The sequence below is a fragment of the Castanea sativa genome, chromosome 10 (assembly GCF_040712315.1).
Source record: "Castanea sativa cultivar Marrone di Chiusa Pesio chromosome 10, ASM4071231v1".
Classification (NCBI taxonomy): Eukaryota; Viridiplantae; Streptophyta; class Magnoliopsida; order Fagales; family Fagaceae; genus Castanea; species Castanea sativa.
In genome coordinates this window covers 28,360,656-28,503,393 of record NC_134022.1, presented here as the reverse complement: position 1 = coordinate 28,503,393, position 142,738 = coordinate 28,360,656, and the positions used below count along the sequence as shown (strand labels likewise).

Below are 142,738 nucleotides of genomic sequence, written 5' to 3'. Positions count from 1 at the left end.
TTTTGTTTCCTTTGATTGTAGTCGTCTAATCACCTTCCTCTCTTTTTTGTAGGTGCTAGACGACCTCATTTGAGCAGGTTTTACCTTGAACGCGTGCAAAAGGCTCGTCTTCACCCTGAGAGGGATTTCCACTCCTTGGTCAGTCTTCAACGCCTCACTACTTGGGGACTTGGTCCTGAGCCTTCTCTTGAAGTCACAGCCCACGAGCGTACAGTCTGTAGACATAAGTTTTTACTTCGAGTGATCCCTTTTGTCATTTCTAGAAGTGATTCTAACAAATTTCTCTGCAATAATGGCTACCATGAAGGAGAATAAAGGGAAGGAGATAATGGACGATATTTTGGGGCCAGAGGTTCAGTCTCAACCTCGTCCTGCCCTCGGGGAGTCTCAACCTCGTCCTGTCCTTGAGGAATCTCAGCCTCGTCCTTCCACTGGGGATAAAAGGAAGAGCTTATCCCTTGGAGTTGATTTAGGGAATCTTCCAAGTAGATGTAAGGAAAAGAGGGTTAAGCATAGGTCGTCCAAGGCTAAGGACGCTCAAACCCAGGATGATCAACCCAATCCTTTCCTCGTCCCCTAGGGTCATTCCATCCAAATTTCGGATGTTGATTCTGAACCTAAAAATCCCTCGTCCGTGCAAATATCATCCAAAGTTACCCCTCCTTCCTCATCTCAGCCTTCTCAACAAGTACCTCAAAACCTTTTTTCTAATGAGGACTTGGCTTGGGAAAGGTTTAAGAAGGTCGTGACGGACGAGGACGTAACGACATGCTATGACATGTCTTTGAAGGACTTTGAGCACTCTGGTGTGCACGACCTTTTTAAGGTATGTACTCTTTATGTATACGTATACCTTGTCTCATTATAAATACATGTATATATGTTGTGATAAAAATTTGAATTTATGCAGGTAATGTCTAAGTTCACAGCCGCGTCCAGGCAAGCAACTAAGCTAGACAAGACGAGGATTCTGGAGGACGATCACAAAAGGGAGGAACGAGTCTAAGAGGTGGGCTGAGGTAGCTGGCAAGGCCAAGGACAAGGCAAAGAAGCTACAAACCCACATCGAGGAGTTGAAGACTGAAGTCAAAGAAAAAGATACTCGTTTTGACCAACTCCAGAAGAAGAATGACGAGTTGAGCGCCCTTCTTGAAAAGGCTAAGGGAGACGTAGTTGTAGAATTCAAGTCGTCCAAAGAATTTACCAATCTACTGGACGCCAACTATGCAGTTGGGTTTGAAGATTTCAGGATGGAAGCTGTAGAGAAATTCCTTAAAATTGACTTCAACCTCATTAAGCTTAACCTTGGTGGGGCTGCTTCAAGGTCCCTCCTCCAGACGAGCTCAAAGGATGTTAATATCGAGGACGACGCCACTATGAAGCCACCTTAGGACGACCCCCATGCCGACGCCCCTCTTGTTTGAAAACGAGATTTTAAACTAAGTGTTATTGTTGTTGTTGTTGTTTTTTTTTTTAGTTTGGTCCATTGTTTTTTGGATCTTTATTAAAATGTATTTTAGTACAATTCTCTCATCCAGAGTGTTCTGGATGAGTTTATTAACAATTGCTTTTTAAGGCTTACTTTGTAAGGGTTTTTGGACGATGGTCGTCTACCTTTGTCTTAAACTTTGATGAATGTCTACTGTTATCCATCATTTACTGTATGGATGAGTTTATTCTCTTATTATTAATGTTGTTGGCTTTTAAACAGTGCCCATTCTAAGGGTTAGATGGTCGTCCATGCGTCTTTCTTATGGGCGACCCACTTATGCAGGGACGTCTTTGTTAGCCATTTAAATTTTTCTAAGTGTAACTTGTCTCAGAAATGGCAATGATGATCATGCCAGTCTTTTTCCTCGTCCATGGGCTAGGCAGTTGGCATTCGTCTTTTGTCTAGACGTTTCTAGTGTTTGCCTCATCCTAGAACACCTGGGCGTCTTGGCCAGATGCTTGTCCATAGACTAGCTTCACTGTATGCCCTTTTCTCGTCCGTTTATTTTCAGACGAGCATGCCTTAACTTATTTTTCTTTGCTTTACCCTCATTTTGAGGAAGGCTTATGAATGTTACATCCCTGCGTCCAGAGATTTTCATTCGTCTTAGGCTTTTGCCCCCCTTATGGGTACTATTATGGAAATTAGATTTATGTATTAAATACATTAGAAATCCAAACCACACTATTATATAAAAATTGTCCACAAATATGGCACATGCTTAGAAGCTAGTGCCTTAGGAAAATACTTACATACATAACCTCGTCTTTCACAAACTTGTCTGTAGACGGTGCAAAAGTTTAAGAACTAGTGCACTTTTATTCTCAAAACACACCATAGTAGTAATAAGAACACAACAGTAAATAGAAGTAAACATGTAGACCATAGCTGTAACTTCGTCCATAGCTGTAACCTCGTCTTTGCTTCCCCTCGTCCCAGCTCATTACTAATAGTACCTCCTCAGGTGCTCCACATTCCAGGGATGCTTTAACTTCCGTCCATCCAAAGCTTCCAAGTAGTACAACCCCTGCCTTTTACAGTTAATTACCCTATAGGGTCCTTCCCAATTAGGTCCTAATTTTCCATGAGCTGGGTTCCTAGTTGCCAATGACACCCTTTTAAGAACGAGATCTCTGACGTTGAAACGCTTGGGTTTTACCATGGCATCATGCTGCCTAGCTATCAGATTCTTGTATCTTGCTATCCTTTGCTCGGTATCCATCCTTACTTCATCAATGAGATCGAGGTCAAGACGAAGTTGTTCTTCATTTTCCTTCTCTTGATACTTCATCACTCGATGGTTAGCCATATGAACTTCTGCCGGTACGACTACTTCACTTCCATTGGCTATCTTGAAGGGGGTTTCTCCTGTCAGGGTTCTCACAATCATCCTGTAGGCCTAAAGAACACCTGGTAACTCGCTTGGCCATATCCCCTTTGCCCCCTCGAGCCGAGTCTTGATGAATTTCAGCAGGGATCGGTTCACCACTTCTACTTGTCCATTCGCCTGTGGGTGGGAGGGCGAGAAATAGTAATTCTTGATTCCGAACTGTTCATAAAAGTCCCTAAAAGGTGCATTATCAAACTGTCGTCTGTTGTCAGATACTAGTACCCTAGGTACTCCGAACCTACATAGAATATTCTTCCAAACAAAATTCTTAACGTTTTGCTGTGTAATTTTTGCAAGAAGTTCGGCCTCCACCCACTTGGTAAAGTAGTCAATCCCTTCTATCAAAAATTTCATTTGTTTGGTTCCTAGGGGGAAAGGACCTAGAATATCCAGTCCCCATTGTGCAAAGGGCCACGGGGCCATCATTGGGGTTTGATACTCTGATAGCTGTCTAAGGACGTTACTATAGCGCTGACACTGGTCACACACCTTGACATAGGCCTTAGCATCTGCTTGAATTGTAGGCCAGTAGTAGCTTGCACAGACGACTTTATGAACTAGCAATCTTGCTCTTGAGTGATTCCCGCATGCTCCCTCATGAACCTCCCTCAACACATAGTTCGACTCGTCTGGAGCCAGGCACCTTAGGTAGGGCTGAGAAAAGTCTCGCTTGTATAACACTTCGTTTATGAGGACGTACTTGGCAGCCCTGACTCTCAGCTTCCTAGCCTCGTCCTTGTCTTCTGGAAGCCTTCCATCCTTAAGATAAATTACTATTGGACTCATCTAATTTTCTCCGCCTCCTATTTGCTATATGTCTGGGAGGTCTATGCTTGGCATGTGCTGGATTCTGTCATATTCGTCCATAACTCCTCCTGCTGAAGTTGTTCTTGCCAAGGCATCTGCTTCCATGTTTTCGAGAGTTGGACAAAACTCATGTCTTTAAATCTTTGGACAAGCCGCTTCACTTTGTTCAAGTATTTCTTCATCCGATCTTCCTTAGCATCACACATTCCATTCACTTGATTGATGACTAGCTGAGAATCTCCTTTGACTATTATTGATTCCACCTCTAAGGACTTAGCCAATTCCAGCCCTTTGAGTAGAGCTTCGTACTCAGTTTCATTGGTGGTTTGGTACTGTAAACGGGCTGCATACTCCAACCTGTCACCCTCTAGGGACTTGATTATGACTCCAATCCCCCCTGCGTACAATGTGGACGATCCGTCTACATTGATAACCCACCTTGTAACTTCTTCGTCTTTGTCCAGCTCGTCTTGGCTGGGGGTGAACTTCGCAATGAAATCTGCCAACGCCTGTGCCTTTATCACGCTCCTTGGCTGGTATCTGACATCAAACTCACTAAGTTCAACCACCCATTGGATTAGTCGTCCTGTAGCTTCCAACTTGTTCATCGCCTTCCTTAGGGGGTGATCCGTTAGGACGTTGATAATATGAGCTTGAAAATAATGTCTCAGCTTCCTAGAAGCCGTGATCAAAGCAAAGGCTAGCTTCTCTATCATCGAGTATCATCCTTCCGCTCCTCTCAGTGCCCGGCTCGTATAGTAAGCTGGTTTATGAATTCGTCCCTTTTCTCTAACCAACGTCGAGCTCACAGCATGCAGGGACACCGCCAAATACAAATACAGCTCTTCACCAGGCACAGATGGACTTAGTAACCGTGTCGTCGTGAGATAAGTCTTCAGGTCTTGGAAGGCTTTTTGACACTCGTCCGTCCACTCAAATGCCTTCTTGAGGACTTTAAAGAATGGAAAACACTTGTCAGTAGCTTTTGAAACAAAGCTGTTAAGGGCGGCAACTCGTCCGGTAATTGGACTTCTTTGATGTTCTTCGGTGGTTCCATATTTAGTATCGCTTGAATTTTGTCCAGATTTGCCTCAATTTCTCTGTGTGAAACCATGAACCCTAAAAACTTCCCCGACGAAACTCCAAAAGCACACTTGCTTGGATTTAATTTCATGTTGTACTGCCGAAGTGTATCAAAGGTCTCTTGAAGGTCGTCTAGATACTTCCCCTCGTCCAAGCTTTTTACCAGTATATCATCTACATAAACCTCCACATTTCGCCTGATTTGAGGACGAAAAATGTGGTTTACTAATCTTTGATAAGTCGCCCCCCCCCCCGCGTTCTTCAAACCAAAAGGCATTACCTTGTAATAAAACAACCCTTGGCTAGTAATGAATAAAGTCTTCTCTTGATCTGTCTCGTCCATCTTTATTTGGTTGTAGCCTAAGAAGGAGTCCATGAAGCTCAACAGTCTGTAACTTGCCATCGAGTCCACTAGCTGGTCAATGCGTGGCAATGGATAACTGTCATTGGGGCAAGCTTTGTTTAAGTCAATAAAGTCCACGCACATCCGCCACTTGCCGTTGGCCTTCTTTACCATGACTACATTCGCTAACCAGTTCGGATAATAAACTTCTCAAATGAACTTCGCGGTAATCAACTTCTGGACTTCTTCTTTGACGACATTGTCTCGCTTAGGAGCGAAGCCCCTCTTCTTCTAACGCATTGGTTTGGAGTAGGGACACACATTCAGGCGATGAGTAATGACACTTGGATCAATACATGGCATTTCCTCATGACTCCACGCGAAGACATCAAGGCTTTTCTTCAAAAACTGGACTAAAGCATGCTTCGCCTCTTTTTCCATGCTTCCCCCAATTCTAGTGAAATTCCCAGGGTTGATCTCGTCTAGAGGGACGTCTTCTAATGCCTCGGTAGGTTTCGCTACGACCCTCCTCTCGTCTATGCTCATCGTCTGCACATGCTTATCCATTGCCAGCATGGCTAAGTAGCATTCTCTGGCGGCTAGCTGGTCCCCTTGTACTTGACCCACTCCATGCTCGGTCGGGAATTTGACGGACAAGTGGTAGGTAGAGGTTACCGCCTTCCAACTATTCAAAGTTGGCCTTCCAATAATAGCATTATATAAAGATGGACAATTAATAACAAGGAAGTTTACCTCTTTGGTTATTTGCTGCGGAGATGTTCCAACCATCACCGGTAATGTGATGGTATCCATAGGTTGCACCTTTATTCCTCCAAATCCCACCAACGGCAAATTCACTAGTCGAAGTTGATCTCGTCCTAGCCTCATTTGTTGAAAGGCGGGGTAATAAAGAATGTCCGTCGAACTGCCATTGTCCACCAACACCCTCATGGTCATATAATCAGCAATAAGTAGGGTAATGACTATCGCGTCATCATGTGGGTGGTGAACTCATCCAGCATCCTCGTTCGTGAATGTGATGGCTTGCTCGTCTGCTTCCCTCGTCCTTGGAGGTGGTCCAGACAGCTGGACGTTTTGTACCACCTTCAGGTATGTCTTCCTTGACTTGGACGACTGAGATGTCGAGGTTCCTCCAATAATAACTCTTATTTCTCCAAGTGGGGGTCGTGATGACTCTTCCACCTTGGCCTTCGGTTTCTCATCTCTCTAGTCTCGTCCAAGGAAATTCCTCAACTTCCTTTGCTTGATAAGATTCTCTATCTGCTGCTTCAAATCGAAACACTCGTCCGTGTCATGCCCATGATCTCTGTGAAAGCGACAATACTTGTTCCTATTGCGCTTGTTAAGATCTCCTTTCATTTTCTCTGGCCACTTCAAAAACGGATCATCTTTTATTTGCATAAGCACTTGCTCTAGTGGCGTATTCAGGGGAGTGTATTGTTGGTTTCTTGTTAAGGAACTCGCCTTCTTACCATCTTTTTCTTTTTTCTCTTCTGCCCGAGCCTTCTTTGTATGAGGACCCTGATCTGGATAACGCTGGTGACCTGCTTCCAAGCGTTCTAATCTTTTTCTCTTCTTGGCTATAATAACGTCCTCGACATTCATGAAATTTTGGGCCGAATGGACGAGTTTGGCCATAGTCTGTGGTTCTTGCTCATAGAGCTTATGAATGAACAAGTCAAAGTTGACCCCATTATGAAAGGCGGCCAATAACAACTTGTCGTCCATTTCATCCATCGTCAAGGCTTCTCTATTGAATTAAGTAATGAAAGACCGCAAACTCTCATTTTCTCCCTGCTCTATAGTTAGTAAACTAGAAGAGGAACGCTTGTGGCGCTGCCCATCAATAAAATTATTGATGAACAACTTACTCAACTCCTCAAATGAACCTACAGAGTTTGAGGTTATTTTGCTAAACCACACCCGCGCTGGTCCCTTAAGTGTGGTAGGGAAAGCTCTGCACATAATCTCGTCTGGAACCCCTTGAAGGTGCATGGTCGTCATGAAGGCAGCGATGTGATCGCACGGGTCACGATTTCCATCACACGAATCCAAGGAAGGCATTTTGAATTTCGGAGGCAGGGGGTGATTGTTGATGGAAGCCGTGAAAGAGGAGTCCATTCGGTGAACTAAATCATCCACGGGGTTCGCCCGCCTCATATTCTCCTTCATTTCATCCATGGCTTTTCTCATCTAGTCCATCTCCCTCTCCAAGTGTGGCACTCTTCTTGAAGCAATATCCCTTGATTGATTCTTGGACTCAACATTCTCTCTTCCACCTTCTTGACTCTGGACTCGTCCTTCCGCATGCTTATCATGGCGCTGCCTCCTTAGATTGATTTCCCTATTCAACTCTTGATTCTGACGGGTCAATTCCGCCATAGCAGCAGCCATGGACTGTATATGTTGAACGAAAGGCGGTTGCATGACAAGCGTTGACTGGCGATCGCGAAGGGGATTACTAGAAGCATCCCTACTCTCCTGGTGGCTTGGGCTTGTAGCTCTTGATCTTGTTTGAACCATTCAGCCTTTTGTCTGGGATAGGCTAATCGTTGACAACAAATAATCGAACAAAAAGAACGTGATTTATTCCCACAGACGGCGCCAACTAATGATGCGAAAAAAATCAGTAGGCTAGATGCTTCGGACTTGAAAGGACTACTGGTTGTCTTGATGGCAAGGAAGAAAAGCAATCAAAGGTGACTGGGGTTGTCGGCCAAGAACCCTCCGATGACAAAGTTAGTTTTTCTCTCTCAAATTTTGGAATTCCAACTTTTTAGGATATGTAAAAGCGTACTTTTGTTTGGTCTGAATGATCGTTTATATAGTGTCCTAAAGACAGTTATCAAACTCGTAACCTCCCCTGGATTTGAGGAGGTGTGAGGGTTCAGGGGTAACTTCCACAACTGCTTAGGAGTTACGTTTTTCTCACATAACGGTCACTGAAAGTTATGCATGTAATAAGGAGTCGTTGTGCACACTTAGGAATTTTCCTAAGTGCCAAAGGCCCATCCAGGGGTCTTCTTGTCAAGCATATTTAGCTTCCCAGGAAGGTTGTTCCCCTATGGACGACCTTGTAAGGACGAGGTTGATGGCTCCCTTGGACGAGATGGTGAAGTTTTGTAAAATCTGACCATGAGAAACTCGTCCAAGCATTCTCCTGCAAGGACGATCTCCCAGGACAAGGTTCTTTCAACATTTGCTTTCCTGGTCTTGTCCTGGACGACCTCCATGGATGATGCTGAAGTTGCATTTTATCATACCCCATCAGCATGTTTAGCACAAAACTAGAGTCCGCGATAGTCCTTGGCCACTTGGGCCAAGTGGCCATGCCTAAGGGCCCTAAATGTGGTGGCCAATAAGTGGTTAAAAAAAATATATTGTGAGTTGTTCCTGAAAAGAAAAAAAGAATGACGCAAGTATGCTACTAAACTACATAAGTTTTATGTATAGTTGTGTCACAAATCATAATAAATAATTTAAATATTCATTTATTATCTTGTTAAAGTGTCACCAATCACTTTTTTTTTTTTTTTGTCATTTGCAAGCTTTTTATAGTAAAATTTATATTAAATTTAGCATTTTCCATTTACTCTATTTGGTTGCTAGATGCATATATTCACTGTAAGTGCACAATTGCACCTGGTCCCAAGAACAGTCACGGGCTCAGGCTCAACGAGCCTTAAACAATATGAATTTATAGAGTGTGGGCTTGAAACCCAGGTTAGAAGTATGTGAGGATTAAATGACAAGCCAAAGATTACAAACACTCGAAAAATGATGGAGAATATTGTAAATCAATCTCCTCGGACGTAAGCCAAGAGTTGTTATTATATTATCTTTTTCCTCTTTTCCTTTTTGATTACAAAAAAAGTCCCCCCTCTTTCCTGTTCTAAGTTGCCCCTTAAATACTCCTCTTTTTGATACTTTGTACACGTGTTGTCCAATCTCTCCCTTAGCCTAGATATTTCTTTTCTCAGTGCCTTTGAATAGTAACCAGAAGTTTCCCTTCCACTGTTCAGGTGTCACTTCCCCATTAATGCGGCCAAGGTGGTAGGTGCAGGGTCTTTAATGTGGAGGTAGCAGCCTTTATCTTTGACATTTCTCCAACATCGGTGCTTCTAGGGCATTCAAGGGTTCACCCTTTTTAACCATTGGCCTTAACCGTGTCATTCCCTAATCTTTACCATGAAATCCCGAGTTCTCCGGTGTCCATCCGAGGGTAAGTTCACCCTCGGCTGGATCCTCGGATCCTCGGCGTATGGGCCGACCCATAGTACTAACAAATTCTAAACCCAAGAGCAGGTCGGCCTTCCTTAGCACGGCCCAAAAGGCCCACATTCCCATCAGGATCTTTTTACCCCCCACAATAGCCCCTCAAAACTCTAATTTTCAACGTCCGAGGAGAAAAATAGGGTTTTGATCCGACGAGAACCTACTCCACACATTTTGTGAGTGATGGCACGTGTGGAAATCGTTTCGCGTCCCAAAAGACGCCACTTGGCGGTTTTATTTTCAACAACGCGCGCATTTATTATTGCCAGTTACACTTTGTCCCCCACGTTCAACGGCGAGATGGGCATCCAACGGCCCTCATTGCTCCACGAAAATTTGGGCGGGATAAATATAATTTCGAGGCCGCTTTTCTGCACGTCGTGACGCTTCGGAAACCTGCGCCTTCATTTAATTCCCCAGGGGTTAATCCCATCAAAACATCAGTCATCGTACTTTACCTGCAGAAAACCGTGGAAATTTGCACATCTTCAACTTTGTAAGTTTTTGTTCTTTCTATCCTTAACCTTTTCTCCTCGGACCCTGTCCTCGGCTGTCACTATAAGCATTCTCCCTCTTAGAGTTTAATCTTTTGTTTCTTTCCAATGGGTAGGTTTAAGTGTCTAGTTGATACCGCCGCCGGAATGGAAGGCTTCAGAGCCAAGTATCACGTTCCCGGCAATGTGGGTTTAAAGTATTGCCCGGCAGAAGCCGTGGCCGGTTCTAGGAAAGAGGGAGAGGTTATCATCCCAATGATAGCCTTCATAGAGGGTGGGATGACTCTCCCAATGCAACCTGTAACCAGGGAATACCTTCGCAACCACCGGTTGTGTCCCGATCAATGCCTCCCAAACGTTTTTAGAGTTTTGGGTAGTGTCGATGCTCTAAACGAGCAAATGGGTCTGACCCTCACCTGGCACGACGTCGTTTTTCTATACGAATCCCACAAACTTTCCAATGTAGGTTACTACATTAAATCTCGCTCCAGTGTCGTTAGGCTAATCTCCTGTCTGCCCAAATCCAACAAAGGCATGAAGGACGACTACCTGATCGTCTCTGGGAACTGGCATGACGGCTTCCACTGTCCAGTGGCGTGGGGGGTTCCAGGTGCGATGCCATAGGATTAATCTCCCCACAACACAACTTCCTCTAACACACACAAGAATGCGTATTCGTATTTACTTAAGCTTATTACATATCTGTGTGAATCTAACCAGGCTTATTTGTTTTGACATCTCCTTTGCAGATAAACAACACGTGCGCCTTTGTTTGAGTCATTGTAACGTCGCAGACCTAAACTGAGTACTGCGCTCCGAGGTGTTCATTAGTGAAGACCTACAACTTAGGGCCGCCCATCTGATCTTAGGGTACGAGCCTATCTCCTCGTACTTCCAGGAGATAGAAAACGCCATAATCGCAGGTGACTGAAGACGGAGGAGAATAAACGTAGCCCGGCCCAACTTTTTGGACGACCGCGATCTCCCCGACGCCCCTCACACCGTGTTGCACAACCAGCCGATAGCGGCAGTTCCTCTCGCCATACATTCTCAAGGCATTGCCATCCCGGAGGAGCGAGTGTCTTTTTCCAACACTTTGGACGAGGAGATAGAACAATTCCAGTTCGAGGGCTCTCCACATCCCCGCGGAAACCCATTTGTTATCCTCTCCGACGAGGAGGAAGAAGAAGAAGCCGAGGCCTCAGGGATTGAAGGTCTAGTGATAGCGCGTCCAGACGATAGTTCAATCGAAGAAGAAATGGACACCCTTAAGGATCTCATGTCCGACAGAGGTGCCCGGGTGGCAAAGAAAAGCGCAAGGGGGTCCCAAGCTCATCTTGCCTTGCCACCACCTACCCCTCCTCCAGCCAACACTAAGCCTCCCACCGACGATCCTAAGAAGAAGAGAAAGGTGGACGCCGAGGTGGCTGGTAGGGAGAAAGCAAAGAAAATAAAGCAGCAACCACCGCCAGCCCAGCAGCAGAAGCCAGACAAAGGCAAAGGGCGCGCCCGCTCAATTGAAAGTGGGGAGATCAGAGATGTGGCTGAGGTGCGACGAGCGCCAACCATCTGGTCTCCTAACTTGAGACTGGACGGCGCGTCCATTCCCTGCCATTCCAGCATCAGAGCGATGCAACAAGGCCATGCCTACCACGTAGCCGAGGTGCTGGAGCGGTCTCTTCTGCTGCCCAAGGACATGGAGTCTTTGGAGAAGATGGGTCATCCGCAGCTATTCCTCTCGTTAAAAAGGGGTTTAGCTCTGGTAAGCTCCAATTATACACTTTTACTTTCTTCATTTATTTATAAGCATTTCATTGCATTTAACCTTCTTAACCCTTTTTCAGTCCATCTAAGAAGTTTTTGCGGCCAAGAAGTTTGTGGAGGACTCTCGAAAGCGTGCTGGGGTGGAGCAAGAGTTGAGGCAAGAAGTAGAGAAGTCTCTGGGCCAGGCCCTGGCAGAGAAAGGAAGGCTCACTTCACAGCTGGCCGATATGAAGAGAGAGAGAGACAGCGACAAGGCCAGCTTGAAGACAATGGAGAGTCAGGTGGAGGCGCAGCGTAAGCTCCTCCGTCAAAAGGAGGATGAGGTTGCCCAAATCCAACAGGCATGCTTCGATCTTGAAAAGGAGCTTGCGCTGGCTAAAGAGGAAGCTCACGCCCACAAGCGCGCCATGGATGCCGCAAAGAAGGCCAGTTACCAGGAAGGGGTCATCAAAACCCAAGAAGAGCTGACAGAAGCTTTCGCGGCTTTGTGCCGTGAATACTGTCAGCAAGTCTGGAGGGAAGACATGAATATGGCAGGGGTTCCTCAAGTTTCTGAATTGAGGAAGCCCGAAAATATTTGGCTTCCCCTAGACATTCAAGAGATTGAAGACCCTCCTGCCCCTGCCTCTCCCACTCTTCCTCCGGTGGTTCAAGAGCTTGTTCCTACTCCTACAGAACTTGAAGGTTCCCATAAAGAGGAAGACAAGTGTGATGATGCCAAGAAGGAGGAGACCCCAAGCCTGGAGCCCCTCATGCCTTCAACAAACAAAGGGAAACCAGCCTCATCAACCTTTGAAATGGATTTGAAAAATACTGAGGATGGCAGCAGCTCCCATCAAGCTCCCCTTCCCTAGCTTAGGGCCCAGTCTATGAATTTTTATATCTCTCTTCTTTGTATATGCTTAATGAAAAAAAAAAAAAAACCTTTTATTCTGCCTTCATCATTACTGCCTTTGCTTTACTTTATTCTCTTTATGTTTGCTATGAAAGTTCGTAATAGCAAGTAGTTACAGGGAATATCACTCCACCATGCAAACCATCATGACTTCAAAAATTATTATATAACTTTAGATATTAAAGCGTGTTACCATGCAAATAACTCACATAAAGATCAAACTTTTATAACCTGAACAGATTCGACACTTCGAAAATAAAGAACCGAAGATCCAATTTTAACAAATGGAGAAATAATAATTTCCTTAACATGTGTGATAAGGGCAAGGACACCAACAAGATTTTGTGATCTGAGGACTGTACTTGGACAAATCCTTGTTTGGTTATTGATAGTCATAACTTCAAACGCTAAATTTCCCAAAGTAAGAGGTCCGAGGACCCGACATAACTGAGGTTCTGCATAACAAATGATAAAATATTAATTTCCACAGGGCTTGTGGTCCGAGGACTGCACTTAACCAAGTTTCTGTTTGATTCTTAAAGATAGTAACTTTAAATGTTAATTTTCCCAAAGTAGGAGGTCCGAGGACCCGGCATAACTAAGGTTCTGTTTAACAAATGATAAGATATCAATTTCCACAAGGTTTGTGGTCCGAGGACTGCACTTAACCAAGTTTCTGTTTGATTCTTAAAGATAGTAACTTCAAATGTTAATTTTCCCAAAGTAGGAGGTCCGAGGACCCGGCATAACTAAGGTTCTGTTTAACAAATGATAAGATATCAATTTCCACAAGGTTTGTGGTCCGAGGACTGCACTTAACCAAGTTTCTGTTTGATTCTTAAAGATAGTAACTTCAAATGTTAATTTTCCCAAAGTAGGAGGTCCGAGGACCCGGCATAACTAAGGTTCTGTTTAACAAATGATAAGGTATCAATTTCCACAAGGTTTGTGGTCCGAGGACTGCACTTAACCAAGTTTCTGTTTGATTCTTAAAGATAGTAACTTCGAACAACAGAGCTATTCATAACTTTGAAATATTAACTGACCAAAGCACATTTCATTAATAATAATACCTTCTAAGATTATTTACATTCCATGGACGTGGTACAATTCTTTCGTCTAGGTCAGCTAGCCTATACGACCCTATGCCTGCTACTGAAACAATGCGATAGGGGCCTTCCCAATTGGGTCCCAACTTACCCCAAGCTGGGTTCTTAGAAGTGCCTACAACTTTCCTTAGTACAAGATCGCCTGGCGCAAGTGATCTTAGTTTCACGTGGGCATCATACCCCCGTTTTAGCTTCTGTTGATAATAAGCCATTTGGACCATAGCTGCCTCACGCCGTTCCTCAAGTAAGTCAAGGTCTTTTTCTAGGAGTCCCTTATTATTCTCTGGGCTAATAGAACTCGTCTTTAGAGTAGGAAAACCAGATTCCAGTGGTATCACCGCCTCAGCTCCATAAGTCATTGAGAATGGCGTTTCTCCAGTGGACCTGCGCAGGGTGGTCCGATACGTCCACAGAACATGAGGGAGCTCTTCTACCCATCTACCTTTTGCATCGTCCAACCTCTTCTTGAGCCCGTTGACTATGACCTTGTTAACGGCCTCGGCTTGTCCATTTCCTTGAGGATAAACTGGGGTGGAATATCTATTTATGATACCCATGTCACCACAATACTTCCTAAAAGCTTTACTATCGAACTGGACACCATTTTTTGAGATGAGTGTGTGTGGTATTCCGAATCTAGTGACGATGTTCTTCCAGACGAACTTCTTGGAGTCAACATCTCTAATATTTGCCAAGGGCTCGGCCTCAACCCACTTGGTGAAATAATCTGTTCCCACGAGAAGCCATCTTTTGTTACCTGTTGCCCTTGGGAATGGCCCAACTATGTCTAGTCCCCATTGTGCGAAGGGCCAAGCACTGGAAAGGGGGTTAAGAACCCCTCCAGGTTGGTGAATATTAGGGGCGAACCTCTGACACTAATCGCATTTCCTGGCATAGTCTTGAGCCTCCCTTTGCATATTGGGCCACCAATAACCCTGAGTTAGAGCTCTGTGGGCTAAGGATCTTCCCCCGGTGTGGCTGCCACAAATCCCTTCATGCAATTCTTCCAAAAGCCCTTCCGTTGAGTCAGGGTGTACACACAACAAGTACAGTCCTAAAAAGGACCGTCTGTACAGTTTCTGGTCCTCGGACAACCAGAAACACGGTGCCTTTCGGCATATCTTATCTGCCTCAGATTTGTCCTCAGGAAGAACATCATTCCCAAGAAAAGATATGACCGGGTCAATCCAACTAGGTCCAAGCCTTATTAGATAGAGGCGGGGCGCGTCGGCAATGACAACAGAGGGTTTTAGTAAATCCTTAACGAGGATAACCCTAGGTAAACCCTGAGCCGAGGTAGTTGCCAGCGTGGCTAAGGAGTCTGCATGGGTGTTCCCGCTCCGAGAGATATGGGTTAAGGCGAAGGAACCAAACTTAGTTTACTGGCATTTAATCTAGGCCAAATATTCCCGCATTCTGGGGTCTCTTGCCTCCATGGTCACCATGACCTGGCCGACCACCAGTTGAGAGTCTGAGAAAACATGGACTTCCTTACCACCCATCTTACGTACCATCCACATGCCTACCAAGACTGCTTCATACTCGGCCTCATTGTTAGTAGCCGAGAAGGCCAATCTTAAAGATTTTTCAAAGACAATTCCTTTAGGGGACATTAGAACGAGTCCAATACCAGACCCTCTCTGATTAGCAGCCCCATCCACATACACTTCCCAAATCGGAGACACCGCAGCTGTGATTGCCCCAACTAATTTTTCACCCATGTGGGCCTCTTTCAGAGTTTCTTCCAGCAATGGCTCGGCAAATTCCGCCACCAGGTCAGCGAGGACCTGGCCCTTCACCGAGGTGCGAGGCTTGTATTTAACATCAAAAGCCCCCAGGATGGTCCCCCACTTTGCTACCCTTCCTGAGTAGTCGGCGCTACGCAGCACTGCCTTGAGGGGCAATTGAGTCAGAATAACCACCGTGTGAGACTGAAAATAATGGGGAAGCTTTCGCGTGGCATGAACCACGGCCAGGAGCGCTTTCTCCAAAGGTTGATAACGCACTTCAGCATCACCTAAAGACTTACTAACATAATATACCGGTCTTTGCACCCCGTCATCATCTCTTATCAGGACCAGGCTGACCGCGTGGACAGCCACTGCCAGATAAGCAAACAAAATCTCATGTGCCTCCGGACGAGACAGAATGGGTGGCCGAGAAAGATATTGCTTGAGCCGTTGAAAAGCTAACTCGCAGTCCTCGGTCCATTGAAACCCTTTCCACTTATTCAACAGTTGGAAGAAAGGGCGACACTAGTCAGCTGACCGAGATATGAATCTATTCAAGGCAGCAATCATTCCCGTTAACTTCTGGATTTCTTTTGGGTTCCGAGGAGACTGCAAGTCCTGAATAGCCTTGACCTGCACCAGATTTACCTCTATGCCTCTATGAGTAATCATATATCCCAAGAACTTTCCCGACCCCACGCCGAAAGAGCACTTTGAGGCATTGAGGCGCAACTTGTACTTTCTCAGTATCTGAAAAGTGTCGGCCAAATCTTTCACGTGTGAGGGTATTGCTTTGCTTTTCACCACCATATCGTCAACATATACCTCAATGGTTTTCCCCATTTGCTGCTCGAACATTCTGGTCATCATTCTTTGGTAGGTAGCCCCAGCATTCTTTAAGCCGAATGGCATGACCTTATAATGATAATTCCCCGTCGGTGTAATGAAGGCAGTTTTCTCCTGGTCCTCTAATGCTAAGGGAATCTGATGGTAACCCTGGAAGGCGTCCAAAAAACTCATCCGAGGATGTCCTACAGTGGCATCCACCAATTGATCAATACGTGGCATTGGGAACGAATCTTTAGGACAGGCCTTGTTCAGATCAGTGAAGTCCACGCATACCCTCCACGTTCCATTCTTCTTTTTGACGACAACCGTATGGGCCAACCACTCGGGGTAGAAAACCTCTTTGATAGCACCGGCCCTTTTAAGTTTGAGAACCTCTTCCTTCACAGCCTCGGAATGTTCCCTAGAAGATCGTCGAGGCGGCTGCCTTCTAGGAATGATAGCTGGATTGACATTTAAGTGATGACAAATGAAGCTCGAATCAACGCCTGGAGCTTCATAAGGATCCCACGCAAAAACATCAACATTGTCTTTCAAGAATCCTAACAATTCCATCTTCTCTTGGTATGGCAAAAGTACACCGACTTGGAAGAACCTCTCTGGGTCATCGGCTACTGGAAACTTCTCCAACTCCTCACAATATGTCTCCTCCCCTGTCGCCATCCCAGATGAACCGGGAGCAGTTAATTGCTATAAACCTTTAGTGATCAGGGCCGAAGATTCGGCCTCCGTCTGATGCAGGACAGCAGCCGATATGCACTGCCTGGCCACCGATTGGCTGCCGAGGACCTCTTCAACACATTCCCCTGAGAGAAATTTAACTTTAACATGCAAGGTAGAGGAGACAGCTCCAAGAGCGTGCAGCCATGGCCTGGCAAGGATGGCTGTATATGGAGAGTACGCATCAACCACAATAAAGTCCACCTCAACCGTTTCTGAGCCGGATTGAACGGGCAAACGAATCTGTCCCTTCGGTACAACGGCTCTCCCTTCAAAACTTATGAGCTGCGAATCATAAGGAGTAAGATCTTCTAACCTCAACCTTAACCCCTTGAATAGATCAGGGTACATGATATCTGCACCACTGCCCTGGTCTATCATCACCCTTCTCACATCATAGTTCCCTATCCTGAGGGTGACCACAAGAGCATCATCATGGGGCTGAATAGTCCCTACCTTATCCTCCTCGGAGAAACCTAGGACGGGCAAGGTGCCCTTCAACCTCTTCGGCCTGCTACCCACATCCTCGGCCTGAGGATGGGAAATCGCCATCACTCTAGTGGGACCTGAGCCGGTTCTACCAGGCGCAGCGAAGATAACATTAATTGTTCCTAATGCAGGCCGAGATGAATTGTTCCTCTGGTTGTTTAAAACAGGTTGACTGCCCTGCCCGCTAAGGTGGCACAGGTGCTGCTTCAGTTTTCCCTCACTAATAAGCTGCTCCAAGTGGTTCCAGAGGGTCCGACAATTCTCAGTAGTGTGGCCCACATCCTGATGGTACTGACAAAAGAGGTTTTGGTTTCTTTTCGCAGGGTCCCCTGCCATCTTGCCTGGCCATCTGAAGAAGGGCTCTTGACGAACTTTCTCCAGTAACTGATGCACTGGTTCTCGGAACACAGTATTTACTGCCTGAGGTGCTGCCGAGCCGGATTGCCCGAAGTAATCCCTCCTCGGCTTATTGTTGTGGTATCTGTCCGACCTGAAATCCCTTCTCTCCTGCGGGATAACCTTCTCCTTTCCCTTCCCCTGCTGCTGGTCTTCCTCTACCCTTTTGTACTCATCAATACGATCCATAAGGCGGCGTACGCTGCGGACGGGCTTTTTCGTCAAAGACTTTCTTAGGTCGTGGTCAGTAGGAAGACCTACCTTAAAGGTATTAAGCGCCACCTCATCAAAGTCACCATCTATCTCGTTAAACATCTCCCAGTATCGGTCGGAGTATGCTTTCAGTGTCTCCCCTTCCTTCATGGCCATGGATAGCAACGAGTCCAATGGCCGAGGGACTCTGCTACACGTAATGAACCACGAAGCGAATGCCCTAGTTAGCTCCCCAAACGAGCCTACAGACCCTGATTTGAGACCGTTAAACCATCTCATAGCCACAGGTCCCAAGCTGGAGGGGAAAACCTTACACATCAGAGTCTCGTTGTGAGAGTACACTGCCATCCTCTGGTTAAAGTGACTCACGTGCTCCACCGGATCAGTCCGGCCATTATAGATGGTAAAGGTGGGCTGGGTGAACCTTCTGGGAAGCCTCCCCCTCTCAATCCTCCGTGAAAACGGAGATTTAGAGAGTTGGTGCAACGCCCTACTCATGGTATCGTTGCCTAAGCCCCTAGAACGAAGCTTCTTACGTCTACGGGTTGGCTGGTCGTCCTCCTCACCGGAGGATGTTGCACTGGTGGGAGAGCGCGACCGTGAACCGTAGCCACTTCCCCTACCCTTCTCCAAGGAAGAATTAGACGAGGACGGTGAAAACTTACGTTTAGCACGGCGCAACTTTCTCTTCAAACGATTGATTTCCTTCTGCATGGATTTAGAACCCTCCTCGTGGGTGGTGCTACCCCCGCCATGAGTATGGCTAGTGCCAGGGTATTCCGTATGGACACTCCCTTCACGATCCCTTCGACGTTCAAGACGTTCGAAATGGTTTTCCGGTTGTGATCCCTGTGACTCTACATGGTGAGAGCCTAAGCCTGCCATAATATTCCTACCTCTTCTAGACTAGATTCCCCACAGACGGTGCCAATTGTAAGTGCACAATTGCACCTGGTCCCAAGAACAGTCACGGGCTCAGGCCCAACGAGCCTTAAAAAATATGAATTTATAGAGTGTGGGCTTGAAACCCAGGTTAGAAGTATGTGAGGATTAAATGACAAGCCAAAGATTGCAAACACTCGAAAGATGATGGAGAATATTGTAAATCAATCTCCTCGGACGTAAGCCAAGAGTTGTTATTATATTATCTTTTTCCTCTTTTCCTTTTTGATTACAAAAAAAGTCCCCCCTCTTTCCTGTTCTAAGTTGCCCTTTAAATACTCCTCTTTTTGATACTTTGTACACGTGTTGTCCAATCTCCCCCTTAGCCTAGATATTTCTTTTCTCAGTGCCTTTGAATAGTAACCAGAAGTTTCCCTTCCACTGTTCAGGTGTCACTTCCCCATTAATGCGGCCAGGGTGGTAGGTGCATGGTCTTTAATGTGGAGGTAGCAGCCTTTATCTTTGACATTTCTCCAACATCGGTGCTTCTAGGGCATTCAAGGGTTTACCCCTTTTAACCATTGGCCTTAACCGTGTCATTCCCTAATCTTTACCATGAAATCCCGAGTTCTCCGGTGTCCATCCGAGGGTAAGTTCACCCTCGGCTGGATCCTCGGATCCTCGGCGTATGGGCCGACCCATAGTACTAACAAATTCTAAACCCAGGAGCAGGTCGGCCTTCCTTAGCACGGCCCAAAAGGCCCACATTCCCATCATGATATTTTTACCCCCCACATTCACCATAAAGAAAATGAAAAATACTAAAAGTACTACAAAATTTACAACCTGACGTGGCAAGCGTAGATTGGTGCTACTAAAATAACATAATAAATGCATGTTCGAATCATTTTTTCTTGATTGGTGACACGTCAATTTGTAAAACTTAAATGACAAAATTTGTATCATCCCTATCAATACTCAAATAAAATAATAATATAAAAAATGTAAGAATAATTAATTTAAAATAAATAAAAAACGTAATACATAACATTAACTATATTGAATCACTGATGTTTAAAAACTAAAAGTTATTTAAATGATATTTAAACCCCTATTTTAAAAATTTGCCTAAGGTCTCAAATTCCTAATATAGTCAGCCTGCACAAACTATATTAGGAACCTTCCATCTTTGTTCTACATCTTGGCTTTATTGAGTACAATTAATTTTTTTTTGTAATCAAGTAAATAAGTGTAACATACAATTATATAAACAAGAACGAAAACAGATCCAATAAGTAAGAACAATAAATAGGTTTTGAAAATAAGAAAAAATATGTAAAATACATCTAGCATTCAGATTTAGGTGCTTCTTAAGGGGATTATGTAAAACACAAGCATTGATCGGAATTTACATAATTCATTTTTTATGTATTTGATATGTGACTCGTCTGATTATTTTACATATGTCTTCTTTTTAAATATGTGCATAACAGCTCATATCAGGGTTGGACCCATCGGAGGGGAGGCTCAGGCCCCTTAGCCCAAAGAAAAAAAAAGAATTTTTTTGTGATATATATATATATATATATATATATATATATATATATATATATATATATATAATTTCTAGAGTTGTATCTCACTTTTCCAAAAACTTAGACTCTCTCTCTTTTAATTAGTCTAGCTCAACTAGCAATTACCCAACTAAAAAACTTAACAAAAACAAAATTTTAAAATAAAAATTCTAGTTAGCCCAGTATTAGAGTACTAGTATTAGGTGTTCTAAATGGTAAATATTTAGTATATAGAGCATCAAATACCAACAACACTACTGTACGAGATATTTCAAATACTATATTAAATTAGCGAAAGTTATGGTTTGTGAATTTTTTTTTTAATATTTTTTGCAACAGTTGATGCTCTTATGAAACAATATTATTTTGTATTTTTTTTGTCTTTGTTGGTAAATGATTGCACCTTAATATATCAAGAAATAATGATTTTGTGTATAGATATTGGCTGACAGTTTGTTAGTATTATATATGGATACCTGTTTGGATTTTTCTTCTTCTTATACTTCGACCCCCTGGCTTAAAATCCTAGGTCTTCCCCTAACTCATATTAACTCTTAAACTATACTTGTAGGGCACTCGTTAACAATATTCACAACTCTAACAAAAAAAACAATATTATCTTTTCAAGAATAATTAAAATTCAAACTCATTGATCAATATAATCACAAATGGTGGAATCGTTAGGTCGAATTTAACAAAAGGAAGCTAAGGTATAAGTTCTAAAACAATTCACTCCTCTCTTTTTCTTTTTTTTTTTTTTACCGACACCAAAAAAAAAAAAAAAAAAATCTAAACAACTACATTGATTGTGCAAATTATCTTCCTTGTTCTTTATATATTTAATTATTTTTGTTTGGGTTTTGGTCCCCGCACTAGATTTCTAGCCAAAAGCCCAAAAGAAAGAAAAGAATGGGTATCACACATTAGTACATTTACACACACACACACATATATATATTCTCAGGCGACGCTGTCAAGCAACGGAGGGCCAAAAGCGACGTTATTTCTTATATTACTACTATTTCTCTCTCTCTTTCCGCCGCTCTTAAACCAACAAAAAAAAAATCCCAAATCCCGATAGAAAAAACAAAGTGACAAAAAACAAACACACACACGGCACACAGATACCGATTTATATAAAGTGCCAAATATCCAACCCCCCAAACCCAATCACTACGACACCGTTTCACCTTCATCGCCTACCTCCCTTGTTTTTCTCACGAGTCCAACCCCCCATCTGCTACTGTATGAGTTCTCTCTCTCTCTCTCTCTCTCTCTCTCGAGCTTCTTTCGTATCTGTATTTTCATGTCTAATGTTTGTTTGATAATTTACTGCTTCAAAATTGTATGATTGTTGCGGTCGGTGGGTGGGTGGGTGGGTGGGTTTCCATTTTTCTATTGCTAGATTTCATTGTTCTTGATTCTTGATGACTAGTCAACGTTCATATTCTAGGGTTTTATTTTGATTTTGATTTTTTTTTTAAAATAAAAATCTTGAATATGTTGCTTTCTTTATCTTAACATTATTGATTGAATGGAAAAAAAAAAAAGGAAAATTCCACTTAGAACAGATTTTTATTTATTTTTTTATTTTGAATTTTAATGTTTTGTAATCTTAACAGTTCTTAATATGACTATTTTGGGAGAAAAATGAACAAATTAGAAGTTAGAATTTATAATAAAATGGCGGAAAAGAATACATGTGTCGAGGTTTTAGGACTAAGGTTTGGTTTTTTTTGTTGGAGAAATTAGAAATTTAGAGTTATGTTTAGTTTTCTCTACAAAGAAATGGAGGGTTATGTTCATTTCTATTCTGTTGTTTGAGGAAGATTGTTTTTTAACTCATTATTATTATGTTTTATAGGTTGGATGAGCTTATAAAGTTTGTCAATAATGGCCAATGAATGTTTACAGCTTTGGTAAATCTCATCTTTTAAAAATGAACAAATTAGAAGTTAGAATTTATAATAAAATGGCGGAAAAGAATACATGTGTCGAGGTTTTAGGACTAAGGTTTGGTTGTTTTTGTTGGAGAAATTAGAAATTTAGAGTTATGTTTAGTTTTCTCTACAAAGAAATGGAGGGTTATGTTCATTTCTATTCTGTTGTTTGAGGAAGATTGTTTTTTAACTCATTATTATTATGTTTTATAGGTTGGATGAGCTTATAAAGTTTGTCAATAATGGCCAATGAATGTTTACAGCTTTGGTAAATCTCATCTTTTTGTGTGCTTGAATTTTGTAGTTTTAATAATTTGTGGTTTGAGGTTTCTTTTTTTGTCTCATTAACTTTATATGGTAAAGGTTTGGTGATCCTATAAAGTTTACCTGTGGTGGCCAGTGAAATGGTTGTTATAAATCAATGCATGTAAATTAATTATTTTTTTTTCCCTGATTAAATCTGCATCTTACCTCTTTTGGTTTTACTCTAATCAGAGAAAGGTGGTTTGTTTGTACTGTCTTGCATCTGGTTGGATGTTAATAAATCAGAGGGAAAGAACGAGACTCAAATTTCAACTCTCATTTTTGTTTTTTTTCCCAAATTTAAAAACTAATCTCGTCCAAGAGTTGTAACATGACTCCCACTTGTGTTGAGGTTTTGTTTTTGCATGTTAAAGCAATGAAAACCCCTATATTCCATTTCTTGTTTGTTCTTCAATGGTAAAAACAAGACTGATTCAGTTACTTTGCTTTTGAACAGAATGGAAACTGCTAATTTCCTCACATCTACTGGTGCTGAGTAATTTAAGTTGTTCATTACAAGTTGAGGAGTCTTTAGGAAAAGATAACATTTGCTTCAGCAAAGTTGGGACTGGGATGTAAACGCAGTATACTTGTTATACAAGTCTATGTTTTCCTTATTCCCTACTGGGTTGGTGGACTTAGATGGGTGTTCCCTCAACGGAACTACATTGTGAAGGAACCGATACTTGTCCATTACTAATGGAGCGACCAGAATACACGGATAGTAGTGAGCATATTATTGACATAACTGGGAGTGATAATGCTTCCCCATCTAGCTTGCCTCATGATAGACATTCTAATACCATAAATGCATCACAACTTGAAGACAGACCTTCAAGTATCGTGAGAGCTCCCACTTCTCAACCCACAATTTCTTCCACGAATGGATCAAATTCTAGGAATTCATCATTAATAAGGAGAGGGGAACCCCGTCGGCGTAGGAGTCCTTTGAATTCTGGGTTATGGATATCTATTGAACTAGTTCTCACTGTGAGCCAGATTGTTGCATCTGTTGTTGTTTTGTCTGTGTCAAGGAATGAGCATCCACATGCACCTTTGTTTGCATGGATTGTTGGATATGCATCTGGATGTGTTGCCACCCTCCCACTTCTTTATTGGCGCTATTGTCATCGTAACCAGGTTTCAGAGCAAGATTCGTCTCAAGCCCGTCAGGCTTCTTCTCAGATTAATGTTCCTGCAGGGCCATTTTCTTTATCTGTTACTAGGAATGCAGAAGGTGAAAATCTTCAGCCTGGTGTTGGGTCCCCTGGAAGCAATCAACATTCAGGCATATTGAGTGCAAGGTATGGGTTTGTAATTGTTGCTTTAAGCTAATTATGCTTGGATTTTTTTGCACATGTTTTCCTTGTTGGACAAATTTATTCTACCATTTGTGATGAAACATTAAATTGCATGAGTGATTTTTGCCATGTCAGACACATTAATTCAAAGAATTTCCCAAGTTTATGCATCACTTACTGCTATGCTTTGGCTGGTGTAGTAGATGCCAGGTTCTTTGAAGGATTGTGGCCACAGTTTTGGCTATAAATGCAATACTGATGTTTCAGAAGATATAATGATTATGTGGTGGATTTGGAAAATTTTATATCACACGTAACATGCATATGAAGTCTTTCAGTTCCAAACCCCCCCCCCCCCCTTTTTTTCTGAGTGAGTTCTGTGAATTTGAGAAGTGTACGCCTTTTTGGGCTATCAAAATCAAGTTAGTTGGTCATCTTGTGATGTCATGATAATTCAGTCACTAGTGGAGACACTAAGGAAATAGAATTTGACTAGAAAACCACAGTATCTTTTGCATGGCCATTTTCTAAAGAACATTGGGTGTATTTAATTAGTCCCTTATCTGCACTTTTAGCCTTGTTGATATCCAGTTAAAGAGACAGCACAGAAACAATTCAGTGCATTGGCCTTTGGCTAAGGGCTAATTAATAGATTTCTGAATGCTAGGAGCCCGTGCTCCCTAGAACTTAGAATCCCTCAGTTCTTGATGTTGTTGTTAAAAAATACAGGCAGTGGCCCAGGATCTTTGTGGAATTTTAGTTATTCAAGTGTTTGTATGTGGTCCCTCAGAGTTGTTCTTTGAAAAGTTTTGTTCCTACTCATGTACAACCAAATGGCACACTTTTATAAGACTTCCCTCTTTCTGTTTTAGCTATGTTCTTCTTCGTCCTTTTTTTTATTAAAATTTTTTTTCCTGAAAGCATAGTTTCATAGTTATTAAACCTAGACTCGTCAGACCTGTTAAATCGATGAACCATTACCTAGACCAATTCGAGTCATTAATCAGACCGTTAAACAGATGGGTTACTTGTAACTTGTTTAACCCAGATGGTTTCTTAAATGATTTTTTCATGTACTCCAAATCACTTATTTGTATGATTTTTAAAATGAATTTTTAATTTTTTGTATTTTTGTTTTGTGAAAAAAATTGCTATATTAAGGAAAGAAATTAACAAATACAAAATCTTCCATGATTTTTTTAAAAATATAATATTTCAAAATGGTTTCAATTATTTTCATTTCAATTTTTTTGACTTTTTCATAATATTTTTCTTCAAATGAATTATTTCTTATATTTGTGCTAACATTCTCAATAATATAATTTCTTATTTCATAATTGTATCTTTTGATCATATATTTCCTTAATAAGTTAAACTCAATATTCTTTTGTGTCTTATCTTTTAGGCATTTGTTTGAATATTGACTCTATATATTTAATATAATGTAATTTAAGGATTTGATCATTAAAAAAAGTTGTTGAGCTCTTTATGTTTACCTCTTACAAAAAGTGCTCAATAATTGATATTGTGTTAAGGGGTATATTAGATCAATAACATGAGAGAGAGAGAGTGCTTGTGGATCCAAGGAAAGTGGAAAAATTTTCTTTCTTTGGGTGAGCAACAACAAACGGTGGGGCTTTTAGGATTTATTTTTTTAACTGTAGGTTAAGGAATAATTATCACAGACCTTTTGTTAAGAAATAACATTTGAATTTTGAAAGAGTAACTATTGTTAAGGAATAGCTATAACCTGCAAGCAAAACATAACCAAACATCAAAATAGTTATTCCTTAGGAATAGCTACAAAGTTTATTCCTATGTACTAAGCGTGCCCAACTTTGGTTGGAGAGTCAATATTGGATTTTTTTTTTTTTTTTTCTTTTTAAATAAGCTCATTTTTGTTTAGCAGGATTAAGGTACTAGTGGAATACTTTAAAATGGCCTTGGATTGCTTCTTTGCGGTTTGGTTTGTGGTTGGCAATGTATGGATCTTTGGAGGTCACTCATCTGCTGACGAGGCTCCTAATTTGTACAGGTATCACTCTGACATCTATTACTTTTGAGCCTTTTTCTCTCTGCTTTTGTTAGAGCACATCCCATTTCTGTCTTTTGTAAGAGTTCTTCCCATTTCTGCATCTTTTTGTTTTACAGGTTATGTATAGTGTTTCTTACCTTCAGCTGTATTGGATATGCTATGCCCTTCATTTTATGTGCAACGATCTGCTGTTGTCTGCCTTGTATAATCTCCGTCCTTGGTTTTAGAGAGGATCTGGCACAGACTAGAGGTGCCACCCCTGAATCCATTGATGCTCTTCCAACATACAAGTTCAAGTTGAAGAAAAGTAGAAGTGGTAATGATAGAGAAAGCAACTCAGGTGTCAGTGAAGGTGGAGTTGTGGCTGCAGGAACTGAAAAGGAGCGCGTGATCTCTGGGGAAGATGCTGTAAGTCTTTCTAATTTTCTTCTTGGCCTCCATTGTGAGCCTCCCGTGTTTCTTTGTTTCAGTTACAATATCACAACACACCTCATCATTGTTAGAGGGCTTTTTCTTTTTCTCCTGAATGAAAGCGGAACTATAATTGCTATTCCTGTTAACATTTTGGTGAAGATCAACAATGCCTTCCACATAGTGATCCGTATCATGTGATTTAGATCTAATGAAGTGAAAGGCTCATGCCAATCAGTTCTAGCTTAAATGTCATCTCCTCTGCTTGTATGAGCAAGGTAGACTAGTGGGTGAAGTCATGGGTTCAAGCCCATCGGATGTAATTAATCAACAAAAATGAAATAAATAAAAGACTTATAGCTTAGAGTTTCATTGTATTTGCATAATGGTGCTTCTGTGCTCTGTGGTTCCCAAGGACCAGTCTTGCATAGCATCTTGTATGACTTAGGGATATGGAGTGTTTTCTGCTGCATAATTAATGTGTGAAAGGTTTAAATGGTTGAGGGACATTTGTTTTCACAATTAATAATGTAGCTGGAAATATGCTGATGTACTTGCTCGTGATTGATAATCAATATTTTAGATAGGATAGAATGACAAAAAAGAATACACCTATCTAGTGAACAAAGATCTCACTCTTGTGGGGTTTGGGAGAGGTGATTGATAGGCAGCCTTTATCCCCAAATTTTTTTTGGAGAGACTGATTCTTGAGCTAGAACGACAAACGCGGACATGTCATTTTTGGTGGAAGGCATTTGCGTCACACCAAGACCCGACCTCTACAAAAAGAATACATATGGGTAATCTCAATTTGTTTGTTGATGATCCATGCGCAGCCCCAAAAGTTTCGGACTAATATTTTGTTATTGTTGCTGATTGTGGCCTGAGTTGCATGTTATGGTTTTCTATTTAGTCAGGTCAAGTCCCTTGTCAAAAGTGGTTCAAATATACTGAGGATATGGAATTTTGAATCTATTGGACTCTTTGTATGGTATTAGATCGAGAGAGCCAATCTTGAATGTTGTGGAGGTTGACCAGTTGGTAAAAATTGACTATGACCAGCATCTGATTGTCAGATGCTTTTCTCCTCTGTTTTGTAAGTTGGAATGCAAACATTCAACCTTTTTAATGCGATTGAATAGATTACTCAAATATTGAAATCATTGCATCACAATTTGCTGTTGTTACCAGTTACTGTAATGAGCACATGATTGTCCATTACGCATCTGAGTGAGTTTGGCAAATATGGAGAACCAAAAAAAAAAAGAAACAGCAATTTAGGCATTTTTTGAACTTATTTTGACAGGTCCCATACCAAGAAAAGGGGCTTTTCTCCCTTCTTTCACGGTATTATTAGCCAGCAAAAATACCAGTAAAATGCATGCAAATGTGCAATAAAAATGGCTGATTGCTCCTTATTGTTCCTGTTATATGGTTGCATATGTAAATGGCTGGTGGAGGTGGTGTTTTCTTCTTCCTGTTATATTAATTATTTAGAAATTCTCTGCAGGTTTGTTGCATCTGCTTGGGAAAATATGCAAACAATGATGAGCTAAGAGAGTTGCCATGTTCCCATTTTTTCCACAAAGAGTGTGTCGACAAGTGGTTGAGGATCAATGCGTTATGTCCCCTTTGCAAGAGTGAGGTGGGTGGGAGCCTTTTGGGTTCACTCTCTGGGGCTAATGGCAACCTAAGTCGGGGTTGAAATCAAGGATAGGGAATGGCTTGGTGAGCGACGATCTGAAAGGCTATATAATTTGACCGTTGAGACTAATATCCATATGAACTGCTGCTTTATGAACTTCCAGATGGATCGATGGATGAATGGCCAAATTCACCCATTTTATTCTTTCAGCTTGGTTTTTTCCCCCCCATTTTGGGTGAGATGTAGCTTTTGCTAGATAATGGAAATTACCTCTGGCAGCCTCTGCTTTACAGCATCAAGCAGTAGCCATATGGAGCACTTTTATCTGGCAGTAAAGATGAAAATGATTTTATGTAATTATGATAGGGATGTGTAGAGCAGACTTGTCACAAGATGGTAATAGATTGTTTCTTGCTTATATATTTATTTTCCTATTAATTTCCCCATTTTCGTCCGTAGACAAATTTCGATCAATGCTTAACCTGGTTGAAAATTATTATAGTCATATTAAGATCTTTTTTATTTGAAATGGATATATTAAAAAATAAAATAGATATTTTGTCCCACTAGTGCATATCATCCTCGATGTACAAATTTGTAATGTGATAAGGTGTTTTGTTTTGTTTATTTTTTCTGTTATTTATTTATTTATTATTATTTTTTGTTTAAGCGTATGGCAAAACATCAAATAATTAGAGAATTCACATCTGGACTGCCAAATGCCAAATGTATGCTAGATTTAGCATTAAAGCCCAAAACCCCCCCCAACACCCGGACTTGTAAACGCTTAGAATTGCAAAAAAATTTCTAATATTGCTACAGTATTGTCTTACTTTTATGACGGTACTGTAGACTATTATATTGGTTTTTTTAATCCCTTTTATTATGTCTCTCTCCTCTAAGTCAAAATCACTTTCTTTCTCAACTCACTTTCCTCATCTTGGAATTTCGTCTCCCTCTCTCCCTGTGACTTGCTCCATTGTCTCTCACTCTCTCACTTTGTGCTAGTGGTTGGGCCTCCACGTCGGTAAGAAGCAGAGGTCGTGAGTTGCGATCCGAATTCTTGTGGTTTGTGGTTGGTGTTTGGCGGATTTTGTTGCAGTGCCGTGGTTGTTGTTTTTGGGTTCTATGGGTAAGGTGATGGATTTGGATAGGTGGATCGGTGTATCATGGGTTAAGTGGTGGCGTGGGTTTGGATCGGTTATGGCCGATGGGTTTGGATCGTGGAGATTGAATTTTGGCTTTGGGATTGGCATGGGTTTGGATTGGAGCTGGGTTTTGGATTTTGGATTTGGGATTGGTGTGGATTGGCAGAGATTGGAGATCATGGTGATTTTTTTTTTTTTTGGCTTGGTTTGATGGTGGCTCCAATTGTGGGGTTTTGGCTTGGTTTGAACTAATGGTTTTTAAAAAAAAAAATTTTAAAATTTTTTTATGTGGTTTTGGTATTGGTTTAATGGTCCGATGGGTGGTGCTGGGATATGTGGGGGTGACTACGTGTTGGTGGTGGCATGGTGGCTATGGGGGTGACTGTTTGCTGAACTATTTTGGTTTTATCTGTTGTGGCCGGTGCTAGAGGTTGAGGCAGAAAGAGAGGAAAAGGAAGAGAAAAGGTAAAAAAAAGAATAAAAAAGAATATTTAAATAAAATGGGAAAAAAATAGAGTTTTGAAATATTGAGTGTATTGTAAAATAATATGGTATAATTGATAAAGTAGCTTTTTGAGATGGTAAAATAGGATGTGATGCAATTTTCGAATGTGAATGCCCTTACAAAAACATGTTACTACAAACTTAAGCAAACCGGTGCTATGGTAAGTAGTGGGGGATTAGTAGTTGTTGGGATTTGGGAACACGATTTAATATGGAAGTGTAGGATGGAGATATTCAAGTTGGATTGGATTTGACTCAAGGGTAAGTTTCTACGTGGTGCGAAGAACTACACTTAGCTAAGCCAAATTTTTGGCGTCCTAAAACAAAAAAATAACCCCATTTAAAAAAAAAGACAAGATTGCCAACCAAACTTTTCAACCAAATTTATTGCCTTTATTGCTACCTTCTATTCTATCTCCATAGTAGACAAAGCAACCATCTATTATAACATCGTCATTTGATTGATAACAAAATCGCCATTTATTGATAACATAATTAGATAGTATGAAAGCATAATTCGTTAAAGACCCCGTTCTAATATAATTATAATCTACCAATCCAACAACATTGCTTCTATCGCTAGAAGTTTTATCATATAGCAAGACAACATCTATAGTATCTTTTGAATATCGAAGAATCTATTTATTAATTTGTTAGTGTTCTTTTCTAGGTTTAACCATGTATATATTCACCAAACTAACAATATGTGAAATATTTGGACAAATGTAAACCATAGCATCAGGGGCGGAGCTAGGACTTGGAGTTAGGGGGGGCGACTTTGCTGCTAGCTGTGTGCAGCGGCTCCAACCTTTGAGTCTATTGCTTTACTACTAAGGATTTTTGTTTAAAATTTTTTAAATGGCCAAGTAGTTTGTTCTGGATAAAATAGATTAATTGGACTTAATTTTTTTAGTTTTATTATTGGTAATTTTTGTTGTTGAGCTAATTTTTTTGAGTTTGTATATTTTGTTTTAGATTTAATCTATTAATTTTTTATATCCTTTAAAAGGTGAAAAATGCTAAAACTGCAAATATTTTACAAATTGCTAATGTGATGAGTGGTTATTGATACGTAAAAAGTGATGCAAGTGTACAAACCAATATGAATTTGCTATCTCAATAATTTGTATAAACATTGTAAAAAGGTTTTTGGCTATGAGATTACTCTCAAAAGAATTGATGGCATTATTAAGGGGGCAAAGTGTAATTTTATTGAACATAATTGCTAAAATTAGTACCTATTAATATAATAATATTTAAAAAAAAAATTATGGTCCAATAACATCTCCGTCCATGCATAGCATACACCATGCTACAAGCTGCATTAGCATAGCGAACACAAGAAATCTGCTCCTCTTTTTTAGGCTGCTAAAAGCTTGAAATCTGCTCAGAAACACCATATTTTCTATAATTGAGAGGTCTTGGCCAAATAAGACTCAAAAACTCAAAAGTGTTTCAAAAAAACTTGTGTATATACGCACCAGGAGATGTTGGCGAAACTGTTTATAAGATTTTTTATCTCAAAATTTTGATGCAAAGCTGATCTTACATCACTAAGAAAATGTTTTGTACTTAAATTTTCGATTATAAAAAGCTCCATTGACCCCTTTTTAAAACACAAGTAAGCATTAAGTGAAATACTCATGAAAATCACAATCAAAGTGTTTTGTGAAATATTCATTTGAGTTTTAGTCTTTTTTTTCTTGGCCAATGCCCATAGTAGGTTAGCTAGTCAAACTCCATGATTTTGGTTATTGTTTAGAGGGAGCTTTCTTTTTCTATTCCTTCCAATGTTTGCTTTGTTTTAAGTTTTCCTAGTTTAGTTTGATAGTTTGATAGTTTAGTTGCTTTTGTTTTTTTGGTAAATTAGTTTAGTTGCTTTCTAGACTTAGGTTTTATAGGTTGGAAGCACTTTTATGATAGAATTGGTAGATTTGTAAGGTTTTTGCCTCAAGGACGCATATATAGGCTTGATTACGTGTGTGCATCTTGAGGAGCCTACATATATAGCCTTAGTCATGCGTACATAGTCTCTGCGAGAAATCCACATTTTTTATCATTCTTGGATTCATGTGTTGTTTGCTTCTTTTATGCTTTTAACAACATGCTAGTAAACATGCTTTGGGTGTGAATAGTGGGTGAGGTTTGGGTTCAGTGCAATTGAATATTGTTGAGATTTTAATATGTGTCAACTTTTAAACATATGTCACCATCTTAATGGATCCAGTGCACTACATGCACTGGACCTAAGCCTAATCCGTGAATAATATGCTAAAAACACAACAACGTTTACATGAAGCGACTAGTGATATTATTTCAATTATACACTAATCACAAACTACTACGCCAACATTTGTGAAAAATATTATTAAATTTGTTGTGTTAAACTTATTGAAAAAATAAAGAAAATGGTTTAGTTCCAAACTAGTTTGGTTTTTATTTTTTTCAATAATATTATTGAAAATGAATCATTTTTCAAAATGTATTTTCTAGAAAATCATATCATTTTCCTAGGTTTGGTAACAATTTTAAAATGAGTTGAAAAATTATCTTTTAATTTTCTTTATTTAGTTTTACGTGAGAGAAAAATTTCAAAAAAATTTAGTCAAAAACAATTTTATTTCATGCTAAGCTAAATAAAGGAAATTAAGAGGTAATTTTTTTTCGATTAATTTTTTTTTCTTCTAATACTACTGAACACCAAAAAAAAAAAGTTATCTTCATATAAAATTTTTCACAATAAATAATTTTATTAACAGTCACATAATTAGTTGGAAAAAATATAATCATAAGAGCTAAGCTTTATTAAAAAGAAAAAAAGAAGAGGTCTTGAAAATTATGTAGTGGCTCAAAACAAACCAATAATAGCGGGGTCTACGTCCACATAGGACGACACGAGTACGTGACGCCACGTGTAATACGGCAGGCTCTAGAGCATTTGGAGCTATATATATAAAACGATGTTTATCCTATCACATTTCTAGGGTTTCTAATCCTCACAGCATCGGTCACAATAACCAAACTCTCTCTCTCTCTCTCTCTCTCTAAGCTCTCTGACTGCGTTCTCGGCTCTCTGATTCTCCAACAAACCCTATCACCAGGTACTTCTCGCCATTATCAAACCATAACTCAACCTTTGTATCAAACCACTAGGATTCGTTTTTTAATTCAGTATCTACTATATATATACATATATATATATATATATATATATATATATATATTCATATACAGCTTTTGTTTGATTCTGGATTTTACTTTCCACATAGGGTTCGTGTTTCCTATTTATTATTGAATGTGAATCGATAGCATTTACAATTGGGTTTTGCTCGTCCAGTGGTGACTTTTGTTTTTGTTTTTTGGGTTCGTCTGAAATTAGGGTTCTGTGTAAGTAAATTGATTGAAATTTGTGTTTGAAAAGACCTATATTTGTGAGTTTTTATGTTTTTATTATTATTATTTTTTATGTTTTCTGTTACTGCTGAGTTGGACTAAATGTGTTAGGAATTGGGTTTTACTCGAGTGTGATTTCTAAGATTAGGGTTTTTTTGGAAGTAAAATTGATGTTATTTGATAATAAAGAACCGATATTTATGTAAAAAAAATGTGTTTGAAAGCAAATAAATAGAGTTTGAATATGGGTCTGCTGGTTTCGTGCTGATACTGTTCTGTTTGTTATGAAATTAGGGTTTTGGGATGTAGAATGATTAGATTGCTCACATGTGCTTCTAAGTATGTGTAAACAAAGGAAAAGCAAATTGAAAGTCGCATATTTTTTGGTGGGGGTATGTAAATTTGTCTTGCCACGAGTCTCTAGGAAAAATTCTAAAACACCCCCTGGGAAAAAAAATCCTGATTTTTAATATTCAGTTTCATAGGCAGCCATCTCTTTTATTTCTCTGTTGCGTTTTCACTTTAATCTTCTATTTCATTAAAAAAAATGCCTCCTAGTCTTAATTGATTGTTATGGATTGAAATTAGTTATAGACATGGTGACAGTCTGTCACGATTACAACTTTTTTTGTTTTTCTTACAAAGAACTGTTTTAAGTAGTTTAGTAACATGGTCATGCTAAAAATATTTATGAAGTTCATATACTTTAGCATTTGACTGCATGAATGTGTTAAGCTTGAACACAATCACCAACACAAGTGTCCTTTTAATAAATTTCAGCTATTCCAGTTTTTAATGCTTTGGTTGGTCGTGTGATTGTCAATTTTTTATGAGTTTTTGAAGCTGTGAGTTTGCAGTTATCCATGTCTTATGCATGTTTAATTTTGCCAGTGCTCTTTTTTAGTTTGTTTTGTTTAAGGATCCTTGGCTTATTATCATTTATTTTGAACGCAGGTTTTGTCTTTCTTTTTCAAGGCTTACCTGGATGTACATCCTTAGGAACATGGTTTGAACTGTTTTAGACAAGGAAACTATTTGAAGATTTGTAGCGCTTATATTTTAAGTTATTCATTGCTAGTCTAGCATGTCCAACAGGTTTGTATCACAACAGTTGCCACTACCAAGCATGCAAATGGGTCAATTGGAACCGACCCTGAGCAAAGTGGACCCATCAGTACAAGACATGCAAATTGGACTGATGGGTTCTGTATCAAATGGTCCTGCATCTCATCAGCATTTTATATTAAACACACAGGTGGGGCTAGTGGATCCCTTGTCTAGTAATCCTGCGTTGCAGAGGTTATCAATGTCAAGCACACAGATGGTAGATATTGAAACAAAGTCCAATAGTCTGGGACCTGTTGAAACCATGCTGAACAATGCAGCATCCCAGCACTTGTCTGCACCAATTAAGCGAAAGGCACCAGTGGAGCATCTTTACAATAATAGTGCTGCACAGCAGTTATCAACCCCTAACAAGCGGTTAGCACAAATGGAACATAGGCCTTGGTTGCAGCAAGTATCTGGACCAATAAAAAGATCTGTACAGATGCAATCGATGCCCACCACACCCACCACACCCACCACTCCTGGATCACAGCATTTACCAACGCTGAATAAGAAAGTGGTATCTGGTAAATCTGGTTCACAGCGGTCTTCAGTGCCAAAAAATCAAACTGCAGCACTGCAACCATCTCCCAAGGCTCAAACTGAGTCTTTCGAGTCTGTTAGGTCCAAGATGAGGGAATCATTGGCTGCTGCACTGGAACTGGTTTCTGAGCAGAAAGACAAATCCTCGAGCCCGGGAAAGAACTCTCAGAGTGACTCCTCAAGTGCTCCCAGTCTGAGTCGGGAGAATTCTCATCCTGCTGAATCAGTTTTTGGTGCTACTGATGCACATGAACTTGTATCTGAAGAGCCTAAAGTGATGCCGCTCTCCCATGAAGATTGGTCTGCACACAAAAGCAATAATGGCAAAAGTGAATCTGAAATACAGACCATGAAAGCAGATGGGAAAGAGACCAAATCAAGTTATGTTTTTTCTGGTCAAGATGTTTCTTTTAGTGATGAATTCTTTGTCAAAGATGAGCTTTTGCAGGGGAATGGACTTTCCTGGGTATTGGATTCCGATATGGGAGTGGCAGAAAAGAGGGAGATTCAAACTGCTGAAGAGCAAAATTTGGAGAATGATGAACTGGGTAGGGATAAAAAAGAAGAAGCTTATCTAACTCCACAGATACTGGCATTTAAAATTGAAGAAGAACTCTTCAAATTATTTGGTGGTGTGAATAAGAAGTACAAAGAGAAGGGGAGGTCTCTTCTGTTCAACTTGAAAGATCGTAATAATCCTGAATTGAGCGAAAGAGTCTTGTCTGGAGAAATTACCCCTGAACGGCTTTGTTCGATGACTGCAGAGGAACTCGCTTCTAAGGAGCTTTCCCAATGGCGGATGGCAAAGGCAGAAGAGCTTGCGCAGATGGTAGTCTTACCTGACGCAGATGTTGATATTAGACGTTTGGTAAGGAAAACACACAAGGGTGAGTTTCAAGTAGAGGTTGAAGAAAATGATACTGTTCCAATGGAGGTTTCTGTTGAGCCTAGTTTACCCACTCTAACGGAATCAAAAACCAAGGAGATGGAAGCCCCTAACCTTTCTAAACCTGATGGAGCCAATGATGAAGTGGATAGTTCTGTGGGAAAGAGTAATATAGAAGACCAGGATACTGCATGTACACTTACTATTTCTTCGAATGAGGGTAATGATTTAATGCAGGGGCTCATGGTAGATGACGTATTGAAGGATGCAGATTTTCTTCCTCCTATTGTGTCTCTTGATGAGTTTATGGAATCTCTTGATTCAGAGCCACCATTTGAAATTCTACCAGTCAATGCTGGAAAAATGTCCCCAATTTCAGACAAGGATGACCCCGAGATTGGCTCTGAGTCGAAGTTATCTAAGCTAACTTCAAAAGATGTTGATATTACAAAAGCTGAACCCGAAAAAGGTGATGATGCTGTTGAGCAATCCAATGAATATGATGCTGGTGTCAAATACAGTGATGGTCATGCTGACATGAAACCTAGTGGTGGTCAGACCATTGGGAGACTTAATGATGGTCAGGCCGTAGTTAAACCCAGTGATAGTCACATTGATGAGAGTTCCAAAGCCAGCCACGCTGAAGTGAAATCTAGTGAAAGCTATTCTCATTTGAAATTGAGTGACAGCCATGCAAAATCAGAAATTGTACCTCCTGCTGTCGTATCCAAGCCTGACCATGTATGGGAAGGTGTACTTCAGCTGAACACATCAGTCATGCCCTCTGTAATTGGCGTCTTCAAAAGGTGTGTGTATAGTCTTGTAAGAGTGATATTTTCAGTTCTGTGCTGTAGATGGTTTTGTAGTTATTTATTTTTTAAACCAGAAGACACCTACTGCATTTTTTTTTTTTTCAGTTTCATGTTCATTGATTTAGTTCTCAATTATGTGCTGCATGCCTGCAACAAATGTTTCATCTACAGTCTTTATATTTGCTTGGTGCAATTACTATGATATATATTATATTATATTATATTATGCACATATGTCTGGGTTAGTTAAACATTGTACCTATTGTAAATCTTACCTGAAATTACATGACCTAATAAGTTTTTGTTGGATTAATATTTTGAGAATCCACTGTTAGATCACATGTTTTCCATGTTCTTAACATGCATGCCAAATTTCTTATCAATAAGATGTTATTTACTTTTTTATTTATGAACTCATTTTTTGTATATAAGTTTCGAAGTTTTTTTTTTATTTTATATTTATTTTAAAATTTTATAGTGGCATTGTTGTTAGTCATTGATTGTCTTGATGTTTGCATGCATGTAGAGTGTACAAAGACAATTTAATCCAACGGTGTATTTATAAAATAACACACCCAATATAAAGTTATTGAGTGGTGTAATATTGATAAAAGTTTCGTCAGGTGTCCCAACCCTATATATATACACTGTATGGTGTGTGCCTTGAGTTTTGAAATATGCACTGTGTATCTATGACAGGTTTATGTATTGTGTCAAAACTGCATGTAGGTGTGTGCTTTTGATGGTCATTAAATATCTCATTTAGCTGCTAGTCTGCTACCTTAATACCTAATATGTATCAGAGCCTGTCAATTCCAATTTGGACTTATTCACAGTATACAAGTTGTTGTTGGTATTACTTTATGCATTTGTTGTTGTGTTTTTTTTTTTTTTTGGTAGATAATTTCATATAGCTACTACATTTTATTCTACGCTTCTTGTTGCCTTGTTGGTTTGAAGTTGAATATATATATATATATATATATATATATATATATATATATATATATATTGGATTACTCTGGGGCATTCACAAAGAAATGTGAAGTTGTTTTATGTCAATTGAGAATGCACTTAAAAAAAAGTGTCATCTTATGTAGAGGTGGTGCATTCAGAAATGAACTTTGATTGCTTCTTTCTTCTTCTTTTTATTTTTTAATATCCTCTGCAGTGATCCTTATTGGATGAATATTTTGGTTGCGCTTCTGCTTCCTTCCCCTCTCACATGATCATAGGATGAGAGTTTTAATTTGCATGACAATGTATGTTTTGGCTTCAATTGGATTTTTGGAAATCTGGCTTTGAATGTTGCTGTTTATCATACGAGAGAAAATTGATCTGTCATACGATGTATAGAAAGGTAATATTTCAAAAGAACATGCACAACATTGGAATGGAATGTAACACGTGCCAGAATGCAATAACCTTGCATTAGGGTTGATACTAACATCTTTTTGAAGTAATTATGGATGAATCAATTGATGCCATAATGATCATTAGGGTAAAAGAATATGGTAACTGGTAAGAGGACCCATGGTCAGCTACAGCATTGTGTAGAGATGCTTTTGGATCAAAAGGCTCAAAAATGGGATGAAGAGTGGATAATAGGCAATAGATTTCCAAATCAGAAATTTTGAAGAATAATGTGATGTGAGCTGGCTGTCACATGGCAAAGATTTTGCCAACACTAATGTCTTGTGGCAATAGTGAGGTCTCATTGTGGCCATGTGGCACCTTTGATCCACTTTGGTTGCTCGCATGTAATTTTTAAGCCACCTAAATAATTTTAATTTTGTTGTTGCAAATATGTCCAATCAGATGTAACATCAGTCACCAAACTAGTGTACTGACCAAATTGGATCATTTTGCGTCTTTGAGGATCAAATTGCCACACTGCTACTTATGAAACTCTTTTAAATTGAAAAGGTAAAATTGATGCAAACTTTAAGGACCAAATGTGATGTTTGCCCTAGATATAAAGAGAAAAAGAGCCATAATTGTGCATACCACTTGGGGCATTATTGGATCTCGTAGGTTAAAGATGATTTGGTTATGTACAATGGAGACTAATCCACTAGTATCAGTTCTGATGTGGTGGTGTGGCATGGTTAAAGGTTGTAAAGATCCTAATTAGACGAATCTGCCAAATGGTTGTAGGTTGATAATTGGCCTTCTGCAGTAGAGACTAGAATGCAGTGTGTGTGGATGGATGACATGATTCAGGTTGAAGGATTAGGAGAAGCCCAAAAGGATGTGGGTTGATCTGATTTGAAAAGACATGTTATGCATGATTGTGTTTGCTTTTAGTTTTAGTCAGGACAGTATATTCTAGTCAGCATGGTTCGCCCTGAATATGGTATTACATAATTTAAATCACGTACGATTTATGAATGATAGGCTCCATAATGTGATATTTATTGAATTCTGTTTTCTGGAAAGTTTATGAAACTTTTGTTTTGGTTCTTGCTGATCTTATTTTCTTGTTACAGTGGTGAAAAAACATCTGCAAATGAGTGGCTCAGTTCACTTGAGATCAAGGGGAGAGTTAGACTTGATGCATTTGAAAAGTTTCTTCAAGAGCTTCCATTGTCCCGAAGTCGTGCTGTCATGGTACCTAATGTTTCTTTTAATTGTCTTACTGTATCCTACTATAAGTTCAGGAAAAGGAAAAAAACACGTATCACAATCTTGTTTTCATTAATCTTTCTTTTGGTGTTCACACAGCATAAGGTCTTCTCATATGCTAATGACATTTATTTTAGGCCAATGAGATCGTGTATCAGATTTGGTAAGAGAAGTTATAAATTAAAAGAAAAACTAATCTTTCTATGGATTAAGTGTGGTGCTATAGGTAACTATAAATCTTGCTACACAGCCTTTATAAACTGATGTTTCGGTTTTTAAAACATACAATAAAATAGCCTTTACAAATTGATATTTCAATTTTTAAAACATACAATAAATTAATATCAAGATATATTTTTATGTTATTGATGTGGCACCAATCATATTCATTGCTGTATTGGTTTGCAAGCCTTTTTTAGTATAAATTGGAAATACCTTCAGCATTTCCCATGGATTAATTATCTCAATTAGATGTTTTGAGTTTTTTACTTAAACCCATCATGTTTGCCCAAGTGGTTGCATCATTTGACTATTTGGTGAAAGTAATAAACATATTTTAGCATTTGAATAAAATTATACTGCCTGAGGCTTTTGAGAAGAAAGAGACATTCTGCAGGGCTAGCTAAAACAGCTGGCTGGGATTGCGTTTCTGCTTATGCTGGTTGAACAAATAAAAAGGAGTTCCCTCATTATTTTAAAGTATTGGCTTTAATCAATTGATGATGAAAATGCCAATCACATAAAAAAAGAAATTAAAAAAAAAAAGAAAATTGTCCAGTGGATGTGACTTTGTTGAACGGTTTCTTTTAAAGAGAGTCAGAAGAGCAACGTACCTGACATATGTAAGAAAGATGAAAGAGTAAATTAAATATAAACTGTAACTAGCAATTGAACCATGTAATTACCGAAGGCACTCTTGCTTTAAAAGCAAAAAGATGACTCCCAAGTGTTGGGAAAAAAAAGAAAGCGAAAGGTTATCCCATGTGTTATTAGGATTTATGGAGACAATATTTTAAAATACGAACAAAGTCCTGCTCACGCAAACTCTGAATTTCATTCTAGTTATATTCTGTATCACTATAGTTGAAGGAATTCTCTATTTTTTTAATATATATATTTTTTTAAATTTTATTTTGTAGGTTATGCATTTTTCTGTGAAGGAGGGGTCCCTTGAGAGCGAGCATGCAAGTATTCAGGAGGTAACAATTGTCATTATACTCTACTACATGTTTTGTCCACCTTCGGTTTGCAAACCACTCGCATTACCTGAAATATATATATACCTCTCCTGCAGGTGGCAGATTCTTATGTTGTGGATGAGAGAGTGGGTTTTGCTGAGCCTGCTAATGGAGTGGAACTTTATTTTTGTCCACCACATAATAGAACACGTGAAATGCTCAGCAAGATCCTCTCGTCTGAACACGTTGAGGCACTTAATAATATTGATAATGGCCTAATTGGTGTTATTGTATGGAGAAAGGCTCAGTTAACTTCCAAGATATCATCCAACTCATCATTACACCAGAAACATAAAAAGCAAAATATCACTTCTAGGAGACAGCAAGAAACAAATATGAATGAGAATTTCGCACCTAAACCAACTCAACCTACTAGTAGCTTAACCCCCACCAATTTTAAACCCCATGATGATGATGATGATGATGATGATGGTGATATTCCTCCTGGGTTTGGCCCTGGTGCCGCTCGGGATGAAGATGATCTTCCTGAGTTTAATTTTTCTGGTGGTGGCTCTGTTCCATTGTCGCAACAGAATTTTGGCCAAAATCCCTCTAGGGGATCAACAGGAACAGTCCCATTTCATTCACTTTCTCAGACCCCATCAAGACCTGTAGACCAAATGAGGGAACTTATACACAAATATGGACAACCTAAAACTGGTGTGCCTTCAGGAAACTGGCAGGACAACAACAATAGAGGGTTCGGGGTTGCGATGCAACCTTGGAATGATGATGATGATGACATACCAGAGTGGCAGCCACAAGCCCCTCAGCACCGACAACAACAATCAGCTCAAGGCCTACATCATCAACCAACACTGCGACCACACTTTGTAAACCAACCACAGGCGTTGCCTTTGGGATCAAATCCTCAACAGTCAATGATGTCATTGCAATCTTTACAACCTCAAATGAATGCGACACAAGGGACTTGGTGGGTTCCTCCAGTCCAAGGGAATGGTCAGCAACCGAATAATATAGGTTGTCAACCCAATGTAGTAGGGCAGTTCTATGGGGCACATGGACGAGGTGTTGGCCAACAAGGCCTGTCCTGGGGACAAAATGCACCCAAAAGTAGAGGCTTTTAGCATCTTTTCTTTTCTTTTTTATTGTAAAGTTAAAATGTTTTTTTTTTTTTCTCTCCCCCCCCCCCCCCCCAATTTTCAACATATGTGCAAATTCTGTAATCATAAAGGTTTTACATGGTTGATGTAGCTTCTTTTTGTTTCTGGAGCTAACCAAAAACCATTTTTACCGCGATGCATTGCAATAGAAATGCCTAGTCCTCGTTATGCGTAATCAAAATGGTAGTTTATTAAGTTGCGCAATGGGTACGCTGCTTATTAAGCGTGTCATGATGCCGGGTTGAGACATTCTGATACTTGTAACTTTCAAGTTATTGAAAAATTTCTATATTTAATTTGGAACATTGACATTAAGTAGGCCAGCCCCATTCTGTGTCCTTTATTTACATAGGAATATAGGATATTCTCATCCGATTATATACTCTATAGTCTTTAGTCAACATTGGGAAATAATTTCTCTCTAGTTCTCTTTCATTTTTAGTCAGATGTGTTATTGCGTGTCTTACATGATGTTCATACTCTGATGGCTTGTTGTATTGATTATATATATATATATTTTAAACTTAACTAGAGCAAAGTCTTTCTTGATCACTAGCACATCTCGCAAGGAATTATCGTCAATTTACGTGGGTTTATGGTTTATGATCAGATAGCTTCTCGGCTGGAGAAGGCTGTCCTTTGAGTGCCACCGATTGAAGAAGCAACCGCAACTTTAAATCGTCAAATAACATAATTTAAATATTATTTACACCAAAGCTTTTGATTCTTTTGCTAATTTCTTTGTACCATATCCTATGCTTCGCACAAGCTCTTGATGACTACGTGAGTAAACCAAACTGCTATGCGATTGCGAAATTCAAGTCCTTGAGTCGGTAAAGAACTTGAATAGGCATTGATCTTCTGCCTCTGCTTTTTACTGACTCTACTTTTGGCTGGACTAATATCTAAAGCTCTGCCACCGCTCTGCAACTCTCTGTATGTTCCATGATCACCGCATTTTTATTTAAAAATTAACTTTTAGCTGTCTATTAATTTGCTAGCTTCGTTTGTTAAGTGATCATGGAGTTCAAAAAATCCGTATTGCTTTCGGCTTTTCGCTTTTTAAGATTTCCCCTTGTTAATAACTAGTCGTAAGGCCATGCAATGCTTGAGTCGGTTACAATTTTTTGAGTTCATGTATATTTTTTAAATTTTTGTTCAGTAAATCTTTTTCTCCCATATAATAAAACTATTAACATAAAGAGCTTGCTTCGTACTGTTTTGTTTTGTCATATTAACTCAAAAATGAAAATATATATTATCATTTTGGTTAGAAAATGGAAAGGACAATAAATTTATTTATAAAAGAATTTATGTCGTGGTATGATGGAGTGTTGAACAACTTATACATTGCAAGATGAGAGATGAGCTTCACATGTCGGTAGAAAAAAACTTTCCTATTCTCTGGTGAATTATTTAAAAGCTTAAGAAAATCATAGTTATAGCAATATCCTAATTTCTATTTGACTTAAACTTGTTTACTCATTCCAAAAAGTCAATTTGTGAATCATTGGCTGAAATTATGAAAGCCGTTAAAATAAAATGATATATAGTTAAATAAAATTAGGAACTTCAAAATTTTGAGAAATTCATGCATTCAAATATGCTAATCATCTTATAAATTTATGTCTTATATCTATTATTTCATGGTCTTCATAATTATATGAAACTCGCATTTCTATAAAAAGAAAAGAATTTTAATTGTATCATATACAAATAAGTTGCATTATGAACTTAGTTGCATGATTTCAAAACCTATTATCATCGCTTATTGAAATAATATAGAAGATGTTACTAAATTTTTGCGCCTACTTACTATTTACTAATATTAAGCAACGTAAAATACTAAAGTTGTGTGATTAACTCATCCGTTAAAACTAACTTGCAATGAGAGGGTGCCAAAGAGCTTTATATATACATGATTAAGTTACACTTAATTCATGTGGGACATTAGGATCATAACAAAAAATGTTACATATATTAATTTGTTATGAAATAATATTAATGATTATTTATTAGTTATTTCATGTTTGTAGGGAATTACTATGTTTATAGGTATTAGTTAAGATAGAGGTTAGTGCGAGTAGGAACTTGTTGATATTTGAGTTGTATCTGGATTGTATAGTTAGTGTTAGTGGTGTCCTAGTTTTAGGAGCACGACTATTGTGCCATAAGTTCAGGAGAAGTGCTCCATTATTTTAGGTTTTTAACGTTATTTTTTTATATTTAAATGAAAAGTGCTACATTTACAATATTTTTACAACAAATTACAGGTAGGTAGTTGTTATTGGTTCAAATTTGAATTTAGCACTGAGATTACTTTTTTAACCCAACAATAACAACTAGTAACAATCTGTCACTTAAAATTTGTTGTAAAAATGTTATGGACATATCATTTCTCTATTTAAATAGATGGAGATATCAAGAGAATTTTAATAAAATTGGATCCAAATTTTTTCAGTCAAATCCAAAGAGGTTAGGAACTCATGATTTCCTCAATCAAATCCAATTTTATCCCTTATATATTTTATTGGTTTATTAGAAGTAACAAAAGTTCTATTTCTATCTCTAAATATTTCTATTTTCCCTCCCTAAAAATCTTGTACGTATCAGATAATACTACAAATCATTAAATTATATAATTAAAAATAATAAAATTTTTTTGTCATTGTGGACCGAACTGGACCGAATTGGACTGAATGAACTAAAGTGGACCAAAATGGACTGAAGTGGAGCAAAAGAACCAAATGGACCGAAGTGGACGAAGTGGGAACGAGAATTTGTGAAGATGTCTATCTGCGAGCTGATCATGATCTGTTCTGGTAGTGTTGTAGTTTAATTTGAATCACTTAACCTCATTGCAAACTTATAGCCTTTTACACTCCATTGATAGCTTTTATTCAGTGACCTCCTTGATAATCTACGTACCATGGTTCAACAGTCTTAATATGGATGGCTATGAAAGTCTCCTTAATTGAGTTAATACTTAACCACCCACTTTTGAAAAGAAGTCAGATTGTAAAAACAAGATCTTAAGAAAGATTATTGATGTCTGAAATAGGGCTTTGAAAAACTTGTAATCACATTGATATATGAAATTTTAAAAAAAAAATCTCAATCAATATTTCTATACAAAAATTTGTTTATACCTAGGGGGGAGGGGGAGGAGGAGGTAATACAATGTCAAAGAAAAACAGTAGGAACAATGAACATCTAGTTGGAAAAAAAAATATGGGAGGATTCATCATCCAACAAAGAATACAAAGGGGTGCGATTATACAAATACTAAGCACTGGATTCCAGCAAAATATACAAAGGGGAAGATAAAAATAAAAATAAATAAAAAATCAATCAAGCACATCAAAGCAAAATAATAGTGACAAAAAAGGGGGGGAAAAGGAAAGAAAAAATCGAAGAAGAGACATATAACTACAGTGGGACTGCCGGGTAAAATCAGAAAATTATAGAGAGGATAGCTATTGAGGCATTTCATTTCATGGCATCTCTCCTTTGACAGAATGCATTTTTTGAGTGGCATCATTGATTCCCAAGCTGGTGGCAAATGCATACAGAGAAAAGATCAATGAAGTCCTCCTCCTCAACTGCCCAAGGCATGTCTAAGTGCTGCTCTTTGCTCGTGTGTCAATCTTGTAGGAAAATTCACCTCGAATTTGATCTTTAAATCACCCCTATTACCAGGCTCTTTTACTATTGGCATTCCCTCTCTGGCAACAAGAAGCTCATAACCAGGGCTCACTATGTCAGTCACTGGAATTGAAAGATTACGCCCATCAAGTGTGGTGAAATTTATTGTGGTCCCTCCCAATGCTTCAGCTAAAGACACCTTATGGTTCATTATGAGGTCATTGCCATCTCTTTTGTAAACATCATGGGGTTTCTCATCAATCACAAATACAAGGTCTGCTGGGAGCTGGTTAGGTTGTTCATTCCCTTTGTCTGGGAAAGTAATCTTGGTTCCTTTTTTCCATCCAGGCTTCACATCAATGGTTAATATCTCTGTTTCTGGAACTTGTCGTCTGTAACAAAAAAAAAAAATAAAGGAGTCAGAGGAGGAGCAAGTTAGCCTGAAAAAAGCAGTTAGTTATGACACTACACAGTCACAATGATAATTTCTGCTACATATGTAGAAGGATTAAAATCAACATGTTTGCCAATGCTAGCAACCTGACATTTTATCTATGTTCAGATAATCAAGAAGTGAAGTATTGTGATCGCTAAATGGGAAAAAAAAATGTGAATAATCTTTGTTTAAATCTATGTCATTCAAAAATTTGGGTGGTAGCCTTGATTTCATAATGGATTACTAGTTTACCATACTGCAGTTAGGGCAGCAGGGTAAAATCTTCAGCACAAGAAGGAATTCTCTTGAAGAATTTATTACTTTCATCCATAACCCGGAAAACCATCTTATTAAATCAACAAAAATCCGTATGAGTTGGTGAAGATTACTATTGGGATAATTACTGTAACCAGATGTGCCTTCTGCAAGTTGGTCCTTAAGCAAGGCAATTATTAGAGAAGATGCATATTACAATTTACAAGGTTACCATTGAGTAAAACATTGAACATAAGCATATTAATCCAGGTTTTGATGTGGCTCTTAGCTTGGTAAGATCACTTGTTCAATGAAAAAAAGTTCAAATCCATATCTCAAATACTATGATTATAGTGAACCATGGCAGACTTCTTAATTGGAAAAAGTGCACACACACACACACACAACAATGCCAATGACCTTAAGGTCAATGACATTTTTTGGTGTTTCCAATGGAGACATCTAGAGTTTCAATCACCCGTCTCCCACTTAAAATGTATCAAACAACAACAACTATTACTAAGGATACCAAAAGTTTGAGAAAAATGCATACCCATTGGCATCAACTGTGGTTCTTGAAATCTTCATTTTCCTTGTTGATCCAGAGTAAAGCTCCCTAAGGCTGCATGGCAGTTTGCTCTCCACAGGTGGTGGCTTCTTTGGCATGCTGCCCTCACTATATGTTCGAAAAATATTTTCACTGCCACCAAATCCCCCAAAAATCCCTGAGCCATCTGACTGGAACCTCATAGATCTCCCAGGTCCTGATGAACCAAATCCAAAAGGGCTACTTCCAAAGAATTCCGCAAAAATGTCCTCTGCATTCCTAGGGTTAAATCCATTCCCCCCATTGCCATTTCCAGATGAGAAACCACCACTGCCAGGTGGTGGCATATCTTTTAAGCCTTCCTCACCATACTGATCATAAATAGTCTTCTTTTGAGGATCACTCAATACCTGAAATCACAAAACTTAAGATCAAAATTCCATCCAATCCAACGGCAATGTAATGTTAACTTGGTCAACCTCAAAGAGACATTCATAGATACTGTCATTCAGGAGGGACTTGATGCAAATTGACATCAAGTAAAATTTAATGCTTCTTATCTCTGTTTGATTGCTGAAAATTTGTAAAAAAAGAAGAAGAAACTTGACTAATATCTAAATCATTTTATTGGTTGATACATGAGATGACACAAAAATTGAAATCAATTGGGCGTAACACAAACTATTTGGTCTTGTTGAGCTCTCCATTTCTGCATTGAAATGAATTCAACAAAGCCATATATCCCAATGATTCTGAATACCAGAAACTCAGTCAATCAATTCTCTCTAGAGCCATGTTTTCTCTTCCCTTCTTTCATCTGAGACACAATCTTGTCTTTCTCACCACCTTGACGAAGATGATTTTGATATTCAACTCTAAACTCTCGCTAAATTGATATAACCTCTAGTCCAACAAATGTGTTCATTTTTTATTTTATATATATATATATATATTTTCTGCTATCACTAATCCATATTACCATTTTCATTTAGGGTATCAGGAACACTAAGATTACCACTATTTTGTTTCTTGACTCCACATATTCCATACCATTTTTTTTGGTGCGGGTGGTTAAGAAAACAACATAAATTTAATGGGACCAAAGGAAAGAAAAAAGAAAAAAAAGAAAAAGAGAAGCTCAAATTGATTTTCTTTCCTTCTCTTCAATCACCCATAAACAAAGCAGACTTTTAAATAAATAAAAAAAACTAAAGAAACAACCTTTAAAAAGAAACATCCAACTGAAAACAGAAGCAGAAACAGATAAAAAAAAAGGGAAATATAGAAAGAAAAAGAAGAAGATGGCATTGGATTATTACCTCATAGGCTTCGGATATCTGCTTGAATTTGGCTTCGGCTTCTTTCTTGTTTGTGGGATTCTTGTCAGGATGCCATTTCATTGCCAATTTTCTGTAAGCCTTCTTCAGATCATCATCGGTGGCATTTCTGTCCACCTTCAATATGTTGTAGTAATCCACACCCATTTTCTGATCCTCAGATATATAATATATCTATATCTATATGTTGTAGATCCAAATCTATCTAATAATTTTTTCAAATCACAAACACCCAGATCATAAAAAACACAAACAAAACTCCACCCTTTTTGGCTTTTGCTCTGCTCTCTCTTTTTGAGTCTCCCAATTATTAAATGTCAAAGCTTTTTGAGGTTCCTCCAGAAAAAAGAAGCTACCATGAAAATGGTAAGAGACCAATGTGATTGATAGAATCTTGTTGAACAAGTTTACATGAATGGAAATAGAGAGAATGTGAATGAGTCTTTGGTTTTTGGTGTCATGTGTATCTTTTCTCTTTGATACGTTACTCTTGTAAATAATAATAATAATAATAATAATGTTTCTTTGATGTGAGAGTTTTGGTTGAGATAATGACAATCATTCATGAACCGAGAGCGAGTTGCGGAATTTGTTTGTTTCTGGTGTTTCATGTTTTAACTTTTAAAATAACGTTATAATTTCTGTCCTTGATTTTGCTTTTTTCTTCGTTATTTCTGGCAACCTGTTTCTTTTCTCTGTGACAGCCACATTTACCTAGGACAATGGATATCAGGAAAATCTCTATTTCTCTTTCAACCGAGGCCCTACAATATTATTAATAATAACAATAATAAAATCTCTTGGGTCGTGTTTAGATCCTAAAATAAAGAAAAATAATTTATAATACTAAGATAGTGTCACCCCACTCTTTCAAACTTTTATGTAATAAGACCCACAATATTTTATAGGTTAAATATATATATAGTTCAAGCCATCTATTTTTGGAACCATTTTTTTAGAAATTGAAAAAGTATTGACAATTTTTTCAATTTCCGAGAAAATGTTTCCATAAATGGATTAGGGCACACATTAGCAAAATCTCTCTCTCTCTCTCTCTCTCTCTCTCTGTTTTAGTCTTTTAAAACTTGAAATAAGTTTTTCATATTTTTCTAGAAAAATATATTATATAAAAAGAAAAATGCATTTATGTTTTCATTTATAATTTTACTATAGATGATGAGAAACACAGGTATTTGGACAAAATTAAGATTACATTAAAGGCACTTTTGATATGTAGGAATAGAACGACTATTTCTTTGTATCATCGTTCAAGTGTTTGGTTTAAAAAAATTATAATAAAAATTTCCAAAAAAAAAAGTTTTTTTTGTTTTTTAATTTTTATAATAATATTCATGGATGTAGCAATTTTGAACAAAAAGGAAAATGACATATATTATATATTTAGTTAATTTATACATAATTTAAATGTTAAGCAAAACCCACAGAGAGTACAATAATTATATAGGGGTAGATTAAGAAATTTGATTGGAATATTACTCAATTCTATCATCAAGCAATATTGTACCAAATTTGGAAATGCAAATTCAACATTCTATTCTTAAAACAAATGCATATAAATAGTTAGTCCTTACGTTTTTTTTATTCCTTATAATATCCATTCTTATTCTCAAGTAATCAATGTACCAAATTTGCCTTAATTGTTTACATGATTAAACAACATAATGCAAGATGCACATTTCTTGTTTATTTATTCACTTGTTTGTTTGTTTTTTAAAGAACACATTTCTTATTAATGCACAATTACAAGAATTCATAACTTTACAGTCGCCTTAAATACCACATAAGAAAATCAGATTTTATCAGAAAGGTTGAAGGAGCATCCTACATTGACTTCGTGCAATGCACTGTTTCAATTATTTTGCACATTTGATGAGAGTAAAAGAATATTTTTTTAATTAAAAGTGGGAAAGCATTGGACGAAAATTGATTTTAGCCAATGTTTAACATAACAAAAGTCTATTTTCCATAACCAAACAACTTTAAAAATACAATACATTTTACATGCAACAAGACCATGTCTATGTACCTGCCTCCTGCAGAAACACTTTAGGCATTCTCTAAAATGATCACTGTGCTTCATATTAACAATCAACATACTGATTTTACTCAAGTCAGCATTAAAGTGCTACTACCGATTCAAGGGAAAATCTATGTTGTCCAAAGGTTTCCTTAGACATCAGTGTCAATTCAATAAGCATAATGTAGATTTAGCTCCATGAAAGAGGATAGAAGAAAAAAATTGAAGAGTGGACTCATCTTCATGAGGTTTTATTCCAACCATAAGGCTGAAAAAAATAAATTCTAGGCTGTCTAAGAAATGCACTTGTTAATTATTGATGGTGGTTCTCTGGGTGCATGTGTATATGGTGAATGAAAATATCTGCAGCAGAAGAGAAGTGATGATTAGCCATGACACAGCACATGATTGGAAACTCAATCCAATAGTCATATAGAGGACTGACCAGATTCTGCTCAAGTTGTTGTGGAATAATGGCTCTCACAGGCCACTGGCTTTTTCCAATCTCCTAGTATCCCATGTACTTCATTGGTTCACCGGCCATTCCTGCCATTCAAACATATTGCTGCTTAAAATCAATCCACTTAGTCAAATAATAGAACAACTTTAACATCCATGGCAAGTATCATGCCAGTTTCATGATGCAGTGGAAAACGCAATGCAGATGAGACTGCGTCAGCATATACGCTTCAGAGTAGATAAAAGAACAGAAATTGATAAAAAGGGAGAGGGACGGGGGGGAGGGGGTGCGAACTTTAAGTGGAATCAACTAAACCAAGAAAGAAAAAAGATTAAAAAAAAAAATTCAAGCTATATTAAATAAGCTAAGAATCTGACTTTCAAACTAAAATAAGGTGCCAGGCCAGTGATCCTGATTACCTGCTTGCTAAGTGTGAGATACACTCCAGTAAATATTTAGAAGCAACAGAGAATTGCAGCCACAAGAAGAATAATTACTTGAATATATATAAAGAGATGGTACTTGAATATATATATATATATATATAAAGAAATGGAATTACCATGTAGTCATTACATACCCCAATTTCAAGCTGTGCAGCAATTTCTTTGCGAGGGAGTGATACAATGCCCTCCATTTTGTTCCATCCACAAAAGACATCTATGCATGCTCAAGGCTGTGGAACTCTTTCAGTTCAGTATCTGCTTTCATGCCTTCAGAAATGTACAGTTGATAAAAATTTGAATTTAACAACTCCATTTAGTAAATCCAACACAAATATAAAAATATATATATTAAAAAAAATTTGGAAGCAGGGATGAGTGTGCAAGGAAAGAGAGATTCGATTTAAGTGAGCACAAGATTGACAGTTCCATCATGCATCCAAAGATTCAAGTGCAACTTCCAAGTTGATTGATAATAGAATCATACCCCTTTACACATGGCATAACCAAGCAAAAAATTCAAGAATATTTTTTTCCAAATCCTGTCCTACTTTACAACTTATTTAATCCCAGTCAATGATGTCTACCTCTTACTAACTTTGAAAAAATGTATCGTAATCCAAACTATATCAGTGAAAACGTACTCCTTTTACCATTACTTTCATAGTAGGAAAAATTGAATTTGTGCTTGGTAAACCTATCCTGAGACTATAGTACACATGGGACCTCTAATAGTAATTCAAATGTCAAAAGGATGTGACAAACAATCATCTTGAGACAAGTTTATCCAGAAAAATTTTAGGACCCGTTTGAATTGAGGGGGGAAGGAGGTGAAGTGGAGGAGAGTAGAGTGGAGTTGGCTGGAAATAGACTAATTCCCGGCCAGCTCTACTTTATTCCCCTCTACTCTCTCTCTCTCTCTCTCTCTCCCTCCCTCAACCCAAACGGACCCTTAAACATATATATTTACATATCATATATTGCTTAAGCCATATGAACATTTGGGGTCCATGAATGGCACAAATTGAACAAAAAAATTGAGGGAATTGTAAGAATGAATGTGGAATGTTAAATATTGTATCTTGGTGTTCAAATCTAAAAAATTAAGATATCTATATATATATATATATATATATATAAAACATATGCAACAAGGATCCTGCATACCTGACTACAGGTTTGATTTTCTTGGAAATTCAGATGATGTGGGTGTAGCAAGCTCCAAGACTCCAAATCAATTAACTTGTTATGACTCCGTGCTGAGTCTCTTTTATCACAAGCCCTAGAACTTTTGCAAACTTTGGATATTTCTTCATCCAACCTTTTGACATTGCTAGGTTAAGAATTTCAAAAGTTACCTCATTAGGTTGACAACCTTCCATTACCATAGTTTTCAATAATGAAATGATGTCACAAACCTTATTGGTCTTAAACATCGCCCCCAGTAGGGTGTTGTAAATTGTAATACTTGGAGTAAGCCCATTCCCTAGCATCTGATCCCTAAGCTGGAGAGCAATTCTTATCTTCCCTTCCCTACAAAGGCCACCAATTAAAGACCCATAGGTATAAACATCTGGTTTTAGCCCCTGGCTGTACATGTCCCTAAACAATTGGCCCACCAGCATGTTATTACCCTCCCTTATGGAAGAATGTATTAGAATATTATATGTTGTTGTATCGGGTACACACCCAGTGTTCCTAAGATATTTGAAAGTCTGGTGGGCAGTTCCTAGTAGCCCATTCTTGCAAAGTTTGTCCAGAAGCAAATTAAAAGTAATTATTGTGAGTTGAGGGCCATTACGCATCATGTGTTCCACTAACTTCAAACATTCTGAAAATTTTCCCACAGTACAGAAATACTGAATCAGGCATGTTAAACTGACAACACTAAGCTCAACCCCTTCACACTCCATTCGAAACACAATCCTCTGAATCATTGAAGAGTTTCCCTGTTTGCATGCTGCAGACAAAATTGTATTGAAGGAAATTACATCTGGCCCATTTGTTACCCACTCAAAACTGTCCAAGAGCTCCAAAGCTTCTTCAATACTATTCTCCCTACAAAAACCTTTTAGAATTGTGTTATAAGACACACTACTTGGAATTAAACCACCTTCTCTCATACCTTTCAACAAAGATAATGCCTCTCTAGATCTATTCTCACAACATAAACAATTTAAGTATATATTATATACAGCAACATCCAGACCACATCCCCTTGAAATCACATCAAGCAATATTTTTTGAGCAATTCCTATTTTGCCTACTTTTAACATGCCTCCAGCAAAGGCAGAAAATGTATATGGATTGGGTGAAAACCCTTTTTGATCAATCACCTGAATGAGCTCAGAAATTTCCCCCACTCTATCTTGATGACAAAGTTCTCGGAGAATTACATTATACGTAATCAAGTCTGGATCACACCCTTCCCTTTCCATCCTACCAAAGTATTCCAGTGCCTCCTCAAACCTCCCAGCATCGCAAAGAAACTTAATTATTATAGTGTATGTTCTGACATTTGGCTTACAACCATCACTTTGCATTACATCTAAACAATGAAAAAGATCTTCCTCTAAACCTTCTCTACCAAAACCACATATTAAAGCGGAATAAGAGCACACATTCTGAATGACACCCTTCTTCTTCATCAAACAAAACAATGCCAAAGCTGTACAAATCTGACCAGACTTACACAAAGCCCACAGAATGAGATTATAACTATATACACTACAAAAATAGCCTTTGCTCCAAATAATGGAGAATGCAGAATATGCCGCTCGAATCCTCCCAGCTCTGATGAGCATAGAAATCAAAAGGTTCAAGGTGGGTTCAGTTGGGAAATACTCCAACCTCAACATCAAATCAAATACACCAAGTGAATCATCCAAACTTCCCACTCCAAGTGATTTTTTCAACATTTTCGATAACAAACTAAAAGATGGCACAAATCCACTTCCACACATCTCTTTGGCAATAAGAAATGCGTCTTTCAAACTACCAAGAGATAGCATCCCATTAAGAAGCGTATTGAAAGTAGACGCATTAGGGGCCGGCCCAAATCTTTTCATCCCAACATAAACTTCAACCAAAACTTCCAACAAAACACTTTGCGACTTCAAATGGCAGTACATCAAAGCATTATAATCATACACGGTAGGTTTTCCAGGTACATTTCTCATTGAATTCAGAGTGTCCAGAGCTTTTCTAAAGTGACCCGAGATGGCATAATTCTGCATTCTACGCTGTAATTCGGCGTAATTGAAATCATGGGTATTACTCTCTTCGACAAATTCTACAGCTCTAAGAGCACAAGATGAAGAAAAACTGAGGAGGAAACGCACAGTTTTGCCAATTCTGCAGCAATAACCAACTCTAGAGATTGTACAAAGAAGCATTGCAGGGTAAAGAAAAAGGTGAAGCTTTGAAGCAAAATAACCTGAAAGATAAAGGGATTGAAGTAGAATTGCATTTAGTGAAGCCTAAGAGTTAAGTTTGGTCTCAGAGAGTGTATATATAAATCAAATAAAAGAAAATTCTATACAAAATCTTCCACTTTTTTTTTTTTAAGTATCAAAAGATTTTAACTTTATGTAGATGTAGCATGAACTAAAATTAAAAAAATAAAAATAAAATAAAAAATAAATAAAAAATAAACACTCATAAACTAAGCCTCAAAATGGTTAAAGAAAAATATTCAAAGAGCAAAGAAATTTTTTTTTTTTTTTTTATGTTTCTTTTGGTTACCTTTTCTGGGCAACCAAACGGAGCATGACTCCTATGGGAGAATGGGAAGCTGAGATAAGGGCAGTGAATGTTTGAGGCTTCTGATGGATGCATAAACCCTAGCCATGAGCTGCCATTGAGAATGAATGAAAGAACGAACAAGAGGTTTAACGGCAGTAAAACGGTGTCGTTGAGGACACACCTTGAACTTGAACAAGCTATGTTATTACCTTTTTAAATTTCAGCCACGTGGCTTCTTGAAGAGCGAGATGTTTTTGAGTCTATATATGGGTAACCCAGATCCCTGCTGCTCCACTTTGAAACTGGTCTTCTTGCCTCCAATTCCATGTTCGAAACCCAAACAACCCACGTCCCATGCTGTTGTTTTAGCTTATGCTACTTGTCTGGGTCGTAATCCTACTCCTCTCCTCTTTGTGTTATTGTATTTTTTTTTTTAAGAGATTGTTGCATACTTGCATTATTTTCACTTTCACACCACTTTTTTATATAATCAATAAAAGAAAAATAAAGAGATGGTAAGTGTTGTCTTTGCCTTTGCAAATTAAACTCAAATTTGACATGGTGTGAGGTAATCTGAGAAATAGTGAGACTTGTTACTACTTGAACCTACAATTTTAAACTTGCTAGGTAATAGGACAGAAGGTAAGTATGGTTTTTGACACCATCATTTAAACTCAAATTTAACTAGGTGTGAGATCATCTGAGCAATAATGAGACTTGCCACTACTTAAACCCACAATTTTAAACTCGCAAGGTGATGAGACATAAGGTAGGTGTGGTCTTTGCCACCACCACTTAAACTCAAATTTGACTTGGTGTGAGACCATCCGAGCAATAGTGAAACTTGTCATTACTCAAACCCACAATTTTAAACTCACAAGATGATGAGACATAAGAACTTCCCACCAATAAACCAATTTTTTTTAAACAATGCTGAAGATTTCATGGCAAATCGGTCTAGTGCATTTGTTGGAATTGAAACGCATCAATACACATTTTGACAAGAAGATGTGCACGTTTCTTGGAATTGATCTGCCTAGTGCATTTGTTGGAATTGAAATACATCAATACACATTTGTATTTTGACAAGATGTGCACATTTCTTCGAATTGAAACAAATCAATACACATTTTGACAAGAAGATGTGCACATTTCGTTTTAAGAACCACGGAGACGGAGAGCGAGAGAGAGAGAGAGAGAGAGTAATGTCGTAAGCCCAATAATTTTCAAAAACAGTTTAGTTGACAATTTGTCCGGGTTCTTATATAGGTCTTTTTAACTAATAAGTAATAACAACTTATTACATTTTAGTGAACTTTTTTTTTAACTCTAAAATTATTGAATCATTTTAGAGATGTCCGTAATTCGGAATGTTAAAAGTGATAAAGCCCCATCAGCTATCAGCCATGATAGCCTAGGTGAATAGGCGACTGATCTAAACATCATAAATCAACAGGTTGGAAATTGCGCTATATTTCATCACAAAACAATACGTGCTTAAAGCATCACGCGTTCAAATCTTCAGGTGACATTAGAATGATACCCGCTTACACAACATATACCCAACCAAGACGAGCACAAAGAAGGAAAGCAAAACAGCAAAGATGACTTTCATTTGGAAAAGAAAAAACTGCAATCTGCATAATAACTGCACAGGGGGATTCTGACCCATCAAACAAAAATAATGAGCCTTTGAAAGAAAAGAGAAGGGTGAATCAAGCAGCTGAGAACTATACAACGATAATGACTGGTGTCTCCAATCTCTGAGGAAGATCCCCTATTTATATATTTCTTATCCACAAGACCAACCGTGCCTTGACAAACAATTGGATTTGTTGTTTGCAAAATCAATCAAAAGATAATCTTGATGAGCCTTAGGAGCTGGATGAAGCAGCACTGGCTTCGCCCTCTACAGTCTTCAGTTTCAGTGATGCACGATCAGCTGAAGATCCAAATTCTGAAACATCTCCAATGTCCAGAGTGTCTGGAAGACTTTCAGAAGACTCAACAGTGTAACACTGTAAGCAGAAGGAAATACTTCTTAGAAAAATGACTGGAAAAGCATAAGATATTTACAATATGAATGAAGCTCACAAAAATAATGAAGGTAATCACTTAATACGTAAGTCAGACTTCTGAGAGAGATTATTCCCCAACAACAACCAAGCCTTAAGACATAAAGCAAAATAGAACACGCAATCTTACTTTCTAAGACATCGTAGCTTGTTAATAATAGCAGATAGAGTATTTCTAAGCTGTCAACAAGATGAATACATCCACATAAGTAATGATTTCCATTTAAGCATGTGCTTTGAAGGGTGCATATGACTAACTCATGGTAATACTTCTAATGACTAGTTAAAGGCTGCTAGAAAGATATTGCTAGTCTTTCTATGTCCAAAAAATAAAGCATATGATAAGAACTCCTATTAGATTTTTTTTTGGCCTATTAGTCATGGGCATGGCACCAAGAGATGGATCTCTTTTGCCTTCTCTTGAATCCAGAACCATAAACAAAAACTAATAAGGTAATAGTAGCTGGCTATAGTCACACCACACTGTAGTATCAGGAAAGTTATTAAGTTGTTCAAGTTTTCCAATATTATTATTTTATATATATATATATAGGCCAACACTGTTCATACTGTGATTGTGGTGCCAGAATCTGAAGTGGAAATGTTGGTAAAGAACTGAACCAGCCCCGAAGACAAAAAAAAAAAGAAAAAAGAAATAGTAATCTACCTAATACATGTTATGAATGTTATTTAGAAAATTCAAAATTAAAGAGTTTACTTGTACACCTCAAGTTGGTTCAGCATGTCAACAGTTGCTTCCAAGTCACCTCTATTTGCCGCATAAACGTCAGTAAGGGACTGATCGGATATACCAGGAAATGACATCTGAAGATATTCCAAATCAATGTCAAATTCATCTAGCATCTGCTTATCTGCCGCTTGATTTAAATTTTGTGGTGATGAACCATAACCATGGGCATGGTGACTCTTCAATGTAGACACTTCAGGAACAGGGGCTTTTTCAGTTCCATAAGCATTGGAGTCATAATAAGCTCTGTAATGGAGTTGCTCAGGGGTTACAAACCGAGAAGACTCATTGCCGCTTCTAGAATCTTTTGCTGTCTCAAAAGTTCTATCATTTGCATTTCTTTTGGAAAGTGGAATGTACGATGCTGCGTATGGATTCAGGGAAGATACTCCTTGCTTCATTGCTTCAGTTCATTAAAAAAGATCACCGTTCCCTTCAAAATATTTTATGAAAAGAAAATCCATATTAGTATATACACTATACAGCACAACAATAAATAAACTTCAACGAAACAAAAATTCAAAGTTTTAAGCCATAACAAATTGTATACATTATAGATTCACTGTAAGTGGAAATAAATTCAAGTAATCATGAAAGTACTCGAACGGACATTAGCATGTCATCCAATTATGAAGTTAAACATATTTAAAACCATCTTTCGACTAGAAAATTCAGAAAGTTTGAACAAGTAGTTGCAATTTCTAAAATATTCATGAAAATTATACTTCATTAGAAGACATTTAGATTTGAAACCTACAGTCCGATCCAGGATGATTGCTAAAGCCAAGACACCAATCCATATCAGAATCTGAAACCAAGTTTGTTGTCTGATCACAAGAGAGTTTACCAATTGAACTAACCGGAACCCATGTAATTACAACAGTTCATGTCCATAAAATTCTCGATTGCATGCATGAATTGTACCAGATTCCTAATCAAATCAAATGTTGGCTTCATCAAATTCCTAAGCTATTGATCATAGACCCAATTGAATCCCCACAACAAAAAGTGATCTTGCACAGCACATTACATCAGATCGCAGAAACAAACACCAACACCCCAATTAAGAACTTGATAATACTAAGCTTAAAAAAAATGTTTGAAATTGATTATCCATGTTTGAATTTCTTAAATCTTCTTCATTTAAAAAAAAAAAAATTCAAGTAATAAATAGCAATCCAATAATATAATTAAATGTAACACTAAAAAAAATTAAGAATTGGAAAAAATAGTGATCGGAACTCACCGAGGAGAAATCGAAATTGGGAACGAAACCCTAAATTTGTTGAGATGAGAAATCAAACAGTAAAAAGCGAAAGAATGAAAGAAAGAAAGAAAAAAAATTGTGATTGAGAGAGAAAAGTAAAAGGTATATACTATGCTAGTATGTTGTACTATTTAAAAGTATATACTTATTGGGATTTGGGACACACCGACTTTTGCGGCCTAATGAAAAAGACCAGAACTCACTCGCCTACTGGGAAGGTGTTTGTGACACGAACGGTGGCTTTATTAGGCTTTTTTATTTATGGAAACAAAGTTTTAAGTTAAAATGAAATATTTTTAGAAACTTCTTAACTGATATTAGCCTCAGCGCACACGATTCGCGCAAGCAATGATGCTCTTTTTATTTTTATTTAGAAGTGTTATTTTTGCAATTTTTTTATAATACTTTCATAACAAATCATAAGTTGTAAATTGTTATTGGTTATAATTTGAATTTGTAACTTAAATTCTTATTTTGGCTTGTTTGTAATAACTAATAACGATTTGCTGCTTAGAATTTGTTGTGAAAATATTATGGGCATTGATTTTTTTTTTTGGTTTAGTGTTATAATTTTTCATTAATTTATCTCTTTTAAGTTTTAACACAACGCAGAATTCACATTAACCTTTGATTGCAAAAAATAACACTTTTCCAAGGTTTCACCCAAAGAGAAATGATATGCCCTCAACATTTTCACAACATTTTTACAACAAATCTTAAGTGGCAGGTTGTTACTGGTTGTTATTGTTGGGCAAAGAAGTAATCTTAGTGTTAGATTCAAATTTGAACAAGAACAACTAACCACCTATGATTTGTTGTGAAAATATTGTAAAAATGTTGTGGACGTAGCACCTCTCTACACCCAAATTGTAAAGATGTATAGATGGAGTTCTTGAAAAGGAAATAAATGAATATACCAAACTAAAACAACATGTATCTAAATATAAACACAATCACATTGGTGTTAATAATTCCTCTTCATCATTTGACTTTAAAACTGTCGATATAGAAGAGAACTATACACTTTCAACTAATTAAATCTTTTTCTCAAAATATAAAACTAATTAAGTCAAGAAGATAACAATTTGCCCAAACGTATCTTGAATCCTCACAATCTCATATTTACTCCATGTATAGGAAACATACCTCTTTGAAAAGAAAAATGGTAATGAATAGAGTTGTCCAAATCCATCTGAAGACCCGACCCACCCAAAGAAACCTTTTGGATCTGATCTGACGCTAGCTGACTTGACTACTCCGATAGTCGGCGACGGGACTTCACCACTAGAAACTAACTCCGGTGGGTCGGTTTTGGTTTCCCTCCCCAAACCAATCGACATACTAAGAATTTCCAGTGGAAAATTTCAAGATTCCAGTGAAAAGTACCTAGATTCCAGCAAAAATACCTAGATTATGGTGAAAAATTTCCAGATTCCAACGAGATATCAAGTAGATTCGGTGAGATTTTGACTAGATCTGGCAAAATTTCATAGAATCCGATGAGATTTTTCGTCAGATCAGGTGAAATCTCACCGTTTTCTCAGAACTTTGACTTTGATCAACCTGCCTGCCACCCATTGAAGGTTTGGTCCGCCTGATCCTACTAGTCTCTCGATCGGTGGCAAGTTGATGGCAACTCCACCCAACCAAGTCGGGTTGGATGCAGGTTGAGCCCAAACTCGATTCGACCCAACTCGTAGACAACCCTAGTAATGAAGTGAGAAAAAAATTGTGGAGATCAAAGAAACTGTGGAAATAAACTTGAGAAAGAGATAAAGAAGAAAATATTTTTAAAAAAAGCGTGAGATTATTAAAAAATTATGGAAACTAAAATAAACAAACTAAAAAATTAATAATATCAACAATGTCAAAGGAAACAAACCTTATTGAAATTGAAGATAGTGATGATGTAAGCAAAAAGTTGATGCAATCCAAAGGTCCATGCAAAGAAATTGAAAAGAGATGTATGAGATATATTTAAATAGAGATGATGTGTACTAATTTTTAGGAAAACATGTATCAAATGTGTGGGAGTCATTTAAATAGAGATTGTGTATACTAATTTTTAGGAAAAAAATGTGTCAAACTTTTAAAATTTTGATGATAAGTATGCGGCCATTTCATTTTCGAAATAAGGAAAAAGAAAAAAAAAAAGAAAAAAAAAAAGGAAGAGAACTTAAATTTCAATATTGAAAATGGAAGATATAAGAGAGGCTAAAATATAGGATTTTGAAAATGAGTAGCTTTATGTGAGAGTTAAATATATATTTTTACCGCATCATCCTTAATTTTTGTCTCTATTTAAACTTAAAGTGAAGATGTATTTTTGAACCACATAAATGAAGATCTCAAATGAGGGAAACTCCTTAAATAGTAATATAGATAAAAGAGAAAAATAACTGTTTTTTTTTTTATAACTTTTTATATTTTCCATAAAAGTAGTATCAATTTTTTTAAAAAAATCTTCCATTAACAAATGCCTTAAGGACACCGTTAACAGAACCATTTATTTGTTCATGACAAAGTACCATTTATTTATTTTTGTTTTTTTATTTATAGTGATTCATTAGTGTTTTTATTTTTTAATAAGTTTTTTTATTTTATAGTTATGATAAGGTAGACAATTTATATTATATGTCTTCGTTAAGAATACTAGTTTGTAACTCCATGCATATGCATAAATATACTTAAAAGATATACATTAAGATGGATAGTATAATTCTTACTGTGGGGTCGATGGGACCAGGAATAGGTGTTGGGTTAGAGGCCCAATCCGAGAATACTGAATGGTTTGAGGATGTGGGAATATCAACCCAAGAGGCAGTACTGATGGATAAAGAAGCGAGGTCTGATCAAGGTTGTCCAAGAAGGTGGTCCGAGGACGAGTATGTCCTCGGCTATGTAAAGCTGAGGTAGGAAAGGGCTGTCTAGCGTCCAAAGGCGATATTCTAGGAGATCCTATAAGTAAGGGTAAGCATGGTGGATGTACAAGATAATGAGAAAGGCCATGAAATATCTAAGATAAAGCTGTTACCACTGTATTGAATGCTCTGTAGCTAACTCTCTGGTCACATTAATGGGGACGTGATGCCTGAGTATCAGGGTTCAGCCTTACAGCTGCCTCTAAAGATTTCAGAGATGGGTTGATGGGACAAGTATCTAAACTAGTAATCTGATCCATACGTGGAAGATGGGGAGAAGAAGGAGGATGATATAAAGGGAGGATGGGACATTCAAGAGGGGGGATCGGAGAAAAAATGGAGAAAAAACTGTACACATTAGCATCCATAATTGTAATCTGTCTTTGAAAGAGTGAAAGATAATATCCATCATCCTCGGCTTGAGTCCGAGGACAATTTCTGTTACATAAACAATCCAATGTTTATTATGTTAAAATCTAGCCCACATTTTTGTTATTTAACATCACTAGAACCTAGATTTCAAGCTCACTCTCTACAAATTTCATTGTATTAGGCTTTTTAGGCCTATCCCATTCTTAATTTTGGGTTTGGATGCAAATTGTGACCTTACAATTGGCGCCGTCTGTGAGAAAAACTTGTGTTTTAGGAAGTTTAACATTATGGAAGACTCAAGTTCACACCATGTAGAGTCTATGAGGTCCCAGCGTGAGGATTATTTCCTGCATCTTGAACAGGAAAGAGATCAGGAAGACAGTGTGCATACAGCTCACACTAGTAGGAGTCATTCACGAGGTGGAAGCAGAGTTCCTCATGAGGAAAATGCTAAGGCCATGCAGCTAGAGATTGACCACCTGAAGAAGAAGTTGCGCTGCAAAAGGCGAAAGAGAACTCCCTCTTTTTTCTGACCATTCTTCTAAAGACACCAAGGATAGCAGTTACAGGCCTAGGTCAAGAATTCCCCCTGATGAGTCCTTCTATTATGAGGAGGACAATCTTCAAGGTCGTGAGGGCAATAAGCCTTCCTCCAGAGGCTTGGGAAATGATGCCATGAGTAAGGCGTTGCACCAAATTTCCAAGTCACCCTTCACACGTAGGGTGGAAAAAGGGAAGCTTCCTCGGTGATTCACCCAGCCAGCATTCACCATTTATAATGGCCGAACAGACCCCGTGGAGCATATGAGTCATTTCAATCAGAAGATGGCAGTGCATTCTATAAATGAAACTTTAATGTGCAAAGTCTTCCCATCTAGCCTAGGACTTGTTGCAATGAGGTGGTTTAATGGCTTAAGGGTAGGTTCTATTGATTTCTTCATGGAACTCACCCGGGCGTTTGGGTCTCGCTTCATTACATGTAGTAGAGTTCCTCGGCCCCTGGATTCGTTATTGTCCATGACCCTGCGAGAAGGGAAAATCCTAAAAACATATTCTGACAGATACTGGGAGATGTTCAATGAGATCGATGGAGATTTTGATGATGTAGCGATAATGACTTTCAAGGTTGGCCTACCTCCCGAGCATGACTTGAGGAAGTCTTTGACCAAAAAGCCTGCAAGACGTGAACGCCGGCTCATGGACTGCATTGACGAATATAAACGGGTTGAGGAAGATCAGCAGTAAGGTAAGGGAAAGGCGAAGGCGAAGGCTAAGCCTCAGGAGAGGAGGGATTTCAAGTTAGACAGATACAACAACAATAGGCCACGAAGAGATTTTGCCAGGCAATCTGGTCGTACCACTCCTCAAGTAGTTAATACTGTATTTCGGGAACCGGTGCATCAGCTGTTGGAGAAAATCCAGAATGAACCGTATTTCAGATGGCCCAACAAGATGGCAGGAGACCCCATGAGGCGTAATCAAAATCTTCATTGCTAGTATCATCGAGAAAGGGGCCACACCATTGAAGATTGTAGGACCCTGTGGAATCATTTGGAGCAGTTAGTTAAGGATGAGAGGTTAAAACAGTTTTTGTATCAGCCCAATGGGTAGGGAGACCATTCAGGCTCGGTAAATCAGGGTAACACTTCTTCAAGGCCTCCTTTGGGTACAATCAATGTTATCTTTGCTGCTCCTGGGAGGACTGGTTCTTGTCCTTCTAGGGTGATGTCCGTCGCACGAGCCCTTGCCGAAGATTCTAGTTCTGAGTCGAAGAGGGCTAAGGGGAGTATTCAACCAACATTGGGTTTCTCAGAAGAGGACAAGATTGAGACTATCCAGCCACATGATGATGCTTTGGTGGTTACGTTGAGAATAAGGGGCTACGACGTGAAAAGGGTGATGGTCGATCAGAGTAGTGGTGTAGATATTATGTACCCTGACTTGTACAAGGAGCTAAACTTAAAGCTTGAGGATCTGACGGTTTATGATTCATCGTTAATAAGATTTAAGGGGAAGGTTGTCATACCAAAGAGGCAAATTAGATTACTTGTGCAATCATGCTTAGAGGTAGTAGAAGTGGACTTCATTGTGGTGAATGCATATTCTCCTTACACTACTATTATGGCAAGGCCTTGGCTTCATGCCCTAGGTGCTGTCTCTTCAACTCTACATGTTAAAGTGAAGTTTCCCTTTGGGGATCAGATCGAGGAATTGGTTGGGAGTCAATCCGTGGCCAGACAGTGCATGGAGACGACAATTCTGCATCAGCTGGGTGTGAGTCCTCGGCCTTTACTGAGGGGGGCTCATAGCAATTAATGACTCTAGTCATGCCCAAAGTGGCAGCGGTAGAAGAACCCGTGTGTGAGGAGTTAGAAGAAGTTATTATAGGTGACGATCCTGAAAAATTCTTTCAGGTGGGAGTTCAATTGCCACCTCAGGAGAAAGAGGAGCTGGTTATGTTCTTGAAGAAGAACGTTGATGTATTCGCATGGAATGCTTATGAGACCCTCGGAGTGGATCCGAGCTTCATTTTTGATCATCTAAATGTCAATCCTGCTGTGGTACCAAGGAAGTAACCACCTCGGCGCTCATCTAAGGAGCATTCCAAGGCCGTCAAAGAAGAGGTAGTCAAGCTCAAAAAGGTTGGCACTATTAAGGAGGTATTTTATCCTGAATGGTTGGCGTATATAGTGGTAGTGAAGAAGAAAAACGGGAAGTAGAGAGTATGCGTAGACTTCACAGATTTGAACAAGGCTTGTCCTAAAGATTCTTTCCCAATGCCTCGTATAGATCAGCTAGTGGATGCCACTGTTGGGCATAATCGAATGAGTTTTTTAGATGTTTTTCAAGGTTATCACCAAATACCTTTGGCTCTGGATGATCAGGAGAAAACAGCCTTTGTCACTCCTATAGGGAATTATCACTATAAGGTAATGCCTTTTGGTTTGAAGAATGCAAAAGCTACCTATCAGAGGATGATGACCAGGATGTTTGAACCACAGATGGAAAAGACTATTGATGTGTATATGGATGACATGGTGGTGAAAAGTAAAGCGGTTTCCATGCATGTGGAAGACCTAAATGACACTTTTCAGACGCTAAGAAAGTATAAGTTGTGCCTTAATGCTTCTAAATGTTCTTTTGGTGTGGGATCAAGTAAATTTTTGGGTTACATGGTAACTCATCGAGGAATCGAAGTTAATCCTGTGCAGGTCAGGGCAATTAATAGCTTACAGCCACCTCGGAATCCTAAAGAGGTTCAGAAGTTGACAGGGATAATTGATGCTCTCAATTGGTTTATTTCTCGGCCCGCAGATAGATGAAGACCTTTCTTCCAGTTGTTGAATAAGTGGAAGGGATTTAAATGGACTGAGGAGTGTGCTTTAGCTTTTCAGCAACTTAAAGAGTATCTTTCGCGACCACCTATTATGTCTCGACCAGAAATGGATGAAGTTCTGTTCGCATATATTGCTGTGGCTAATCATGTCGTTAGTCTAGTTCTGATACGGGTTGATAATGGTGTACAAAGGCCAGTTTATTACGTGAGCAAATCCCTATATCAGGCCGAGGTGCATTATTTATCGTTGGAAAAAGCGATCCTAGCAGTGGTGCATGCTACGCGTAAACTTCCCCATTACTTCCAATCTCATACAATTGTTGTTTTAACTTAACTTCCTCGTAGGTCTATACTTCGAAGTGCTGACTATACGGGAAGGATTTCCAAATGAGGTACCATTTTGGGGGCCTTTGATATCAAGTATATGCATCGCACCTCTATGAAGGGCCAAGCCCTTGCTGATTTGGGGGTAGAATTTGCTGAGCCCTCATTAGAAGAGAACACTAAGAGGCTGGACATGGATGAAAAATCAGTTGGCGTGATTTCGCGCAAGGAACCTCTGATATGGAAGGTATACGTTGATAGAGCAGCGAACTAAAGAGGATCTGGTGTGGGGCTAGTTTTGATGTCTCCTGAGGGAAGTACTTTTGAGAAGTCCTTGAGACTAGGGTTCTCAGCCACCAACAATGAGGCAAAGTATGAAACTTTACTGGTAGGAATGACTATGGTTCAGAAGATGGGTGGAAAAACAGTGCAAATATTCTCAGATTCACGATTAGTGGTGGGCCAGGTGGAAGGAGAGTTAGAGGCTAGAGATCCGAGAATGCAAGAGTATCTAACCCAGGTCAGGTATTTATAATCAAAATTTGAATATTTTACCTTGTTACATATCTCTAGGAGCATGAATACCCATGCTGAATCCCTAGCCACCCTTGCGACATCCTCGGCACAAGGCCTACCTCGGGTCATCCTTACTGAAGATCTGTGTAAACCCACTGGGACAAATAGTGACACCATCCGGATTCATCAAATTAGGGTGGGACCTAGTTGGATGGATCTTATAGTGTCATTCCTTAAGAATGATGATGGGAATGATTTTTTGTGAACTCCAATATCGTCCATGGAAGTCGTCTTGTAGAAAACCAGGAAGATTAGAAACCTTGCCCATACAGGAAGGTGCTTGGACGAGGTTAACATGGTCATGTGACAGAACCGCTGTCTCGTCCAAGATTCGTCCACCTCGATCTGAATAAGGTCGTCCATGGAGGGGACGACCTTCCATAGAAGTGACATGCTCAACTAAAGGATCTTTGGACGAGGAACCCTGGACGAGCCCTTGACACTTGGGAAAATTCCCGTGTACGAGTAACTCCGAATTACCCGTATAACCTCTAGTGACTGTTATGTAAGAAAAATGCAACTCCTAAACGGTTGTGGAAGTTATACCCGAACCCTTACACCTCCTCAAATCCAGGGGAGGTTACAAGTTTGATAACTGTTCTTAAGATACTATATAAACGCTCATTCGGGTAAAACAAAGGTACGTTTTTACTTTTCCCAAAAAGTTGGAACTCCGAAAAAATAAAAAGAAAACTAACTTTGCTATCGGAGGATTCTTGGCCGACGACCCGGTCACCTTTGATCACTTTTCTTTCTTTTTCAGGCCCTCGAGAGAGCAAGCCATCAAGAGAGCAAGTAGTCCTTTCAAGTCCAAAGCATCCAGCCTACTGATTTTCTTTGCATCATCAAATGATATTTTGCCCGAAGAGAAGTCCGAGGCAGATAAAGTACGCAGAAAAACACCTCGCTTCTGGCTATTTGAGGACCAGAAGTTGTACAAACGCTCTTTTTCAAGACCATATTTGCTATGTATACACCCTGAAGCAACGTAATTACTTTTAGAAGAGTTACACGAAGGGATTTGTGGAAGTCGCACAGGAGGAAGGTCTTTATCTCATAGAGCTCTTACACAAGGGTATTGGTGGCCAAATATGCAAAGAGAGGCACAGGATTATGCAAAGAAGTGCGACTAATGTCAGAGATTTGCTCCCAACATCCATCAACCAGGGGGTGTCCTTAACTCTCTGTCTAGTCCTTAACCCTCTGTCTAGTCCTTGACCTTTTGCTCAATGAGGTTTGAATATTGTAGGACATTTTCCAAAAGCAGCAAGAAATAGGAGGTGGTTGCTCATCGGATTAGATTATTTCACTAAATGGGTTGAAGATGAGCCATTGTCAAATATTAGGGATTTGGATGCGAAGAAATTTGTCTAGAAAAACATTGTCATCAGGTTTGAAATCCCTTACACTCTTATTTTAGATAACGGCCTACAATTTGATAGTAAGGCCTTTAGAAGATACTATTGTGATCTAGGAATTACGAATAGATATTCCACTCCAGCTTATCCACAAGGGAATGGGCAAGCCGAGGCTGTGAATAAGGTTATAGTTAATGGGCTCAAGAAAAGACTGGATGATGCTAAGGGAAGGTGGGTGGAAGAATTGCCACATGTTTTGTGGACGTATTGAACTACACCTCAGAGGTCCACTAGAGAGACACCCTTTTCTATGACTTATAGAGCTGAGGTTGTAATCCCTCTGAAAACTGGGTTTTCGTCATTGAGGATGAGCTCTTTCATCCCAAGCAGTAATGACAATTTATTAGAAAAAAGTTTAGACCTAGTTGAAGAGCGACGAGAAAAACTATGGTTTAGCTAAGGCCACTTGCACCTGGAGATTTGGTATTGAGGAAGGTTTTGGGTACTGCGAAGAACCCGATATGGGAAAAATCGGGACCTAACTGGGAAGGACCTTATCGCATCACTTCGGTAGCTGGAATAGGGGCATATTATCTAGAAGATCTAGATAAAAATGTTGTACTACGTCCTTGGAATGTAAATAACCTACGAAGGTATTACTATTAATGAAAGACACTTCTACCATCTTATTTCTATTGACATTGTGTTTAAGTATCAAACTAAAATTTGGTCATGCTTGGCTCCTCGAACCACATACCTTGTATAAATTGATATTTATTAAGTGTTGAACATAACCTTTGTTATGTCTAGTCCTCGGATCATCTATTTTGGAGAAATTAACACTTCAGTTCATTTTTCTAAGTATCAAACTGAAACTTGGCCATGCTTGGCTCCTCAGACCACATACCTTGTATAAATTGATATTTTATTAAGTGTTGAACAGAACCTAAGTCATGTCTGGTCCTCGGATCATCTACTTTGGAGAAATTAACACTTCGATTCATTTTTCTAAGTATCAAACTGAAACTTGGTCATGTCTGGCTCCTCGGACCACATACCTTGTATAAATTGATATTTTATTAAGTGTTGAACAGAACCTTAGTTTGTCTGGTCCTCGGATCATCTACTTTGAGGAAATTAACACTTCAGCTTATTTTTCTAACTAACAAACTGAAACTTGGTCATGTCTGGCTCCTCAAACCACATACCTTGTATATATTGATATTTTATTAAGTGTTGGTTAGAATCTTAACTATGTCTGGTTCTCAAACGATCTATTCTTGGGTCAACTAATATCTAGATTTGATTTTAGTACTATTTTGCCATCATGATCGCGTATCTTGATGACTCCCAAAACAGTGATGAGCATATGGGAGTTCATGAGCATCACTTAAAGCATTTGTAGGTATATTAAACATATTTGTTGTCTGGTTCATGTCTGATTACTTCCTTAGAATCATTAAGTTATATTGGAAATGATGTGGGTTATTGTTTAGTTGTGACATATAGACTTTTCAGTTACAAGATGGTCTTGCTAGATTTGGTTGACTAACTAAATTGATCAGAAAAGAGTTATCATTTATGTAGATGAAAAATCTAGGCGTGTGCCATTGTCTTATTAATTAAGCATTAAGTAAGGTAGATGTGATACAAAGAAAAGATATAAGTGTCAAATGCATAAGTGAAACAGCTTGGTATTTTCATTGATTTAAAGTCCTTTGAAAAGACAATTTGCTTACAAACTACCAAGTTACATCAAATTAAAGGAAAAATAAAGCTGAAAGGAAGAACGGAGGAGGATCAATCACGACTTCAGTTTTATTATCAGATTGCCCTTAAGATCTTTTGGAGGCTGGATAGGAGCCGTGGAGTCAGAGGCAAGTCCTTTGCCTTTTGGATCCTCTTTGATGGTGATAGGAAGGGTCACCAAGACAAGTTCCATTGTCTCAGTAGATCCCTTCTCCTTGGTAGACTCCTTAGGGGCATTAGGAGGCTGAGTATCATCATGGGCCGCCCCTTCTGCTGGTTCAATAGGTTGCTTGGTGGCCTCAGACTGCTTAACCTCCTCGAGCTGACGTCCAGTGGGGGCAAGGGCTTCAGCTGAGCTGTCCTGTTCGACTTCTGCTTCCTGGGTGACATCATCATCCTCGGTAACAGATGGAGCAGAGGCTCGGATAGCTAGAGGGTAGTAGACATTTTCTCTCTTCCAAAGGGCAGAAGAAACATCAACCCCAACTTGGGTAAGTGCTTCATTCCACACTTGGAGGCAATAATATCTACATACCTTGGAGACCTGCAATCTGAGGTTTTTCTCGGTCTCAGACACCCCAAACTCGTATCCATCTTGCTTAGCTTGGTCCCTTGCTTTCTCGGCTTCCTCTTTGGCTTTTGTAGCTTCTTCCTTGTCTTTGTTGGCCTCCTCCTTCGCCCTCTCAAATTCCCTTAGATCCTTTTGAAGGTCCACTATCAGCTTCTTCGCCGCAATGTAATCCTCATCAGCCTGTCGAAGCTGTAGCCGCTGGGTCTCGGCCTGCCTCTCAGCTACTTTTAAGGCTGCCTAGGCGCTTATTTTGTCGCTTTCTGCCTTGTTCAATTGGGCAGTGACCTCTTGTAGCTTTTTGTCTCTTATCTCAAGGATCTTCTGGGCATTGTTGTGCCTTGTTTCCTTATCCTTAAGGGTTTTGTAAGTGCTAATGACAATCTCTTCAGTCCTATGGGCAAACTAGACAGCCTATACACAGTAATAGAGTGGAGCAAAGGGATATGGTCAAAGCAAAAAACCTAAGTGCAACAAAAATGAAATGAATAACAGTTAAATAGGATTCTTACCATAGCAAGCTCCTTTTTTAATGTCATAAAGACATTTTGATCCCTCATCTACCTTAGCTTGTTCATGTCCTCAAGCAGTAGAAGAGCTTGTTCTAACGAGTCTGCCACACAGGCAGCTGTTCCTGCGTCAAAACTCCTGATGGAAGTGTCGGCGTGACCGCGTGATCATCCATGGTCATTGATGGAGCCCAAATTGGGGCAGACCCAGACGCATGGATCTCGATCCTTTTTTCTGACCTCGTCTGTGTTATGCGAGCCTGTTTAACTCCCTTTTTGGGCTCCACATCCTTGGGAAGGAGACTTTTCCCTCCCTCAATCACATCCTTCCCCTTATGCTAATCCCTTTTTCTCTTATGATCAGCTTGGTCAGCGAGTTGAGATTGGGCAGGTGGGGGAGGAGGGAGTTTAGGCTGAGAAGACTTCTCTGGGCCTTTATCCTTGGTCTGAGGATGTTTGGTCCGAGCAGCCTTTTCAGGCTTTTGATTCCCCACTTGGGACTCCATTAGATCTCATAGGTTCTGACTGGGTTTGCGTTGAATTCCCATTAAGTCAGGGCTGATAGTTTCTCCTTGTGGATGGCTTGTTGGACCTAAAGATGAAGTGCCGAGATCACCAATTGGGTTTTTCGGAGAAAGGGGTCGATTGAAAGCTTCAAATTCGTCCTCGAAATCTGAAACTTCCACGATTTCTTCCTCTTCCTTTATGATGGGTTGCGAAGAGGTCGCCTCACCGGCTGTGTATTGGTTGGAAGAGGAATCAGGGGAATATCGTCAGGTATGGGTAGTGTGATGAGGGTGTCCTGAGGAATAGGAGTGCCTACAAGTAAAAGGAAGCCCTCGGCAGCAACGCTTATCCGGTGTAAGTGTGGGTCTTTCGCTCTGATCACACACTTTGGCGCCTGGAAAGCTTTGAAGATAAGATCATAACCGAGGATCAATTGTGCTGCTTGGAGTTGGTTATCTGTGTGCACGAACACTTCAACCTTCAATATTTCATCCAATTTTTCATGGTTGACAAGATTGGAGTGGCGAATAGCTGCCTGTGGGTCTGCAAAATCGTCAAGAAAAACAAGATTAAATCAAGCAAATGTTTTTACATAAACTCACATTAGAAGAGAAGAAGAAAGAGTGATTGTGAGTAGTTCATCTAAACCCAGAACCTCACCTGGTTCCCCTTCCCTTGTCGGATAGGGGAGGCCATCATGCCAATCCCTTGATATGATCAGGAAATCTTTTTTCATACCCTTGTTGGATTCAGGGAGACATTGGATTAATCTAACCTTGGGGTACCTAGATTTTAAATAATACCCCTGCCCCTTTAGGTGGTGGAGATTGTAAATCCAGTTCACGTCATGATGGGTGAGCCCTAGACCCATCTTCTCATTTAGTGCTACAGAACCCAAAATCCTAAACATATTTGGCACGCACTAGGTAGGAGCTAATCTAAAGGCCCTAAGGTAGTCCCTAGTAACCATCCCCATTGGGATTTTCATCCCTCCCTCTATGAAAGCGATCATCGGGATTACTACCTTTCCCGTTTGCCTTTTCTCATGCCACTCCCCTTCCTTACAATATGTAACAAAGACCCTTGGTGGAATTCCATACCAAGCCTTAAATTGTTCTATCTTTTCATCAGAATCTACTAAGGAGGCAAATCTACCCATTTATAGGAGAGGGTTAGAGGTATTGACGAATATAGAAAAGGACAGGTGAGCCGAGGAGAAAGAAACACAAAAAAAGAGAAAAGTATGTAAAAAGATAATGAATGAGGAAGTTTGGGAAGACTTACTTTAGGACAAAAAAACCACCTCGGCCTAATTCTTGGTAATTGTGAGGGCACGTGTAGATCGAAAGAGTTGGCAGGTTCGTTGTATGAGTGTTAAAGTGAGAAAGATGGTTTAAATTGTTGATATTTATATCAGCGAGAGTTATGAAGCGGGAAAATTCCCACCTATGTTCCTATGCAATCCTCAGCCGTTGGATGTGTACCATGTCATCAAACGTGGGGGAAAAAAGCTGTCATAATTTAATTAGGGGACACTTTGCATGCCGAAACGTCAGGAACGTGTAATAGGCAGTTCAAGGGACATCATCACTGTTAGGGAAGATGTGTGGCGAACACAAATTAACGGTGACAAATGTCAAGATCCTCTTTTCCTCCCTAAGTGGCAGAAATGAGAATCTCGAGGGGCTATTGTGGGGTCGATGGGCCCAGGCATAGGTGTTGGGCTAAAGGTCCAATCCAAGGATACTGAATGGTCCGAGGATGTGGGAATATCAACCCAAGAGGCAGTACTGATGGATAAAGAAGCGAGGTCTGATCAAGGTTGTCCAAGAAGGTGGTCCGAGGATGAGTATGTCCTCGACTATGTAAATCTGAGGTAGGAAAGGGCTATCTAGCGTCCAAAGGCGATATTTTAGGAGATCCTATAAGTAAGGGTAGGCATGGTGGATGTACAAGATAATAAGAAGTGCTATGAAATATCTAAGATAAAGTTGTTACCACCACATTGAATGCTTTGTAGCTAACTCTTAAGCCACATTAATGGGGAAGTGATGCCTGAGCATCAGGGTTTAGCCTTACAGCTGCCTCTAAAGATTTCAGAGATGGGTTGATGGGACAAGTATCTAAACTAGTAATCTGATCCATACGTGGAAGATGGGGAGAAGAATGAGGATGATATAAAGGGAGGAGGGGACATTCAGGAAGGGGGATTGGAGAAAAAATGGAGAAAACACTGTACACGTTAGCATCCATAATTGTAATCTGTCTTTGAAAGAGTGAAAGATAATATCCATCATCCTCAGCTTGAGTCCAATGACAATTTCTGTTACATAAACAATCCAATGTGCATGATGTTGCAATCTAGCCCATCATTTTTGTTATTTAACATCACTAGAACCTAAATTTCAAGCCCACTCTATACAAATTTTATTGTATTAGGCTTTTTGGGTCTATCTCATTCATACTTTTGGGTTTGGGTGCAAATTGTGACCTCACACTTACATATATAATTTAAATATTATTGATAGTCATTTTTTTTAACTCTTTAAAAATTCTTGTAAGAATATTATTAAGTAGAAAATATAAATTATGCATTTTTAAAATTTTTTTTTTATGTTCATTAATTCTAGAACCTTTGGTTTTTATATGCAATAACTCACTCAAATGGATATTAATGATGTGGTCTCATATTTGACTCCAAAATTAAGAAATAAACTCTCTAAAAATAAATAATTTAGGACATATAACGCAAAATTGAACTTCAATTATAGAATCTAATTAGATTTTCTCTAAATTATATATATATATATATATATATATATATATATATATATATATATATATATATATATATATAAAGATTAGGAGGTGCAAATTAAAATGCAAAGCTCTTGTGATTCTTTATTATTGTTGGTATTATTATTAATTACTAATTTGTTGGTCACATAGATATTATACAAGTATTTGTTCTAGTTCCTTTGAGACAAAGAATGGTGAGTTTAAATTTATGCTATGTTTGGAAGTTTTGAGAGAGATGAGAGTAGAGGAAAGGAGAGTAGTAGAGAAGAGAGTAGAGGGGAATGGTTATCTTTCACTTTATTTGAATATTTTTAAAATTAAGTAAAGGGAAAGGGAATAATTAGTCTTTCATTTGTAATTTTGTTAATATAGTAAGGACAAATTTGGTAATTTATTTGGTCAAGCATTTTTATGCTCCACTCTCCCTCCAAATCTCTCAAATTTGAGAAAATTAAAAATAAGAGGTAAAAAGTAGTTCAAACCCCTCTAAAGCCCTCCATTCCTTCCTTTAAAAACATCCAAATAAGGTAATTTAATTACTCTCCCTTCCTCTACTCTACTCTCCTCCTTTTCCCACCATTCAAACATAGCATTAATGAAGTTGAAACATACTATTGTAAACTCGAAGATCACTAATAGGTTTGTATAGAGTAAAATAGTATTTTTTTTTTTTTTAAAAAAAAAAAACAAAGAGTGAAATAGTCTTCTCAAATATTACACTTTTTATATAAAAAAGAAAAAAGAAAAAGAAAAGCATTTGCTCTTGTTTGGCCACTGGGTCACAAACGTTTCCGGTTTGGATTATCTTTATCTAGAATGGGTATAACCGGTACTAATGCCCAGAGTTAGAGACAAGATGAGTGTTGGAACTTTCGACTGACATGACATGGCAGCATTTTATTGGTCAGTTTAATCCTACGTTATAAACTGCAGATGATAAATCCAAACCAAACCAAACCATATCTATTAATGTATCTTCTCACTTCTCAAAGCGCAAAAAGTAGCATAGTTTTAGAGATTGTGTGTATGTAGTTGGGTTCCCAGTACAAAATCCAAGTGGATGAGCAGCTGAGGAGCTGAAAGAGTTAGTAAAGACACTACGAGAGCAGAGAAGAACTACCAGAAAGTAACAATGCTTCTTCTCTCTCCATCTCCTTCTCTCTCCACACCCACCCACCCTTTCCTTGTTAAACACAACCTCTGCTCCAGGTTCTCTCTCTCTCTCTCTCTCTCTCTGAGTTTTTCTCTCTCTTTTTGGTATATATGTATGTGTGAATTTGTTTATGCATGCATGTCTTTGCCTCTCCAAGAATTGTTTTTGTTGGTCTAATGCTGTGTTGTGTTGTTGGCAATCAGAGACCTGACCAGAACTATGCTAAAGCACAAGAAATGTAGAATACATGACAAATTCCAACCATGTGCATTTGCTACTTCAGAACCCACTTCCCAAATTGGGTTTTGCAGAAGGGATTTGGTGCTCTTCGGCCTATCTTCCTCATTCTCTTTAATCTTTCCAACTTTAGGTACGCTTAGTTTGCACCTGTTTATTTATTATTTTGTTAAAGCCAGGCTCTGTGTTTGCTTTTATTTTAGATTCTTTGTACACTTTTAAAAAACATAAACATTAGAGGGAAATTAGAGTTTCGAGGGGCAAATGGACGTATATTATTATATAGGAATGACTTTGGAAATTGATTTTTTATTCATTTCTTATTCTGTACATTCTAAATTATGTTCATTTGTCAAAATTTCAAAGAGTTTAAATGAATTTAAAATTCATTTAACTGAGCCTCTCTTGCAGGTTCTCTTGCTGAGGAAGAGTTGAAAATGGCTCCACTAGTTGATGAAATAAATTCCTATTCTTATTTGTACCCAGTGGAGTTGCCATCCAAGAAGTTCCTCTTCAAATGGTAGGCCTTCTGCATAAATAAATAAATTTTTTGAAGGCTTTCATTTAAAACAGAAGGGAAAATCATGCAATTTGTTTTTTTGATGCTGGAAAATATTTTCATTATGAATTAACTAATTGTTCTTAAGCATCTAAGGAAGTGTTGCAACACATCTTTTTCAATGCTGTATAGATTAGAGAAGATCGGATCCTAGATATGAAAATTTTCACAAGTTCGTCTCATATTCAAACCATTTTAAATATATAACCATTTCTATGAAAATTTCCTAAAATTTTTTCAAAATTAGATACTTTAAATTCACCAAAGCAATCAATTTTTTCTTTGTTTACAATAGGGATTTTTCTGTTCAGAACCTCTAGGATAGCCTTTCCCAAAATTAAAATGTCTTGATTCTTGAAATAATTTATGTAAAAGCAGGCTACTTCTGTTTTTTTATTTTATAATTCCATGGTTGGGGGTGGAGGGATTTGAACCTCAGATTTCTTTGTTGAAAACATTAGGAAGTGTCAGCTAAGCTACAAGGCTCTTGGCAGTTACTTCTTCTTCTTCTTCTTTTGGTAATTCTTTATTTTTGTTGTGCGTCCTTAAATTGTAGGAAACCTGACTCTTTTCATATATTTAAAGGGTGGAATCTAGGAAGCCAGAACGCTACTCATCAGCTGCACCACTGTCCCGTAAGTTCAGCTAACCTGTCTTTGCAATTGGATTATTGATGCTACTTCTCTACAACAGTCCCAGTTTCCAAGTTTTATGTGGTGCATTTAATGTTTTTGGTACATCGCTCAGGAACTTTTTTTATAACTACAAGAAGCAATGCAGTCTGCTCACATATTTAATACTAACCAGATGTTGTTTTGAAAATCATACAGCCGATGCACGCCTACGCATTGTACAGGAGCGTGTTGACATTATTGATAACCTCATCATATCTGTCTCGGTAACTTTTGATACAACCATGTACTTTCTAGTTAAATAATTTTTGGATATTTTTCAAGGTTTATGAGTTTATGTGCTTTGATTCAGATAGGTCCCCCGAATTCACAGTTTCTAAAGACAAAGGACAAGAAGACATGGACTGCGAAAGATGTTGCTGATTCTGTTTTGTCTGACAAGTCTGCCTTGGTAATTGAACCTGCCTGTCTCATATGATCTAGCCCTTCATGTAAAGGAAATGCATTTTGGTGGGGCTAGCACTCTGTTTAAGAACTTTTATAAAGAGGAGAGCATAAGCAATGTACTAAAAGTCTTGAAGTTTTATTAGGCAACTTCAGATTTTTCACCCATTTAATGTCTTAGATTTCATCCTGAGACTCAAGTTGGATTACAAACCTTAGAGAGGAGATCTAAGTTCTTACCGGCCAACCTCAAAAAGCTCTCAATGCTAATTGACAATGGCCCTAGAAGTATGTGCATGCATATTTAAATGTTTTAAGACAGCAAAAGAAAAGCTATATAGCCTTTTCATTGTTATGAAGTGAAATTCATGAGGTCAATATATTTATACTGGTTACAAATAAGTGGTTTGATGGTTGGATGAAGGAATAATAGACATGGTCCATCATAGAGCTACATCTGCTGTGATCACTGTCGTGGCTTGTTGGATTCCCTTCCTTCCAAAAGCTTGATTTGATGGAAGTCAATAATACTTTGAACTAACTTGATACTATATTTTGCAGAGAGTCACCTCAAGTCAGCGCATGGCTGAGAGTTCAGTTCTTGATGCACATTCTAGTGAAGTAAGTTCTCAAACTTTATATAACTTTATTGTGTCCCAATATTGACCTAATTTACACAGCCAAAATCGTCATCATAAAATTTATATTCTATGTACTTGGATGCATATGCATACACCGCACACACTCATATGTGTCGTGTGTCTTAATGTGTATGTAGAACTTGATCTAAATTACTTATTCTAGATTGATGGGGAGCCATACTGGTTTTATGAATACCTTGTTCGCAAATCACCTACAAAAACTGTAAGTGTTTATTTCTTCGGTAGCAATTTTCATTGCAAAGATATGAATATGCTGTTGTAGTGTCATCAATGCTTCCATTATAATGTGCAGGCTCAAGAATCAAACCTTTATCGACACTATGTTGCTTCAACAGCTGAACGAGATGGTACGGCCCAATTATTTCTCAGTTCTACTATTCTTTGTTGTGCAAGTATAAGAATGTTAAAAACAGTTAGTCATGCCTTTTCCAATTATGTGTTACTGTTTTGGTTAATCCTGTTTTTGAAGATTTGTTGAAATACATATATCAAGTGCTTGAAGCATTGAGGCACATTTTTTTTGTGGGGTAGTAGGGGTGGGGGGGGGGGAGGAGGGGAAGAGAAAGAAACACTTCAGTCATTTGTGAGCTTACTCATATTCGATTTCAAATTGGTGGGGGGAAACTACAATAGGAAAATTTGAGCTTATGTCTACTGTACTGTGATTATTTGTTAGATTCCATGGGTAAGCTAATTTGTTCATTGTAGATGAGTACTTGCTCTAGTCCAGGGTTTTCGGTTTATGCTTGTGATTATAATTCTTGCACTTCAAGATTTTTCATATGACTTGACAAAGTCACAAAACTTAATTGCAGGTTACCTGTACTCTCTAAACGCTTCAACCCTTAACAAGCAGTGGGACAAGGTATCCCTCCTCTCTCTCTCTCTCTCACACACACACACACACTCACCACGTAACACACATTGTTAGCCTTTTCATTTTCTTTCCTAAACACACATTGTTAGCAATTAGCATTACAATTCCTATGTATTTTGTGAAATGATGTTTATATAAATCCCAGTAGATCAATAAATACATTTTTTGAAAACTGAAGCCTCTGGTAAAGAGGGCTTGAGGCTTCTCCATGTGTTGCAATGTTAAAAAAGGGCTTCTTTCTTTTTTTTCTTCATAACATAATCCAAACAAAATAATGAAATGGAAACATAATCTAAGGGAGGGTAGAGCTCTCATGAAAACTAAAGCCTCTGGTCAAATGAGTTTAAGGTTTTGCCACATGTTGCAATTTTTTTTTTCTTCTTTCTAGTGTCAAATTAATTTTATTTATTCATTTATCATATCATACATATTAAAATATGGCAAAGATTCATTCTTACACTCTATGCTTTCTTCATGTTTATTATGTAAATGAAAACATAATCTAAGGGAGAGTTGAGCTCTCATCTTGTGTTAGTGACACATGAAGAACATTTTTTGCTTTTGACAAATATACAGCGTTTCATGTTCACTTTAGTCCTGTAGCTCACTATGAGAAAGACACTTCATCACGTGACTTAAGACGGTTTTTTTTTTTTTTTTTTTAATTACCAATTTTTGGTGAGCAACTTCAATAACATATGCTAGATCTGTTTTATAAATTTACTGTGCATAGCATGAGCATACCGCTAATACCTAGATAAAATCTCATGTATGAAGCTAATCTGCAATAGCAATTACAAACTGCAAAAGTATAGCTAATAGGAATGTTAGAAAATGTCTTCTATATAAACAGTACTCCAAAGGGTTTAGTGACTTTAACCCAAAAGTCCTTACATAAAAAAGGAGAAGTTTCTTAGAAAAATATGAATAAGGTTTCTTTAAGAATTGTTTTGTATTTCTTTTGGGATTGAAAGTTATCCACGTTTGTGAGCTGAGGGTTTTTTATTGTTGAGTATTGGGACTCAAGAATTCTGAGAGTCTCATTTGTAAGTTTATTAATTGGTGTTTAGCGTTTTATTTGAGTGTAATGGGATTTAGGTTAGTTTGTGTTTGCAAGGTCTGAGGGTACTACTATTTACACCTTAGATGATTAATATTACACCATTTTGATTTACATATCAATTGAAATGAGTCTGTTTAGAACGTATAAAGAACCATTAGTAGTTAGTTCATGATTGCATGATTATTCAAATACCCTATCTCTCTGATTTTATCTACAATAATAAAAAGATAAATTTTTAATACTGATATTAGGTCTATTATCTATCTGAGCTTAAAGTGGCTTTTGTGTGATGCAGATGGGGCCTTTCTTGGAGAAAACTGTAGCTTCTTTTCGCCTCATTCCTCCCACAGAATACTATGTCCCTCCATATAAGGATCCATGGAGATTTTGGTGAACCGTTTTATTTTTCTTCTGTTGTCTTTAATTTATTCTTAATAATAGGGCAAAAACCAAAAATTTTGACAACCAAGTGTTATTCTTTTATAAAGAAAACTTTTAAGTCCGAATATGTTGCTTTTTACGTTTTTGTCCATGATCTAAGATGCTCAACTTTATCTTCTAACCTACAGGCTACATTCCCTTGATGAACAGCGAAAAAAAAATCACAAAAGATTACTAACATTGCTTCCCTTCCTTTGGACTGTATTTGAGCATTCTTTTTTAGTTTCCTTTCTTTTCTCATAAGAATCATGTACATCTTTAAATCCTTAAAACCAAAATTTTCATTTTAGATTCCTAGGAATAAATTTTGATTGTAAAAGAGTTCCTCTCTAATTCAAAACCACATGGAGATCCTAATGGATCAAAGTCAAAACCAAAAACTAAGCTTGTTGTAAAAATTATGAATAAGGTTTTAAAAGGCAAATCTATCACATGAACATTTACGGCTTGTTCAATAATCTAATGGGTTTGGGCTACAATCTGGAGGTCCCTTGTTCACAAATAGGACTACGGTAGAAAACATTTGCAAACAGGAAAATTACGTTGAATCCATGGAAGCATGAAATTGTTCACATGCTTTCTAGTTGAGGGCACGCACTCAGATGTGTGAAATTATTCACTCTTACGGGAGTTGTCCTCCCTTCCCTTTTTCCACAACGAGCGAGGGCCATAGGTTTTAAAGGGGAGGTCAAACATATCATCGAATAATTGCAAATATTTCTTTGATTTTTCAATATGCACCACCCCAACGTCCATGGTATTGGATGTGTATTTGAATCACACAAATAGATGAAATGCAATTTATTGCTATGACCGGGTAAAAGCTAATACAAAAAGTAAATTTTATTGCTGACCGTCATTTAGAAAAAGAGAAATCATTCAAATTTTTCTTTTCATTAACATTGAACTATGTACAAGGAAGGATGCCAAAAATATGAACAATTTTTTTAGCAAAGAATAATATCTATTCACAATAACTTTACATTTCAAAAAATGCTAGCCTTCTCTTATCTCATTTAGGGGGGGAAGGGAGTAATTAATGTAGGAAGGGCCAAATACTAAAAATGTTACAGATGACCAATGCTAATCACTACTTGAGGGGAGATACGTGGTGTACCAAAATTTTAGCTGGCAGAACATGGCCAGTTGATTAATCTTGTGATGTAGCAGAATATTCAAAGAGAAGGCGTTTGGATGGAGCAGATTGTAGGAGCACTCGCAAGCGGCTTGTAAGCTGGTAGATCAAGGTCCACTGCATTGCCATCTCTGAGTCTTTCATCTGCCTAACAATGGAAGCCTATGAAGAAAATAAATAGAGGAAAAGGTAAGAATGGGTGCATTAGATGATAAATAAACCATTCAAGGAAAATAATAACAAAATTTGTCTCTTCTCAACATTACTCAACGAGAATTGCCAACGTGCTCTAACTCGACTGGGACCTTCTCCCCTCGTAAGTTACAGGGGAGGGCAAGGTAGTGGTCAAGATTTATTGGATGTGTGTGTAGTGGATTCAAGACTTATTGAATTCGTGTGTAACTTACCAATCAAAATTAATCAAAGAGAAAATAAACACCAAAACAGCCCATTCTTCATTCTTTGAGCTGTTCCAACAGCCCCCCACCCCCCAGATATATATATATATATATATATATAAACACCAAATAAAAATGGGCATCGAGGTTTAGGATAAAACTATTCAGTCCAAATGTTAAAGTGGTGGCCATTGTCAGTAGTCCTACAATGGTATGAAGGGAAAAGAAGGGCTTACTTGTCCACATGATAATCTAAAAGTTCTATAATTTTTTCCCCTAATTATCAGTGATCCAACTCTAGTGATTTACCTTTTCACTAAAATATCTGATTAGACATATCAGTATCAAAATATTAAAATTTGAATGCAGTGTAAAGAGTTTCAAGATAACCTGAAGGCGTTTCCCTAACTGAACTTCAACCTCAGTACCAAATGAAATATTGTTGGCCAGAGATTTGAAAGGATCAACTGTAGGATCAACAGAGAGCAAGCTAGGGATCTGTGGCGCATATACTAGCCTCCACCTAGCCTGGCCAAATTCTCCCTTCCCTTCAATTCTTGGCATTAATGTTTCAAGTGTTGCAGTTGCAAGCTTTTTGAATGCAAGCTGACCATCACCTTCCAGAATGGACTCTGCCAACTGACTCTCAAAGACTCTAGCAGCCTGTGGATGAAAAAGCAAATGAGATCAAATCGCCTTAAGTCTAGAACATGATAAACATTTCAATCTGGTTTTTGCAAATGCAACTATTAATTAAATTCATGATCAAGTTAGAAGTAGATTCAACCAAGAGACTTCTACCAGCCCAAAATAATTCATAGCATGCAGAAATGACATGTAACAACAAAACAAACTCAAAATGCTCCAATTGCATAGATAAAAATTCACCCACACACTGCAACAAATTTAAGTACAATTCTTCATCCCTGAGGCAAGCTTTCAAAACACAGGAAAAATATGAAAACCTGGTTTGATAATAAGTTTGGAAGTAGTGTATAATTTGATCTTTGATTTGTTCCTGTGATTTTGTAAATGCATGGATGTGACGTACCGAGAAATGTACAGTTCAAGAAGGTTCAGTTATCTTTTTGAATTTCTAGATCGGCGGTATTATCAACATAAAGTTGTAAAAATAATTAAATTTCTCGTTGGCAATTTTGTATAATAAAAAAATTTATGAAAAGCCTTTTGATCTTTTATTTTCTTTTTCATTTCTACTAGAGTACTGTTGATCCTCAGCTCATAACCCTTTAGATATTCAAAGATAAAATTTACAACATTTGTTGAATTGTGCTTTTCAACATTTAAAGAATTGTGTTCTTGTACTGCATAGAAAACTCTATAGGTTGACAAATTACCATTAGTCCCAAAAACTAGAGTTATTAGGACACTGTGAATTACATTATTTAACCATTATTCTTATGAACCAGTGGTGGATCCAGACAAAAACTAGTAAAAACTTGCCTCCTCAACTGTTATAAAAAATATTGTGAAATTTTGTGTCTATAGCATTACTCCTATTCTTACACTCCCCCTTGTGTGAGCATAGACTTAATAAGTGGAACCCAACACATGGTATTTTTTTTTTAAAAATTTATGGAAGGTAGAGTAGAGACAAGATTCAAACTCAAGATCACTTACTTTGATACCTTGATAAATTATTACTTGTCCCAAAAGTTTAAGCTATGAAAATTGTGAATTTAATCATTTAACCATTATTCTGAAATAGGTCAATCTTTAATGTTGCATGAAAGTAATTGATGGGGTTGAGGCTCTACACAGGACGAACTGTTTAACATAAATAAGAGAGAACCACAAATTCATACCCAACCAGAGTATTGGATGTTACCTCAGTAGGTGACAAGCCATCCTGTTCCACAGAACGTGTTGACGTCACCACAAGTTTGTCCTGCCAATTGCTGGCTCGACCTTGAACTCTGAATTGCCACTCAGATCCAACCAAAGCTAAATCTAGCATTGGATCTAGACCATACTCAGGCTCAAATTTGGCTACATTCAGATGCTCTCGCTTAAGCCTCACCTGAAGTTGTAAAGGTCAACTTCACATTCTCAATGAAAAGTAAAAAGCCAGCCAACTAAAAACTAAGATTAACAAGCACTGTACAAGAATGTTTGCACTACAAAGTCAAGAAACATGGGACTCACCTGAGTTGCCACAAGATTCACATCACCATTTTCAAACGTTAGAATGCCCTTAGGTTTTATCCATTTGGGATGTGCCAGGCCATTTAGCTCAAGCTCTCCACTAACAGCAAAATTAAGAATCAAAGGATAAACTATCCTCAATTCTGGTCCTAGAACAAGCCTCAAATCACTGAGGCGGATGTCTACGTTAGGTTTGATGTCTACTTGCTCTATTTCCTTCCCAGCTTCAGCTGATTTAACTGCCAAGGTGCAAAAACAATGTAAAAAAAAATAAAGTTTGCAAGATAACAACATAAATGCTGATTATGCTTTTATGTATTCATTTAAAAGCAATAAAATTAATAACAAGAACTTCTCAAACGCACCCATGTAAATCTGAACCCTACTGCTATTTTTATCTTAAACCCACCAATTTAACCTCTAATACAATAATATTTGATAAATTACTAATTGTCCTAAAAACTTAATGACGTAGGACAAGGGGGAACAACAAAATCTGATTTAGAACACCCGGGGCAGATCTGGTATAGCTTGGGTTTTGAAGAATTAGGGTTAGGTCTTGGTGGGGAATAGGCTAGAAAATAATAGGGATTATAGGGTTTCCAAAGGGGACAAGGATTAATAGGGTTTGAGAATGAAAACAAAAATCAAGATTGGGTTGCTGGGAACAGTGATGTGAACGTTAACTGTGAATAGTAAAATTAAAGAACATAGATAAATTCTAGGAATCACACCTAGACTTCCTAAGCATCACACCTAGGGTTCCTTGACATCACATCTCGGAGAAGGTTGCATCACACAAACCCTAAAAAAAAGCTTCATGGTTCTTAAATTCTGAAAACATTAATTAACTCAATAGAAAGCATTACAACTTTTTAAATAGAACACTAATACCTAATCCTAGTTGAACTAGGATTTCTTAAAACCCTAATAAGACTTGGACTTGGACTCCTTAGGCTTTACTACTACTAAGCCCAACTAGATAACCAAGCTTAAAATAAAACTAAAGTAACACCCAATGGACTGTAAGCACAACCCATCCCAGAATATTAAAAAATTATAGAATTTCCCTTGATACATAAAATCAAATAAAATATAATTGACCTGTCTTCCCACTGCTTCTTGCATCACTTAAGCTATTAGGAAATAGTGAATTTAATCATTTAACCATAATTCTTACACTCTCCCTCACACATGGGCCTAGACTCACTCTTAATAAGTGGCCCAACATGTGGGATTTTTAACATTTTAAATGAGAGGTAAAGTGGTGACAAAGATTAAACTCAGGACCTCTTGCTCTAATACTATGATATATTACTAATTGTCCTAAAAGTTGAAGTTGTTAGGAAATTGTGAATTTAATCGTTTAACTATAATTCTTACAATATTAATTCAAAATTCTTGGAAACAACATTGATCCAAACCATTACATACTGGAACTGAGCATAAAAATATGAAAGAGCACACAATAATTCATTTATATATAAGTTTATCTCTAATACCTTTTAAATATTAGCATCCCACATTTCAAATGAATTTGATAATTCCTATCAGAAGACCAATTTCAATATGAAAAAACTATAGGATATATCATTTTTTTACCAATCTAGTTTGAATAGAGAATAAGGGGGAAACCAGGAATTTGTAAACAAATATAATTAATAAGTACCGTGCAGGGTGCTTTACAAAAGATAATTAACTCTTTCCAAAAACTTGATTGGGATACAACCCCCCCCCCCCCAAAAAAAAATAAAAGCTTTGAGAGGCCAGTTTTTTTGTTAAAAAATCATTTTTCAACTAGAGAAAATGCTTCAAGCTAAACCTTGAGGTATGATTCAGTGCCCCATGGAAACAAAAATTAAATCCATGCGATCAAGCCAACTCTCATCTTACTGCATTTATTGCAATATCATTGACGTAAAAGGTTTACATATCAAAAAGGAACTTATGAAAAACTAATGTATCACCTGTGGTTTGGGAGAATTTGGACCGTGCAGTAGCAGGTTCTGAACTGAAAAACCGTGAAACATATCTCGAAGCAACTGCATGATTGATGCCACTACTAGTAAGCTGGGACTGACTTGATCCCAATCTATTAAAATGAGCAGCTCCACTACCCTTGTCATGTGGTAGATATGCTTCTCCGTGGCTCAATTTAATATTCCCAGAAATGTTTGGTTGCAATATAGAACCAGCTATTTGCATCTGAGTGTCAACCTGGCCACTGTGATTTTAGAAGATGTTAGTTCTGTATGGGAAGATGAACAGAGAAAGCAGTTATTAAGAAATTAAAAGTAAAAATTGAAAAAAAAAAAAAGTTGTGAATTAGAAGCTCAAAGGGGGAAAAAACAACATTAAAAGATGATAGATATCTTATTTCTATTTTAAATAGTAACCAAAAAACAAAAACCAATACACTATCATAAAATGTAAAACATGTTAGAATATTCTACCATGTAAAGCATATAGCCATGCACATATATACCCAAATTTTAGTTACTATGAGGTAGAGCATATGTCTAGTTAAGATCTTTACATTAGAAATTATAGTTACAAACCTTAAAATATTCTTTGCCCGTACTTCCAGAACTTCACATTTCAATTCAATTTTATCCCCAAGGGCTGCTTCACTGGTTCTGAGGGGCAGATTCCCTTTCACAAACAGCTTTCCCCTTCCGCTCACCCTACTCTCCAGTGAAGTGATGCATAACCTATTGGATTTTACATTAACCGTGCCACCAAAGTTTGTCAGTGGTTTTCGGAGAACTGGCGAAGATATAGACGCCCTGTGGAATGATGCAGATCCATCAAGCACTGGCTGTTCAACTGTACCTCGGACCTATTTATTATAAACATGTACCCAAACGTTAGGGAAGCAGACTCTAACTAAATCACTTTAAATTGCAATTTTACCTCAATAAAAATTTATTGCAAGCATGAGCATATATATATATATATATATATATGAGCCAATGCAGAATATTTTTTATTTGGCCCACCTGGAGCATAATTTCAGCATTGCCCTGAAGCCAGTTAGCATAAGGAGACAAAGCTGTCAACAACATCATGCCCCCATCTTTAATATCGGCATCAACTCTAACCTCTCCTACATCTAAAATGTTCCAGTTTAAACCTTTAAGGCTTTCTGTCAATTGAGTATCCCAACCTTCTTCATTTCTATCTCTCGAAACTTTCTTTTCACTGGCTTCATCAGCAGACCCTGTACCCTTTTCTTTTGACCAACCAGGGATCCAAGCTGATCCACTTTTATCTGTTTCAATATCTTCTTCCAGTAATATATTATTTTGGAAAGAAACAGGGACACTTCCTTGAATGTGCACATGACCATTTTGCATGATAGGTTCCAATTTTGCATTGAATAGAAAACGACTGGTTGAGGTTAGGGAAGCAACAATTTCAGCTCGTCCCAAATCAATGCCCCCAATGGCACCATCAAGGAGCCTGACTTGCACATCACATTCTGGTTTTGCAAGACTCCCTCTAAGATCTCCTTCCATGTGCAATATACCCCTAATTGGTGCTAACAATTGCCGCAAAGAATGAACGGCATCAGTAGCTGAGGATTCAATGACCTGAACCAACGTAGGGACTAGACTAACAGGAAAATTTAGAACAGCAAAATGAAGATTGCTTTTAGGCCCTAACAAAGTTCCGTCAGCATGGATTGTGGCATTATCCTTCTGAATGAAAATTCTGTCAAGGCGCAAACCATCATCATTGCTGTATGCACCAACTGCCAATACTCGCTGAGTTTTATAGGTACCCCACTCCCAATCCTCCCCTTGAAAGTCAAATTCTGCCTGAGAATTTAAACAAGAGAGACAATTATCAGATGACAAAATTGGAAGCAAAGGCCAGAAAACATTAATGGCAGTGATGAAATGAAAATTATCTTAACCAAAAAATATAAATCCTTATAGAAACTTTTTCAGTGGTGCTCTAAAGTGTAAAAAAATACATGAAAATAATCCCCAAAGGAGCCTTAGAGATCCAAGAGGCCACCTTAGAACTTAAAAGCACTTTTTCATATCAAAGATACATAAAAATCTAATACTCAAAATGCACATATGTATATGGCAGAATGGTAAACTTCAGACCAGTAAATCGTGGATTGCAGAGACACGTGCACAAACACACAAACAAACAGATACACAATCTCACACATTCGTGGAATCAAAATGCAGGGTAGAAGGAAAAAGTAAAAAGAGTCATAATACCTAAAAAAAATGGATGAATTTTAAGACGTGATGCAGAATGGATGTGTAGTAAGGGGCTTGATCTTGTTCTAGCTTAACAAAACCCTTAAATTCATAAGGGGTTCCTTGAATCCACAAGGAAAACCTGGAATCCACCAGGAAAACCTGGAATCCACCAAAAAAAATAGAGAAAACCTCTCTGGAAAATATTATTGATATTTTGAAGTCTAATTTTTGTTTTACATATTGCAGACCTATTTAAAGGCTTCAGAAAACTTAATTCCAAGTAAAAATATTCCAATTGATCCTAATTGATACCCTACCATAATAGGACCCTAATTTTACTAGGAAATCCTTAAATACACACCTAAAATCAAGGAAATAAAATCCTAAATACTAAAATAACGACAATTAAATAAAAATTCAAAAACAAACAAACACTAAAAATCAACATGTTTGCAAATCAAATAATTATTTTTTCCTTCAAGTTAGATAAGTGTATTAATGAGTAACATTTTTGGTGGCTGCAAAATGAGGTGTACAAAAGAAACTCTTTATTCCAAGCACAAGTTTTTATGCAACCCAACATCCAATGGTCTAGACGGTAATGTATTTTTGTTAGTATAGTAATCCACATTTAACCGTTGGCCTCTTTCAACATATACGTATATGGCTATGGTATGCAAGGTGCAAAAAGATATCTACCATTGTGTCCCCATTGCCTCCACCACTTGCATCAAGAGAGCCATGCCAGCGACCTTTAAGTTCTGCTAAACCTGGAAGACTTAAGTCTTCAAGAATAACTTCATTTGAAGAAGTGTAATGCCCCTGTATAACCTGAAATATTAATACAGCCATTAAAATAACAAAACACTTTGAGCCTCAGGCACCTTCAATGCAGTTCATCTTATTACCAATAAGAAGGTAAAGGAACAAATTAGAGCCTGAAGCACCAAGTCAGAGGCTTCAAATATTGTAGCTTTTGATAATAAATGAACATATGGTGTTTGATCAACAGAGTACCTCAAGCAATCCTTTAACATTGTCAGTATATAATCCCACTGACTGCAAACTCTGAAGAAAGAGATCCTGCATTCAGTCATAGACATGCATAATCAGGATTCTCTTCTCTTTATAATACTAAAGAATGATTATTTATAGCAAGAAAAACGACAAATATCTCAGTGAATGATGAATAAGTGGAAGGATGGTCCTATGTGTCTGGTAGGAAGGATTAAATAATGGGAGGATGTAAACTTAGTGTATCTTTCCTTTATTTGGTAGGGAAGAAAAATGGGAGGAAAGAAATAGTTATTTGAAGCAACTTACAATTATATTCCAATTATATAAGAAGCATTTTTTTTTTCAAATGAAGGGCAAAATAGTAATTGTCTGTCTCACCCAAATTTTCCTCTCAATTTGGAGGGATTAAGTTTAGTGGGCTAGGAAAGAATAAAACCCCACCCCATTTTCCATCCTCTTTTCTCTCATACCAAACATGAGAAAATACTCCTTTCTCTTCCCCTTTTTTCCCACTCTTTTCCTTCCTTCCTAAAATCACTACGACCTAACACACTCAGAATGTACAGATTACAATTACATACATACATACATACATATATATATATATATATATATCTTCTTTCCCCTAATTTTTTAAAAACAAAGAAAGGACAAAAGAAAAGAGATAAAAATAAAAAAATAATTTTCATGCTTACACATTGATAGGAATCAAGACTTAGTTAGGTTGAGTTATGTAAAAAAGAAACAGAAAACAATTTGCATAATCTAAGATCTCTTGCTTTGATACCATATTAAATTACCAATTGTCCTAAAAGCTAAAGCTATCAAAAAATGGTGAATTTTAATCACTTAACCATAATTCTAACAATCTGAAACACAATGCTATAGCAAACTAAACATAGATTTTACTAAGTTACAGAAGTGTGAACGATCTATTCATTTGATGCTTCCACATATTCTCCTGAGGGACAATGCATTGCAGAGTAGGGGAAATTGTAATAGACCAATGTGATGGAGAATAACAGTACTCATCCTTGCTTGGTAATATTACCCATATCAATATTTTGTGCTAAAGCCAACTTCCAATCCTAGGAAGTTAAAGTCAATTTCAAGCAACCATATGCTACTAAACTACACCCAGATTATTTTTCTGATATACATTCATCTCCAACAAATTTAAGTGGAAGACAACCTTTGATCTGGAATGAACAGCAGGATCTGTGCTTCGAGAAAGAAGTCTGGCAAGTGGAAGCATCTCAGCAACCTCAGCTCTAGGAACTTCAAGTCTCATTCTCCACCTTCCCATAGAAGATATGACACTACCCAGATTCCCAGCCATTGCCCTTTTGAGCAAGCCACCACTTTCTTTGCCAGCAGGGCTTCGATCTCGGGTACCAGGCAAGACATATTCACCTTGAAGCTCATAACGGCTACTGCTTAGTTCCAGAACAGTTTTCTCAACAGTGATCTATTCAACACGTACAACATCAAACATTTCATTCATAGTGCTGTAATTGTGAAAATAACATTACTGACATAGATACTGAAGCTCATAACAAATGAATATAATATAATTATTTTGCAGCAACATACAGCCATAACTTTGTTTCAGAAAAATGTTATAAAGTGATCTGAGGAATAATGCTCATATCCTAAAAATTAGAAAACAATAACAACAATATTATTTTTGGAAAAATAAGCTTTTGAAAATTGACAATAAACAGATTTACCAATATTTTAGCAATATAATCTAAAATAGTTTTGAAAATAATGGGTGGAAAAGCATTTAAGATATCAAAAGAGCTAAATACATAAATAAATTAAAAAAACACATTGGAGGTAGAGCATGTGTTCTGTTTGGAAGACTCAGGTACAAATGTGGTAGAATGTACATAGTACTGACCAACACAATTACTACCGCAAACAATACTAACCAATGCGATCTAGGCCTACTTTTGTATTTTAAGAAATGAAATTAGATAGATCTTTGATATCAACTATTTGAACGACAGCCTCCTTTTACTTCTGTTACTTCCAGGGATTAGAGATTGGAAAACAGATAGATATCTCCTTTTTTTTTAGTACAAGATATCTCAAATTTTGATATCCTGTTTCACCGCTATCACAGTTTCTCTTTTGTATCTTCCTCTATATAATCATATTGGCATTTGGAAGGAAGAGTTTAAGACAATTAAGGCAAATCCTATAAAGTATGATATTCAATAACTTTACATAATAATAGTTGGTGGAGAAGAAGCTGAAGCTATTATGAAGTAAGCCAACATTATGTCAACCTTTTACAGTACAATAATAGTGATGATATATTATATGATATATTATTGCTATCACTATCATCTCTGGTGATAGCAACTAATTAATCTCATAATAGGTAACCCCTGAGATGATCGTTTTAAATTTCTCAACCAATGAACCCACCAAAAGGATAGATTCAAGGTAAAACTATAGTGTAAGTACTCACAACATCCCCACTCCATCTGGCGGCCACATCTAGCGCTTCACCTAGCACACCACTGAATTTTGGCTGAAGCACAGATAAAACTCCATGACCTCTTCTCTTCTGAAGGTTAAGTTGAATTTCTGCCTGAAAGGATAGAACCAGCTACAAGATGAGTAACAATCTCAAATTTAAATTGCTACTGACAACTTTTTTTTATGAATAATAGAAAATTTCATTAAAACAGAAAAATAAGAATCCAAGTACACAGGAAGTGTACAAGAGAAACGCTAGAAATCAGAAAAAAATTACTACTGACATCTAAAAACTAATCATCATGAAGCTTCAGTCAGATTAAGATTCCAGTGAATAACAAAAGGCAGATTTTCTTTTCAAATTCTCACATATAAATATAATATCATGGAAAGAAGAAAAAGCATATCACCATTGACATAATTTCCAGAAATTGCATTAAAAAAATCCAGAGAATGCATAAAAAAAGTGAATTAAAATTTGAAATTCCAGGAAAAAGAAAGAAAAAATGGTTCAAGAGAGCTTTTTCAGTTTTTTTTTTTTTGTCAATTGTAGTAAAAACAAAAATTACATAGGGTACAATAAGAGTAATATGAATTATACCAGCTGCATACCCATACCAACCCCTTCAAATCAAGTAGACAATGAGTCTATGAATCACATAAAACCAAAGGTCTGCCCCCATCCAAGGAAAACCAAGTAAAATGAGTCCCAACAAACTTGGATTTCACCCTCTCAACACCCACCTCTTTTCCTTTAAAGATCCACCTATCCCTCTCTCTCCATATCTCCCATATCACAATGTAGCTACATTCCAAACTGTATTTAGGTCTTCCACGCCAGTGTTGAAACACTCCTCTAACTTATTTAGGCATCACAGTATCACACATTTCACACCAAAAACCACAAATATAAAAGTCCATAATTCCCTCACCATCAGGCAATGCAATAACAGACAAACAATTTTCTCCCCATTCTCTTTGCACATAGCACATCGATTCACAATATACATACCTCAATTTACAAGATTGTCTATTGTGAATATCTTTCCAAACTGTCCATAAAAATAAAGCCAGGCTCAAAGGAGCCTTTAACCTTTATATTGTCTTACAAGGGTCAGAAACCCCATTCCTTCTTAAAGCCTCAAAATACAAACAAACGCCAAAGCACCCATCTTTGCTTAATTTCCCAAGGACCTGACCCTCTCAGCCCACACTAATCCAGGTAGAATATAGCACCTTTAAAAAAATAGTAATAGATTCCAATTCCCAGATCTGAGCAAGCCTCACAAAAACTTGATTCCCTGAACCCCTCCATTAGTCAACTCTATGCACTAGTTTACTCAAGCATCTTTATTAACTGAAAGCTGAAACAGATTAGGAAATAAGGATGCCAAGTTATTATTAGTGCACCAAACATCATGCCTGTGCCAAAATCTAACTCTTCCACCTCTCCCATTTTATAGCCAACAAATCAACTTCATGAATCCCACCCTCCTCTAATGGCCTTCCAAACTCCATCCCATGTGTTGTACAAACTGGATTTGAGACCCAACATCCCTCTTCCTCACCCTCACCAATCTTTTCCATAAGTGATTATTTTCTTGCAAGAATCTCCGTAGCCACTTCTCAAGCAATGCTTGATTGATTGTGCCCAATTTTTACCTAGCTCCTTCGATAAAGCTTCTCACAGAATCTCTTTTAGACTTTTGCCCTCCGTTGTCACCACTATTCCCAAGTTCATCAGCTCTGGCCAATTCGGCTAGCAACCCCCCCACCCCCCCCAAAAAAAAGTCTTTGCTCTTCTGCCAATCTCCGCCATCCCAAAGCTTTGCTTCTCCGCTGATCTCAACCTCAAGCTTCTTGACTTTGGATCCACTGAGTTTTAAATAGGAAAAAAAATGAAGAGATCTAGAGAGGGAGGGCAGAGGAAAGGGGACAGGTGGAAGGAAGCGCTAGGGGGTAAAGAAGAAAAAAAGAGCTAGAGGTAAAATTGACACAAAAATCAAAACTGTCATTTTTTTTTTTTTTTGATAAGTAATGTAAGAAATTTTATTTAAAAGAACCAACCAAGTACACTGGAAGTGTACTATAGTGGCACAAATCAAAAACCCAGATTACAACGATCAATAAGATCGGAGAGAGAAAAACAAGAATAGGAAAGCAAAACTAAACTCTACTCAAGGAGAGTACGGAAAAACAAACACGTAGGGTCTATTTGGATACCGCTTATTTTACTAAAACTGAAAACTTATTGCTGAAAGTACTGTAGATAAAGGTAAAAGTTAGCTGAAATAGTACAGTGAGGCCCATGAATAGTACCAAAAAGTGCAGTGGGGCCATGAATAGTACCAAAAATAAGCTCAATAGTGAAATAATTTTCATTTTTCATTGGTACCCAAACGGAGGCTTAATGTCAAGAATAGACCATTCACAATCCTCAAAGCATCTCGCATTTCGCTCCCGCCACAAGCACCAAAACAAACAATGTGGCACAAACCTCCATAAACCTATATTTCGATGTCTACCAAAACTCCCCTGCCAAGAAGCTAACAACTCACTAACTCTCTATGGTATAACCCAACGTATACCAAACAAACAAAAAACCATAAATGAAGAACAAGATGATCCACCGATTCCCCACACCTTTTACACATAAAACACCACTCTAACACTGCAATATGCCTCTTCCAAAGATTATCCGTTGTTAAGATCTTACCTAAGGCAGCAGTCCAAGAAAAGAACGCTACTCTAGGAAAAACCTTTGATTGCCACACCATTTTCCAAGGAAAATAAATGGCAAAAGAAGTTAAAAGCGTGAATCAAAACTGTGTCATTTTATGAGCTTTAACGGCAAAATTTAGATAAAAGTACACAGAATGACTAGATTGAAAACATATGAAGTTGAGTGAATTGGGAACCGGGGGGAGGGGGGGGTGTGTAAATTAGAGGACTGATGGTAATTGTATAAGATGGAAGTTGACAAAGAACGAGGATTTTACTATCCGCTCATATTATCATAAGTTACATGGTTCTTCCTTCATTGTTTTTCCATGGAAAGGTATTTGGAAGGTTAAGGCACCCCGGCGTGTCTCTTTCTTTGTTTGGACAGCCGCATGGGATAGGATTCCACGAGAGATAACTTGCGGCTTAGGGGCTTTGAATTTGTTGACCGGTGTATTATGTGTCGTTGTTGTGGGGAGACAGTGGATTATTTGCTATTACATTGTGGAAAGGCTTATCGGTTGTGGTGCTGTCTTTAGAATTTTTGGGATTTCATGGGTCCCTTCATGTACAGTGTTAGATTTTCTTTTTGGTTGGTGGAATTGGTTGGGAAAACATTCATCTTACATTTGGAGTTTAGCTCCATTGTGTTTGATGTGGTGTATTTGGAGGGAACGCAATCGGCTGACGTTTGAAGATTTGGATAGATTCAATGACCAACTGCTTGCTCTCTTTTCAAGTTCCCTTTTTTATTGGGCTAGGGCTTGGGGACTCACATTTAGTGATTCTCTTCCTTTATTCCTTAGCTCTCTTCTTCTTTGTAATTAGTGTTTTTTTTTTTTATGTTTTTTTTTTTCCATCTTTTTTTGTACTTTTGATATGCTGGTGCTACTTTGCATTTAGCAGTTTTTTGAATATGCATTTAGCAGTTTCTTACCTATCAAAAAAAAAAAAAAAAAAAGAGTGATGAAGACAAGGAAGAGCTCAAGGAAAAAGAAGATTAAATATACAAAGATTCAAGAATCATGGTCGTTTTAATGTCGGACCTTCTTTGCACCTATGATAGGTCATTTTAGTTATTAGTATTGAGTCTTCTAGGTTGGAAGCTGCTGGATCAGTTTAAGTTCTATTAGAATAAGGACAATTTGATAATTTCCAGAAATCTAGAATGGGATGTCCTTGGCTGTACCAAAGGCCCATGAGTCTTTTATATAATTATTAGTAGTACTAGGAATAGGTTATTTAGAGTCCAAGTCCTACTAGAAAAAGGATAACTATAGCCTCTATATAAAGACTCTTTTGTGGTCATGTTATTTCAGAATATTGTGATTGATTAATGAAATTCAGCAGCTTATTTTGAGCTTTGTTTGTGTGATGAAAACTTCTCCGAGGTGTGATGCCAAGAAACCCTAGGTGTGATGCCTAGGAAGACCTAGGTGTGATTTCCTGGTGTTATTTATGTTATTTTCTGTTTATCCCCTGTTTCAGCCCCAAACAGCCGTCAACATTCATTCTCTTCTGACCTAAACTCTTAAACATCACTCCTTATTCAAGAATTCATCAAGAAACCTAGTATAGTGCTGAACTTTCTTAACGGTCCTAAACATCATGAAATTTGCCAACTTAGAAGAAGAAGAAATAAAAAGGGTATTCATTCACACAAGCCTAAGCCACCAAGTCACTAGAATAAACTGTTTAAACAGCAAGAAAAATCTGATCCATATAAAGGGAAGCAAAGAATTTCTTCCAGAAGGCAGCATTACAAATTTAATCAAAATATCACAGGCCTATAGCCAAATTAGAAAATACTTATAAGAGCCAGAACATACAATGTTGCACAAAAGTAATTAGACCTTGAGACCCAGTCCTGCAACCACCCCCCCCCCCCCCTGCCCCCTCTTCCTTTTTTCCGTTTGTCTAATTTATCTCTACTCCCAGTAAAGAAAAAATCCCAGTACAAATCTGGAATATTGTTGAATGGTAGGCCCACCTCAAAATGATTTTTCATGCACACTAAAGACAATCAAGGAGGGATGAGACACAGGGAACAATGGAATCAAATAAGAACTTAGCATTGAATAGAAAATGGTAGATATTTATCCACAAAAATGAAAAAAAATAAAGAACACCGCTTACTCTTTGTATTGTTCCCCGCAGTGAAGCTAGCTCCAATTCGTCAAGAGGCAAATTCCGTACCTAAAACCAGCTCAAACAAAGTCATGAAAAAGAAATTACTGATTTTCAAACTATTGCTGCTTTTAAATAAGCACACTGCACACAATATAAAGCTTCCCATATAGAGAGAGAGAGAGAGAGAGAGAGAGAGAAAACACAACAAAAAAATTTCCATGAAATAAAAAACTAGAGGCACCTCCAAATTAGCAGAATGTAGTGGTCGAAAACAAACATTAGCTCTTAGTTGTCCTTTATGAAGGGAAAAAGATAGTAATTTTCCATTTTGCGGATTTTCTTCACTACCAGGCTGCAATGGCCCTACAAACTCTACTTTGAGACTTTCATCCGGCCTGCCTGTTGCATCCAACTGCATTACATAGACAGAGCTAAGATTTCAGAACAACTATTGTAAGTAAAATAGGAACAGAGAAAATTATGTAGAATTAAAAGAGTAGGTCCATGGCTAATAATACCTGACCTCTCTCATTAGTATATTTCTTATAAACAAGTTAACACATTAGCCTTGTTAAGCACAATAAATCACAATCCATAGTAACAATAAAAGTAAATACATCCTTGATCTTCCATCTAAGACTAGTCTCTTGGGTGCTCAACCTAATGATACTCCTATGGACTCTACTATTAAACTTGATGGCGAGCACGCTGACCTGTTTCTCAGTGTTGGTCGCAACTGACAAATGGTTAGAAAGCTAATTTACCTTATAGTAACTCATCCTGATATTACCTATGCAGTTGGTGTGATCAGTCAGTATATGCATGCTCCCTGTCAACCTCAATATGGAGCTATTTGTCGTATCTTGCATTAGCTGAAGAGCACTTTTGGATGAAAATAGGTTTTAGTGATGTTGATTGGGCTGGGAGTTTTTATGATAGACAGTCCATTTATGGCTTTTGTATCTTTGCTGGAGGTAGTCTTATTACTTGGCACAGTAAAAAGCAGAATATTGTTGCCCATTCTAGTGTCAAAGCTAAGTATCAAGCTCTGGCTCCTACTGCTTCCAAGATGTTATGGGTTCAATCTCTCATTCATAAATTGGGAGTTGATGTTCCTACTTCTACGCAAATGTATTGTGACAATCAGGCTTTTTCAATCTTTATTGACAGCAATCCCGTGTTCTATGAGCATACTAAACAATCAACCTTGATTGTCACTTGATTTAGGATTTACTGATGAAGAAGCAAATTACTACTCCCTTTGTTTGTTTGGATGATCAGTTGGGCGATCTTCCCATGGAGCGATTAACTCATGCGTTCTTTTGAAATAGATTGTCACTCCCTTTGTTCGTTCAGATGATCATTTGGGTAATATTCTCATGAAGTCATTAGCATCTGCCTCCTTTCAGCAATTGTCTTTCAAGCTCGATATGTAAGTTTCATCTGTATGCTCCAGCTTGAGGGGGAGTGTTAAAGTTACTTCTTTTTTAATCAAAAAGCATGTTATTTTATATTAGCATAAGGGTATTTTGTAATCATGCCATAAACCCTAATTTAAAATTTTTCTAAGGTGAGGGAATGATTACCAAGCCTAGATCTTTTCTCAAATCTCTATCTCTCACTAGTCTTATTTTCTCTTCCTTAACCCTAATACTCATATTTTGGTGAGTGAGCCAAGCAGTGTAACATATTAAAAAGACAATAATAACATAAAATTTGTAAATAACTTGAGTAGGGATTGAAATTTTGACATTACCTTGATACACTCACGTGAAATGCTCAACTGTCCAACCAACTGAGGTGCTACCATCAACTGATTCAGCTTGAGACCTGAGATCAAAACCTCACCCACAAGACCATCTGTTTTTCCCTTATCTGACATTTCCAAAAGTTGCTTATTCTTTTCAAATCCAAGATTGTGCTCATTAGTACTGCTACAGGGCTTTCCTTGAAACTTGATCCTTCCAGTTGCTTTCAAATGCGTTGGTCTTGGAGAGTCAAAAGGATAAGAAGATATCAAACTGAAAAATTCAAAACCACGCATACGTAAATCCAACTCAAGTCCGTCAACAATAAATGGCATGACCCTCTTTGCATCAAACTCTGTTGTGCTGAGCCAGTATTCATCAAGATAAGATGTTTGAATTTTTGTGGTTAATTCAAAGGCAACAGAAGAAGAATTAACAGTGATGTAGTCATGTGAAATTAGGATATCTCCTCGAGCATCAGTAAAGGAACCTTCAGCTTTTGGAGCAAGCCATTTAATGTCAAACCTCCTAAATAAAAAATCATGATACATAAGCCAAGTTGAAGTATATGGACATCCAAATTGCAGTAACAAAACAAATTTAATTAACAAAAGAGAGAAAGGGGGGGGGGGGGGGGGTCCAAGGATCTTACGGTCTTAAAAGAGATCCAGACATTTTCGTTTCTCCATTTAAATCCCCTAATTTTAGTGGCATCAGATGAAGATATCCAGGTATATACCGCTGCATAATTTTATCAAAGGACAAATTTCCAGAGAAATTCACATCTATTGCGGCATCATCCAGCTCACCCTGCAAAAATAAAGTGTTCTACGTCAAAATGCCGCAAGAAAATTAACAGAAAAAGTAGACGTATCATCACCACTTATTTCAAAGCAACAATTTCCTAAAAGCAGTCAGGCAACCCCCACTAAAGTTAAGACACTACACTCTACACGTGCATCATGTAGGACTAAATAAGAAGATGACTGCCATCCAAAAGGCGGTGCAGCTGCCATTTAAAACAAGGTACGATTGGATCATAAAAAACTAAGATAAATCTCCTACAGAGGGGCCACTCATGACACCCATAGGATGGGGAAAATGAGCTGGTTTTCCCAAAAAGTACCAATTCAGAAAGAGTAGGACATATATCAAACTCATTGGAAGGGAAAACAGCAGAATGGGGAGGAAGCAATTATATCTATAATCTGTACCCAATCACTTGGGATAAGGGGCTGCAAATCCATGCATTTACTAATTCACAAACTGCTATGTTTGCAGAGCACGTGCATGCCAAGGGAACAAATATTGCAACTTAGTAGCAGCTGAAGATAAGGCAGCCGAAGATAAATGCCTCAAGTGTTTGTTAGGATTAGGATAAATTGGAATTAAGTGATAGTTCATATTTGAATTATTTGGATTAGAATGTTGTTAGGTTGTTGTTATCATTTAAACTTCCTAGAGATAGGATTCATTCTGTTTCCTGGGGATAAGTGATAAGGTTGATTGTTATCTCTTCATTTGGATTAGTCATGTTGATGTATTTAAACTATGAACAGTGAAATAAGAGGCAAGCAAATATAATTCCTAAAAATCCTTTCCTTTCTAATTGTTCTTGGAGGTTTGTCGCCTCGAATACAACTAATTGTTTCCATTCAATTGATTGGGTCATAGCATTTGGTATCAGAGCCAGATGACTTCCAACCCACCACCATCCACACGATCAACTACCAACGATGATCGATTGTCTGCTCTAGAAGTTAGTAACCATTCACTTCGAAGGCAAGTCGATGGGCAGCAGGAAGAATTGACAAGAATACGTGAGAGTATAGATGCCCTCTCCAATGTTGTAGCAAAGATGGGACGGCAGCTCGAACCAAGGGGTGAGCAGACCAATGAAACCAACCAACTGACAACCATGGGGATGGTTCCATCAATCGAAATCGTGGAGAAGGCAGTACTAGAGGACCTATAGGAGGCATACAAACTCGATTCTCTTGGTTAGATTTTCCTCACTTCAATGGGGAAGACCCAACTGGGTGGATTTACAAGGCTAAACAATTTTTTCACTATCAAAGAACAGCAGCCGAAGAGAGAGTGGTATTGGCTTCATTCCACTTGCAATGGTATGAAAAGACACAGCCTAACATGCAATGGGAGGAATTCACGCAAGCTTTATGTGTCTGCTTTGGACCTTCTGAATATGAAGATTTTGGTGAAGCTCTAGTCAAAGCGCAACAAACTAGGACTGTGCATGAATATCAAACACAGTTTGAACGATTAGCTGCAAGGGTACAAGATTGGCCTCAACGCGCGTTGGTTGGAAGTTACATCGGCGGACTTGAGGAAATTCATTAAGAAGTCAAACTTTTCCAACCATCCACCCTTCTCCATGCCACCATTTTAGCCCGTTTGCAGGAAGACAAGTTGCATAGGCTTAAGCGTGCATCATTCCCTTCAAAATCTGCACTACTACCAACACCCAAGCCAGCTCTTTTACCAAGTCCCCCATCCAAATGGAGCAAGGCGGGATCATCACCATACTCTAGTTCACGAACCCAGAGTAGCCCCTCATTCAAAAAGCTTTCTTGGACAGAGATGTAGGCACAGAGGGATAAGGGATTATGTTACAATTGTGATGAAAAGTTTGGACTGGGACACAGGTGCAGGACACAACAAGTGTTTATTTTGGGTAGCGGATGCGGAGGAATCTGCTGAAGTGGAGGAAGAAGAATTAGCAACTATTCCAGAAATCTCGCTTCATGTTTGTCGGGTATAACCACACACTGAACTATGCAAGTGACGAGAGCAATTAGAGGGAGGCAATTGCACATTCTCATTGATAGTGGAAGTACTCACAATTTTGTAGGACGGAAATTCGCTAGACGAATGGAATGTTGCAAGGCACCGGCGGCGGCTTTCCAAGTGATGGTAGTCAATGGAGAGAAACTGCGGTGCGAAGAAGTTTACCTTGCAGTACCTGTGGAAATCCAATGCTTCAACCAACATGTATCCATTGGATTTACAAGGTTCAAATGTTGTTTTGGGAACGCAATGGCTACAAAGCCTTGGAAAAGTTTTGCATGACTGGAGTAATCTCACTATGGAGTTGTGAAATGAAGACAAAAAGTTTGTGTTGCACGGAGACGATACAAGGAAGGTGACACATAGTGCGTCGGGGCTAGTAGAAAGAGATGGGTTATTATGGAACAAAGGACGTTTAGTTTTGAAGTAAAACTCTCCTCACAGAGAGGCAGTGATCCACGAGTTTCATGACACATCCATGGGAGGACAATCTGGTATGTTCAAAACTTATTAGAGAATTGCATCCAATTTCTATTAAGTTGGCATAAAAAAGGATATTCAAGATTACATTCAAGGTTGTGATACTTGCCATTGGAATAAGAGCGACACACTTTCAACAGCCACTACCGATACCTGACCGCATTTGGGAGGATATTTCCATGGACTTCATCGATGGCCTGCTGACGTCCAATGGATTCTCGATTATTCTGGTGGTGGTGGACCGATTGTCTACATTTGGACACTTCATCACTTTGAAGCATCCTTATTCAGCACAAACAGTAGCTGAAGTGTTTGTTAAGGAAGTCGTGCGCCTTCATGGCATGCCAGGCACAATTGTATCGGATAGAGACCCGGTTTTCACGAGCCAATTCTGGGCAGAGTATTTTCGGTTGCAAGGATCTGAATTGTGTATGAGCTTGGCGTACCATCCGCAAACCAATGGGCAAACTGAGGTACTTAACCACTGCCTTGAGACTTACCTTCGTTGTTTTGTAGGTATCAAGCAAAAGCTGCGGTTCAGATGGCTACCATGGGCAGAGTATTGGTACAACACTTTGTATCACACTGCCACTCACATGACTCCATTCGAAGCGGTTTATGGAAGAGCACCTACCACAGTTCACAGTTATGAACACGAGTTCACTGCAGTAGCTCAGGTTGAGCAATCCATGAAGGAACGGGATGAAATACTGAAACTCTTGAAGGAAAATTTGTGATGGCACAAAATCAAATGAAGATTAATGAGGATCGACATCGCTGCGAATTGGAGTTTGAACCAGGTGACTTTGTTTACCTCAAATTGCAACCCTTTCATCAACTCACCAGAAGCAACATGAAGCTTTCACCTCGTTTTTTATGGGCCTTACCAGGTGTTGGAGCGGCTCACTTACAGGTTGGCCTTACCTCAGCAATCACGGATACATCCTGTTTTTCACATGTCCCAGCTGAAGAAGAAATTGGGTAGTTTTGATCATGTTGCGCCGGAATAACCACCAATCAAAGAGGACGGTAGGGTGCTGCATGAACCTAAAAGAATTATGGATTTTCGCTGGATTAAGTCAGGCAAGAAGATTTTACAGGAAGCACTAGGGTAGTGGACTGGCCTTGCTGAAGAGGATGCCACGTGGGAGCACTACACGGATTTACAACATCAATTTTCTTATCTGAATCTTGAGGACAAGATTCATTTTTAGGGGAAGGGAATGCTATGTTTGCAGGGCACATGCATGCCAAGGGAACAAATAATGCAACTTAGTAGCAGCTGACGATAAGGCAGTTGAAGATAAACGCCTCAAGTGTTTGTTAGGATTAGGATATATTGGAATTAAGTGATAGTTCGCATTTGAATTATTTGGATTAGGATGTTGTTAGGTTGTTGTTATCATTTAAACTTCCTAGAGATAGGATTCGTTCTGTTTCCTGGGTAGGATAAGTGATAAGGTTGATTGTTATTTCTTCATTTGGATTAGTCCTGTAGATGTATTTAAACTATGAATGGTGAAATAAGAGGCAAGCAAATATAATTCCTAAAAATCCTTTCCTTTCTACTTGTTCTTGGAGGGTTGTCGCCTCGAATACAACTACTTGTTTCCATTTAATTGATCGGATCATAGCACAAACAAGCAAGATAAGTTATTTTCTAAGTAGTTTAGATACCTCTGGGCAAATCCATGCATTCCCTGCACCTCGAATTTCACCTCCATCCACAAGGGTAGCTCTAATTCCGTACAAGTCAGCAACCTATCACATGCAAAATAAATTTACAGGATCTTTTTTTGTACTTGGAACAACAAGCACCAATCTAATTTGTATATGTACTTAGTATCCCACCAAACTTACACAGTTATCAGTGTTAAAAGTGAAATTGGCAGATAAATATGAAAGTGGAATACGGTCAAAAGCAGCCACTGCACCAGCTTCTTTGCTTTTTAACAGTGCTTCAGATGCACATGATGCAGGAAAATCAGAAACCGAATGAGATATCTTCCTAGAAACCATTCCACTTCCCACAAATATTGGAGCATCCAGTGGGCCTTGACAGTTAAATACAGCAGTTGCTGATCCAGCCAACTGCAGCCAATACATAAGGCAAATGGACATGAATATAGAGATGAAAGGTTAGGGTGGACTTCTATGGATGTATTTTTTGCAAGAGAAAAGATCAAGAAAAAAAAATTCTTAAATATAACTGCAATTAATGCACCCAACAGTTTCAGTTCAATGAAAAGAAAAATAAATAGTTGGGCTTGTACAAAGAACCCATATGATACAGAATATCAATTTTTTAGAAAAACAATATTCAGAAATTCTAGAATGGAAAATACATACCAAAATAGAAATAATATAAGTATGTGCACCCAACTATTTAAGCATCAACACCTTTCAGATCTTAGAAGTCAGGTGCAAACTTAAGACACACATACCGGGAACAATAGAGGCCTCATCTTGAAAGTTTTCATCAGAGAATTTACTTCAACGCAAGGAACCTGAACATGAAAGTACACAGACTATCAGATGGATACAACATTAACTAAGAAAAGAAGGAACAAATGAGCTATTTCAAGCTACCAGTTGAAGTTCAAAGCAATGCCTTGACTTCGGAGTACGAACCTTATATACTCTCATTGATATGAAAACTAAGCACAGGAAGAGATCCACTATACGTCCACTTTTAGAAAAAGGCAAGTATGCCCACTTACCACCTCTCTTGATACTCTTAAGAAAGCACTCTCTACTCTACCCACTTATTACCACCTGCCAAGAGGCAGGGTTTTGAGGTGCATGGTTATAATCATTCCCTATCCTCACCTAATGGCATGTCGTTTCCCTGGAAATTGCTGTGGCATTCAAAGGTACCCTCTAGGGTTACCTTCTTTTCTTGGACTGCTGCTCTAGAGAAGATCTTATTTACTGACAAGCTCTGGAAGAAAGGTGTTATTGTTTTGGATTGGTGTTGCATGTGCAGAAAATGTGGGAGTCTGGACCAACTCCTTCTTCATTTCCCTATAACTTTTGATTTGTGATCAATGGCATTATGTTTATTTGGACTCCAATGGGTTATGCCAAAGAGAGTTCTTGATATGTTCACAGGTTGGCAAGGTTCTTTCAGCAAGCATAGAAACATAGCTTTTTGGAAGGCTGTGCCTCATTGAATTATGTGGTGTCTTGGGCAAGAACTGAATTCTAGAAGTTTTGAGGGATGTGAACAACTATCCTTGATTTTAAAGCTTTTTCCTTCGTGACTTTTAAGATTGGAGTGTTGCCTTTCATTCTCCTCCTTGTTTTTCTCTTTTATATATGTTTGAGCATTGTAATCTATTTTGACTGTATCTCTCCGAGTACACCCCCAGTGTACTTGGTTTGATTTCCTTTTAATAGAATTTTTCGTTACTTATCCCAAAAAAAGTCTCTCTTAGATTTTCTTTTTGAGACTTCTGTACTTTTTTGACACTTAGTGTTCATCATCATGAAAATCAAGTCTATTTGATTTTCAATAAAATTACACTACTTATTTATCATATATGTGTGTGTGTGTGTGTGTATAAGTACGCACACAAGCAAAAAGTATAGTGCATGGACCTTTTATGAGTTTGTGATACAGAATCTTTGAAGTAAATATTCACATTAATACTGCATATCAAGCAAAATAAAACTTCCAAACTCATTGTTAACATTAATAATAGTTCCAATGCTGGCAGTACTATTCAGGGGAGAATAAATTAATGTAAAGATTCTTAACATACAACAAGATGATGACAAAACTCGACATTTCTATGTACCACAAATCTAGATATGACAAAATTCTGGTTAACTGCATAGAACTTCCATTAGTATTGACAAAACTTAATCCATCGATTTGAGTATATGATCTCAATTTATCTACAAAGACCAATAAAGATACGGGAACCATCCTTATCTTTAATCTTAACATCTAAACAAGCTTATATGGATACTTTTTTTCTTCCTTTTGCTAAAGAGTTGATATGGATAGTTCTGTTACAGCTGTTTCAAAATTTTTGTTAAAAAAAAATTATGGTTCAAATAATCATTGAATGAAAAAAAAAATCTGTTCAGATAATCCAGGGAAACTCTTAGTGGGGATTGAACCTAAGATGTCTGGGTCTAGAGCTCATCCAAGCCTCCAACCACTAGGCTGCACCCTGGTGGATGAAAAAGTGTTATTTCTATTAATTGAGCATAAGAAAGGAGTTCCATTAATCTTCACAAAAAAGACATGATGTAGCCAAGATATTTACAAAAAAAAAAATAAAACAATTATATACAAGAAGAAAGGGACTCTATAAACAACGGAATGTAATCACTAGATGTAAATTCCCAAGCTCAAGCCCAATCAAAAAAAGTTCATACAAAAGAGGTAAAAGCTGGTCCCCCGCACTCTCCAAATCCAAAAATGTAAGGCTGTTACGCCCCTGCCAAAAAATTTACATCAAACATAACGGAGCCAAATTCCAAATATCCAATGAATGCTTCCCCAACCAGTACCTCCACCCAAATAAAAGGTCAAGGACTCTCTCTGGTTGGACCCAAGAGAGACCCCAAACAATCTAAAAACAAAGCTCCACAACTTATGGCCCCCCCCACAATGAATCAAAAGGTGATCCACAATCTCCCCACTACTATGGCACATGCAACACCAATCCATTATAGTAAAGCCTCTTCTTCTCAGATTCTCGCCAGTAAGTATCTTTCCCCATGCCACCATCCAAACAAAAAAGGAAACCCTCCGAAAGGCCTTCATACCCCAAATACATTTCCAAGGAAAAATGACAGAAGAAGACCCCCTCAAAGCATTATAATAGGAATAAATGTCAAAGTCTCAATTTTTCTTCAACCTCTACTGCACCCAGTCTCCACCCACAATCAGACTCCAAAAGATGAAGAAAATCCACAACCATCTCCAATTAACAATCATTAAAATCCCAAAGGAACCTCACATCCCAACTCCTCTTCCCCACATTCTGTCGCATCAACAAAGACTCCATTGAAGCTTCCCGATCAAGAGCATTCTCGTACAAAACCGGGAAAGTCACTTTGGGAGGTTGGTCACCACACGGCCCACACCAATAATCACGATTACAAATTTCAAGGTTTAAACAAAACAATTTGATTATGCAGATGTTGAAAAATAATTTTGATCCTGGTCAATTTCTTCCCATATGATAAAAATTATTTCTGAACTCTGAGTACATCTTCCCAGGCCTAGAACAATCTTAAGTGTAAGAATTACCTGGCACATTAGATGAAACTCTCCTTCCTCAGGATGAATTCCAAAATCTCCAGAAGCTTCTAAAGGAACACTGCCAAACCAGCCGCTTGCATTGTGCACAAATATTCGTTGACCACGGAAACATAAACTTGTTGAAATGTCCTGCATTAGAGACATGCACAGTATACCATAATATTCTAAAACTCGTAAAAATAATTTAACTTTCAAAATTGAAACTCGGTGATGGAAACAAATATATCAGTATAAGCTTGAAGCATGCACGCTATGGTATGAATGACCACCCAATGACAGCCGTGATGCAACTAACTGAAACAAAAATAAATATAGAAAATTAGTGTACTGCCAAAGCATGGTATGAAGATGACATTCAACAACTCAACAAATATTAAGTGGGCTAGATTAGAAGATCAGTACGTCTTTTTATTAAACCTGAGACCATTATATCTTTTCCCACAGAACCAAATCAAGATCTATAAAACCTTCCTCTAGTTTCTATAACGCCTACTACTCAGCCAATAAATGGTAATGAAATTGGTCTTCATTGGATATCTTTTTTTTATAAGTATCTTCATTGGATACGTCACACCCATCTTAGCCAATTTCTTCTCATTGTCCTGAATCAGTGCACTTATCAACAATATATATGTGTGTGTGTGTGTGTGTGTGTGTGTGTGTGTGTGTGTGTGTGTATGGCTTACCCTGAAATGCATAAATTTCCTGCTCCAGCCTTCATAGAAAAGACACCAAATTTAAAATATAACTCCAATACAAAAACCAAGCCCAAATGGGATAAACAGTCCTAAATTACCCAGCAAGAATAAGGAAAAAATATTGCTGCCAAAATGCGCATTTACAATGAAACTTTTAAATGTATGTATAATCTATACCAAAGCCCAAGAGTAGCAAGATACTCCCACCAATTGCTGCCATGATCTCAAACCCAACTATTTTCCAACCAAGTACCTCAAAAGGGAAGTTTAACACTACAACTGACTAAACAACTTGAGCAGAGAAACAAACGTAACAAGATCCTGTCATCCCCCCCCCCCCCCCAAAAACCCCTTTTTCTCTTTCTACAGACTGCATATAAAAGCAGAGGATAATCTCTTTTGGCAGCACAATGCCTCAACCTTCATGGTAGTAATTATGCCAATTCTGCCTAAACATCTTTTCAGGTGATCAAGAGCACCCCATTTTTCAGTAGATAAGACTATGATGAAAGTATATGATCTCATTTAGTCATCCGTATCCTAATTTCTCTGAACTTAATCAACAGATATGAAGATGAAGCAAGATGAGACAATCCTTGGAGTAAGCATTACTGCCGAGTACAAATCAACAGACTCTTGAGAGCCCAATAATCAGTGTCAAGTTACAAATACAACCAGCACCTAAAGATTTATGAAATGGCACCACATATTTCTCCACCCACTAAACAGCACACTTAATTTCAGTAATGGTTTGGGAAAACTAGAAAGCGTCAATTTATGTTCATGGAGTTATGATTTTGCTCATGAAGTGATATATAGCTTCATGCCAAAGCCTCAATAAACTGAAAATCACCTACAAGCACTAGTGAAAGTCCTACGCACCAACACTTAACCTAAAAAGAAAATTAGCAATGGCCTTAAATGCAAAAATCACCTTGACATAAGCCATACTGCAAGAGATTCAAGAGCCTGCTACATAACATATACAGAGGTCTTGCACTCTTGCTAACAAGCAACAAGGAGAAACTAAACATATGATAAAATGGTACTTTGAAAGAATATTTCAAACAAGAAAAGGCAAGCATTTTACAGCAACTGAAACTAGGACATACAGAAAATGATGATGGAGCATCAATTATATGAAAGGCCAATCCCGTCACGTCAAGTTGCCCATGAAGATTAGGAAATGTTTCTCCATTTGACATGCACATGTGAACCTGAAAAACAGAGATGGTATATTTGATCCACAATAGTAAATCAAATTATGAGATAAAAAGGAATCTTTTGTGATTAAATTGAAAGTATCTCCTTGTTCCCAGCAAATTACTATTACTTTTTAAAAACATAAAAATATAGAAAAATAATAAAAATAATTACAAACTACACCAACTAATATTTAGAAAGTGAATAAGATAACCAAACAAAATCCTTGTAAAGGTAATTCTCATATTCACTTTCCTTTTACAATATATATAATAGATGGCCAAATTACAGTCTCAAGTTGTGTAACATATACCACTCATTAAGGCAGCTATTATGAACCTTTACAGCATATGCAGTACCATCCAATAAGAATCTACATTTCTTAAACAACTGTTGACTTATTCCCGCCAACATCTAAACTATAAATCTGAAGTCAGAATTACCCCATGCAGGCATATCTCAGAAGGTCTATTCTCTCTCTATAAAAGAAAAGATAAATAAAGTATGCTGGCTATACAAAAAACATTGATATCTCTAATAATATAGTATATATTATTCAAGGTTTTTACTATATTATTAGAGATATCAAGGTTTTTTTATAGCCAGCCTACTGTACTTATTGAGAAAGAAGTCCAAAATACCAATTTCCAAGTAAACAGAGTAAAGCTTATAAGGTAGTGCTTAGCTTCAGTAGGCTTCAGCAGACCAAAATACAGACTACTAAAGTACCCCAATACAAATTTTAAAAAGATCTAACTCAAATTTAAAACCAAACAAGAAATTGGCTTTCATATTTTGAACATACTGATTTTCTTTGCAAGGAAGCATCTTTCTTTTATTGAGTTGAGAGAGTCACATTCTGAACCAGAGAGTGACTGCCCCACAGTAAACCCAGACCTGAACAATCATCTTGTCTCTTTGAGTTAAACACAAACCCCGCCTAGGAGCATTAAAAAAGTTCCAACAGAACTTTCTCCACATACTAGAGTCCAAATTATGGTGGAAATAAGTAAAACCAACAAAAGACTAAACACCAAAGCAGCTCTTGAAATTTAGAATGGATGCAAAGTAAAGGAGTTGTAATTAGGGATGTCATAAGACATCTAAAAATATGAGATAGGTCCTCCTTAGACGTTGGAACATGAGAGGGATAAGAATTATGATGAAGTTAGAGAAGCACCTCACCAGTTGCCCTCCCTTTAGACCACAAGATTGGAATCTCTAAAATATTCTCAAAAAGCTGCACAAAAAGACAAACAGGATACAAGGCACATAAAAAAAATCCATTAAACCAAATGCATAGAGCAGAATGTAGACAATGTTAACTATATCACACTCACTGTATACCTTACCGGAACATAGAGGTTAGCAATTTTTAAATTGGCATGCCATTTCTGCTCAACAGAGTCAACAAAAACATCTGTGGACAACCAGCCACCATCTTCAGACACTACATCCGATTTCCACATCTTACAGTGTCCACTCAGTTGCACATGCACACGACCATAGTGATTTTGAAACGTCACATGTCCATTGACATTCTCCATCTCTCTATTTTTTAATAAGTAAAAGAGTAATTGTATTAAAAATTAAAAGATGTATAAAAGTTCAGGGACACAGTTGAAGCATACAAGCTATATACTCAGCTGCTCCTAAACAAAAACATCAATCCAAAGAATCCAAGAAATCAAACACATTATTGGGTTTACATGCTACTCAATAAAGATGTTTTGACACAGGCAAAGAGAAGCCAGGTTAATTTAATTTAATTTCAAGTGTAAGGGGCAATTTTGTAACTTTCTGGTTTCTAGGGATGGGATGTAGGGTCTTATTTTGGTTCTATTTGAGTTTAGTCATTTAGTTTGGGATTATTAGGAGTCCAAGTTCCACTAGGAATAGGTGTTAGTCATTTTTTTATATGGATGTAATGCTCTCTATTACGGAGAAATATATATATATATATATATAAAATTAGAAGCTATGAAGCCTTATTTAGTGTTTGTTTAATGCAACCTTTTCTAAAGTGTGATGCCAAGGAAATTCTAGGCATAATGCCTAGAGGGTAATTCTTTTTCTTTTTCATCCTTAGATTTCCAACTTGAAACCTAGCAAACTCTAAACCCTTAAATCCAAAATTTCAAATACCTAAACTACCCGTCCATCAAACAGGCCCAAACACCCCATAAAGAGTCCTAACATTGTTCATGGATTTCTATTCAAAACCCTGGAACATCAAAGGAATTCATTATGCATGAAGCAATGAATCATATACTTATTACTTCATATACTATATATAAAAGCATAAGCCTTTTCCGACAAGTAAGGAGATGCTGCCATGCAGGAAAAAACACCCTCTAAAAAACTAACACTTATACAGTTTAAAAGGTTCGAAAGACCGATCGTTACATGGATTGAAAGCCCATTACACAGTACAAGGGAAAAAAAAACATAAAAACCCAAAATACGGTTTAGAGAGACATATGTTGCAGAAAGACAAGGAGAACCGAGAAAGAGAACGATAGAGAGAGAGATTAAGTCTGTCATAGATGGTGGAGAGAGAAAAATCTGAGAAGACAGTCAGGCCTTTGCCACCATCAGACCACTGTACCCTCCACCAGTATAGTCTCTATCTTTTTGTACCAAAGGTCAGCATACTCCTTTCCTTTTCAAATACTGTTTTTGTTGTTTGAAAGATTGAAACTCCTCACCATTGTCTTTCCTATTCAAATTAGAATCTTAAATCTTCAATATATCTATGTTTTTTAATTCAAAACCAGTAGTTCCCCTTAATTTTCTAGGGTTCTTCTTTTTCCCCCTTTTAAAAATAAAATAAAAAATAAAAAAACTAGATGGTTTGATTCTCTTTCTTTGGATGATTTGATTTCAAATTATCCCCCTATATATATATATATATATATATATATATATATATATATATATATATATATATATAATTTTTTTTTTTTGTGTGGTAATATTAGGGATTGAAAGCCCATTACCAAAAAAAAAAATATTATCCCTCTACATTTTTAAGCCCATTAGTTTTGTTATATGTTTCCCAGTTATACAATTGCAATGAGATTTTGTTTATTGAAATTAGGGTTAAGGAAATCGGAATTATGATATGTGACTATTTTTATTAAATATTTTTAGTAATGGGTTTGTTTGAATTCTTCACTTTTGGAATTAAATCATTCAATTTCTTTCTCTACAGATCTAGAGTCTCTAATTTAATCAAAGCAAAGGTATAATTTATATTCCTAATAATCTCTTCGTTTTTGGTTTGCTGTCAATTTAGGAATTTGGATTCATAACTCTTTTCCTCTCTATTTGTTAAAATCAGGGAAAACACTCACAGTATGAAAATCCTACCTCAGTTTTATTGACCTCTTATCTGTTTTGTTTTTTTGTAAGGGGGAAAATCCTATCTGAGTTTTAATGGCCTCGTATCTATTTTGTTTTTTTTTTTAAAGGGGGAGTGAAATTGTGAGATTTTGAAATCTAATAGAATAACTTTCTTTATATATTTTTTAAAAAGAGACTTTTAAGTCTTGATTTTGTTGTTTTTTATGTCGGATTTTAATGAGTTTAAATTGTGAAATCTGAAAGTATAATAATAAATGGACGCTGCCAATTCTAAAGTTTTGTTTTTTTTTGTTTGTTTCAAATTTCAATTAAGTTTGTTAGTTTACTTTGCTAATTGTGGATTACTTATGATATTTAAATACCATGAAATTTCAATAAGTTGAGGAGACAAGTAGAGAATCTGTCATGCAGCCGGAACCGCAACTGGTAAAGGTTTTTTTTTTTTTTTTTTTAAATTATGCCATAACTTGATTATTATGTTTAGTCATTTGGTTGGATAGGTTTAGATTTATGTATTTGAGTAAGATTTGGATTTGGCTATGGTAATTGGGTTAGAATTGTTTTTTCTTTTCTTTCTTTGGTAATGAGCATTTTTAAATTTGTGCCTTTGGTTTTATGTTAAATTCCTAATTCAAAATCTTGGTTTCTCTATTTGTGTTTGCCTTTTGTTGGAACCTCTGGACTGTGTGGAATTTTTTTTTTTCTTTTATAAATAATGATATTTCATAAATCAAAAGCCCAAGTAAACCGGGAGTGTACATGGAAAGGATTATATCAAGATCTGAAATTACAATGATCAAGCATAACAAAAAAATTAGAGCAAGAAAAAGAAGTGAAAACAGAACACCAAGCAAATAAAGAGTGGCAGAGGAAAGATTTTGTTCTTTATTGTTTGACCCCTTGTAGACTCCCTTGTAGACTCCCTGTATATTAGGGTGTTCCACCTTTTTTGAGATCAATAAACTTTTACTTATCAAAAAAAAATCTACTATTCCTTTTCCGCCAAAGACACCATAACACACACAATGTGAGACAGCCCGCCATAGGTCTATATTGCGCTGTCTACCAAATGGACTTTGCCAAGATGCAAATAAATCTGCAACACTTTGAGGCATCACCCAAATCACACCAAAAAGGCTCCAAACCATAGACCATAGCTTGAAAGCAATGGGACAATGAAGAAGAATATGGTTTACCGACTCCCCACTTCTTTTACACATATAACATCAATCCATGACGGGTACACCCTTATTCCACAATCAAATCTTGCCTAAGGCGGCAGTCCAAGAAAAGAAAGCAACTCTAGGAGGGATGTTTGAGCGCCACACAGGTTTCCACGAAAAGAGGTTGTCAGGGGTCGAGAAGAGGGATAAATAGAACTCACTAACCTTAAAGCCTGTATTTTTGTCGACTTCCGGCAAAGTTTGTCTTGCCCCTCACCAGTAAAGGTCATAGAGTGTATCAAATTCCAAAAAATATCAAATTGTTTCATCTCCCAATCTTGGGGCTCTCTATAGAATCGAAGATCCCAAAGTAGTCTCTGATTAGAAAAAAACATGACATCCGCAAAATAGGAATCCTTGTTACAACTAAAGCTGTAAAGTTCTGGAAATGCCTCCCAAAGAGTACAACCCCCACACCACAAGTGATGCCAAAGATTAATTCTACTACCATTGCCAACTTTGAAGATGATGGATTTAGAGAAAGCTGGCCAGCCTTGTCTTATAGTTCTCCACAGACTAACACCATAAGCAACTGTTACTTCTTTTGTACACCACCCACCCCAAATATTCCCGTACTTGATCTCGATAACTCGCCGCCAAAGGTGGTTTGTCTCTATGTCATACCTCCACAACCACTTACTAAGCAAAGCTTGGTTAAATCTTCTCAAATTCCGCAAACCCAATCCACCAAACTTCAAGGGACTACACACCTAGGCCCAATTAACTAGATTGAATTTGTGGGACTCATCAATACCACCCCATAAAAAATCCCGCTGGAGTTTCTCAATGCAATTTGCAACATCCATCGGAATAGGAAAGAAAGATGGGTAATAAGTAGGCAAAGTTGAGAGAGTGCTTTTAAGTAAAGTAACCTTATCACCTTTTGATAGATACAAACGCTTCTAGCTTGCTAATCTTCTCTCCACTTTTTCAAGAATAGGGTTCCAAATTGCCCTATCCTTAAATTTAGCTCCCAACGGAAGTCCCAAATAAGTCATTGTCAGTGAGGACTGCCTACACCCTAAAAGGGCCACCAGCTCGCCCATATTTAACACATCACCAATCGGAACCAATTCGAATTTAGCCAAATTAATATACAACCCTGACACAGCCTCAAATGAAGATAAAATGTCTCTCAATTTGCCAATCTGAAAAGGTAAAGCATCACAGAAAATTAGGGTATCGTCTGCAAAAAGGAGATGAGACACCATTAAGGGAGTATGAGATCTGGGACCCATAGTGAATCCTGAGATATGACCAGCCAGAACAGCCCCATCTAATAGCCGACTTAAAGCTTCCATCACAATAACAAATATAAGCGAAGATAGCGGATCACCTTGACGTAGTCCCCTAGAACTCCCAAAGAAATCTTTAGGGCTACCATTGATCAAAATGGAAAATTTCACCGTGGAAATGCAAAACAAAATCCACTGCCTCCACTGCTCAAAGAACCCACATCGCTGTAACATATACATGAGAAAATCCCAACTTACATGATCAAATCCTTTCTCCACATCCAATTTACATAAAACACCTGGAACTCCTGCCTTCAGTCTACTATCCAAGCATTCATTAGCAATTAAAACCAAGTCCAAGATTTCCCTATCCGGCACAAAGGCATTTTGGGTCTCAGAAATAATCCCCAAAATGACCTTTTTTAGCCTATTAACTAGCACCTTGGATAGGATCTTATAAATGCCACCCACAAGGCTAATAGGTCTAAAGTCTCTCACGCTAACAGCATTGACCTTCTTTGGAACAAGAGCAAGGAAGGTGGCATTAAGGCTTTTCTCAAAAACAGCTTGGGAACGGAAGCTGCCAAAGAGCTCCATAATTTCTTGCTTTAAAAAATCCCAACAAGACTGAAAGAAAGCCATTGAGAAACCATCTGGCCTCGGAGATTTGTCACCATTGCAATCTTTGATAACACCATAGACTTCCTCTTCTTCAAAGGGTCTGTCCAACCAAGCTACATCCTCTTCGGAAATCCTAGAAAATTCCACTTCATCAAGGAGTGGTTTTTGCCCTTCATTCTAGAAATATAACTGTTTGTAAAAAAGGGAAATGCAAGCAGCTATGGAACTTGGATTTGATGTCAATTCACCCTCCACCACTAGATTGTTGATGGTGTTAAATTTTCTATGAGAATTTGCAGTTCTATGGAAGAACTTAGAGTTTTTATCTCCTTCTCAAATCCAGAGTGCCTTAGATTTCTGTCTCCAACAAATTTCTTCCATAAGGGTTACCTTTTCAAGCTTAGTGCAAAGCCGATCCTTCTCCAATATCTCCTTATCGATTAGAGGACGGCAATCTGCAATTATAAGGATGTGGACATCGGCTATTTTTAATTGGCATAGACCTATTAATGTTCCTCAAGGTTTTTTTTTTTTGGATACCTCATCTTCTTTCTTTGTTTTAGAGTTATGATTGAATTTTAACCTATGGTGTCTACTGTTTATGTGTTCTTAGATTCCATATAAAAGTCATACATCCCCATTGTCCCCTCTAGGATTCTAAATCTGATTTGGCTTCGTCCTCTTTGTCCTACATCATGTTCTCCATCTCTCTATATAAAAATCATACACGGTTCAATTGCATATTTGCAAACTTTTATATAGAATTCATTATACATGGGTCATGCCAGGCTCAATGGTGGGATTGTAATTTTGCTAGCATCAATGGCTTGGGAATCATATTTTGAATATTTGAAATTTGATTCTAGGTTGATGTGGATTGTATGGTTGGAACGAAATCGTCACTCCTTTGAGGACACTGAGAAGATGTCGGAAGAGTTAAATGTTCTTTGCCAATGTAGTTTTTTTTATTGGTCTCGTTGCTGGAGTTTTACTGATTGTTCCTCTCTCTCTGAGTTTATGTTCTCTCTTAGAATAGCATTTTGATTTCTTTCTCTTTGTTGTATGTTTTTTCCTTTACCTGTTGTTCATCATCATGAACAACTTGTATTTTTCCTTACTATTTTCATTAATAATATTTCTCTGTTTACCTATCAAAAAAAAGAATTCATAATGCATGATCAATTTCATTTCATTTTCTAGCAGAACATATCATCCATAATCACTTCAATTATAATCAAGCTACAAAGTTAACTAATGAACCACAGTTCTAAGTTTCATATCAAATCCTACTATGCCTTTCATCGTGAACCACGATTTTAAGTTTGACGATGTAATTCAGAAAGTACAATCGATAAATCTCACCCAAATTTCATATACAAGCTACCAAAGTAAGATTGCACAAGTTTAAAAGCCATAACCAACTATTTTGATGCAAGGAACAATCAGTATGCTGAAATGAAAGGAGGAAACCCAGCAATGGAACTTCAAATTCAAAAAATGCAAGTAATATGCACAGATAAAAGCTTTATCCAAACCTCAAGTACAATGTAATTCAGCAAGGAATAAAAATAATTGCACACGTAAACATGAAAAAGAAGGAAGCATAACACTAAAAGATCTTGGAGACTCACCAAAGTATAAAAACCAGAATCTTTCAAAAAATGATTTCCTATATATAAATAAATAATTATTCAACACACATATCACACACACACACACACATTTATATATATCTGCACAACCCCACAAGACAAGCTCCGACAAGCCTTAGACCCAAAATTTTGGGTTCTACTATGGATCCTCAACAAACTAATCAGAGTTAGCCACATGTTATCTTTTCCACCATTCTATCCTATCCAAACCATACTCTCTTTTACCACCTTAATTGACATGTCCTTTTTTACTACTTCTACTAATGTTATTTTGATTCTTCCTCTACCTTTTTTCGTTTCCTTAACTTGAATCAACTAACTCTTTCTCATTGGTGCATTAATCACTCTCCTCTGCACATGACCAAAAGCATCTCAACTCTAAAGCATTTCTCCCTCATTTTTTCATCTATAGGGGTCACCCCTATCTTTAAGCAAATTCCTCCTTTTGAATCCTATCTTTGCTTGTATTTTTTACTTAACCATCTTAAAATTATTATTCAGCTATTTTATGAACATGTTGCTTTTGGCACTAATTATCATTTTGTACAAGACAGACCAATAGCACTAATTATCTTCAATGCCCCCATATGGAAAATTGTAATGCCTCAACACTTTTTACATCCATAAAAATGAGATGCATAATTATTATGCTGTTAGTTTAATGGAAAGCAGACATACTCTGGTTTCAGTCAACCCGTGGGGTATGTGCCCCCAAATAATACCTAGCAAGGCCAAGAAGAATGTCTAAACTCTGAATTAAAACGTCCAACAACTGTTCTTATCAATTTTAAATCATTTGAGGACATGTCATTACAAGGGCCAAGCTATAAACAAATTCTACAATTTATTGTGCTCACCAGATTTATTCATTTATTTATTTTTATAAGCGTGCTCACCAAATTTATAACTTGCAAAATCGAAGGCCAATGACCTAATATCACCTGAATTTATGTGCAAAAACATTTGGTAGTGATTGTAAACTCTAATATCATAACCAGGTTGCAGGTGGACCACCATGGTTCAATCTTGTTCTTGCCAACATGGTAACACAGACAGACCAACATTGGCTACACTGGTTCCTTAATCAAGAGACATTTTTCCTGCTATCTATAATCATCTCAAACAGGAAATGAATAGTTGATCCAATTAGAAACTTTTACCAGGTCATTGAACTTGGTTAATGCATTGATTATCAGTATTCTAAACAGCATAATCATTATGGCTTTCTGCTAACATGTGAATTAGTTTCCTTTATTAGTTGATTTAAGGTTCTTTTTTTTTTTTTTCAAAATTATAGCTTTCCGTGTTTTTCTTTTTCTTTGCTCCCTTTTTCTCTTATAATTTCTTTGTTGTTTGGTTTTCTCTTTTGTTTCTCTGTTTTCTTCTTCTTGTATTTTCTGGATTTGCTCTATGTTTTTCATGCATAGAGTAGCCTTTCGTATATATATCATTCTTATAAAAAAAACATTAAGTAAATCTAGTATACAAAGAACCAATATGGATCATTTAATGTCCTAAGCCAGTGAAAAGGTAATCTTACATTTCAGAACAAATTATTGATAAAAATAATAGACATGGCACTTACCTAGGCTCCCTGTCACCATATGCAAGAAGCATCAGCGTTCCACCTTTAAAATGAACAGAATCCAGTGTAATCGGAAGAATTTTCTCAATGCCTTCAGTCTGCACAACATCTACCCCGTCAACAAGTTCTGCAGCAAGATCTTCAACTTTTGGACCCATGCCTGACTTCAAATTTTGCATGGGACCAATGAGAAGATAAGATAACAGCTCCCCCAAATTCCTAGAGAATGATGGAAAATATGATTGTAGGCTTAGGGGCCAAATGGGAACTGGATGGTAATTTGCAAGCCAAGTCCCAAGCTTTTTAAAAGTGGAATTTTCAGCTGTCTGGCCCCTTTGGCTCTGGAAATTATCATCATGAACACCTAAACCCCCATTTTTTTCATTACGCAAATTAGTGTTAGCGGCTCCTGCAACATCTCCAACCAACTGTAAATTTCCACTGGCTTTCTGATCTCCTACAGATGTAGGAGATAAATTACAAAGAGAAGTATCATTTTTATTTACAGTAAGGTCCTTGACTCCTGAATCTCTACATTGTTTTCCATTAAGTTTATCAACTTTTAAAGTTTCTTCATGACTACTCATTATAGAAGTGCCAGCATGACTATCAACCTCACTTTTCATCAAAAGAGTGTTGAGTTTCATAACATCATAATCTTGAGATGACTTTGAAAGCTCAGCAGACTTTACAAGTGATAGATTCTGAAAATATGCAAGTGCTGCTAATGCACTGCGCTCAAGAATTCTTCGTTTGGCAGAAGCATTAGATGCAGAAATGTCACTTCTATTAGCCTTCCTCTTGAATTTGTGCTTTATAGGCAGTTTAATCACTCTAGACCAGAATTTAAGTCCTGAACCAGGAATCTTAATACCAAATGATTTCTCCAAATCTGCATGCTTCATGTTATAATCAACACCAGTGTCCATGCAATGATGATCCCTCCAGTGCATCTTCTCATCCATGCATAAAAAAGACTTGGAGTGTATTAAATCTGTTGAATGAATTGCATCCTCTTTTAAAGTGTCAGCTTCAGATGCACTGGGACTTCTCTCAGAAACAATGTAACCCACCCCTGCAGCTTTCCTAGCTTCATCATCTCTTTTCCTTTCCCAACGAGCAGCTGCTTCCTCTCTAGCAAGCCTCCTGGTTTTTGTATGATAATCAATCCCTTCTTCAGTTGATGGGTGCCTTTGTAGACTACCTTCAGAAGTGGGTATCCCTAACCAAGTGTAATCCTTCTTTTGCGCAACAAAGAGACTTGGGTGGGACAAAAGCATATCAATTACAATCCTACCCCTCCTTAGACTTGCAAAAGGATGAACACGAATTTTCACAGTGGGTACCTCACCACAAGAGAATTCTTCCTTATGAGGTCCAAATGAACATGACTCCAACGTAATGCTCAAAGGTGAAATCCTTCGGACCTTACCAAACTCAAGTTCACGCTGAATATGTTCACTGACTGCTGAACAAACAGAGGGCAAAAGTTTGGCTTCTATAAAACCCTTTGCTTTTGTCTTCCCATACCACACCAACAGGCATACCCCAGATATCACTGCTGCAAATACAGAGCACCTAACTAAAAGAAATCCCTCTTCCCACAAGGGAGACAATGACCTAATCAAAGCCTTGCTTTGGAAAAACGGTTCTTTAACACATTCTACCTTTGACTCATATCTAGACCTAAGGGCTCTCCTCAATAACTCTACATTTTGCCCACACAAATTTGAGAACCTAATCACCTGAGTTATCCATGGATCCTGCTTTGCACATGTACACCTGCGAAAGGCCCTTCTCCCCTGCTGTGCTCTGTCCAGATAAACAAACTTGCCTTTGTTTCTACCATTTAAAGAGCCATGAAGCGGAGTCCCAAGAAATGGGCAATGGAGATTTACACTCATTATCTCCCCTTAACATAGAACTCCACCAGACTGCACAGTCATCAGCCGGGGACCAAGAACCCGCTCTCAGTCCCCCTAACAATTCACAACATTACAAAGCGGCCAAGCATTCAAATCCTAAGAAAGTAAAACAAACCACCTCCAGTTAATGAGTAAAACAAAAGGAAACTAAATCTAAAACATTGAATCTTAAATAAAACTCATGTTGTTCTGTTCAGTAACTCAACTTTTTTAACTTTTCAATGGAAAGATGATTCGCAAAAAAACAAGTCGTTACACATCACCAATGCAAAGTGAACAACAATAACACTTTCAAATATTGATAACATCTTAGGTAAACTACTGATCATTAAAAATGACGCCACCTCTCACATTAGCCTCGTTTGAATGGAGGTACGCGTACATGTACTTATTCAACATAGGATCCTAAGTAAAATATACATGCATTTCGAAAATTTAGTTAATTCATCATGTTTTTAAACAACCCAAAAGAGTGCATTAACAGATATTAGAAACTTTAATAATATAGCAAAAGACATATGAAATACAGTATTAACTCATGTTTTTCGATTTCTGTTTTGTTAGACCATTGTAATTTGGGGACTTTGATTGTATTGCCCCCATACTACATTCCCAGTGTACTTAGGTTGTCTTTGTTTTTTAATAAAAAACTAATCATCACTTATCAAAAAAGACAAAGATATACAGTAGTAAGTTAGTAACCGACAGTGACAACGTCGATTAATCCAATGACAATAACCAACAAAAACAATTTTTCCTTTAAAAAAAAAAAAATCCCTAGTTCAAAGTTTTTTGTTGAAGTTTTTCTATTCCAGAAAGCTTAAAACAACCATGCAGCTTTAATAAACTCATTTATTGGCAACAAAACACAGAAATATAACAAAAACCTAATTTTCATCAATTTTTTTCTCAGCAAGTAATATAGGGGAAAAATATGGTGGATTGGGAAGAGAATTGAACCTGAAGTGAGAGGATTGAGCATTTGGCAATGATTTGCTTATTTTTCTGATTCTTTGAGAGCTTTTTTTTTTTGTTTTTGCTTTAAGAGAGAGAGAGAGAGAGAGAGAGAGCACGTGGTGAGGCTGCTATTTGTTTTGTTTTGCGGTTGCTTGCTTGAATAATATCTGGGTGGGGGGAGAGGAGGGTGGTCTTTCGTATCTGCCTAGGTGGGAAAGAAAGCAACAGAGAGAGAGAGCGAGAGAGAGAGAGCGAGAGAGAGGAATATTACTGGCTTCGTTCACGAAAATGCCACTAAAAAATGTGTTTAATTACGATAATGACCTTATCTCTACACTTTAATGCAGGACGTTGTGGATCAATCACTTCACTTCCAATCCAACACTAGAGCCCTTACTAATTGGCAATTTAATGCTACACATTTGGGATTACAAATGCAATCATTTATACATATTAGAGCATTCTTATCAAGCCTCTCATATGTTATAAATACTATTTTTTAGCATCTAAACTCCAAAAAACCATCTCTATCAAACCTAGTATATGTTATAAAATTTACAATCTTGCTACAGTGCAATCTCATTTTTGAGACGGTACTGTAGCTATATTGTAAAATAAAAAATATTTTTTTATTCCCACCCACACTTTCTGATTTCTCATTCTCTTTCCTCTCTCTCTCTCTCTCTCTCTCTCTCTCTCTGGTTCATGGTCTATTGTGCTCATCGCCGGTCTCTACTCGTCGCCGATCTCTCTGCTCTCAGTCACTCGAAGTCTCTGCTCTTAGTCACTCGATCTCTCTACTCTTCTCTACAACGTCGTCGATCCCTCACGTTCCGATTTGAAGGTTGTGGGTTCCGATTCGCCCTCACCGATGGAGTTTTTTTTTCTGCTGTGGTTGGTGGTGGTGAGTGGATGTGGTGGTTGTGATTTGCAGTTTGTGGGTTCCGATTCGCCCTCACCGGTGGAGGTTTTTTTTCTTTTGTGGTTGGTGGTGGTAAGTGCATGTGATGGTTGTGATTTTCAGGTTGTGGGTTCCGATTCGCCCTCACCGGTGGAGTTTTTTTTTTTTTTTTTCTGCTGTGGTTGGTGGTGGTGAGTGGATGTGGTGGTTGTGGATGGATGTGGATGTGGATATGGAGGTTTCTTTCTGCTGTGATTTTCTTTTTCTTTTTTTGTTAGTGGTGGTTGTGGTGGGTTTTTGGTGGGTGGGTGCCAGCGGAGCTGTGAGAAAGAGAGAGACAGAGGAAAAATAATAAAGAAACAATATTTAAATAAAATTGTAAAAAAAAATAGAAGTTTTGATATAGGTTGTATTGTAAAGTGGTTTGTTATATGTTATAAATATAGGTTTTGAGATGGTAAATGCTAAATTTTTTAAAATGCTTGATAAGAATGCTCTTAGGACTTTCTCCAAATAAAATCATAATAAATAAATTTATATATATAAAGAATCTGAATTGAGGAAGTTCGGAATTTTTTTTTTTTTTAATTCTCATGTAAGTAAATCCGAATGATGAACATTTGAATTCCACTTTTTTTTTGCTTTCAAAACAAATCGTTTTGTATGTTTATCATTTGAATTCTTTTTTTTTCTCTCTCTCTCTCTCTCTTTTCCTCCTCCAATGCCTCTCTTGCACTTCCTCTCAAATCGAAGAATTTTGCAAAATTTTGTTTCCTCCATGGTATGTGTGTTACGCATGTGTAAATTGTTTTGTTTGTCAATATTGTCATGTTAGAATTGTATTTATTCTACTTTTAGGTAATGTCTTCATTATGGATATTGTTGCTCATAATCAAGTGAATGTATTGAATGGTTACACTCAATTAGAGAGGGAGTGAGAGAGAAAAGTCTAAAATGGCTATATTATTTTAGGAGAGAGAGATTGAAGAGAAAAAAAAAATTAATTAAATTAAATTTTGGATTTGCAAATGCACAAACACACTACATACTCAACCAATCAAATATCCAATCATTTTAAAGCACCACATTGCACAAGTCACTACTTATGGCCTCATCAAGTTAAGAAAGAGGCTCTTTATCCAACAAAAAAAAATTGAGCAATAGGCAATGGAAAAAGTTATGTTCTTAAGATTGCTCATTAATTTATTGATCAAGAGGACAAAGAAAGCTTAAAATCATCGTAACACAACCAAATCAATTGTAACAATCAACTATCAACAAAATCAACTACGGTGATCAGCTCAACGCGGTTTAGGGTTTTAGAAATCAACCCAAACCATACTAAGTTGACCCTTTTAAAAATCAACCCAAACCACACTAAGTTGACCCCCTTATAGTTTTCCCCAAATTCCCTTCACCCAATAAACTTAACAAAGTTAATGACATACATAATGAACTCTCCCAAAGTATATTCCCAACCTGCTTGTAAAAACTACTTCGTTCCTGGATGAATTAATAACTCCCAAACAAAACGCACAAATTCTTGTAGAATTGAGAATGAAGTTTTCATTTCGTACATGGCATATAATGAAGGACACGGATTTCCTCCAAACATATTTGTAGAAACTGCTACAAACAGGGACAGGTTTCAAGCACATAAAGAAACACATAAGCAAGGGTCATATGCAACGCACATAACCCATTTTAAGAGGAGTGTTGTTAACCTAATGTTAATAGTGTTAGCCAAACCACCAGTGGGTGTGGTTCAACTGGTAGGTGACTGCTGTGGCTTCACCACATCTCAGGTTCGAGTTCTCACGAGGACTATAATTGCAATTTTTAGAAGTCCCAGAAACCAATAGAGCTTGGCCAGTTCTACACGCGAGTCCCCTTTTTTATTTATCAAAAAAAAAAAAAAAAACAGTGTTAGCCAGAAGGAGGTCTTCTCCTCAAACATGCCTCTCTCTCATCTCCTCCACCTCTGTTTTCTCAGCAACCTCAAACCGGCAAGAGCTTCCTTTCTCTCAACCTCCGGCCACGTACTGACGAGAAGAAAATACTCTCTCCCTTTAAAACCCAATCAACGCCTCTCTCATCCTCATTTTTTTTCTTCTCAAAACCCCAACCACTGCCACATGCTCCGCCTTTCCCATCCCCCACCCACCTCTTCGCCGCCAAGGACCACCGATTCTACCACCCATCTTTTCAAGGCTCCGACTTTTTTCCAGGTTTCTTACCAAATCCCTCTGTATTTGATATGATTTTGGTTTGTTTTGTATGATATATTTGGATGATTTAATTCTGGTTTTTTGCTGTGATAATTAGATTTCTTGTTTGCAATTTTCTTAAAATTATCATTTTGGCTAGCTTGAGCTCTTGCTGTGATATATTTGTAATTTTTGTTCTATAATTTTTTTTTTGGAGTGGGTTTTGAGCAATCCAAGCTCCTTTGAAATTAACGACTGTGGCTTGGAAAGATCTCTAAGGAGATGTCTGAAAACCATTTATGAGCATTGGTGGCAAAAAAGAGAAAGGAAGGGAATGCCTTTAATCCGACATCTTCAAGTATCTTCTGAATCATTTTTCTATTGTTCTTGATTTTATGTTCAACACTATGATGTAAGCTAGTTAGTTCAGTGCTAATATATATTGTCAATTTGGGGGGAGTCATCAGCTTTTGTTAGTTCCTTTTTTTGGGACATGAAATTCATGCAACTCCTATTTATTTTGCTTGTGTGTGTGTAAAACTATACATTTTTTATAGATATTTTGCTTGTGTATATTTAATTTGCTTGTTCATTTGTATTTATATTTAAATGTATCTCAAGGCTCATTTTATTGTGCTTTATTTAGCCACCGCTGTGGGAAAGGTATCAACAACAAGTGAAGGCATGGGTGCTAGCTTTGAACAAAAACAATATCAACATCCCTAATGGATGCCAAGAGAAGGCTACACCAATTGAAAAGCCACCCATGTTTGCTTTCTATTTGAAGCGGTGAGGTTTGGAAGTTCCCAACAAGGGGTCAAAACAAAGGTCACTTAGGAAGTTTTTAGTTTTTGGGCAAAACAATGCCATCTTGCACTAAAGTGTATGCAAAGAAGCCATCCACTGCTGCCCGAAGTGTATGCAAAGAAGCAAGTTGTTCCAGCATTTCATATTGCACTAAATTGCATTGAACTTGATCCAGAGATGCGGCCTACGATGCGAACGGTGTTAGAGAGTCTTGATTGTATAAAATCGCAAAGAAGAAAGTAAAGAACTTAGTAGAATTTTGGTTCTTGATGCTGATTTTTTATGTTAAAGGTGTTTGGTTTGTTAGCAGTTCATGGTTGGAGGGGGATTTGGATGTATTTTTTCTTGGAAATATTTTTGTGAGCCAATGTATATTTCAACAAATCTATTGCTAAATTTAAAATTTCAGAATTTAAATTTCCATCCACATCATTATATTGGATTCATCAGTTTTATTTCCAGAACACTATATTGCATTCATCCTGAACAAATCTATAGCTAAATTTACACTAGAGTATTTTTCTTATAAAAGAGAGCTAGATAAAAGGAAAATTTCAACAAATCTATTGCTAAGATTAAACTTCTTGAATTCAAATTTCCATCCATCATCACTATATTGCATTCATCTAAAGCTGCCATTGTTCAAATATGCAAATACATAGATACAAAAATATAGAAATGAACTTTTCCATTGCATGCGAAAATATCCTCCATTTGCAATTATAATTGGTACCTAACTAGAAGCTTACTCAAACATGCACATATAGGACCTAAGATGTTTAAGTAGCTTCATTAGTTACAAAATATGTTTAAAAAGATTCTATAAGCTCAAATCAGCTGTCCAAAAAATCTGTCCAAATTGTCATATATGCTCCCCAAAAATCTGTCAAAGTCTTCTATGTCCAAAAAATACTGTCAAAATTTTGTCCACTAGCTGTTATAACTGTGCAATATGGTGGTTTTCAAAGTTTATCAATATTAGGATCTATTGAAGCCTGCAAAATATGCCACCAAAATATGAATCAGAAAATGAAAAAAAAAAAAAAACTGGAGGAAAATATAAGTTTAAGTTATAGAAAAATTCATAACTATGCACGCCTGACTCAAGTTATATATCCCAATGTGATCTTGTTCAGCCAAAAATCCACAATCAAAAGATTCCTACACATGACATTTAAACAAATCAATATTTCATTTTCTATGCTAATGAAAGTAACTAGGTAGTAGGATATTAGGCAAGATTTATAAGTAATAGCAATAATTGGTTTGTAGGATATAACCAAAAAAAGTAAGGCAGCATATACCTGATTCAGACCATTCAACCCAACAACATTGTCTTGTCCAACCAAATTACTACAACTGAAAGTTCCTATATATGTCATTTAAATAAATTTATGAGTCACTTTTTAGCGGTAATAATTGATTAATAGGATATTAGAAAAATATGTAATTAGTAGAATCATACCTAAGTAATGTTATCTACTAATTGTGATTGAACTTGTCTTGCTCCACTAGTCTTTTTGGGTTGAGCCTTCTTACTTAGAGATTTTTTTTTTCCTTTCTAATGGACTTTTCAACCTTCCTCTTGGACGACCTACAGTAAGTTTTGTTTTGATCCTACATACGCCTTGAGAAATGTCCATATGTGACTCAGATCCACTATCGCCTTGTACAACATTCTCGGGAACAACTTCACCATGGACCTCATCCTCCACAGAGGACAAACAACATTTATTTCTCGTTTCTTGCAAATCCTTCAATATTTTGTCAAAACATTTATCAACATGTTCATACATCATCTCTCTCTGTGCTGCAAGTGTGTTAATTTGAAGACATTTATGACTCAAATGAGAGAGACGCTTTCCCATTGACTCTTGAGCACTACCTTTAATATTATTGCCACGATAGTCCTTTATAGAACCAACATTTGCATCTTGTGTCCATCTTTTCAATACATAATGGGCTGGAATTCTCTTAACATTTTTCTTGTAAAGAACTTTCAAAGTATGGGAACATAGAATTCCCAAAAAGCTAAACTTTATGCAACTACATTGGACTGTAGTTGTTAAGGCTTTATATTTGACTAAGTGTTCTTGAGTCTTGTTCCGATATTTCACTTTGTATTATGTGATAGAATCAGATTTACTAGCCTTGTAAATAGTACAATCCATAATCTTCACATATTTATCTTGAAACATTTTGAATATTTATGGAGTGTACAACTCTGCAGCATGTCTCAACATCTCAAAATCAAATAGTAAAACCGGTGTTGTTTGCCTCATTTTGAACTCTGCTTGTTGTTCTTGACTTCGCTTATCAGATAATACTCTAGAGTAATGTCCAAAAAATTGCAAAAGCCCATGTTTTGACTTCAAGTATTTCTTCAACACACTGTTCATTGACTCACTACGTTGAGTGCTTTTCATATCAGTAGTGAACATATGTCGACCATATACCATAAACCATTTCTCTTTCACATCAAACATTTCACGCAACCATGGATTATCAGTAAGATCATATGTCTCAAGCATGTTATTTCAAGCAACTATCCATTCATCTTCATCTCCAAAATCATACACACAATTACTAAAATCATTTCAAAATTGGCTTGATGAATTAAATACATGATGTAGACGCTTAGCAGCATTTTGATAAATATGCCACACACGTAGACGGTAATTTGATTCAGGAAACACATCTTCTATTGCATTAGTCATTGCAGCAGATTGATTTGTAAATATAGTTCTTGGTTGTTTTCGTGACATTGCACTCAAAAAAGTTTCAAACAACCACTTGAATGACATTATAGTTTCATCATAAAGTAAAGCTGCACTAAAGATAATTGATTGTTTATGATAATTAACCCCAATGAATGGAGCAAACGGTTGACCATATGAATTTGATCAAAACATATAATATCCCCAAAGTGTCCATAATCAACTATAGATCTAGAAACAGCCCAAAAAATGTTCTGAATTTGATTATCATCATTAAGTTGTATAGAATAAAAATAGGATGGATCTTCTAATTGCATCTTTCTAAAATGATCCATCACAGCACGGCCATCTCCTTTCTTTAAAGCCTCTCTCCTCTTGGAATTCACATGATTTTTTATAATCAACATTCAAAAACCCAAGATTTTCATAACCACCAACTTGCATACTCAACAAATCTATTGTTTGTTTTATTGATACCCCAGATTTTTCTGCATCATCTGCAAAAACTTGTTGGGCAGGTGTAAGTTTTCTATTTGATCTTAACATATGTTTCATTGGAGAATGAGCAAACTCATGATTATGTTGTTCGTGAAAATAAACAACTTCTAACATACCATCCTTTTGAAGTTGACAAGTCATTTGTGCTAAACAACCAATTCGTGAAATAGGGTGATGGAAAGATACCTGTTCACGACATTTGTCAATAGCTCGTTCACCTTCTTTTGAACAACAAAATGTTCTTCTCTTAACAAGACCAACACTTCCTCGCCTAACATATTGTTTTCTTACACTGAAGCTCATTCTGTGAGCATATTGTTTGTAAAACTCATATGCATTATCATCACAATCAAATTTCATTTCAATCGTTGGTGCCTTAATTTCCTTATTGTGTTTACTCAAGGTGTTTGGACTTCCATCAGTAGGTTCTACTTGAACTTCTTCCTAAATCCAAACCAATAAAAAAAATAGTGTTAAGAATATTCAATATGAAAAAGAATATTCAATTTTTTTAATAAACCCAGCAAAAAAAAACAACAATTGCTTATAGTCTTCCAAGCAGTCACAATGAACAACAACAACAATATTCAGAACTCAAAATACCTAAAAATCCTATTCAACATAAACTATACTCAAACTCCCTAAAAATAAATATTAAATAAATCCTTGCCACCAACAATGAATACCCATTTAAAACCAACAAAACCATCAGCTCTAAGCTATAGAACTCAACTATGGTAATAATCATAAGAAAAAATATTCAAACTTCAAATATAATGCAATTTGAGAAACCAATTTGAGGAAACAATTACAATAAATTAAATGAAAATCATACCAGAACAAATTGAGAACCTTTGCAGGGAGAATGCCGAGAAACGATGGAGTGGTGGTCCTTGGCAGTGGATATATGGGAGCGGCATTGGCTGAGTGAGAAAGTGAATGTGGCGGAATCGGCGAAGGGGGAAGCGGGTGAAGAGGAGGAATGGAGATATGATCAGTTGAGATCGGCGGCCGCTACATGTGGCCACCCCTCTCTGGCCAGTTTGGGGTTCCGAGAAAAACAAAGGTGGAGGAGGAGGATGAGAGGGGCTTGGCTTGGCTGTGTGCCGTCTGGGTTGCTGAGAAAATAGAGGTGGAGGAGATGAGAGAGAGGAGAGAGAGGCGTGTTAGAGGAGAAGACCTCCTTATGGCTAACGCTATTACCGTTAGGTTGACAACACTTCTCTTAAAATGGGTCATGTGCAATGCTTGACACCTATCCCTATTTGCAGTAGTTCGGGAAATCCATGTCCTATAATTAGTATTTGCATCCAATCTCCAAAAAGAAAAAAAAATCTCTATTGTTTCTAACTCTCTTTTTGGGATGGGAATATTTACAGAATCCCCATGAATTGCCCCCTCCCCCCCAAAACATATTTTGAACATATTTTTACAGTTCAATTCTGTTAAAAATCGACATCCGCCAACCTTGATTCTTTTCGAAAAAAAAAAAAAAAAAAAAAGAGGAGCTATCAAGCTTTCTTACCTTTGATTACAAATTCGTACTTCAATATTGCAATTGCTCTCCCAAAACTCCAATTTTCAGTGGTTTACAAAGGCTTGGACCACCATTTCAACAAGTACCGCAAAATTCAAAATAAATAGCAATAATTTCTCATAGTGCCAAAAATTTCATAAGAGATTAGAACAATAACAGAAGTCCAGAGAACTACAACAATACACAGACCTATCAAGTTGAACTACTTTCTAGTTTCCAAGGAAAAATATTCAACGAGCAAAACTGCCAAAATGATATGTCCCATGACAATTTCCAACAATAGATCCAAAACGCCAAAGAAGAAATCTCATTCAGTCCATGGCAATAATACTAAAAGTCATCTTCCACAAAAGCACAGCCAAGTTTATTTCGCACTATCATATGAACAATGAGAGTTACATGTTCATATATAGATGTTGAAGAAAAGTCTCCACAACAAAATCGCCATTTACCGCACTGGCTGCTGATTGTAATGGTTCTTCTCTTTCTTCTTTGCTGCAGCAAGTCTTGCATTCCTTGCAGCAGCCTCTTGAGCAGCAGCTTTTGCAGCAGTGTCCATCTCTTTACTAGATTTCTTCTTCTTCATAGATGCCATCTTCTTTAGCCTCTCCTTCACATCAACAGCAGATGCATCCTCCTCTGTCTGTTCGGTACCTGCAGCTTCATCTGAACCATTGGTTATGTCTGCACTGTTGGGCTGATCCTGGGCTTCTTTCACCTCCTTGGAAGTTTTATCCTTCCTTTTCTTCTTCTTAGAGCTCTTGGATTCCATAGAAGCATTTTCCTTTTTCTCACCATCTGCAATAGCCTCCCCATCTTTCTTCTCTTGTGAATCACCTAACAATGCAAGCCAAGAAATTTTGTTCAGGCAATATTTAAATTTATTGAATCAAAAGACAAGTTTAAGTAAATGCTTGTGGGCTGATATAAATCTTAGAAAGCATAATTATCATCACATTAAAAAATTTAAAATAATAATAAAAATAAAATAAAATAATCTAAATCCATAACATGATGAGAAGCAACTCATACCTAATAAACTAAGTACTCATATAATTGTGCATATTGTAAATCAGCTCTGAAAATGCATAATAGATGTGGTAATTCAAGGACAGCAAAAATGATAATAACCAAGCCTAATGTTCTAAAATGCATGTGCCACATGCACATATATACATCTGTGTGTGTGTGTGCGCGCGCGCGTGTCGGTAAGAGAGAGAGAGAGAGAGAGCAACCCTAGAAAAGACTCCATTAGATTCTTGAAATGAGATCATTTATTAAATTATTATGCAGCTTTTTTGGCTATGTGAACCTCAAGTTTATTAGAGTAAAAATAAAAAGTAATCCAAGTGGAAATGGTAAAAATAATTTAAACCTTTTTAAGCTGGAAACTGAACTAGGCACACAATTAGAAAGCATTAGAAAGTTTCATCAACAGATATAGGTCACATTTACCACGTGACTCATCTTGTTCATTGCTATCTTTCTGGGAAACTCCAAAATCAGCCAAAAGGGCCTCAAGCTCAGCAAGCTCCTTCTTCTTCCTTTCCTTTTTCGAAAGCTGCCTCTCTGTCTCCTTAGCTGGGACAGAAACTTCCAGAGCTTTCTTCACCTCTGGTTCAGGGTGCACTGGAACCTCAGTTTCATGTTCATGCTCTTCCTCTACATCATCATCCCCTTCATCAAGAATATCTTCTTCACTCTCACTATCCTATAATCGCAAATAGACAACAATTTATAAACCGTCAGTAATTTCCAACCATGCAACCAAAAATTTTATTTCCAGTCACATAAGCAAATTCCTTTAAAAAGGAAAGTTAATTCTATAAAGAAATACTAAACAGTTTACAGACCAACAGCTCTCCCCCCTCTCCCCCCCCCCCCCCAAAAAAAATAAAAAACTAAAATGTTCGTGCCATCACCATTCAGCAATTGATTGCTAATCATAAGAATCAATGTATTGAAAGAAGCATGACATTAATGAAATTATAATTTTAGAAATGTGGTACTCCCAAAAGGCTTTGGTAGAGTTTTATTTCTCTTTCAGGGTGCAATAATCTATAAAACTCATTTACATTTCAAAGAACATTTCAGACTCACGCAATTAATTTCATTTTGTACAAAACTGTAACAGGAAGTTGTACAGTCTATAGAGACTGAAAACACAACATACACAACAACAACAACAAAAAACTACTGAATGCATTCCTGAACCCCAAAAAAGGGGGTAAACAACTTAACAAGAATATAATAATAAGCACCTTACAACCTCCGTCCACCTACCATCAACAAGCAAGAAAGACAGTGCTAATTCTGACTATGCTTCTCCAGTTAGTATTCCATTCAAAACACTTCCATCAATCATTTAGCAAGCCCATGCGGCTACAACTAATCCATTTCTTCAAGTCACCCAAAGCCTCTTCGGCAGACTTTTGAGGATTTGGACAGCACTAGTAATCAGCTGCTTGCTTCTTTTAGTGAGACTCTTTTTGATTGATCTAGGGCTTGAGGACTCACGACTAGTGACTCTCTCCCTTCTTTTCTTAGCTCCCTCTCTCTTTTTTAATTTGTTATGTTGTTTGGTTTTCTTTTTTTGTTTTTGTTCTGTTCTCTTCCTCTTGTTTTTTCTAGGTTTGCTCTATGTTCTTTATGCATAGAGTAGTCTTTCGTATATATATCATTCTTACTTATCAAAAAAAACTAAAATCTTGTGTACAAGATTTTGCACACACACATCAACTATGATCTTTTTGCAAAGAAGTTCATATTGGTAAATCATCAACTATGTTCTTTCTTGATCAACATCCACCCACACTTCAAAACAAATGCCCCATTTTTTCCTCTCAAAATGCCTCCCTTCATCCCCCATTTTACAATCAATAAAACTAATGCTGGGGGTCCTCCTTAAACGGCACGACGCATAGCTATTGTATAATAATATTTAGGCTAAAATAAACAAGGCACATCCCAATGGTGTTAATGCTGGTCACATACGAAAGCGAAACTTTTTTTTTTTTTGTCTCTAGCATTACTTTCAACCTAATGTTAGACATTCTTATTTCTCACAATAATATTAAAAAACAAAAAAAAAAAAATCAAAGCAAATGAAATGGCGAACCTCGGCGTGGCTCAGCTGGTCCGTAGTGCTACTCTGCTGCTGCTCCTCGTGCTCCTGCCCAGCCCAGAGGTCTTGTGCCGGAGCTGAGGTGGCGTAGTAATCATCCTCATCTTCATCATCCACATCGGCCCAGGATTTGGCATTCAATGGGGCTGGAGTCCAGTACTTCTGAGGCTCGGGCTCCTTAGGAGCCGAACCCGAGTTTTCCTTGGAATTGGAAGAGCCCTTGCCGCCTTTGCGGTCCTTATCTGACTTCTTCTTCTTCCGCCGCGTGTCGAGGGCCGCAAACACGTTGGTGTTGTTGAGCACCAACGACCCTTCGTCTCTCCTGCTTCCACCGCCCACCATTTCACTCTTTCAGATCGCTCGCAGATCAAAAATTTTGGTTAAATTTTTATTTTTTTTGTGGAATAATTGTAATTTCAGTGAACCTCAGGGGCTCAAGTGTGAAAGAAATGAAAATCGAATCGGATTTTAGATAACTCTAGGGTTTGGATTTTCGACGAATTAAGATCAAACAAAATCTTATCCGAAAAAACACAAAAATACTATTATATATGTATATATAACTAATACAAGTATATATTTATTAAAGGAACAAAATTTTAAAAAAAAAAAAAAGGGGTTATAATTCTGGTTTTTAACAAAATTTGATATATATGAGATATTCAAAAATCAAGGAGATCAGAGATTTTGGCGAGGATTGTGAAGGTTGGAGAAGGAAATGAATAGAAGCTTAAGGTTTTTTTTTTCCTCTGAGAATGGATTTACAACAAAGAGAAATCTAGAGAGAGAAAGTTAGGGTTTGATTGGTTTTGAAGAGAGAGAAAAGGAAATGAGAGTTGGTTACGTTTTGCAGAGGGAGGAGATGGAAGTAGGGCTAAAATCGACAGAGAAGATAACGTAATGAGGAGGAGCACGAAAGAGGAGATTTTATAGGGTTTGTTTTTTACCTAATGGGGCTTCAAACTCGTTAAAATTACGAACTTTGGTATTATATTTTCTTGAAATTGCAAAATCAGGTGCTTCTATTTTTACATAAATTTCGTTCTATACCCATTCTAAGTATGGAAAATTTGACATTTTGGTTTATCAAATTTTGATTTTATCAATTATGCCCTTTTAAGTTTGTAATTGTTGTCACGCTGTTTGTTTTGATGGAAACCTTTTGTAAAGATAGGTTTCCGTGTTTTTCAGTATTAAATATGTCAAAAGAAAACTATTTTTGGTCAACATAAAAAAGTATAGCTTATTTTTAGCGATTGTTTTCCATTTTATTTTTAACAACTCTACCTTACAGCAAGTTAAATAAGGGAAGTTTGAAGATCGTTTTTCAATTCATTTAAATTAATTACCAAACATAGGAAAATAAAATAGTTTATGAAAAATACTATTTAGAAAATAACTCATTTTCTAGAAAATATTTTTGTCTAAACAAACAAAGTGTTAATGTAACTACTCTACATATGGTCGTTAAAATGTCGTTGTAAGTTGTAACCCCTAAAACCAACTACACACTAATGATTTGTTTGATTGGAAGATGGGAAAATGTTGGGAGAAATAAAAAGATTTTAGTTTTTTATTGATTGAAGAGGATGAAAACGTGAAATAATAGGAAAAAAATATATAAGTTTCGTTTAATTGGTTGAGAAGAAAAATAAGATGGAAAGTAAAAATTGGTTTTTTAAAATTATTATATAATAAAAATATTACCATATTATTATATTTTTGTTTACTCGTCCATTTTGCATCCATAAGAACATAAAAACACGCCTTCTTGTATAGCTCCGTCAAAAGTGCTTGATTTCAATTTGTATCTTAAATTACCATAGTTCATTACCTTAAGAAGAATCCTTAGTAATACTACTATACTAGGCTCAGACTATCTAGTTGATGTGGCAAGGCACCTCAAGTTAATGATTAACCAAAAGATTTTTTGTGAGTCTTCAAACACACATATTGGACGTGTATTCAAATATGACAGTGATTTTGGATTGGGAAGGACAAAAGAGCATTAATGGAAGGGCATTTGTATCATTCTCATTCAACTTGACTTTTTCCTCTTTATTTTCTTTATGGCTTGGGGATGTTAGTTTTGGTGGGTCCAAGTAAAAAACACTCGGAACCATTCCTTTTTCTCTCAATTTTCTATCATAAACCAAATAAGAGAAAAGACAAGTTTTCTCTCCACTCTTCCCCCCTCCCTTCTCTTTAACCAACTTTACATCTCAACCAAACACACTATTAGGAGAATAGTCAAATACATTAAGGATTCTAATCTTCTAGATACTAACATGAGAGAGAGAGAGAGAGAGAGAGAGAGAGAGAGAGACAAAAAACTAACATAGTTTTTATTTTTCCCAAATTTTATCTATTAAAAATGGACTTCCAAAATTTTTATAAATAAGAAAATGGAGTTCATTTTTTTGATATTAAGATAATAACCAAACTACTCTCTTCTTCTCTCTCTTCTTGAGCCCTTCACCATTGGCAGTGTGAAGCATAACTTCCAGAATAAGAATAGTGATGGAGTAGTGAGAGCGAAGACAGTGCAAGGACAATACAGTGATTTTAGTGGTCATGGTGGTGTGTGAAGTAATACTAATGGTTCAAGGATGTTGATTATCATGGTAGTGGTGGTGATAGTGAAGAAGGTGTGACAAGGCGATGGTGGTGATAGCTACAAGCCTACAACAATGGTGGCAGCAATATAAGGGGGTGTTTGATACATGTGTTTGAAAACATTTGTGAATATACATGTGGGTGAAGAAATATATAAAAATGAATGTAATATTGTTTAAAAAATGAAAATGTGTGATTAAGCGGGTGTACCAAACACCCCCTAAGACACTGGAAGTTTTAAGTGTAGTAAAAGCGGCGATAACATGGTATTAAGGGTCTGTTTGAGATCAGTTTATTTTGCTAAAACTGAAAATTTTTTGTTAAAAGTACTGTAGATAAAAATAAAAATTAGCTGAAATAGTAAAGTGAAACCCATAAATAGTACCAAAAAGTACAGGACCCCTAAATAGTAGCAAAAATAAACAAAATAGTAAAATAAATTGGCAAAAATAATCTTGCCAAACCGACACTAAAACCATAAAATAGCCCGAAAATGTGGAAAATCAGCTCAGAAATCAGAATCCCAAGTCCAAAGTAACTTCAATTGCTTTGATGTATCACCATGAAAGTTACAAGTAACACTAACAAATTCACATCTCAAGAGTGAGATCAAAGTAAGACACCTTTGTGTAAAGAAAAAGAATGCAACAGAGCTAAGCAATAGATCTCCCTAGGTACATTAGTCGAGTGAGGATTGCAAGTACAATAATATATAACACCAAAACATATAACAATCCCAGAAGAGGATGAAGGGAGAATTTTCACAATTATCGTTGTTTTCAACACCTTGTACACTTACATGGATCCATACATATGTATCATATTAGGCAAACTCGGTACTAATTTTATCTCTGCCTGCATAAATATTTGGTCAAAGCAAAATGGGTATGAAACAAATATAAGTGGCTATTCACCAGCAAAGAAACACAACATTTTTGTTCTTTTCAATTCTGTCTCTGCAGTGATTATGCCACAAAAAATAGGAAAACCATGAGGAAAAAGATTAATACAAAGAATATCTTAATCATCAGCCACCTATTAGAAGATATGCTGTTCAGGTACTTGAGCAAGGCCCCTTGTGCCCCCTCCACATTGGCCAATGTGTCTTCCATATTCTCATCAATCCTGCAACAACAAAAGAAATACCAGTATCAATTGTCAAATTTGAATTCAAATTCAAGGGTCAGAAAGCAATGAAGCATTGATGTTAATGAAGTTCATGAAAGCCTACTCACATTCTTAACTGTTGAAGCATATGCATGGAATTGTTTTTCGCTAAACTAGACGCGTTTCAAATAGTAGCACACCATTAATCTTTTTTTTAAATGACAGCATATATCATGTATAAGAATTTAAGTAATCTGTGGGTGGGAGGGTCGTAGGGTATGGGTGTGTAATCTTGCATGGCTAAAGAATGAAGAATCCAACGGTTACGGTCCAAGATCTAGAATCACTGCATTTCAACATCTTCCTAGGTTGCTATGACATCAAAACATCTAACTATACCATGCACAAGGGCAGAAAACTCTCACTAAACATTATCTATGACTGATTCAAAGGCCATGTATCTGTCCCAATTCCCATATACCAAGAACTACGCAGAACCACTGATTACTTAACCATAAATAATCAGAGAAGTATAAGGTTCCTCTTAAAGACCACCAACTTAAGTCTTGACAAAATGAAGGAAGAAAAGACATTAAAAGATCTCTATCATCTGCCAACCAAAGAAAAGTTCTACAGCAATCATCTTATGAAATTTACTACAAAATATTAGAGGTTCTTATAATATTAGAAAAATAGACAAGTTCTCAGAAGAAGCAGACAGGATAGTCATACATGTGTATGTGTGCACGTGAAGAGAGAGAGAGAGAGCTTTAAAGGCAGGAATGGTACTGAGATTCAGCCTGTAACCTTTCACAACAAATATTGTGACAATGGCAAAATTTTGTAAAGAGAAATAATTGTCAATTTTATAGATGTAGGCTCTTAGAGAATGACGCCTCAAAATATTGATATCAGAAGTTTGTGACAACCTAGTTACACCATGTGGTTCAGGGGTACTACAGCATAACATGGCCCAAACGAGGATGTCAGAAATTTAAGTGGGAGAGATTGGATTGGATTGGAAAAGTGTGTGTTGTGTGGGCATATGCTAAGAGACCTATATTGGGTGTTTACTACGTCGAATTGGGGTGTATAAGCAATTAGGAGGAACTACAATTTATCTTCAATAATCATTTTTGGGGTATAGTGTAGATATGACAAGCACTTTCTCAAGTCATGACACAAGCAGGTTGCAATCCCTGGATTTCCGCAGCAAGCCTCTCTTTTATTCTTCTTCCCTCTTTTTCTCTCTCTTTGTCCATTAGCATCAAAAGCGGTTGGGAGAAGCAGGGGTAAAGAAAAGCTGCTAGACAGCTAGGCAATAGATATAATATATATATATATATATATATAGAAAGGATGAAAAGACAAACAAACAAAAAAAAACAATCGTTGACTCTCTAGCCCAACACAACAACTTGTTTCAGCTCATTGTTTTAGTCTCTCCAAAGCACTTCTATTACACCACAACAAAAGGTCAAAACTCCTTTATATATATAGAGTAGGAAGTTGACATTTAACAATGCTTTCCACTCATTTAAAATTTATGAAGGAGCTAGAATGGCATGACATGGATACAAATGGAGCTTCAAGCTTGATGTTACGATAGCAACAACAGTCACAGAGTCAATTGAAACCATTGAACATTCCCCACCAACTCTTCTCGCATGCAGAGAGACAAAATATGAGTTCACATTATTTGTAGCAATAATTCTTTCACGTTATTTGGAGGTTGAGCAAGCAAGTCTACTTTAATTCTCTACCACTAAATATAGAAGAAACACCACGAAAAGTAACGAGAGCCTTCAGAGAGAAGCTGGGAAAGAGGGATGAGCTACATGAAGAGATTCAAATGGCTTGTTGGAAGGCTACTAACAACTGGGTGAAGCTGATGTAGCCATGGGTACAAATATGGCTTCCCTAGATATTATTTTAAGGAGCCATAAGGGTCAGGAAATTAAAGCTTGGAACAAACTCATTAAATTAATATTCATCTAAAGTGGCAGAGGCTCAAACTTTGAAATGGCTGTATCTCAAATCCTGGAAGCCCTATTTCTTGGAACTTTGATGCCCATGTTCACAGCATCCATAATTGGGGGCGAGTAATCCAGGTTGCTTTTCTTTTGGGTTAGCAGATTCTCTAATGGAGTGCCACATGAGCTTAGCCAATGGGCCAACCAATTTTCTTTTTCCGAGATTCTTAAGCTAGAGGATCTTACTTCTTCTTTTTTCTTTTTTTTTATAATCTTTGGTCTGCCAATTTGTGTAGTTATATATGTTTCTTTTAAATGTTATTCAAGTTTTTGTTAGGAAAATAAAGAGTCAACTATAATATATCTGTAGCATGACAGAGTAAAAAGTATAACCTGATAGCAATCTCTCCTTGCTGAGAAACCAGAGTTGCCAGCTGGTTGAAGATGCTGCTGAGCTCATGAATGGTGGACTCGACATTTTGAAGAGCTTCAGCTCTGCTCTGCATGTAACTGTCTTGCAATGGAACCATTTGTTGTTGCTGCTGTTGCTGTTGATGATGTTGTTGCTGCTGCAGCAATGGCTGACTCTCTCCATCTGTTTGCTTCCTGTATATTTAAAAAGCATGAATAGAGTTTCACTTGAATATAAATTCCAAAGTTAAAGGCCCTAGGATCTTCGTTCAGGTGTAATAAAAATCATAATTAATCAATTCAACTCAACACTGCAGAACTTGACTTAACAAGAAAATTTTATTGAACCAAGATAAGTTACAAAGCCTCTAACTGGGTTTAGGAGTAGATACAACAACATATATATATATATATATATATATATATATATATATATATATATATATATATATATATATTGCAATTCAATTTTCCACATAAACTACATTGCATTTCATAGTCTTTCAGCATCATAAGGAATGGAGGAAAAAAGAAGAAGGTAACTTCTTAGGATGTTTCAGAGGTATAAAGAGTACAAGCAGGGATGAGAAACTGCAAAATTTCAGAGCTAACTTCAAAAGCAACTCAGGAAAATGATAAGAGAAACATTGACTGAATGGATTCCAAAAGAATTCAGACCAAATCTAGAAAGAAGTCTTCTATTAACTCATATTCTTGATATATTAGATCATACGTTTCATACATATTAACAAATACAATAATTGATTAATCATAAAAACATAGTGATTCAAATCTAAAGGATTATATGATGATACATCAATTTAATAATAACCCAGTAAAAGAGGTCCCTGACCAACAAACAAGCTCTTACCCAGGAAACAACTGGGATGAAGATGTTGACCCATTAGCCCATGGAGGAGGTGGGGCATTTGAAGAACTAGCAGCTGACCTGGTAGCCAGTGGACGTTGACGAACAAATGGATTTGTAGATTCCTTAGAAGCAGTGGATGAAAACAGCTGTCTTCTGTTCTCATGAACCTTCAAGTTCTTCAAGAAACCAATAAAATACCATTAGTCTTCAACGAATAGTATTACAAAATATATGAAGCAACAGTGGGGAAATAGACTCCCACTGAGATAACCAGCCTGACTGAAAAAGCAAAGATACTCAGCAACACTGGCCTTACCTCTGTTCTCATGGTAAGAACTTCTTTGAATTCTTTTGTGGTGCTCATCAACCGATTCTTCAAGTCATCTACAACAGTGGTTGAGTGACTAGTGGTGTCACTAGAGATATTCCCACTCTCATTTCTAGAGTTGCTGAGGAACTGAAGATCTACCACTGCAGAATTTAGCGCAGTAATATCTTGCTTAATAAGCGCAGTCAGCTCCTGGATTTCCTTGGTGGGGTCATCAAAAACTGAGGTCCTCTTTGCCACTACAAATCAATAAAAGCACATTAAAAGGACAAAGTCATCCTTCACACAATGTGTTTACCATAATTCTAAAAACTATTGATAGCAACAGTATCCACTCTCCAACCGTCCAATTAGAAGAATGTCCTAACATTTCTTCCTTTCTGACAATGGTTTTTATCAAAAAATTTCATTTATTTTTTACAACACTTAGATCAACTTCAAAAATTCCAGCACAACTGTAATAATGAATTCCCCATCCAAATTGTATTTTAAAAACCAAACAATAAGCAAGATAAAATAAAATTCTAGTACAAGACTTTCAATTTCATCACTTACACTTTGCCAGCTTGGTAAGCTTTTGCGACGTCTGGTGTATCCCATACCCGATTTTGGAAGCCCTCTTGTTGAACTCAGACTGAATTGCAACTGCAGACCGCTGTTCCTCCGACTTTGAGCTGCTACTCGGCCCATTTGGAGCCGACGGCCCTGATGACTTCTTTAGCCTCTCGGCTATACTCTGGAACTCCTGTGTCCGATCCCGAAACGGTGCCAATTTCACATGCATTTTCCCTAACCCTACCTTAAAATCCAAATCCTATAATAACATAACCCCCTGAAATCACAAAGATTCAATCAGATCTTCAAAATTTGAAATCCAGCAAACCTTCAGACACAGATTAAACCTATTCTAACAATGAAACCCTATACATTTATAAACAAATAATAAAACCAAATTGAGCCTCAAAAACACACACACCCACACACATTTAGCCTAGTTGATCCCAATCTTTGATTTGTTGAATTCCTTCAATTATATCATTTTATTTGCTTGCTTAGGGAAAAACAAAATAACAAAACCGAAATTATAATTTAAAATCTTCAAATTAAAACCTAGTTGATCCTACTAGTGTACCAAGCTTTAATCGAGTTGAAAAAAATATTTTCCGGTGAAATTCAGTAAACAAAACATTCCAGCTTTTCATTTTCCTACATTTTCTTATCCACCAAACAGGATATATAATCAAAGAGCAACGAAATTACCTCCAAGGAAAAAAGAGAGATCTGAAACCCTAGAGCCGTGGAATCAGTATTGTTCAAAATTGGATCGAATTTGAGGAAAAGAGGGAGCGAGAACCTAGATCTGGATCGAGGACCATGCGTAGCAAATAGAGATCGAAAGCTATTCCTAACGGTGTTGTGGGGGCTTTGGAATTTTAGAGGTCCCGATACGACGACGGATCCAGTGGAGAAGAAAAAAACATATATAAAAAAAAGACAGTAATTGCAAAACAATATTTGTGTCGAGAAGAAGCCTATGGAAGTGTGTGTGAGACACCACGAACTACGAAAATTGGATGAAATTGCTTAAATACACCGAAATGTAATTAGTTAAAATATTATTTTTGTCCATAAACTTTATCAAAATTTTCTTATTTTTTCCTAAATTTTTTTTAACACATTTCAACACATTTTAAACCTATTTTTTAACATATTTCAACACATTTTAAACAACATTACACACTTTTTCACCCACACCTGTATCAAAAACACTTAAACAACATAACTTAAATTACTCTCTTAAACACCTCCTTAGAAACCTAAAACAAACTTGCCAATAGTCTAGGGATGAAAAATCAAATTTTTTTAAATTTAGAGATGAAAACAAATTGATAAATTTTAGGAATTAAGATAGTATTTTACCCTAAAATAAATAAATGTTTATTTTTAATGATAATTAGTTAATATTAATGTATAAAAATTCAATAAAAGGTATTTATTTAATTTAATTATAATTTATAATGATTTAAGCTGTATTGTGTTTTAGAAATCAGATGTTTATGTGACTGCATTATAAATAAATTAATTAAAAATATTAAATTCTTTTATTTTATAAACTTTTTTTGAATATTATTATATATAGAAACATAAATATACATGCAATAACTAATATTATTCTCATACTGTGTACAGTTCAATTATATATATATATATATATATATATATATATATATATATGTACTATATTAATAATTAGTGTGCCACATGATAAACACACGTATTAATGTTATGACATATAATACATACACACATATGTTGAGTCACTATATACATACACTACATGTAATATATAAATTTTATACATTCAAATGTAAAATTATGATATATAATTTAAAAAATAAATTTTATTTTAAATTACTTGAAACTTTTACTAATATAATTTTAGATGGAGTAAAATTTTGAATTTCTTATTGTGGGGAAACATTTTTGGAAGCCCAGGGAAACTTATTGCGTACTCCCTAGGAACCTTTGTGCCAATCTCACATCGAAGAGAACTTCCCACACTTTCTGTCTTATAAGCGATGAAGCGAAAGAGTAGTGCACCATCAGTTATTAATAACTGATGGCACAAAGGTTCTTAAGGAGTACGCAATAAGTTTCCCTAGGCTTCCAAAAATGTTTCCCCACACTTATAATTTCAAAAAATATACTATTATTCATAGGAAATTATTAGTAAAAGAGTTTGATCTATGGTAAGTATCTACAATAACAATCATAATAATTTTTTTTGATGAAATAACAATCATAATAATTAATAATGAGTCTAGACTGTGTTTATGCATCTATGGTAAGATCTAGTATTATTTTAGAGAAGCGATTACCTTGGGAGTACGAATAATTACCAAAATTAACTGTGTTGATAATTTTTGAGTCCTATAACCAAAATGCTTTAATTTTGAACAA

The 142,738-nt window shown here is 37.2% G+C and overlaps 9 protein-coding genes, 1 long non-coding RNA gene and 2 pseudogenes across 14 annotated transcripts; 5 read left to right on the top strand and 7 right to left on the bottom strand.

Annotated features, from left to right (window-relative positions):
* Positions 1-21,461: 21,461 nt before the first annotated feature.
* On the top strand, positions 21,462-28,601 carry LOC142613395 (E3 ubiquitin-protein ligase At1g63170). Of its 3 annotated transcripts, XM_075785738.1 has the most exons (6): positions 21,516-21,768; positions 22,388-22,442; positions 23,224-24,070; positions 25,977-26,102; positions 26,219-26,510; positions 28,024-28,601. In XM_075785738.1, exons 3-6 carry the CDS (start codon positions 23,409-23,411, stop codon positions 28,216-28,218), a joined length of 1,275 nt encoding a protein of 424 aa, XP_075641853.1. In that variant the 5' UTR covers positions 21,516-21,768; positions 22,388-22,442; positions 23,224-23,408; the 3' UTR covers positions 28,219-28,601. The 3 variants fall into 3 exon arrangements, with proteins under 3 accessions (XP_075641855.1, XP_075641853.1, XP_075641852.1); XM_075785740.1 differs by lacking the exon at positions 22,388-22,442 and having other exon boundaries at positions 21,462-21,768; XM_075785737.1 differs by lacking the exon at positions 22,388-22,442 and having other exon boundaries at positions 21,629-21,768; positions 25,974-26,102.
* Positions 28,602-32,791: 4,190 nt separating this feature from the next.
* LOC142613106 (uncharacterized) lies at positions 32,792-41,671 on the top strand. Its single transcript, XM_075785304.1, has 5 exons — positions 32,792-32,911; positions 34,158-36,545; positions 39,041-39,161; positions 40,316-40,375; positions 40,471-41,671. The coding sequence occupies exons 2-5, from the start codon at positions 34,288-34,290 to the stop codon at positions 41,500-41,502; spliced, it is 3,471 nt and encodes a 1,156-aa protein (XP_075641419.1). The 5' UTR covers positions 32,792-32,911; positions 34,158-34,287; the 3' UTR covers positions 41,503-41,671.
* A 3,053-nt stretch (positions 41,672-44,724) lies between these two features.
* Positions 44,725-48,353, bottom strand: LOC142612676 (uncharacterized). The gene is made up of 3 exons (XM_075784808.1): positions 47,741-48,353; positions 46,428-46,831; positions 44,725-45,575 (listed from the first exon to the last, which is right to left on the bottom strand). The coding sequence occupies exons 1-3, from the start codon at positions 47,903-47,905 to the stop codon at positions 45,137-45,139; spliced, it is 1,008 nt and encodes a 335-aa protein (XP_075640923.1). The 5' UTR covers positions 47,906-48,353; the 3' UTR covers positions 44,725-45,136.
* A 1,404-nt stretch (positions 48,354-49,757) lies between these two features.
* On the bottom strand, positions 49,758-54,836 carry LOC142612706 (uncharacterized; annotated as a pseudogene).
* Positions 54,837-55,900: 1,064 nt separating this feature from the next.
* LOC142614231 (polyadenylate-binding protein-interacting protein 5) lies at positions 55,901-58,651 on the bottom strand. 2 transcript variants are annotated; one of them, XM_075786798.1, is made up of 3 exons: positions 58,513-58,651; positions 57,237-57,699; positions 55,901-56,461 (listed from the first exon to the last, which is right to left on the bottom strand). In XM_075786798.1, the coding sequence occupies exons 2-3, from the start codon at positions 57,665-57,667 to the stop codon at positions 56,368-56,370; spliced, it is 525 nt and encodes a 174-aa protein (XP_075642913.1). In that variant the 5' UTR covers positions 57,668-57,699; positions 58,513-58,651; the 3' UTR covers positions 55,901-56,367. The 2 variants fall into 2 exon arrangements, with proteins under 2 accessions (XP_075642913.1, XP_075642912.1); XM_075786797.1 differs by having other exon boundaries at positions 57,245-57,699.
* Positions 58,652-62,939: 4,288 nt separating this feature from the next.
* LOC142612349 (uncharacterized) lies at positions 62,940-65,149 on the top strand. The gene is made up of 4 exons (XM_075784451.1): positions 62,940-63,067; positions 63,548-64,100; positions 64,241-64,387; positions 64,712-65,149. The coding sequence occupies exons 1-4, from the start codon at positions 62,940-62,942 to the stop codon at positions 65,147-65,149; spliced, it is 1,266 nt and encodes a 421-aa protein (XP_075640566.1).
* Positions 65,150-74,501: 9,352 nt separating this feature from the next.
* Positions 74,502-79,698, top strand: LOC142612746 (psbP domain-containing protein 5, chloroplastic). Of its 2 annotated transcripts, XM_075784897.1 has the most exons (11): positions 74,502-74,762; positions 74,910-75,076; positions 75,355-75,463; positions 76,088-76,137; positions 76,333-76,400; positions 76,487-76,585; positions 77,140-77,199; positions 77,383-77,442; positions 77,533-77,587; positions 78,056-78,105; positions 79,476-79,698. In XM_075784897.1, the coding sequence occupies exons 1-11, from the start codon at positions 74,686-74,688 to the stop codon at positions 79,572-79,574; spliced, it is 894 nt and encodes a 297-aa protein (XP_075641012.1). In that variant the 5' UTR covers positions 74,502-74,685; the 3' UTR covers positions 79,575-79,698. The 2 variants fall into 2 exon arrangements, with proteins under 2 accessions (XP_075641012.1, XP_075641013.1); XM_075784898.1 differs by lacking the exon at positions 76,487-76,585.
* Positions 79,699-80,496: 798 nt separating this feature from the next.
* LOC142612814 (protein TIC236, chloroplastic) lies at positions 80,497-120,907 on the bottom strand. The gene is made up of 24 exons (XM_075784974.1): positions 120,684-120,907; positions 117,799-119,819; positions 109,469-109,667; positions 109,297-109,356; positions 108,026-108,130; positions 106,204-106,344; positions 103,379-103,441; positions 102,795-103,025; positions 102,612-102,695; positions 98,302-98,459; positions 97,658-98,177; positions 96,143-96,313; positions 95,908-95,967; positions 91,040-91,162; positions 89,753-90,028; positions 88,561-88,626; positions 88,243-88,374; positions 86,320-87,141; positions 85,879-86,159; positions 85,288-85,544; positions 83,321-83,559; positions 83,004-83,195; positions 81,545-81,817; positions 80,497-80,918 (listed from the first exon to the last, which is right to left on the bottom strand). The coding sequence occupies exons 2-24, from the start codon at positions 119,700-119,702 to the stop codon at positions 80,772-80,774; spliced, it is 6,504 nt and encodes a 2,167-aa protein (XP_075641089.1). The 5' UTR covers positions 119,703-119,819; positions 120,684-120,907; the 3' UTR covers positions 80,497-80,771.
* Positions 120,908-123,529: 2,622 nt separating this feature from the next.
* LOC142612906 (uncharacterized) lies at positions 123,530-125,022 on the top strand. Its single transcript, XR_012840197.1, has 2 exons — positions 123,530-123,809; positions 124,435-125,022. It is a non-coding gene; the product is annotated as an uncharacterized LOC142612906 (long non-coding RNA).
* A 1,304-nt stretch (positions 125,023-126,326) lies between these two features.
* Positions 126,327-129,049, bottom strand: LOC142612348 (protein FAR1-RELATED SEQUENCE 5-like; annotated as a pseudogene).
* Positions 129,050-129,440: 391 nt separating this feature from the next.
* On the bottom strand, positions 129,441-133,373 carry LOC142613089 (uncharacterized). Its single transcript, XM_075785277.1, has 3 exons — positions 132,466-133,373; positions 130,803-131,058; positions 129,441-130,184 (listed from the first exon to the last, which is right to left on the bottom strand). The coding sequence occupies exons 1-3, from the start codon at positions 132,811-132,813 to the stop codon at positions 129,796-129,798; spliced, it is 993 nt and encodes a 330-aa protein (XP_075641392.1). The 5' UTR covers positions 132,814-133,373; the 3' UTR covers positions 129,441-129,795.
* Positions 133,374-135,831: 2,458 nt separating this feature from the next.
* On the bottom strand, positions 135,832-141,353 carry LOC142613564 (syntaxin-32). The gene is made up of 6 exons (XM_075785950.1): positions 141,038-141,353; positions 140,333-140,609; positions 139,766-140,016; positions 139,450-139,625; positions 138,561-138,773; positions 135,832-136,212 (listed from the first exon to the last, which is right to left on the bottom strand). The coding sequence occupies exons 2-6, from the start codon at positions 140,559-140,561 to the stop codon at positions 136,053-136,055; spliced, it is 1,029 nt and encodes a 342-aa protein (XP_075642065.1). The 5' UTR covers positions 140,562-140,609; positions 141,038-141,353; the 3' UTR covers positions 135,832-136,052.
* Positions 141,354-142,738: the final 1,385 nt, after the last annotated feature.

What these genes read in the sequence shown, in the direction of transcription:
- LOC142613395 (XM_075785737.1), top strand. Translation starts at nt 23,409, where the DNA reads ATGGGTGTTCCCTCAACGGAACTACATTGTGAAGGAACCGATACTTGT. An exon ending in GAGGCTCCTAATTTGTACAG is followed by an intron (nt 26,103 to 26,218) that starts GTATCACTCTGA and finishes TTTGTTTTACAG; the next exon opens with GTTATGTATAGTGTTTCTTA. An exon ending in TGATCTCTGGGGAAGATGCT is followed by an intron (nt 26,511 to 28,023) that starts GTAAGTCTTTCT and finishes AATTCTCTGCAG; the next exon opens with GTTTGTTGCATCTGCTTGGG.
- LOC142613106 (XM_075785304.1), top strand. Translation starts at nt 34,288, where the DNA reads ATGTCCAACAGGTTTGTATCACAACAGTTGCCACTACCAAGCATGCAA. An exon ending in GTAATTGGCGTCTTCAAAAG is followed by an intron (nt 36,546 to 39,040) that starts GTGTGTGTATAG and finishes TTCTTGTTACAG; the next exon opens with TGGTGAAAAAACATCTGCAA. An exon ending in AGCATGCAAGTATTCAGGAG is followed by an intron (nt 40,376 to 40,470) that starts GTAACAATTGTC and finishes CCTCTCCTGCAG; the next exon opens with GTGGCAGATTCTTATGTTGT.
- LOC142612676 (XM_075784808.1), bottom strand. Translation starts at nt 47,905, where the DNA reads ATGGGTGTGGATTACTACAACATATTGAAGGTGGACAGAAATGCCACC. An exon ending in AGATATCCGAAGCCTATGAG is followed by an intron (nt 46,832 to 47,740) that starts GTAATAATCCAA and finishes TTGTGATTTCAG; the next exon opens with GTATTGAGTGATCCTCAAAA. An exon ending in ACCACAGTTGATGCCAATGG is followed by an intron (nt 45,576 to 46,427) that starts GTATGCATTTTT and finishes TTTTTGTTACAG; the next exon opens with ACGACAAGTTCCAGAAACAG.
- LOC142614231 (XM_075786797.1), bottom strand. Translation starts at nt 57,667, where the DNA reads ATGAAGCAAGGAGTATCTTCCCTGAATCCATACGCAGCATCGTACATT. An exon ending in ACATGCTGAACCAACTTGAG is followed by an intron (nt 56,462 to 57,244) that starts GTGTACAAGTAA and finishes TTCTGCTTACAG; the next exon opens with TGTTACACTGTTGAGTCTTC.
- LOC142612349 (XM_075784451.1), top strand. Translation starts at nt 62,940, where the DNA reads ATGACTTTCAAGGTTGGCCTACCTCCCGAGCATGACTTGAGGAAGTCT. An exon ending in CGGGTTGAGGAAGATCAGCA is followed by an intron (nt 63,068 to 63,547) that starts GTAAGGTAAGGG and finishes TTGTCCTTCTAG; the next exon opens with GGTGATGTCCGTCGCACGAG. An exon ending in CAATTCTGCATCAGCTGGGT is followed by an intron (nt 64,101 to 64,240) that starts GTGAGTCCTCGG and finishes AAATTCTTTCAG; the next exon opens with GTGGGAGTTCAATTGCCACC.
- LOC142612746 (XM_075784897.1), top strand. Translation starts at nt 74,686, where the DNA reads ATGCTTCTTCTCTCTCCATCTCCTTCTCTCTCCACACCCACCCACCCT. An exon ending in TTTAATCTTTCCAACTTTAG is followed by an intron (nt 75,077 to 75,354) that starts GTACGCTTAGTT and finishes CCTCTCTTGCAG; the next exon opens with GTTCTCTTGCTGAGGAAGAG. An exon ending in TTGATGCACATTCTAGTGAA is followed by an intron (nt 77,200 to 77,382) that starts GTAAGTTCTCAA and finishes TACTTATTCTAG; the next exon opens with ATTGATGGGGAGCCATACTG.
- LOC142612814 (XM_075784974.1), bottom strand. Translation starts at nt 119,702, where the DNA reads ATGAGTGTAAATCTCCATTGCCCATTTCTTGGGACTCCGCTTCATGGC. An exon ending in ATGCATGGATTTGCCCAGAG is followed by an intron (nt 98,460 to 102,611) that starts GTATCTAAACTA and finishes TTATTTTTGCAG; the next exon opens with GGTGAGCTGGATGATGCCGC. An exon ending in TTTCACGTGAGTGTATCAAG is followed by an intron (nt 96,314 to 97,657) that starts GTAATGTCAAAA and finishes TATGTAATGCAG; the next exon opens with TTGGATGCAACAGGCAGGCC.
- LOC142613089 (XM_075785277.1), bottom strand. Translation starts at nt 132,813, where the DNA reads ATGGTGGGCGGTGGAAGCAGGAGAGACGAAGGGTCGTTGGTGCTCAAC. An exon ending in ACCAGCTGAGCCACGCCGAG is followed by an intron (nt 131,059 to 132,465) that starts GTTCGCCATTTC and finishes TTGCGATTATAG; the next exon opens with GATAGTGAGAGTGAAGAAGA. An exon ending in TGAACAAGATGAGTCACGTG is followed by an intron (nt 130,185 to 130,802) that starts GTAAATGTGACC and finishes TTGCATTGTTAG; the next exon opens with GTGATTCACAAGAGAAGAAA.
- LOC142613564 (XM_075785950.1), bottom strand. Translation starts at nt 140,561, where the DNA reads ATGCATGTGAAATTGGCACCGTTTCGGGATCGGACACAGGAGTTCCAG. An exon ending in TTCTTACCATGAGAACAGAG is followed by an intron (nt 139,626 to 139,765) that starts GTAAGGCCAGTG and finishes GGTTTCTTGAAG; the next exon opens with AACTTGAAGGTTCATGAGAA. An exon ending in CAAGGAGAGATTGCTATCAG is followed by an intron (nt 136,213 to 138,560) that starts GTTATACTTTTT and finishes TTGTTGTTGCAG; the next exon opens with GATTGATGAGAATATGGAAG.